This window comes from Polypterus senegalus, chromosome 12 (genome assembly GCF_016835505.1).
Source record: "Polypterus senegalus isolate Bchr_013 chromosome 12, ASM1683550v1, whole genome shotgun sequence".
Taxonomy (NCBI): Eukaryota; Metazoa; Chordata; class Cladistia; order Polypteriformes; family Polypteridae; genus Polypterus; species Polypterus senegalus.
The window spans coordinates 107,686,113-107,810,218 of NC_053165.1; the positions used below are offsets into that span (position 1 = coordinate 107,686,113).

At 37.5% G+C, this 124,106-nt stretch overlaps 2 protein-coding genes across 4 annotated transcripts; one reads left to right on the top strand and one right to left on the bottom strand.

Annotated features, from left to right (window-relative positions):
* Window positions 1-14,182: 14,182 nt before the first annotated feature.
* On the bottom strand, window positions 14,183-92,180 carry ulk3 (unc-51 like kinase 3). 3 transcript variants are annotated; one of them, XM_039773187.1, is made up of 16 exons: window positions 92,098-92,180; window positions 89,301-89,441; window positions 85,564-85,684; window positions 85,122-85,217; window positions 83,426-83,569; window positions 81,055-81,137; window positions 78,583-78,738; window positions 71,630-71,735; window positions 64,018-64,058; window positions 57,671-57,773; window positions 54,880-54,944; window positions 41,413-41,491; window positions 37,355-37,395; window positions 27,784-27,831; window positions 27,394-27,457; window positions 14,183-15,413 (listed from the first exon to the last, which is right to left on the bottom strand). In XM_039773187.1, the coding sequence occupies exons 3-16, from the start codon at window positions 85,655-85,657 to the stop codon at window positions 15,397-15,399; spliced, it is 1,137 nt and encodes a 378-aa protein (XP_039629121.1). In that variant the 5' UTR covers window positions 85,658-85,684; window positions 89,301-89,441; window positions 92,098-92,180; the 3' UTR covers window positions 14,183-15,396. The 3 variants fall into 3 exon arrangements, with proteins under 3 accessions (XP_039629121.1, XP_039629119.1, XP_039629120.1); XM_039773185.1 differs by lacking the exon at window positions 92,098-92,180 and adding an exon at window positions 91,475-92,028; XM_039773186.1 differs by lacking the exons at window positions 78,583-78,738; window positions 92,098-92,180 and adding an exon at window positions 91,475-92,028.
* A 7,834-nt stretch (window positions 92,181-100,014) lies between these two features.
* Window positions 100,015-118,605, top strand: LOC120541493 (threonine--tRNA ligase 2, cytoplasmic-like). Its single transcript, XM_039773188.1, has 11 exons — window positions 100,015-100,444; window positions 101,534-101,632; window positions 102,155-102,321; window positions 107,846-108,008; window positions 108,186-108,323; window positions 109,400-109,477; window positions 110,124-110,224; window positions 111,012-111,116; window positions 113,380-113,452; window positions 114,678-114,792; window positions 118,376-118,605. Exons 1-11 carry the CDS (start codon window positions 100,070-100,072, stop codon window positions 118,522-118,524), a joined length of 1,563 nt encoding a protein of 520 aa, XP_039629122.1. The 5' UTR covers window positions 100,015-100,069; the 3' UTR covers window positions 118,525-118,605.
* The last annotated feature ends 5,501 nt before the right edge of the window (window positions 118,606-124,106 follow it).

Genomic DNA, 124,106 nt, shown 5'->3' on the forward strand with positions numbered 1-124,106 from the left:
AAGCAGACCGGGTGATGTTATTAATGTGAGATTTGAAAGACAGAGTACTGACTAGGATGACAGCCAGACTCTTAACATGAGGTGAAGGGGAAACAAAGGAGTTGGATGTGTTTATAGTTTTACAAAACATAAATGAGTTCTGCAAATTGGATCCAACTCCGTGAACATTGTGTGAGGTTTTGCTGAATGAGTGAATGATTCAGTGCAGTTTTGTTCTGAGAATCTGTTGTATCTCTGAGCTGGGGATCAAATGTCTTTTTTGTTCATTTTTGTTTCCTTTGTTTATATTAATATTGTTGATCATTTAGTTTCTCTGCATCTTCTTTTTATATTTTGTATGTTTTAAGAGGTGGGCGGCACGGTGGCGCTGCTGCCTCGCAGTTAGGAGATCCGGGTTCGGTTCCCGGGTCCTCCCTGCGTGGAGTTTGCATGTTCTCCCCGTGTCTGCGTGGGTTTCCTCCCACAGTCCAAAGACATGCAGGTTAGGTGCATTGGCGATGCTAAATTGGCCCTAGTGTGTGCTTGGTGTGTTTGTGTGTGTCCTGTGGTGGGTTGGCACCCTTCCCGGGATTGGTTCCTGCCTTGTGCCCTGTTTTGGCTGGGATTGGCTCCAGCAGACCCCCGTGACCTTGTAGTTAGGATATAGCGGGTTGGAAAATGGATGGATGGATGTTTTAAGAGGTGATGCCACCTAAACCACTGCCTTATTAAGCCAGAGACAAACTACAGTCCCTTGCAGCTCACTCTGGTTGCTCTTTCAGGGGAGCTGGCAAGTTTTGTATATATTGTTATTTTCCTAATTGTACTTTTTACCTCTGTGCTGTTTTTTTTTTTTTCTATGCTTTGCATTCATGTTTTGGGACACTGTTTGCCTTAGAGTGCCATTATAGACAACTCTTTTTGCCTTATGTGCTATTTAATAAGAGCTTTGACTATTACTGAGTATTTTTCTTGTTATTATTTATAAAGATTCTTTGTTGTCCTTTTATATGACTAGAAGGGGTATGATGCAAAGAATTATTATTATTATTATTTTATTATTATGGTTTCCCAAATCTAGTGGGCATTTTGAGCTATTTTGGGACTTATTGTGCTTCGTAACTCTCGAGTTCTTAAAAGAATCAGGATATATATATACCTCAATATGTGCATCTTGGAAACTGCAGGTCTGACATTGTGTTCAGCAATACAGGGATGCCGCAGGGGACTGTACTTTCTCTGGTCCTGTTCAATCTATATACATCAGACTTCCAATATGACTCGGAGTCCTGTCACGTGCAAAAGTTCTCTGATGACACTGCTATTGTGGGCTGCATCAGGAGTGGGCAGGAGGAAGAGTACAGAAAGTTATCAAAGACTTTGTTAAATGGTGCGACTCAAACCACTTACATCTTAACAGCAGCAAAACCAAGGAGCTGGTGGTGGATTTTAGGAGGCCTAGGCCCCTCATGGACCCTGTGATCATCAGAGGTGACTTTGTGCAGAGGGTGTAGACCTATAAATATCTGGGAGTGCAGCTGGATGACAAACTGGACTGGACTGCCAATACTGATGCTCTATGTAAGAAAGGTCAGAGCAGACTATACTTTCTGAGAAGGCTGGCATCCTTCAACATCTGCAGTAAGATGCTGCAGATGTTCTACCAGACGGTTTTGGCGAGTGCCCTCTTCTACGTGGTGGTGTGCTGGGGTGGCAGCATAAAGATGAAAGACGCCTCATGCCTGGACAAACTTGTTAAGAAGGCAGGCTCTATTGTAGGAGTAAAGTTGGACAGTTTAACATCTGTGGCAGAGCGACGGGCACTAAGCAAACTCCTGTCAATCATGGAGAATCAACTGCATCCACTGAACAGTGTCATCTCTAGGCAGAGGAGTAGCTTCAGTGACAGACTTTTGTCACTGTCCTGCTCCACTGACAGACTGAGGAGATCGTTCCTCCCCCACACTATGCGACTCTTCAATTCCACCCGGAGGAGTAAATGCTAACATTAATTTTATTTTAATTTTTTTCATTTTTATTACTGTTTAATTTAATATTATTTCTTTGTATCAGTATACTGCTGCTGGATTATGTGAAATTCCCCTTGGGATTAATAAAGTATCTATCTATCTATCTATCTATCTATCTATCTATCTATCTATCTATCTATCTATCTATCTATCTATAAGTGTGCATGCAATTCAAAAAACTGTAAAGTTACATGTGCTCTGAGTGTTATGCCCAACCATTAATTTTATAACCCTCTTGATCCAATTTGTGTGGCCTTAGGGTGTACGTTAAGCGATGTACACACAACAAAATGTGTGCACAGTCTAAGATATGAATAATAGGAGGAATAATTAGACATCCTTTATCATGAATGCTGGAGTAGAGGATTTGCAGATCATTTGGTGCTTTCATTTATGAAGAGTCCAATAGAAAGTGTGGCTACCTGCATGGGCGATGTCCTGGATGTATAACCCAGACCATAATAGTATATCTTTCAACATTCTTCATCCTGCAGAAGGTTACAAAATAGTTAATGCTAAGCCAAAAATGTCAACCAGAGGTACTAAGACCAAAGCAGAGCTTGGAAATTTTAACTGGAGTGGTAAATCGTAGTCTGGAGTCAATGGTTCAACTTTCCTTACTTCAGTTTATGTTAGACTTTCTTCTAATAACATTTTAACGCTTCATTTCAAGTCAGTTTCCTCCGCAGTACTGTATACCCTGTTATATCACAGGCTGGGCTGTTTTGGTTACTTCTGTGATCCACCATTGCTGAAGCTGGTGCCAGGTACAAGTGGATACAGCAGAGATTTGCTTGTTCTGTTTCTGAAAATGTCTACTTGAAAACACAAATTCATTAAAAAATGTAAATTCATATCCATTTGGCCAGTTTCATTAAGCACAAACTGTAAATAAGAAATAACAAGGTGATGACACATTTCATCAACCTAAATGAGCAAATAAGACGGGGCGCCTGGAGTGGGTCACCCTGGCTGGCCTGTCACTTCAGCTTGTGGTTTCCTTTACCTCCTAAAGCAAATGCAAAGAACAGCGAATCTGCATAAGCCGATGAGGGCTAATTGTTGCGCTTGGCCAGACAACTGCTCATTTACAATGGTGAGCGGCGATTTTCCCACAGCTTATTTGCTTCTCACAGTTATGTCGGATGACTGATCAGGATTGGTGTGTCCATCTTGACTATGAATTAATGTGTGTCTGTGTGGGTATATATACCATTAATCGGAAGTGGTTAGGCCTGCTGCTTCATAAATCCAGCATACTGGGGTCAAATTTAGTGGCCAGTCCTGACCTGTGTAGAACTTGTATGTTGTCCTAATGTTTCAGTGGGTTTTTCTACGATGTCCATATGACATGCACATTTGATTAATCGTAATTCTGAATTGGCTCTATGTGAGTAGAGGGCATTTGTGTGGCATTCCTTCCATGGCTGGTTTGTGCCTTCTGCTCAGTATTGCTGAGATTCTTGATGCCTGCCTACAGAGTAGTCAGTGGGTCAGCATATCTGTATATGGAGACACTGGTGAGGTGATATGCTTTTTCTCACTTACTCAGTTCTACCAGTGAATGGCATGTAGTGATGCCACCTCTGCAGGGTATCAAAATCTCAATCCAGAATCTAGCTCCTACTTGGTAGAATGATCTGCCCACCTCCATTCAAACTGCTGACTCCCTCAATGTTTTTAAAAATCCTACTGTTCTGTAAATATCTGTTAAATTTTTAAGGATTTTTTTTTCTATGGGTATCTGACATATTGTTAATTGGTCATTTTTTTTTGTTATTCTAGTTTTATATCTCGTCCTGCTAGACTTATCAAAACAGTTACTAGACGGATATTACTTGATTACATTGACCTTTTTTGTAAGTCGCTTTGGATAAAAGTGTCTGCTAAGCAAATAAATTTAAATGATAAGCTCTGGCCCACCCGTGCCCCTCACTTGCATTTAAATTGGTTTGTAAATGGCATGGCAGTGTATGATTGTTGTTCTTTAGTTAAATAAAATACAATTTATGGCTTAGCACCACACAACTTTGTGTCATCATCTGATACTTGGCTTGTATTTTATATTTACTGAACCCTCCAATGTGCCTTGGCCATCTTTCCCATTGTATCACCGTTTAAGAGGGGGTTTTCGGAGGAGCGATGCAAAGTAGCTGGTGTGTAGCGCAGGCAAAGTGGGTTTGGCAAGCAAAGCAAGCAGGCGGTAAGCCCCCTAGTAAAAAAAAAAAAAAAAAAAAAAAAGAAAAAATATTGTGAGCCCACTTGGTAAACCAAGGAGTCCCAAGTTTGTACCGCAGATATCGAGGAGGCCTGGAGGAGCGTTTGGCATTAAGCAATTACTGGGAGCTGTTCCACTGGATTTGTGACCCTTCCATCTAATGCAATATATTGGATGACATGCTTTGAGAAAGGACCTCTTCTTCAGGGCAGAGTACACAAATTTTAGACATTGAAAATTAAACAGACCAAAAATGTAAAAGACAATTCAAAACTCAGGTAACAAAGTAACAAAAAGGATTCAATTGCCTATTGCACAAACTCAGGTATTCATTACAATTGGTTGATGTTTCTACCAAGGTAATCACAGAGTGAAACTGTGTAAATAACAATGACAGAGTCGCCATAGATTCATTATAAAAACACACATTTAGAAAAAGCTATAAGGAAAGAACTTTAGGAAAGAACGTAAAGAAGAGACAGAAGGCAAAACTTACCTTACTCTTATTAAGCGAATACTGAAATAGTGTGACTGAAGGGATTTGAAACTAGCTAAAAAGAGAGAAACAGAAAAAAATATAAGCTGAATTAAGTGACTCTAAAAAGGGGCAGATGGTGTCAGATACGGAGCTACAGTAATAAAATTCTTTTTTTACTTCGCACGATCCCCACACAACATAGAGCCATTTACGATTGTCTGAACAGACAGTTTAATCAGCCGTAATGGGTCAATTCCCACTGCATTGCTCGATTTTATCAGTAACTTGGTAGCATTGTGAATGACAGGTCACATATTGGATGAACTGTAACAATTTGTGAAATTGACACATTTTATATTTTAAATGAAGATATTTGACTTCATTAGGTTTAAAAGAAAAAGAGCTGCTTCCATATTTTAAAGTGATATGGAAATGAAAATAGACATTTTTAGTCTTTACAATATTGTGCATAATTTTAAGAAAAGGAGCCCGCACTGAGGAGTTACTCCCAAGCCATTTTTTCACAAACACATTGGGTTTAAAGATAGCACAATTATGTGAGAAACTGGAACCTCTGACAACTATGTGTCCAGGTGGTCCAGTTCTCCCTTACAGTCAATATACATGCAGGTAAGATAGATTGGCTTTGTGTGAGTGTGTTCACCCTGTGATGGACTGGCAGTCTGACCAGGGATTGTTCCTGCCTTGCCCCCTATGCTTGCTGGGTCCAACTCCCCATCTGGATCAGCAGATTTGGATGATGAGTGGATGGATTACTGCCACAGAGTAAAGAAATATTCTTACAACATACAACACAGCACCACAATCAATATGTAGAACTAACTCACCTTAAAAATTTCTGTTTTCCTTAACTGAAAAATCTGAGAACACAACTGTCATTAACAGACAAACAGAACTCCTGTGGTCCATAAGTGAGGCCATTCCAATTCACTTCACAGATTCAGGTTATCACAAACCATTATGGTTACACATTTCAGACACGAGCAACTCTTTTGATTTTACTCACAAAACACAGAAGGAGGTGGTACACTAGGTATTAAAGTAAGGCCAGAGAAGCCAAGTCGAATATGTGTATACTAAGAAACACATTGCATTTATTTTTAGAGAATCTCAGAAAGCAGAGTCAAGAGAGAATTTACAAAGAGTAACAGTAAAGCACAAAGCTGCATGAAGTTGGGTGCACAAATATCGGCAGAATAAGTGCAAAGTGGTTTAAAAAATGAATGTGCTTAAGGCAGTTAAGAGTATTGTGTTTCAGCCCTGTAGGCTCAACTCCCCAGGCAAGCCAAAGTAAAGACCTCAAATTCCACTCATCACGGACTGCATGGTCTGCTGCTTTTCATTCAGTCTGCATCTGACATCTGAACTTCATCATTTGTTCAGTGGCATATTTTATTTGTTCATTCCCTTGAGTGAAGAATTGTAATTCAAAGTTCTGTGTGAAAAAAGGTAAGCCACATCAAATATTCCAAGTCTACTGTTTGACTTACCAATGAAGTTAAGAAGAAAAATTGAGTTACTAATACCGCTTAGTAGACTTGCAAATTAGTAAGCATGACAGATGAGTTTAACACCCATCAGTTTGTCTTCTGGGTATATTATATACAGGTATATATGTATTAAATACTAGGGGCTCTGCCCCCGGCTAGCTCTGCTTGCCAACCCCCGGGTGGGTGCTATGTGCCAGCCACTTCGTGTCTCTGCCGTTTGTGTGTGTGGATACCTTTACCAAACTACAAATATTTTAATTATTGCAGATACGCCTCTTCATTGGGAAGACACACTACTTTTCCCTGATGGCAACACGAATTAGACAATCTACAAGTCTCCGACTTAAAGTTTAAAGCCAAGCAATATCTACATACTGTACTTCTGTCATATCACCTATGTCCATATATGTGATCTCTTTTCGCTGTTCTGTTATTTCACTGAGTGGTGGCTCTGAGGCTAGGGATCTGCACTGGCAATCGAAAGGTTGCCGGTTCGAATCCTGTAAAGGCCAAGAGGGACTCTGCTCTGTTAGGCCTTTGAGCAAGGCCCCTAACCTGCTATTGCTCCGTCCTGGGTATGACCAGGCCCAGTTCTAGAGGTGAAGTCACCCCCTCACCCTATAATACCTTCACTCATTTTCTAAACCAGTGTATTTAATATTAAAAATGTTTGCAATTTCCTTAATGTCAAATAAAATTAAAGAAAATTTCTTTGTAGGTAGAAGAAAACTTAACTTACGCATTTAACGAATCGGCAACAAGTTTAATTAATTCATCAGTAAAATTCCGATTAACAATACAAAAACTTTTGATTGATGTGCTGTGTACTTGAGCTGCCACAATTCACATGTTGTGACTTGCTCGTTTTTCTGTGAAGCAAGTTACCGACATTTGATGGGAAAAGACGAGCCCCGCACCAAGCCTGCGTTTTCTTGAGTATGTTCGGCCGCCTTCGTCCATGTACCCTTTGCACGACCGGCAGAACCGGGCCTGGGGATGACGGTAATCCATCTCTGCATGTAGGACCTCCAACCTGCAGGGAAAAACTTGGGGGTTTGTGGTAAAATTGGCACTCCAACCACCATAAAAAACCTCACACTGGTTCCATTCCATCTGAACTAGTGTGGTGCTGAGGTGTCACCCATTGCATGGCTGCACTCGGATCCTAATCTGGATCCTGAGTTGGTTTGTCGTGTGGTGGGTGCGCCAATGCGCTGTATCAGTGCGTGCTCCTAACCTCCTCTTTCACTATCTCTAACCTGCTCTGAATGTGTATCACGGCAACGTTTTTGAACGTGTTTACGATGCTCTACCTTATCTTCTACTCTTTGTCTATTATTTCTGTCCCCGCTTGGAGCTGAGCGCACAGGAACTGTGTCTGACAATAGCATTCACACGAATGAGAAGTGAGTGTACCGTGGGCATGGTTGTAAATGTTTGAGAGGAGGGCGGGACTTGTCAAAATCTCTTGGCAAAAAGTCTCATCTTGTGGGACCTGAAATTATCTCAGGGAAAGTCTCATCCCAGGATTTCCTTTTATAATAGAGAGATGTGAAACAAATAGATATATTAAAGAAGAAAAAGAAAATATGTCTAAACTGTGAAGCAGCACAACGGGTTAGTATTGCTGCCTCATAAAATGAATCCAATATCTGGACTCTGCAGAGTTCTACCTGTCTGTGTGGGGTTTTCAGCAGCATCCATCTGCCCCCACAGATAAACTGGCCTCTTGTGTGGCTGAGTCTGTTTCCTGCCTTCCACCTGATGCTGCCAGGATATGCTCCAGTCACCTTGACCCTGAAGTGGACTAAGTGAGTTTGAGGACAATATGTGCTGCTCTAATCACTCATCCAAAGTACTTGCAGTGCCTAGAAAAAGTATTCACAACCCCGCAACCCCGGACACTTTCAAATTTTAATCGTAATATAACATTGAATCACAGAGGATTTCATGTGGATTTTTTGATACGGGTCAATATTGAAAGACTTTTTAATGTCAAAGTGAAAAAGTTTGGTTTCTTGGCCCGGGTGCAACACTGCACAGTTAAAGCCTGCCAATTGATTCAGAATGGCCAGATGACAACTGAAAAGAAACTTAATGGTTATGTTGAATTTCTTAGATTCCCAGAGTCAATGCACAGTTTATATGCAGAGTCTTACATTTTAGATTAGACAAGTAAAACATACAAACAGTTGTAAGTTATACTATTTATTTGTGCAGTCCTTGTCCGGGATTGGAATAGCTGGCACAATCACCTATTCTCTATGTTTGAACCCCTGGCTTCAATTCAAGCTTTGTGGCTTCCAGCAAAGACTTTTTAAGTTTTCCCAGTGTTTGTGTAGCTTAATCTTACAGGCGCCATCCATTTACCACCAACTCAAAAATGTTAATAAAAATACTAATAATAACAATAATGGACTCTGAAGAACTACTGACACTACATATAGACTTGGGGCTCATGAGGTAGATAAATACTGTATATGCAGATTCTAAACACAAAAGAAAACTAAAAATTTGAAAAAAAAACAGTAATCAAACAGAAAACATGCATTCATTAAGTGTCCGTCTGGCCTAATATGACTAATAATAATAATAATAATAATAAAAACACTTTATTTTCCAAGGCCAGTTACTCCGATGTAGTACTGCAGGACCTTGAGACCTGCATCACTGGCACGTGGCACAATGCAGTCATCAAGCAGTCATCAAGCCTACCAGTCTGTCACAGAGCACACATACACTCACGGTGGGCATGTTGGGAGCAGTTCCAGAGCATAAGTTGCAAGTCTTTTGGTTGGAGGAGAAAATCAGAGCATTTGTACAATACCTACACAAATACTGGGTGAATAGTATTTCACATTTGGCAGGCATCTTTATCCAAGTTGACCTACCAGGTCAGAATTGAACGTAATTGGTGGTATTTCTCAGACTATGAGAAATAAGCTTCTCTGGTCTGATGAAAACCAATATTGAACTGTTTGGCCTCAATTCTAAGTGCCATGCCTGGAGGAAACCAGAAAACACTCATCCCCTGTGCAATACCATTCTCATAACCAACGGTTAGACATGGAGGTGGCAGCATCATGTTGTGTGCTTCTTTTTCACTGGTAGGGACTGGGAGACAAGTTGGGGTTAAGGGAAAACTGAACAGAACAAAGTGCATAGATATCCTTATTGAAACGTTGCTCCAGAGAACTCTGGGCTAAAGGTTCTCTTTCGAACAGAAAACTGACCATGAGCACAAAGCAAAGACAACACAGGAGTGGCTTAGGGACAACTCTGGGGATACACTTGGGCTGTCCAAACTTTAACTTAATCTCTGGAAAGACCTGAAAAAAACTGTCCACTGATGCCCTCCATGCAACATGATAGAACACGAGGGGATCTGCATAGCAGAATGGGAGAAAATCCCCACATCCAGATGTGGGAAGCTTGTCACGTTATAACCAAGAACACTCCATGATGTCATTGCTGCCAAAGGTACTTCAACTTAGTGCTGAGTGAATGGTCTGAATACTCTATTAATGTGATATTTCATTTTTTTATTTTTAATAAATTAGCTTACATTTTAAAAATCCAGTTTTCACTTTGCAATTCTGGGGTATTGAGTGTTGTTAGATGTGGTAGAAAGATTAATTCAAATGACTTTAGCATAAGACTGGAACAAGACGAAATGTAAAAGTAGTGAAGGGGTCTGAATACTTTCTGAATCCACTTAACATACAGTATATATGTACATATATATATACACACACAGTACATATGTATAACATACAGTATATAAATTTATACATAATATACATATACTGTAAAGCAAGAGATTTGTAAATCGTTTTATATATTGTGTGAACTTTGTTATTGTTTTAAGACCATGCATTGTGTTTGTTACACTTTTTTTATATTTGCAATAACACAGCATTCTAGGCTCATAAATACAAGTGTACTTTATAACAATAAAATGAAAAATGAAGCAAATGAACACACGTATTTTATTTTGAAGATAGAGGATGCACAATTTAAATTTCCTGTCCATATTTTTAATTTAATAAACTTTTAAAAGAAAATCAAGAAGAAGCTTGCCTTGTACATGTATAAGCTGCAGACCCAACATCGTTTAAAAGTGAGTAATCGTCCAAAGTCAAGCTGCAGAATGCTGAAGGAGGATATGTGGTGGTCTTAAGATGAGTTTGTGGATATTCAGTTGAAGACCCCATAGCTGAGGAGGAATGGGGGTGGGGAAGAGGTTAGCATTTCTAAGGCAAGTCTTAGTTTTCATTGACGTGCGACTGTGAATCTGGGAGCCACGGGCCCACAGGACACAGAGTGGAGGCTTTGTATGTCTGCAGCACAATGTCCCTTTCATTGCTCTCAAATCTCCTTTCTGCTCTTCTTCTGGGGGGTGGGGTGGTGCAATAAGGGCCCCAGTGGTAGTGCTATGGGGGGTTAGGTGCCGCCCACAAGGATTAGACTCTACTAATCATCAAGCAGTTGGCGGCCACTCTCTATGCATATTGAGCTAATTAGCAACATCAACAGCTTCAGGAATTCCCATAGTTTTTTTTTTTTTTAAAAACTATTTTACAAGGAAGAAAAATTGTTGTTAATATAGGCCATACAGTGTTTCTAAATGAAAAGATTTGAAAATACTGTCGCAAAATTATTTTTATGCCAAACATAAAACAATTTAAGATATACTGTAGATTACCAGGCCACTTTATTAGATACACCTTGCTAGTACCAGGTTGGACCCCCTTTTGCCTTTAGAACTGCTGTAATCTGTCATGGCATAGATTCAACATGGTGCCTAGAAACATCCCTCAGGGATTTTGACCCATATTGATGTGATTGCATTATGCAGTTACTGCAGATTTGTCCACTGCATATCCACGTGAATCTCTTGTTTCACCACATCCCAATGGTGCTCTACTGCATTGAGATCTGGTGACAGCGGAGGGCATTTGAATACAGTAAACTATTTGTCATGCTCAAGAAACCAGTTTTAGATGATTTGAGCTTGATGACATTATCCTACTGGAAGTAGCCATTAGAAGATTGGGTACACTGTGGTCATAAAGGGATAGACATGGTCAGCAACAATCCTCAGAAATGCTGTGGCATTTACACAATGCTCAATTGGTACTAAGAGGTCCAAAGTGTGCCAAAAAAATAGCCCCCACAATTAAACCACCACCACAAGCCTGAACTGTTGATACAAGGTAGAATGGATCCACACTTTCATGTTGTTAATGGGAAATTCTGACCCTACCATCCAAATGTTGCAACAGAAATCAAGACTCTCTACACCAGGAAACATTTTTCCTATCTTCTATTGTCCAATTTTGGTGAGCCAATATGAATTGTAGCCTCCATTGCCTGTTCTTAGCGGACAGGAGTGGCACCTGGTGTGGTCTCCTGCTGCTGTAGCCCATCTGCTTCATGGTTTGACGCGTTGTGCATTCTGAGACGCTCTTCTGCATACCTTAGTTGTAGTTGTACTGCATGGTTGCTTGAGTTACTGTTGATTTTCTATTATCTCAGACCAGTCTGGTCATTCTCCTCTGAACTCTTGCATCAAGAATACTTTTGCCCAGAGAACTGCCACTAACTGGTATTTTCCCTTTTCTGGAATATTCTCTGTTAACCCTAGAGATGGTTGTGTGTGAAAATCCCTGTACATCAGTAGTTTCTGAAATACTCATCCCAGCCCGTCTGGCACCAACAACAATGCCACATTCAAAGAAACTTAAATCACCTTTCTTCTCCCTTCAGATGCTGTTTGATCTTCAGCAGTCTTGACACGGTCTAGATTGTAAAAGGACAAACACTTGTTATATTGAAAGTATTCTGTTTCTCAAATTGTCACATCATTTTGCTCCTCTTACCTTGATGAAGGTCATGGTGTCAACCTGTTGGGCTGGACACACCAGGAAACTCTATTTCCAGTAACTTTTTCCAGACACCCTTGAGGAATTCCTAGATGCTCTCAAGTCAGTAGGCATTTAATGCATAACCCCTCTACTATGTCTCAGGTCTGCCCCTGGATTCTTCTACCAGTTGGTTATGGTTTATATACTACCCAGGGGAGGTGTCCAGAGGACATCAAAACTATACATCTCAGTTAGATCCTCACAATTTGTTAAAGCAGCGTCTGTAATCAGAGGTCCTCACCCTGTTACAGAGAATGCACACCAAGGTACATTAACTTGTTCACTTGGAGCTGCCATTCAGCCATTACTTGAAGAGAATATGCCACAGTTTTTGGGGAGAAAACCATAACCTCAGATCTGGAAGTACTAATTCTCATCCAGGCTACATGACAACAGCTGTGTGCCCGCTTTCATTTGAGATCTAAAGGACATAATCATCTGCAAACAAGAGATATGAACCTTTGGCTCACAATATAGATACTATTAAGCTCTGGCTACACATTAACAAGTTGTCCATTAAATTTAGGAATAGGAGTCCAAAACTTACACTGAACAAATGTAACTAATTTCCAAGTATGCAAATAAAACTCTGATTCTGCAAATTAAGGAGCCAGAGGCATCAGCCCTGAAACCCCACGATCTTCAAAAAATGTTCTAATAGGATAGCATGGGGTATAGCATTAATGTGCAAAGTAGACTGGATTGAAACATTAACATGGGCTCCTCAAATATCCACTCAAGGACAAAGAGTTATCCACTGTTCCACAGCCAGTAGGGAATCCACATTGTACTTCCTGAATATTAGATTCAGCTATGGCTCTCATTCAAAGTATCTCAGCATTCCCAGAAAGGCTAAAGAGTAGGATCCCTTTATTATTGGAAGAATCTCTCTTGTGCCCTTTAGTGAAAATGGAGACCACCCCAGACTGCCATATTTGAGTCACTGTTCTCACTTTCCATGCAACAGTAATGAGGCATGTTAACCCCCGATACAGAGTGTTTTCAAACACAGAGATTGAGTCAATCTCAACTACTGCTACTGGCGCAACCATCAAATATCTCAAAGTTCTCCTTCCACCACATAACAATGTCCGCAGTTGAGCTCATTTTTTCACCACATTTGTTTGTAACTGAAAGAATGATATCCCACCTACATATACTGAGAAACTGAATGATTTGACAGGATGTGCAGCTCAGATTAGCTAGTATGATTTTTTTTGTGCAGCCCTACATTATTTCTCAAAACATTTTTAAGGATTATTAAGATTCATGGTCCAGCAAACACATACAGTACATTCATTTTACCTAGTTACATTTTCTAATACTGGATCACAGTGAGCAGCAGTTTACTCAGCAACAACAGGCAGAAGCCAGGCTTGGACTGGACACCTGTCCATTTGAGAGCAAATCGTCACTGACCAGACCCACTTAAGAGTCACTGCCAGTCAATAAATTGAAATGTTGGGCTGCAGAGGGCTTGTCAGTTATATCAGCATTTTTTACCATTTAACCTTGAAAATAATTTCTGTTATTGTTGATATACTGTGTAATGCAGGAACTGCAGAAAATGGCCAGATGTAAATCACGTACAGATGGACTGTAACCACCTTGACTGAAATATCCATCCATTTTCCAACTCACCTATCTAGTTCAGAGTTGTGGGGAAATGAATGTTTATCCTGGAAACATTCAGTGCAAGGTAGACACTTCTCTGGATGAAGTGCCAGATTATTGCAGGGCAAAAGACCAGAATTAACCTGACATGCACATAACTTTCAGTTTGGGAGAAAAACTGGACCACTCAGAGATAAAAACAATATGCACGGAATTAGAAAGAACATGCAAACCTCTAACACTGAGCTCCACAAGCAAAGGTTCAAATGACATCACCTTTATTTATTGTAAGGAAACCAAACAAGACACACTTCAATGTATTTTTCAGTTGTGCTGGTATGTACAGCGTATCCAGAACTAGAGTGCATTAACTATTATTATAATTATTAATTATATTTTTGGGTCTATGAGTTTTGAACACAGCAGTCAGACAGAACAAACATGGCAATATAAAGTATAAATAGTCTTCAGGTAACTAATGAACCTGCACTTGAAACCCTTTAACAAGAACCTTACTGACAAATAAATAAATTACTTTATCACAAAGAAAACAGCATCGAAAAATGTAAGGCATTTTTTTTCAAAAATTTTAATTTTTAAATCACACATTCTAACAATTGTAAAAAAAAAAACCCCAAAACACATTGATATAAATAAATAAATAAATAAAATGTGTCATCTTTCGAACCTTTGTGATTTTATCTTAAGAATGATTTTTATGGAAGCATGTTACCCTGAACAATTTATAGTTAAGGCTTAATAAAATTAAGTACTACTTGTTGCTCTCATTATTAAATAAAACTCCAGAATTATTTAAATGAATGATATAATCATAGATAAAAGATTAACAGGAAGCTAAAGCAACTTATAATTCTAAATAATTTATACCCACTGTTTGACTGAGCAGATCAAGTGGTTTGACATTACCTTAAATACAGTGATTTGGGCAGTAAACGTAATTTCAATGCTAACAATAAATGTTATAAATCCTTATTTTTTTAACCAACTACATCACTCTGAATGCATAAATTACAGAGTCCATAGCATCTGATTGGGCAAGAAAAAGGAAAAGCATTAGGTGTTCCATGAAAATGTGGTTAAAAATAATTTTAATTGAGGAGACAAAAATTGATTGCCTGTCAATGTTTTCACTAACCATCTTTGAATATAATATGTAATGAAGTAAAACAAAACCTCGTTTGCAAAAAAATGTTTAAAACTATGGAATTCTAATCAATATTTTTCATAAAACAACCAAAATCTACCCCTCCCCAACACCCCCAAAAATTTTACAGTAAAACATATTATATTCAAACTATTCAAAATGTTCATGGCATAACCTATACAATAAAAAGTATGGATTTAGAAATTACTACTAAATTACATACTTACTTGCTGATAAAACTGCACAAAATGAAGAGATTCAAACCATTACCAGGCTTTCTTGAGAGTTGTCCTATAAAGGGACTTGCCTTGGATTCAACAGTGTATGAAATACTGTAATGTCAACTAGAATGGCAAATGAATAAATAAATATATTGTGGATTTATAGGATTCAGCCATTTACTGTCAAAGACAGCCATTCTGGAGGAAGGTTGTGAATGAATCTTGCATTTTTCTCAGCTTCCTCTTCACTGGGTCACTGGACACAGCATGCTAAGAGAAAGAACACATGGTCTAAGATTTACAAATGGGTAACATTAAAAAACATTATGTACAGTATTGATTTATTATAACTTGGCAAAAAAGATGCAAAAATGTAGACCAAACTATAATGGAATAATTGAAAAATAGATCAAAGACTGCATAATCTGGCTTTAGACAACAGAGTTTCAAACTTGACTAAACTGGATCGGTAACTTTTTTTTTAATCACTTCTTTCATTAACTGCATAACTGTAGTATATATTTATGTAAGTAGATATACAGTAAAGCTTCATTATAGTTTTCTAAATAGTGTGGGGTTTTATGATTCACATGAATATCTTATTAACACAGTAGTTTGTAATTGCTTTGTAAGAATACTTCAGTAAGGCCCCATCTGGATGCTTTACTGATTATTTTTTTACACCGTGGGTTGTGATTTGTACCTTTTTTATATAACTGAAACATGAATAGCAAACCACAGCTCAGTGATCAGAGATGTTTCATCTGAATATCCATTCAATTTCTGAACAAGTAAAGGGTGGCAGGGAACAAGATCCTAACATAGGTGAACAGTAGTGGTCTCAAAGCAGAAATAGTCTTTAGAAAGAATAGCAGATTTCTGCTATATAATTTAAAATTAGCTATTTATTATCTATGTATTCACATTTTGTAAACTGAAATAGACCAGCATAGAACAGGGCAGCACTGCAACACACTACTGCCTTTCTACAAAGAGATTGGAGGTTCAAGTCTTGGGTGCTCTTTACATGGAGTCTGCATGTTCTCTTCATGTCTGCTTGAGTTTCTTCTCACGTTTCTAAGGAATACTGAGTTGCTGTGAACTGGCATTGCCAAACTGGCCCCTGGTTTATGTATGACTTTTCCTGTGATAGGCTGGCACCCTGTTCAGGGATTGTTTCTGCCTTGAACCTGATGGCTTCAGCGCCTTTGAGGCCTTTCTCTGGATACATGGGTTTGAAAATGGATGAATGGATGAATCTTAGAACATATAAATAAACTGCATAAAATGTTTATTGAAAATACACATATATAATAAGCTGTACATAAAACTATTGTAATGTAAAATAATACATTTTAATAAGATTGTGATATAATTGAGTGTTTATATTTTCAAGACAAACTGCTACATTTAAATAAATACAAGTAATTTAAATAAATACATGTAAACAACTGTAATCAAATTAGAGCAAAGCTACTTTCAGAAATATTGCATATGCATTAAAATGCATTATACTGATGCATCACTGTTTAAGCAATTGTTTAATCATCTTAAGCAAAAAAGCCGATCTGACCACTTAAACACTATGCATTTGCATCCTTGCCTACCTCTATACCGATATTGGTATAGAGGCAGGCAAAGAAAATGCGATCAGTAAAACAGAACTGTATGGGAAGATATATGAAACATAAGGCATGTTTGCCAAGTAAATGTTTAACTGTCACTAGATGGCTGATAAACAATTGTTGAGTTGTGCTTTCTCATTACTAGGCACATAGTCCTACATAAATGTATTCAATGTACCTTTAGCAGTGATTTAATAAAGAAACTAAAACAGTGCAATGGCTAGGTGATTACAACTGAAGCTTCAAAGCCTCAGAGTCCTAGGCTAAAATCCCAGCTCAAACACCACGTGCACAGTTTATACACTGTTTCCATGACTGTATGGTTTCATTGCACATCCAATACTAGTAAGACTGACTAGCTGGCAACTCTGAATTGTCCGGGCTTGAGTAATTATGGGTGAATGAGTGTAACTTGTGATGGACCAGCTTCAAACAAATGCACCATAACAGACCAAGCAAATTCAGAAAATGAATTAATATATCTGTATCAATATATATGAACTTTACTTTTAAACATTTTAGAATACCATAACCTTTAGTTGTCCATCTCCCCATTTTAGGTTTTAATCAATTTATTGAGATAACCAGCTGGCAGGTGTTTTTCACTGTACTGTTATTTAAAACATGTATAAGTTGTACATGTGCAGTATTGAATTTAGCCTTGGCTCGTCTATATTGTCTACCTTTACATTGAATGGTTTTAAATCAACACGAAGATTGGAGAATAAGAAATTTGCACACTGAACGAAGAGTCCAAGGCCCATAGCTCTGGTACTAGGTATATGAAAAGAAATCAACAAATTGGAAAAATCACAATATATAAAAATAACTAATACATTTGCAAGCAACAAATACACTTGACAGGCAAAGGAAGCAACAGCAGTTGATAATAAAAAAAAAGTTAAAGCTGATAAAATAAACTCAAACAATGCTTTACTAAAATCAACATCCTTTACAGTACAAGACTACAAGTATCCCAATCTACTGTACATAGAAGACTGCAAGATGTTAGCCTCTTACCTACTCCAAAAAGTTGAAAGTTGTGGGATGAGTGCTGTGTAATTCTTGTGCTGAGTGATGGTGGCAGGGAGTAGTGGAGTAGTGATGAAAATAGCTGCCTAAATGGTCTGTGCAGTGTGGAGACCGTCCCGGACACAGACAGGTGGACACGTTGACATCACCCAACACAAGTTTATTATACATATTTACAAGAATAAAGTGCGCCTCAAAACCCCCAAAGTCCTGGCCACAACACAAATGCCTTCACTTCTCTTCAGGCTGCCTCCTCCCAGACCTTGTCTTCCTCACTCCCGACTCCAGCCCTCAAATGGAGGGAGACGGCCCCTTTTATAAGCACCCGGATGTGCTCCAGGTGTGCTCCGGCAATCCCCCACCGACACGCCCCAGTGTGGTGGAAGTGCCGGCTGTATCCCCGGAAGCGTATCCGGGTGTTCCTGCACGTCTTCCCCCCAGCACTTCCAGGTGTGGTGGAAGTGCTGAGGTCCAGAGCTCCCAAGGCATCGGGGAGCCCCCTGGTGGTGACCACGGGCCCCTACAGGGTCGAGCTTCAAAGCTCTGTACCCGTGTTCCCCATAGCACCATAGCAACCAGGGTGGTCGTCCTCAGTGGTCCGAGGTGGGCGTATGCCCTCTTTCGGTCCTCCATGGCATCCCGGCCGGGTCGCCCCTCCCAGCCATCTGCCACAGCAGTTATTGATAATGCTATCATTTTCTTTTTCATTCCTGGTTTTGGCTGAAAACTTTTCAAAAAGAATTTTAAACACAACATTTGCATTTGCCTATTTCTGCTTCCTTTTCTTGCATTCATGAGTAGTGATGTGTCCCTACCTCTGCTTGTACGCATCATACTTTCACCAGTTTACTTTTCTTTTCAAGTTAGTGTATTGAAAGGCTTCCGAGCAACGATTATTTATAGCTTGTGTGACAGGGGGCGCTATCGCTCCCTTGAACCCTCCGATCAAACGTCAGACACTAAGTAAAAGTCCAATAGTTGACTTTATTATTACACAACAGTGCACAAAGCACCCTCCTCTCCACAATACTAATATAAATAATAAACAATAACCAGAATAATTACTCCATCACTCCCAGACACGTTGCCACCCTTCCACCCAGCTCAGCTCGCCGTCTGGGAGTTTTCCCAGTCCTTTTATAGTCCCTGACCCGGAAGTGTTTCCAATCCCCAGTACATGTGACCTCCGATCACTTTCGGGTCAGATAAAAAGGTCTTCTTCTTCACCCCGGAAGCACGTCATTCTTCTCGTCCATGTGACTCGGATGTACAGTACTTCCGGGGTGTAAGGCAAATAATTGCTGTTCCTCCCTGCAGTGTCTCCTAGCAGCCCCCATGGTATCCAGCAGGAATAAAGACTCCAATGTCCATGATGCCCTGCTGGCATTCGGGACACTTCCATGCTGCAGGGAGGGCTCCACCTGGCGGCGTGGGGGTATTTGTCACACTTGCAGCTTGTATAATGAACAGGAAGACACTTCACATAGGGAGCTACACTGTTTTACTTGAGATACTCAAGCATTCATGGCTGCTGAACCAGTCATAAAAAAAACAAGTAGTCACTTCTCACCCCTGATTCTTCCTGCACTTTGTCTTCCTCAATTAGGAAACATTACAAATATGAGTAAGGAAGAGTAGTAGCAACAAGTATCAGAACAATAACTAACAGAACTTAAAATGGCTATAATGCTTAAATGACATGTTATGCCATATTCCACAGTAACTTTTAGTTAGCAACTGATAATATAGTGGAGGATGAACATGCCTCCAGTTCCGAGTAATTCACTTGCTCTCCCAATGATTTTAGATTTCCTTGAGTTAGGGGTGGGGATCGATCTGTTCTTAACATAATTCTTTTTTTTTGTAAAAACTTGACTGCTATGTATGGATTGTAATAAAATTAATAAAAAAAAGAAAAAAAAAAAAGATTTTCTTGAGTTAAAATGTGTTTTGTAATATTTAAACACCAGTAACGGCACACTGCATGTTACACTTGACATAAGCATTCACAGTTTTCATCCTCTTTCACTGTACATTTAGCATTTATTTGCTCACAGGTTGATGTTCTTGCTGCTTCCTGAGCAGCCCTTCTTTTCTCCACCCCAGCGGTTCACTTCTTCTCTTCTTTCATTGGCATCTTTTCACATTAAAACTTATTAAGTCAGTGTTTGTGTTGCAATTACTTAGTATGTTTTCTTTAACTTTTCACTTAAGCTGGCACCTAAGTCTTCAATCTGCCTCAAGAATGATTTAAGATATGAAGAGGTAGGGGAAGTGACGATGAATATTGTAGGGATGAGAATGATGCACGTATGCATGCACCACATGGCCGCCCTACTGGCCCCTGCCGAGAGTTGATTCTACAATAAAATAAAATAAAAATAAAAAGAGGAATAACCTTGGAGGTCAATCATTACCCCTAAAAGCGGAGAGTAGATGTCACGTTGTATATGTGTACCAAATTTCAGGTCAATAGGTCAAAAGGTTTGCGAACTACAGGTGATTTAAAATCCTAGACAGATAAACGAACAGCCACGGTAGCGTATTATATACAAAGATATGCATTAATATTTGTAAGCTTGTATGAAGAAGAATTGTGGATTATGGAGTGAGTGGATGTGGTTTGGAAAGTGCAAGGCCCTGATCAGCTGCCTGCTTCAACCCCATCTCCTTTAAGATGGTTCTATGTGCATCCAGTTAAGAAGTTTTATTCTATTTTAGTCTCGTTCACTGCAATACTTGTGATCCTGGGAAGATTAAATATACTAAATATCATTATTCTGAAAAGTTAAAGCATGTCCGCTCAGAGAAAATTACAAATAAAAAGGCAATATTTGCAACCTTTGCATTTTTTCATCTGTTCAGCTCAAATCCAGATTCCATGAGTATCTACCAAAAAAGGTAATTGTAACACTGCTGTCTCAATACTTATGGAAAGTTTTGTAAATAATGAGTTAGTATGACAAATACTGTAGTTTATTTTTGAGACAATTTTTTGGCATAAAATACTTGTAAGGTTAAATTCAAGAACGAAAATCACTTAGTTATAACGGTAAAAGTACAAATATTTATGTTCATTATGTCAGACACTTGATCTGTAAGTAACCTAAAATAGTGTATAAGGTTTTGAGCTATGCTTCAGATTTGTATGGAAGCAGATCAGAGCCTGAATTTCCACTGCAAAGTCAGGTGGAGCAAGATTACACACAAAAAGCAGACCAGGCCGAGCTGAGCTGACAGCTAATTGTTTGCCCATGGCTACAGACACCCATACATTCACATACCCACATTTGGTCATACTGGGCCAATTAAGAGTAAGCAATCAGCCTGACAGAATGTCTTTAGGCAGCAGGAGGAAACAGAATTTAGCCAGGAATGAGATCTAAACTTATTGAAAACAACACCTGTCACAACACGAGGCAGTGCCTAAGCACTGTGAAGAGGCAAAAGACATTTTGCAAATGTCTGTTATATAACAACGCAATGCAAGACCCATTCAACATAAAATGAGTCCTTTCAAATGTACAAGCCACTTAATTATGGGAGTAAATTGTAAAGAAGAAATCATTTCATCACCAAGTGTAATGACGGTCAGGCAACAAAATCTACCGAACTACTTGCAAGTACACCTTGTCCTATTCAGGGGCTTGGGAGGCTACAGAATATTCTGGATGCATTAAACACAATTCTTGAAATGCAGATGGAGCAATTATATATAACTGAGCACATGTACATAACCAGACAAGCAAGAATGACTTTGACTAAATCAGAGTGACCAATTAACATGACAGCATATTCTTAGAATGAAGGACATAAACAGAATGCTCAGAGAGAAAAAACATACATAGCCATGCTGAGAACGCATAAACTATTTGTAGACATTGACCAGTCCTAAATAAAGGCAACACAATGTAATAAAAAAAAACATCAAATGCTTCTAGTCATGGCACGCAGAACTCAGTATTATACTATTACACTACATGCAATTGTTCTCAATGGGCAAACAGCTTCCTCTATCTAGACCTTCATGTAAATTAGTTTGGTACAGAAGGAATAATATCCAAATTCTCATACTTTCATGAAAAAAATAATATTTGAAAGACTAATTAACTTGCTACATGTGACTTTATAACTATTATGCATTTCTGGTATGACATCTAATTAGAATAGGCAGTTTTGGTACACTAGCCATCTATATAATGTTATATCTTTTCTTTGATACAAAAGTCAGTTAGAACCAAGCTAAAAATATTTCCATACTGATTTGTTTATATTGAATACTAAATGGCATCAAATGACTTCTAAAAACATGCTGGAGTTATAAGCTAATCTTAATTTATAGCATATTGCACAATGAACACCATCCCACTTAATGCAGTCAGTCATATAGCAAGTCCTGTAGAGTATCTCAGTTACGGGTGAATTAGATCTAAAGTGTGGAGAACCACTGATTTAGAAATGTTCACATGCAGGATAGGACTGCACATTTATAGTATATAGTCTACTACTCTATAGGTTATCATTTCTTATCAAGAACAGGCCAACATTCAAGAATAACAAAAAATATAACACATAAAAAAACAAGTTAAAATATTTTTTACTTGCAGCATTAGTTTCAGTATATTCTCAATCTAAACTTTTATTCAAAGATGAAATGGAAAAAAAGTTTACTCTGAACTATCTACAGCATACTAAACTGATTCCAGCTGCTGGTTCCAAACACTGTGCTCCACCAAAGAATGCAATTTCCTTTACAGACATAACAGACTGCATGAAATGTCAAAGCAAATTAATCAATTTACCAAAAATAATGTACATATTCTTCAAAAAGAACAAAAATCACATTAATGGGTGTTCTTTACTGACTATTTAATTTGCCTGGTTTATAATGCAGCTTCTCAGATGAATGTTATCATAAAATACTTTGGCAGGCAGCATGGTGCAGCAGTGAAGGCAATGGAATTTAACACCAAAAGGTTGTCATGTGTGTGACCAGACATTAGTCACATACCCCACCAACTGTAAAAAATGTAAAAATAGAATTGCATCTTATGCTGATGTTGTAATTAACCTTGTAATGGTGGTGCTGGAAAGTCTTGTGATATTTTCCAAATTTACTGAAGAGTGCAAAGCGAGGAGGCAGTTGAGAAATGCTAAATTCAAAGGTAGCTGTTATTTTTGCAGCATTCAGAAGATGTGCAGTTGTCTGGAGATTAAAATATATAAACCCTGATATACATAAATCACACAAATATTCACACAGCTAGTTGGTGTTAGATGAAGACTTTGATGCAACACTTCTTATCACTGAATTCACCCAACCATGCCAAGTCCAATGCAGTGTTCAGGGACTGTCAGGCAAAAGATAGGAAAGACCAATACTCTCACTCAAATCACATCAAGTTCAGATGCACTAATTAACTTATTGTAGGCTTCTACTGTATGTAATGAGAAAAATCCTTTGGGCACAGAGGCAATGAGCCTCTGAATCTGTACTTGTGAGATGTTATGCCATCTCAGCCGAAGGGCAGGACTAAGCTGCTACCCACTGGCGGCAGCAGCAGAGGATCACATTTTTAAATGTTGTAATCCAAGGCATCCCAAAAGAATTAATGTTGCAATATACTTTACTCAGAAAGTTCAGTTTTAGACCATTTCAAAGGGAAAGTATTTAAGAAGATATTGGAACTTTAGTATATATGAGATGAATGTTAGGGGTAATGTCTTAAAAATAACATGCTTTATGTAGTCAAATACTTTTTACAGTAATCTGTAACCTAATGTAACTCTTATTTTATTGAAGTAAAAACACCTGCATTACTTATAATAAAAAACAGGTTTGTGTTATTGCATTACTATGGAAAAAAACAAATCACTGTGCAGAAGTATTGCCTTTTTTCCATAAAAACAATGCTTGCTGTTGTCGGATCAATATTGTGCATGTGTGCGTACCAGCCACTTGGTGACAGCCGAGGAGGAAAGTAAAGCTTATTGTTCAATCAGCTGAAAAGAACTGAACAAAAGTTGCAAGTATAGATTTAACCATGCATATGTGCTAATTGAGGGTGACAGGGAGCCAGAGATTATTACAGCCCCATTGGGTATAAGTTAAGAAGCAAACCTGCTGGACAATATGCTGGTCCTTTACAGGGATCAATCACACAGCCAAGCATAAAAAAGTGTGCAACTAGTAATGACAATTATAAATAAACAGTCAGCTTAGTTTATAATCCAGCTATCTGCTATAGATGTTTTAAAACAATGTGATAAGGTTGGGCAGCAGCCAGTGTTCATACCACAAATCTTCAGGGGCTCGCGTTGGGGATGGAAATAGGGAATGGATGTTATTTACTTCACATGATGGACTAAACATATTTATAAAACCACATGAAAACTATCAAATATGGCTGCTTCTGGTCAATTTCCTGAAGGTTCATATATGAGCTTATGATTTAATAGCAAATGCTGGCAAGTGAAATTTTCATTTTCTCATACACAAGAAGAAAAGGTAACACAAAAGTAATGCAATGTTTATAACACATTACATTTTATAATAAAAAAAACTGTATAACATATTTGTTTTTTTTTTTTTTAAGAAATGAGTGATATAACGTTTTACTTATTACTGTTAAAAGTAACATTTCCCAGCAATGTTTAAGATCTGCTCAGAAAGGGAAGAGAGAGAGAAGAGAATCCTGAAAAAATAAACTTCAGTCACAACTGAACATTTTTATTATTTAAAAGCTATTTAGAAAAGAAATTAAGAGTAAATGTGTTCTTGTGTAAAAAATCTGACACAGATAATAGGCAACCTTGTCTAGTTCCAACCATCTAACCATTAGCAAACCTGCTCAATTTAATTCAGGGTTGCACAAGGCCAGAGTATATTCTGGCAGTAGTGGGTACAAGTCCGAAACATGCCCTTAATGGTGCAAGTCCATTGCTGGCTGTTGTAATTATGAATCCGCAGAATAAACACAGGAAGGAAAAACCATAAATCTAATTCAGAGTCTTGTAATAAAATGTGCATTAAAGGTTTGCAACAAATAAATCAAATGCTGACAAATAAAATGTTTACTTTTGACAGCTCAAGAAAGACAATGCATTCAATGATATACATATAGTAAACTTTAAATTCCAGCCATATATTTATTATTTAATCTACTTTATATAACTATAATATTCTCCAAATGCTGAGATACAGTGGCTAATAAAAGTAACAAAGGAGCTTTGCTAACACTTTTAGATTAGGTATTGCAAACATGCATCTATTACTAATTCACTATTATGTAACAATACAGTAGCAAAGGCTTCTTTTTGTATTATTAACACTTGTAAAGCATGAATTGTTTATTCGTGTCTGCCATATGGCCTACTAAAATAATTTCACTTAAAAAAAGGTAGCTTAACAAAGACAAATTTCTCTTGAAACTGCATAATTGAATATAAGACCTGTAAATCCTTCATATTCACAATAATGTTTACTTAGCATGTCAATATGCCACACTGCACAATAGTGAATGACCACTTTACAGATGCTTTGTTAAGTCTTAGTAAGACTGAAAGAAACTTTTGTTAAGGTCTTGCTACACAACTGTACATGAGTGATAGAATCATTTTTGCTGTACCTAAAGTGATACCATAACGTTTTCATCTATATTTTTCAATCTGTAGCAGAGATTCGTTTCATACAAATGCAGCACAGATGTGCATGGGCAATCAAACCAAGCTAATGTTGCATGCAATTCAAATTACAAGGAAGAATGGGAAGAATTTTCTAATCTACTGTACTTTTCTAGTTTAGTCTTACGGGTAGCCAGTGTCCAGCCTGGCAGCACTTGGTTCTGGGTCCAATTCTACCCTAGACAGGATGCTAGTTCATTACAGGGCACAAATGTACATACACCTACACCTCACTCATTCTTAGCCAATTTAGATTTACCAATTAACCTGGCATCCACATTGTTGGTATAAAGGGAGAAGAAAACATGCAAAACAAGTGGAATGGCAAAATCTACCACTGAAATACAAAATAAAAAAGACATAATTGACTTATAATTACTGTAGTAAATCAAACAATTTACATACTCATTACATTTTTGCTTACAATTACATAGATAATTTGTCAAGGATCAAAAATTTCATTTAATACAAAATTACTTATTCAGATCTATGGATTTCAACTATAGCAAATTCACAAAATAAACACCTTACATATAAATAGGGCAATAAATATAAATAGGCACCTTAAATATAAATAGTTCTCAGGCAATTAATGAATCCTATGTTTGGTGTTTAGTAAAATCATGCAGGGAAACAATGAAATGTAATAATTGCCTGTTTTATGATGTAGGGAGGGTTTGATGGTACTGAGACTTTTTACCATAAACAGTTTTTTTTAGATATAGTCAGTAATTAAGATTAAGATTATTTTTGAAATGTACTTATCTGAGAAGTACTATGTTGAAAAGATCTATGAACGCAAACTTTCCTTTTGGACAGAAGCAGCTTAAAATAAGAGAAGTTTGTACACTTGATAGGCTTTTACCTACAGTTTCTCTTTTTTAATGGGTTCTTAAGATACACACTAGGAATATACTTTTCTTAAATCAAAACTACTTCTATAAAATCAATCATTTGCATGTTAATGACAATTAGTTTGTCTACAAGACAAACTAATATAAACACAAGTGAACACTGGGACTCATTTTTGTGCTCCAAAGAAAACTCAATACAATTTTTTAAAACAATTATTTTATTTTGAAATAACAAAAACAAATGACACCCTGTCCAGGTGTTATTCCTGCCTTGTTACTGGGTTAGGCTCCAGCTGCTCAATTGGGGTGCACTGGGTAAGGAGGATGGATGGATAAATAATAATCTTTAATATAAATCTTTTTGTTCGGCAGCAGTACAGTGATAATTGTAAGTTACAAAACAAAGTTTAATGGGATTAGGATTGCTCTAACATCAACTTCAACTGTTTTTGTATGTTTTATACCTAACTATCCAGTAAGAATAACAATAACATTACAGCAAGTGCCAAAGTAAGACGTTCAAAAAGACTCCCTGAAATCCTCAGCATGAAAAAATGTATTAAAATGAAGATATGACTTCTGAAAACAAATGGGGGAAACATGTTGAAGATGGAGCAAACGTAAGTGGTGTGCTCATCTTTTCACCTTTAATTATTAAACACACCAAACAAATGTAAAACAAATATACGGTATATGACACATATATTCAAGTTGTAGGTTTCCATTATTAAGAACTTATTGACCATAAATGATTTAAAACTACTGTAATAGTCTAATAGAAATACAAACATCTACATTTAGCCCAGATGCATTTTTACTTTGGCTTTGATTTATTATTGTATTTCAAAAGATCTATACTCAGAAAAGCATTTTTAGACTTCCAACAACTGCAGGATTGTAAAGCAAATTATACAGTATATGTATGGTTCTGGAGCATGACTATTACAAAGAACTTTTTGTTTTTTTTTTTTTTTATAAAAACACAGATGAATTGTTTCAGGCTTATCTGAAAACGTGTGGTTAAGATGCTGGGAAAATTTGTTAGACAATACTCACAACTCTTAACAGACTCAGACAGAGGATCTCTGTCCATTGAAGCTTCAGCCTGTGTTTCCCTCATCTATGAAACAAAAAGAAACATACGGCCCATTACCACTGAATACTGAATGTGCAGCTCTTCTGGACATTACATTACTGTTACATTCAGCAAAGTGAATAATACAAACTGATACAACTTATGTATACTTTTTAAAAACACCAAATATATTTTTGTTCCCTGTTAAACTAAACTGTAATAAAGAATATTTTACTAATCTTCATCTAAGATACAGAAAAACAAATTTAAAATGATTGAGAAAGGCATTAAAAAAAAATCAGAGCTACTCCAAATCTCTTACATTGTGTATTCTGAGCACTCACAATATACCAAAGACAGTAAATACGCACCTTCAGCTGTTCTTTCAGATACTCAGCTCTGGCCATCAAGCATTTAATCTGAATAAATTTAAGAAAATAAAAATGACCACCCACATCTTGGTAATGAAAAACTCCACATGTTGAAGTTATATAAAAGAGTTATCCTTTTTCTGAACTAAACGTTTCCAGTACAGGGTAATGTGAAACTTCAGCTTATCCACTCTTCTACTGGCAGAAGAAAGTAACTAACCCTTTGAGGGTGTGCAGCCCACCAAAAGGTACAGATATACACAAACTCAGACCAGATCATTTTAAAATGTTACCTTTTACTGAAGGAAATATAAGTGCATAAAGAGAACTACAAAATGCAAATGTCAATTTTAAATTCAGTGTCAAAAAATGAAAACATTAAAAAAAGTACTGCATAAATACTATTTTATAATACACTCAAACATATGTACAGTATGAAATCTCATCTCTCTCTGCTGACCTGCCTATCCTAAAATTCCAGATCCACTGCCATTCAAAAGAGTGGGTAGAGTTTATAGTTAGTAGCATCACAGAATGCACTAATAGAAAATATGCCATGGATAGGTCAATAGATGACAGGTGCTTTGGGCCTCTACAGTTATAATTTACAAAACAGAAAGTATACTGCAGGTGTCATGAGAAGGTCAAGAATTTTAAAACATGCAGTATTTGCTTGTAAGGCTGACATAATGTGATGACTGTACTGTGCATAGAAATTATACAGCTGGTCTGTGGGTTCAGTGTGGCTTATAAAAGCAAGTATGATAAATATGTAAATGGCGCTTGGGCCATACTATGCACTGTTTATAGCTGTCCTTGGAAAATTAAATAGTAAAGATCGGGGTGGTGGCTGTGGCAAGGTCTACATAAGTAAAAGGCTTTCAAAAAAACCCCAAAAAATTTGAGAAATAAAACACTTACAAAGTTCTCATAAAACTTTCTATAAAATAAAACTTGATTGTCATCTCTGATAGTGAGCTGGAAAAACTGGGGAATGAGCAGTTGGCTACAGCAAGAAACCAAACTGAGGCACAAGCCCAACACAAGGCACACTCATGTTCACTCATATGGGGTAAATTTAAATTCTCTATTTAAAGAAAACTTCATTTGACTGGAATGTGGGGGAAAAACTGGAATACTCTGTACAAAACAAAATACTCAGAGAGAATGTGTTCTCATCACTAGCAGTGCTTCAATGCAGAGTGTTTAACCACAGCAAGTCTGACCACTGAACTGTTGTGCTGCCCACAAGCATATAAAATTAATTTCACTTCTTTAACCTGTTGCAAAAAAACATCTCTCTGCTCTGATATCTTGCTATCTTTGCTCCAGAACAACTGAACATCTGTCATGAAAAATAATTAGACAGAAAAAATGCTACCAGGTAAATTGTTAATAAAATAATATGTATATCATATCACGATATACAGTGCCTATAAAAAGTTCTAACTTCCTTGGAAATTATTTACATTTTATTATTATGTACTGTATATACTATTGAATCACAATAGATTTAAGTTGTCATTTTTGGCACTGATCAACAGAAAATAAGTCTTTAATGTCAAAGCGAAAACAGATCTCACAAAGTGGTACAGATTAATTAAAATTGTAAAACAGAAAATAACTTAATCACATAAGTGCAGTATTCATCATTCAAGTCGGTATTTAGTAGATGAATTTTTGACAGCCTTATGTATGTGTGCAAAGGTCTCTAACAGTTTTACACCTTTGGACACTACTTTTTTCCCTATTCGTCTTTGCAAAAATAGAGAAAGTAAGTCAAGAGCTCCAAAAAATATATATGAAAGAATTATAAATATAAAAGAATTGAGATTTGTACTCTGACCCAGCAACTCCAGGATTTTAATAATGTTGTTTTTAAGCCATTCCTGCATAGCTTTGGATTTTTGCTTGGGGTTGTTGTCCTGTTAATGTCAAAGAAACAGACCACCCTGGCCGACTAGTAAAAGCTCAGCCTAAGAACTTAATTGGGCCAGAAATGGATTGGAGAGAATCCAGTGCAAAAATATCAAGACGGACTTGTGAAAGTGTGGCTTTTAGCTTGTAAAATTTGAAAATTGGATAATAAACTGAACAGAAAGATAAAAATCAGTTTAAACCATATTTCCTATTAAGATCTGCTTAAAGACATGAACTTTTGAATAAAAGAGTGTTTCCAATTTTTCTGTCATGAAATAATGTATTTTTTGTCAAATTCTACTTAAAGATCCGAACCTCTTGCCTAAGCAGATTTTCAGTCTTTTTTGTTAAAATTTGCTCTAAAATTAGAACTTTTAATTACTCATGAAATAACAGATAATTAAATCCAAATGATTCTTTTTATGACAATATTAAGTGTGAAGGTTATAATGCATGTAAACAGAAGTAAATATTACTTATGCAAAGAAATGTGCATTTTAATTATGTATTATGGGTTGCTAGACATGAAACAAATTGTTCACTTTCAAAAAATTAGCACGCCGTTGTAGAAGAGAACATCCATGGTGGGACAGAAGTAGGGGTTGCTGTACATTGTTGGCCAAGACACTCCAACACAATCCTAACGAGGTTTCAAAGACAATCAGATAACCTTGAAGACAAAGAGGAAGGTCTATCTGTGTCATCATTGTTGGCTTGTTATAAAAATAGCATTTTTACTATTACTTTAATCTTTGGATTTTATTTTTGCACTTTAATAAATGAGCTAAACTCTTTTAATATAACATTGGTCAAGATTCTTAAAATGTTCTGGTCTCAGAAGTTCAGGTGAAGGGAGTATGTGAACTAAATGGTTTCAGTGAAGGGTTAAGAATGTTAAAAACAGGTCTGTGAAACAGTGGCCTTTTAAAGTCTTAACACCAGGTGCTAGGACCATACATCTTGGAACTGCAGGTGAACCTTAAAAGGTCACAATTGTCTTTGTACCTCTCACTGCTTAACCTGAGAAAGAGAGACAGATAACCAGGTTATCCCTCTTGTTCTGGGTGTAGATACTGGAAAACAAATCTTCTTCCAATTTATAGGTTTCTTCCAGACAGCATCAGATTGTCTGCCAGAATTTCTCTGTTTTGTTGTATTAATTTTACTCTCTCTTGTCACAAGCCCTCCTCCAGGGCCTTCTGTACAGAGGCATCCAAACAACATGATGGTGCTACCACCACGCTTCATAGCTTTGGTTTTAATAATTTGCAATGTTCAAACATGTTGCTTAGTTAGTTGGTCAGAAAGCTTAGTTTTGATCTAATCTTGCATTAAAACTTCTTCCAGATGACTTTCCTTCTAGAAAATTCTACTATAAAGTTATAAATGGTGAAGCACCTAGGCAACTGTTGTTGTCTGCACAACCTCTCCAATCTTACTGACTGTAACTTGTCACTCCTTCAGTGTTCTCATAGGTTTCTTGGTGGCTTCCCTCAGTAGTATTCTTCTTGTACAATCACTCAGTATGTGGAAGGCTTGTTCTAGGCAGATTTACAGTTGTGACCACTCTTTCCTTTTTTTAACGATTGACTTAATTGGATTTCAAGTATTATTCGTTGACTTCATACTCTAATTTGTTCTTTTAATTCATCTTTCCATGGAGTTGCTTGGAGTGTTCTTTTGTTTTCATTGTGTAGGTTAAGCCACAATACTGACTAACCACAAATAACCACGAATTGGACCTTCTAGATCAGACTTTGCACATTGGAATAAATTTCCCTTGTTCTAGTGCAGGGGTAGACAATGTAGGTCCTAGAGAGCTGCAGTGGATGCAGGGTTTCATTCCAACCCAATTGGTTAATTAGAAACTAATCCTTGCCAATCTCAGACCTTATTTAATTTTATGGCTTGTTAGTCTGCAATGTAAGGTTCTTTTATTATAGATTTATTTCCTTTCCAAGGATATCATTCAAATGATTTGAAGCCTAAAACTGATCATTTTTAGTCTGACACATTTTTCTATTAAGTATTTAATTAAATCAAACAGTGCATGATGAACACACATAGATGTAAATGGAAACAAGCGAGATGGAGAACTACTTTTTCATTTACATCTAATTGCTGAAAAGGAGCCATTAAAACAGTGAATGCAGCGGTTTAAGATTTAAATAAGCCATTAAAGGTGGGGAACCTTAACAAGCGAGACCACTAAAACGAAGCATCAAAATGTAACTTAAGCAATAAGTGATTCATCAGCAATAATTGACTTCCAATTAAGTGCATAGTGTATTTCCCCAGCATCACAGTGTCAGTTATGTACATTCAGTTTTAATAGAGTTTTGTAACTTTTCTTTTTTGTTATAATTAATCTACTATACATTACTATGGCCGATTAACATATGCATGTGGTGTTGGAATTGTCACAAAAATTGAAAATTTTAGGAGTTTCAAGTATTGCTTCAATTTACAGAGTAGGAAGAACACTGAATGATATAAAGTGTGATGCCGACAAAACTGAAAAATGTGTCGAAAATGGAAACCACTGATTGTAATGTTATTCTGTATTAATATTAATGTTCTCCTGTATTATAATTTTCTTTTTGAATTCTGTTTTCATGTTTTCTTAAAATATTGTGACATGTAGGCAACATGCGATGTACTGTGCAGAAGCATCCATCCATCCATTATCCAACCCGCTATATCCTAACTACAGGGTCACGGGGTCTGCTGAAGCCAATCCCAGCCAACACAGGGCGCAAGGCAGGAAACAAACCCCGGGCAGGGCGCAAGCCCACTGCAGGGCACACACACAGAAAGGGCAAAATGAATGCTGTAAGTGATTGTACTGGGTGAACGGCTTCTGTTCTGTAAGGGGCAGACATGCCTCGTAGGAGAAGAGTGACTGGAAAAGTTAGGAGAAAAAGGAAGATGCAGCAGAAGGAAGTTTTGAGTAGGAAGTCAAGGGACAATAAGCCGGAGTGTTTGCGATATAGAGACAAAAAGAATGTAAGTGGCAGGAGATAAACTGAGTGGTAGGGAAAGCTTTCTTTTATTGTTTTGGAGGTGTGCTCCGTAACCCAGATAACGGCATATAAGACAGGGTAGCGCTTGTTACGGGACAAAGATTCCAAGTAAAATGTAGAAAACTCCAGTACCTCTGAGTTGCATTTGCTTATTATGCAGGTCGTTAAAATTATTTTAAAATTCATTGATTTCGTTAAAACTGTATTATATTGTGTTATTATAGTTTTGTTTTGTAAGTAAATACAACTATTCACTAATCTACTGTATATCATTTCTAAAGTAGCTGTTGTTATCCATCTTTTCTCTTATCCGTCATGGTCTCAGTCACAACCCCTGATGAATAATTGAAGTTTTACTATATAATCAACTGAAACCACAGGTAGGTGACCTCCACTGAACTCATTCTGTGACTTCACAAAAAATCCAACTGGCAACACCACTGATGATTTAGCTTTGTCACATAAAAGGGGGTGACAAAGGGCAGCCCTGGCGGAGTCCAACTCTCACTGGAAACGGGCTCGACTTACTGCCGGCAATGCGGACCAAGCTCTGACACCGGTTGTACAGAGACCGAACAGCTCTTATCAGGGGGTCCGGTACCCCAAACTCCCGGAGCACCCCCCACAGGATTCCCCGAGGGACACGGTCGAATGCCTTTTCCAAGTCCACAAAACACATGTAGACCGGTCGAGCAAACTCCCATGCACCCTCCAGGACTCTGCTAAGGGTGAAGAGCTGGTCCACTGTTCCGCGACCAGGACGAAAACCACACTGCTTCTCCTGAATCTGAGGTTCGACTATCCGACGGACCCTCCTCTCCAGAACCCCCGAATAGACTTTTCCAGGGAGGCTGAGGAGTGTGATCCCTCTATAGTTGGAACACACCCTCCGGTCCCCCTTTTTAAGATCGACAGGCGGATCGGTGCGGCATCCGCAGTGATGCGGGCTCTGCATCGGTCTGTCGTGGTGAAAAAGGAGCTGAGCCGTAAGGCAAAACTCTCAATTTACCAGTCGATCTACGCTCCTACCCTCACCTATGGTCATGAGCTATGGGTAGTGACCGAAAGAACGAGATCGCGAATACAAGCGGCTGAAATGAATTTCCTCTGCAGGGTGTCTGGGCTTTCCCTTAAAGATAGGGTGAGAAGCTCAGTCATCCGGGAGGGGCTCAGAGTAGAGCCGCTGCTCCTCCGCGAGAGAGGAGTCAGATGAGGTGGCTCGGGCATCTGATCAGGATGCCTCCTGGACGCCTCCCTGGTGAGGTGTTCCGGACACGTCCAACCGGGAGGAGGCCCCGGGGAAGACCCAGGACACGCTGGAGGGACTATGTCTCCCAGCTGGCCTGGGAACGCCTTGGGATTCTCCCAGAAGAGCTGGAAGAAGTGGCCGGGGAGAGGGAAGTCTGGGCCTCTCTGCTTAAGCTGCTGCCCCCGCGACCCGACCTCGGATAAGCGGAAGAGGGTGGATGGATGGATGGACATAAAAGGGGGGTGCAATTCATTTTTTTGTGTTTTATAATTTGTAATTTACTTAGACCACACCACTTGCAAAGATCTATTTTCACCTTGACTTTAAAGAGCCTTTTTTTCTTGGTCAGTGTCAAAAAAGCAAAACAATGTCGCATAAGAATTTTCTTCTTCTTTTGGCTGTTCCCATTAGGGGTTGCCACAGCGGATCATCTTGTTCCATATCTTTCTGTGCTCTGCATCTTGTTCTGTTACACCCATCACCTGCATGTCCTCTCTCACCACATCCATAAACCTTCGCTTAGGTCTTCCTCTTTTCCTCTTCCCTGGCAGCTCTATCCTTAGCATCCTTCTCCCAATATACCCAGAATCTCTCCTCTGCACATGTCCAAACCAACGCAATCTCGCCTCTCTGACTTTGTCTCCCAACCGTCCAACTTGAGCTGACCCTCTAATGTCCTCATTTCTAATCCATCCACCCTTGTCATACCCAGTGCAAATCTTAGCATCTTTAACTCTGCTACCTACAGCTCTGTCTCCTGATTTCTGGTCAGTGCCACTGTCTCCAACCCATATAACATAGCTGGTCTCACTACCATCCATTAGACCTTCCCTTTCATTCTTGCTGATAACTGTCTGTCAGAAATTACTCCAGACACTCTTCTCCACCCATTCCACCCTGCCTGCACTCTCTTTTTCACCTCCCTTCCGCAAGCCCCATTACTCTGAACTGTTGATCCCAAGTATTTAAACTCATCCACCTTCGCCAACTCTACTCCCTGCATCCTCACCATTCCACTGACCTCCCTCTCATTTACACACATGTATTCTGCCTTATTCCTACTGACCTTCATTTCTCTCCTCTCTAGAGCATATCTCCACATCTCCAGGGTCTCCTCAACCTGCTCCCTATTATCACTACAGATGACAGATCACAATGTCATCAGCAAACATCATAGTCCACGGGGACTCCTGTTTAATCTCGTCTGTCAACTTGTCCATCACCATTGCAAATAAGAAAAAGCTCAGAGCTGATCCCTGATGTAATCCCACATCCAAGTTGAATGCATCCATCGCTCCTACCGCAGACATCACAACTGTCCTACTTTCCTCGTACATATCCTATACAACTCTGCCACTCCCGACTTCTTCATATAATACCACAGCTCCTCTCAAGGCACCCTGTCATATGCTTTCATCAGGTCCACAAAGATGCAATGCAACTCCTTCTGGCCTTCTCTAAACTTCTCCATCAACATCCTCAGAGCAAACATTGCATCTGTGGTGCCCTTTCTTGGCATGAAACCATACTGCTGCTCACTAATTACCACCTTACTTCTTAACCTAGCTTCCACTACCCTTTCCCATAACTTCATGCCGTGGCTCATCAATTTTATTACCCTGTAGTTACTGCAGTCCTGCACATCCCCCTTATTCTTAAATATCGGCACCAGTACACTTCTTCTCCAGTTTCATAACAATTACTCTGCCTGATAATCTTTTCACCTCCAAAACACTCTTGGCATACTGTTCCTTCAGAATAACTCCTACCATCCACATCATGATAGAACAATTTGAATCCACTTCCAATACACCTGACCTTACTCTCCTTTCATTTAGTCTCTTGCACACACAATATATCAACCTTCCTTCTCTTCATCATATCTGCTAACTCTCCCCCCTTACCAGTCACACTGCCAGCATTCAAAGTTCCTACCCTCAGTTCCACTCTCTTTACTTTCCTCCTCTCCTCCTGCCTCTGGACATGTCTCCCCCTCTTCTTCTCCTTCTTCTTTTTCGGCCAACAGTAGCCCAATTTCCGCCAGCACCCTCTTGGCTAACAGTACTGGTGGCGGTTGTTGTTAACCCGGGGCTTGACCGATTCGGTATGGAACTTTGTATTGTTGTCCGCATATTGATTTGGCAAAATTTTACACCGGATGCCCTTCCTGACGTAACCCTCCCCATTTATACAGGCTTGGGACCGGCACAAAGAAACACACTGGTTTGTGCATCCCCTGTGGTTGGGTTTCAATGTTCCATATGAATGAAATGTGAAAACTTCCAAAGAGTTGAATATTTTTATATGTACTGTATATTTATTCTATTTTACGCCAAACAATTCTTAATTAGAAGCCAATTATTTTAGTCTACTGAACATGACATTTATTTAGATACATCTCCCCTCGGACCTTTATCTTGCTTTGTGAGAAGTTCCATCCTGTGCTGTGATGGTGAAGCAGGAGCTAAGTTCACAGATGATGATATTTATTTACCAGACAGGCTATACCTTCATCCTTATCTGTGGTTACAAATTCTGAGTAGTAGCAGTAACAGTAGTAGTAGAAGTAGTGTTACATTTACAGAGTACAGAGAAATTTAATTTGTATGTTCAACCAACATGTAACATGTCACTATCCTATGCACTAGATAAAAAAGAATGTATTAAAACTTCAATTTTATAGAAATTATGAATCAGCTTACCTGATATACGGCAAATGTACTCCTTATTTCTCTTTCCACTGCCTAAAATGTTCTACAAAAAAACCTGAGAAAAATTCTTTCATAGTAATAGCAGGAGTAGTAGCTGAAATAATTAAATCTCAAGTATAAGATGGCCAAAATGAAGTTCCTTTGCAGGGTTTTTGGGCTTGCTCTCTGTGATAGGATGAGGAGCTCAGCAATGCAAGAAAGCTATTGCTTCTTTGGATATATATAAAAAAAAAATTAAGTTCTGCTATTATTCAGGGAAGAAAAACAGAAATTTCAATGTAAGGTCGTTATACTCACTAATCATGGTGCCACAGAATAGAGACATGTAATCTGTTGATTAGCACATACAAGTTATAATTTCACTGTACTCTGTATATGTGACAATAATGACCTTATAAACTTTACACTATTGGTGTGATGAAACAATTAGTGTGATGCAAAAAGAAGATTGAAAATGATGATGATGAAGTATCTCATATTCAATAACAAAATACATTTTGCATATATTTATATCTTATGAATTATTTTGTATTTTTTTCTAAATTTGTAAGTTATTTCCTGAATAATTATATTTAGCATCAGACAACTAATTTCCATTTTAAACAATCTTCTAAAAATCAACTAATCTTTCCTTTTTTGACAAATTTTATTTAAGGCATAATACTTACTTCACCATGAAGCAGTTCTCGTCGTCTTCCTACTGGTTCCGCTGCAATAATAATAATAAAAAAAATAATAAAAAAAGCAGATAAAGTAAAAGGACAACAACATCAAGCTGTTACATTGGTTTATAAAGCAATGTTTTAATTAGCAACCAGAAACCTTTTTTTTTTTTTTTTAAGTAAAGTGGGGAAAATAGAACTTTTACCTCCATACTAAGACAATGGATTTTGGCTATGCTGGAGTTTGAGAGTAAAATTGCTGTAAAATAGTGTACCAAGAGTAATTTGGCCATTTTTAATTTATTTTACAAAAATGTAGCAGAAAATAATTATATGTTTTATAACAGTGAGACTTCAATCTTATAACATTCACAGTCAAAAAGGGTATATGTATGAATGGTGTCTTCACCCAATGTTTATGTGAAAATTTCCCAACAGGTATGTTGTTAGATTAATTGCTGGAGACTCTAAATTTGACCATTTTAGTTAAGTATAGAGGTGTGTGTGTGCACATGTCATTAAACAGAAATGTTATCAAACTAATTTATGTAGCATCATATGTATAATTTAACCTGAATTCTAAGTAACTTTTTAGTTGAATCACAATGTGTAATTAAAATTGTCAATGATGTCATATACATTTTAACATTCCAGTTTTCATGGTGTTATGTTTAGGCCAGGACTCCTTTGCTTACTTATGTCTGTTTTTTTTGTCTTTTTCATTCATATTTTTAGTTTGAATTACTTAATCTCGAGTTGATATATTTAATATTTACAGTATATTTTTTGTTATGTTTAACAATATGTATGTACTGTTTCTTTGAATATATATATATATATATATATATATATATATATATATATATATATATATACAGTGGTGTGAAAAACTATTTGCCCCCTTCCTGATTTCTTATTCTTTTGCATGTTTGTCACACAAAATGTTTCTGATCATCAAACACATTTAACCATTAGTCAAATATAACACAAGTAAACACAAAATGCAGTTTTTAATGATGTTTTTATTATTTAGGGAGAAAAAATCCAAACCTACATGGCCCTGTGTGAAAAAGTAATTGCCCCCTTGTTCAAAAATCACCTAACTGTAGTGTATCCGATCTGAGTTCAATTTCCGTAGCCACCCCCAGGCCTGATTACTGCCACACCTGTTTCAATCAAGAAATCACCTAAATAGGAGCTGCCTGACACAGAGAAGTAGACCAAAAGCACCTCAGAAGCTAGACATCATGCCAAGATCCAAAGAAATTCAGGAACAAATGAGAACAGAAGTAATTGAGATCTATCAGTCTGGTAAAGGTTATAAAGCCATTTCTAAAGCTTTGGGACTCCAGCGAACCACAGTGACAGCCATTATCCACAAATGGCAAAAACATGGAACAGTGGTGAACCTTCCCAGGAGTGGCCGGCCGACCAAAATTACCCCAAGAGCGCAGAGACGACTCATCCGAGAGGTCACAAAAGACCCCAGGACAACGTCTAAAGAACTGCAGGCCTCACTTGCCTCAATTAAGGTCAGTGTTCATGACTCCACCATAAGAAAGAGACTGGGCAAAACGGCCTGCATGGCAGATTTCTAAGACGCAAACCACTGTTAAGCAAAAGAACATTAGGGCTCGTCTCAATTTTGCTAAGAAACATCTCAATGATTGCCAAGACTTTTGGGAAAATACCTTGTGGACTGATGAGACAAAAGTTGAACTTTTGGAAGGCAAATGTCCCGTTACATCTGGCGAAAAGGAACACAGCATTTCAGAAAAGAACATCATACCAACAGTAAAATATGGTGGTGGTAGTGTGATGGTCTGGGGTTGTTTTGCTGCTTCAGGACCTGGAAGGCTTGCTGTGATAGATGGAACCATGAATTCTACTGTCTACCAAAAATCCTGAAGGAGAATGTCCGCCATCTGTTCGTCAACTCAAGCTGAAGCGATCTTGGGTGCTGCAACAGGACAATGACCCAAAACACACCAGCAAATCCACCTCTGAATGGCTGAAGAAAAACAAAATGAAGACTTTGGAGTGGCCTAGTCAAAGTCCTGACCTGAATCCAATTGAGATGCTATGGCATGACCTTAAAAAGGCGCTTCATGCTAGAAAACCCTCAAATAAAGCTGAATTACAACAATTCTGCAAAGATGAGTGGGCCAAAATTCCTCCAGAGCTGTAAAAGACTCATTGCAAGTTATCGCAAACGCTTGATTGCAGTTATTGCTGCTAAGGGTGGCCCAACCAGTTATTAGGTTCAGGGGCAATTACTTTTTCACACTGGGCCATGTAGGTTTGGATTTTTTCTCCCTAAATAATAAAACCATCATTTAAAACTGCATTTTGTGTTTACTTGTGTTATATTTGACTAATGGTTAAATGTGTTTGATGATCAGAAACATTTTGTGTGACAAACATGCAAAAGAATAAGAAATCAGGAAGGGGCAAATAGTTTTTCACACCACTGTATATATATATATATATATATATATATATATATATATATATATATATATATATATATATATATATATATATATATAGTGGAACCTCGGTTTACGAGTAACTTGGTTTACGAGTGTTTTGCAAGACAAGCTAAATTTTTTAATAAATTTTGACTTGATAAACGAGCGATGTCTTGCAATACGAATAGTATGGATACACTTTGTCTGCTGAGCGTCATGTGATCGCAACTGAGCTGATGGTTTTCTCTCTCTCTCAATCGTCTCCTATTCTCTGTCTGAGTCTGCGTGCCTCACTCATATAATCAACATCCGTACGAGCGTATACTGTTTACTACAGCATTGTGACTGTGTGTGCGCGTGCACGCACGTGGGTACTGTGATGTGCGAGTCCCCGTCTTGCACCTCAAAACACGAAGCTGAGTCTCAGTACTTTAACAACACCAGCTTTATTCAGCTTGAAACAGCAACAGCATGGTTATTTATTGTAGCGGGATCTTTATAATGTTCCTTGTATCACCCATCGACGGCAGACACTTATAGCATGTCCGTGATCTTTTTGGATACGCTTATACGGTGAACTGCTACAGCGCTGGGAGACTGCGATTGCTTTGGGACATTCTTCGTGTGTCGTCCCATTGGGTGGAATCCCACAAGAGTTTAGAAACTCACTCACACCAGCCATGATTCTTTTTAAAGGTAAAGTGCAGGTTCATTTGTTTCATGTATTTTTACTTTATATTTTATATTAATCATTTTTATATGAATAATTTTGGGTTGTGGAACGAATCATCTGAGTTTCTATGATTTCTTATGGGGAAATTCACTTTGATATACGAGTGCTTTGGACTGCGAGCACGTTTCCGGAACGAATTATGCTCGCAAACCGAGGTTCCACTGTATATATATATATTACTTGTGTGTTGTGGGTGGCTCCTCAAAAGACAAGGACACATGTCCATCACAATTGAGTAACTGCTCCCAGCCCTATAAATGTTCATGGGATATGCAGTCCTGCACCATTCATGTGAACGTGCTTTCCAGGGGAGTTTTGTTAGCCATAACGTTTCATTATTTTGTGCCGGTTACTTGGATCTTTTTGCTTCTGTTTTCTGGGTTACTCCTCTGGATTACAAATGGGAATTTATCTACTGTGGATTATCTTTTTGGCAAATGCCTTTTGCCTCCTATTTTAATAATTATTTTGTTATTTTTGCAATTTCTGTTAATAAACCCTTTAGAAAGATTCTGATGGGACTTGTCTCTGTTAAAAATAGGGTTTCACAGTACTCATTTTTTGAGGCATATTTCTAGGTACAGTAGTTGAGATTGCCTTTTGCATTTTTCACTTTAAAAGCCTGTTCTCCATTTTGAGGCCTAAATTGGTCTTAAACCTCCATTTTTTTGGGTCAGGCTTGACTTGGGTGAGATGTGTTCTGTGAGCTCTTTGGAGGGCTCACCCCTTTGCTATTTTGTGAAGCCAAATTCATAACACATATGACTTATCAAACCATGTCTTAAAATGGAAGGCTGATACTGCAAATTTGTTGTGCATATTAATGTTGTAAATGTGTAATTTTAAAAACTGTAGCTCACCAGCCAACATAAGTAAGAGTTCCCCTAAACTTTGCTGGTAAAGATCAAGGGTATCATGGCCATCATCACCCTCTTCTTCCTGTAGAAACATAAATATTTATTTTGACTACTGTAACATGTAGAATCATTACTAAACATTAACTGCAAATGATCCCACAAATACAAACCCCTATGTTTATCAGAATTGTGACTCTCGCATACAAATCCTTGATATTATGGTATATTTTACTGCGGTGGGCTGGCGCCCTGCTCAGGGTTTGTTTCTTGCTTTGCGCCCTGTGTTGGCTGGGATTGGCTCCAGCAGACCCCCGTGACCCTGTAGTTAGGATATAGCAGGCTGGATAATGGATGGATGGATATGGTATATTTTATGTTAACTGCTGCATTACAGCTCCAGGGGTCAGGGGTGAGGTCCTAGCCTAGTAGTTAGCATGTCTTCATGGGAGATATGTAGATCAGGCTAACTGGCAACTTTACACTGGTTCAGTATCAATAAGTAATTAAGGGTGTGCCTATAAGTGTACCCTGTGATGGACTTATGCTATATACTGGGTTCCTTCACCTACGCTAACATGTAGTGGAATAATCAGGTTCAGAAAATGATTAAATGAGGTGTACATTTAGTGTGTTTGTGTGTACCCATTATAATGCAAAGGATGCAATTTATTATCAATTACATATGAGGTAAGAAAAATAAGGAAACACAAAGTAAGTAGAGGCAAAACAAAAACCCTACTCAAAAGAATTCTTCATCTAAATCCACCTTTTCATGTAGGTCTTGAACCCCTAACTGGTGGCGAGACTCCCTCAGTTTCATCCTTTTACACAGCACAAAGAACTCCCTTTCTCACCTTCTAACTTTCTCTCTATCTACCAACTCAGTGCAAAATCACATGAGCTCTCTTCCCAAATCTGGATTCTGTGTGTGCTTTGCTATAAGGTGGCTTTAAAATCCTCTATGAGTAAGAATAACCCTCTCTTTACTTCAGGAACAACACACTAGAATATCCTCTATTGCTCCCCAGTGTCTAACCATCCATTAACTCTTACGATAGTCCTTAAAGAGCCAAGTATCCATAGCACCTCTCTTTTGGGGTGGAGATTCATGCACCATCAACCTTCCCACACTCCATGCCTTTTAATATATATAAGGACTTTCTTTTACTGTACCTAAAATGCCAAGATCTCACTTTTTTCTCTCTCCCTTGTTAATAAACTGGAAGAAAATTCTTCAGACCAAGAGAATAATATACACTCAGGTGGTTGTGAAATACACTGAAGCAAAAAACATGCACATTTGTGGAGTTTTCAATCTGCAGTTATATACATCTTTGGATAACAGTTGCTTCTGTTATGTTTAGCTTCCCACCTATGGTTATTAGTTATAGCAAAATACCAGCAATGAAAAGAAAAGGAAACATTTTGAAAATAACGTAACATGATTGTCAATGTAATTGTTTTGTCACTGTTGTGAGTGATGAGTGTTGTTGTCATATATATATATATATTGTAACAGAATAAGATGCTTCTCACACCCTTGTACCCTCAGACTATACGTCAGACACCAGGTAAAAGTCCAAAGATGATATTTATTATAATAATAAGTGCACAAAGCACGCCTCCTCTCCACAATTCACAATAACAATAAACCACAATAATAAACAATCCTCCACTCCCAGACGCTTAGCCACCCTGCCTCCCAACTCAGCTCAGAATATTCCCTGTAACAGTCCACAAGTCCTTATTCCTTCCGTCAGGGTAAATAATGTTTTTCTCACCCCGAAGCCCGCGTTTCCTATGACGAACTTCCGGGTCATAGGGCATGAAGAACTCTTCGTCCTCCCTGCAGAAGCACCTTGTCATCTCTATTAGAATGCCCGTTGAAAAGAAACCAGAGGCGGCGTCTTCAGCACCGCATCGCTCCGAGAGACAGCACTTTTCAGCTGCTCTGGTACAATCAGTGCTTCCAAACACCCGCTACTAATTTGAAAATAATGGGAGACTCCTGACCAAATCGCCGTAGGAATTCATCCACCCTCCTTAAAGGCGCCGCCGCTGCTCCCAGATCCCCAGTGATCTTCTTTATTGTCTCCACCACCTGTAAAATTTGTGCGGGGCTGAAGCAACTTTTCCAGCTCGTGCACGCCCAAAAGTTACTTAATTCACCCGGAGGCATGCTCGAGCCAACATGATTGTACATTCCCGTATGTAATTGTTTTGTCACTGTTGTGAGTGATGAGTGTTGTTGTGTCATATATATATATATATATATAATTGTAACAGAATAAGATGCTTCTCACACCCTTGTACCCTCATATATATATATATATATAATAATAAGTGCACAAAGCACGCTACAATATATATAATAAACAATCCTCCACTCCCAGACGCAGCCACCCTGCCTCCCAACTCAGCTCCTCGTCTGGAAGCTATATATATCCACATCCTTATATACATATGTTTTCTCACCCGAAGCCCGTCGCTCTTCCTATATATAGGGCATAAGAACTATATATCCAGCAGGGCGGTGCATACATATATACACAAGGAGGGCTCCACATACATATATACATATATATATATATATATATATATACATATATATACACACAAATACACACACATATAAACATATATATACATATACATACATATCTACATATATACACACACAGCTATTTCAGATCAGTGCAATACGCTGCTTGTTAAAACGGATAACTCCGCTCTTACGTGCAAGTCTGCGTGGATATTATGAACTATCGTATTTGTTCAAGTTCTATTTAAATTTTAAATAGAAGGAATTTTTATTTAGTCGACAGAAATATCTTTGGTAGGAATGGTAAAAACAGACAGGAATATTATTCCTGAATAAATCAACTCAAACCTTAAACAACTTATAATATTTTGCTCTCCATAAAAATATATCCTGTCTAAATTATACAAGTTAGAAATAAAGTAAACATTAAAAGAACAAACATTCAAATTTCTTTACTCTTATGTAATTTTATATAAAAATAAACTTAGATTTTAAATATCCCAAAAGATTTTGCTCTCCATAAAAATATATCCTGTCAAAATTATACAAATTCAAATATGAACATGCTGCATAACAAAACCTGGAAATATAAATAAAATGTGTTCCTTTCAGCAATAACAAATCAAATCATTCAGTTGTCTTTGCTCATATGTCATTTTAGAGCTGGACGCCTGGCATCTTTTTGGCAACAATTCGTTTATGTTTGGTGTGAGGTTCTGTGTTGTGGAGATTCTCAGGATGGATTGCAGGTGCTCATCAGTGAGGCGACTCCTGTGTGCTGTTTTGTTAGTCTTTATCACTGAGAAGAGCTTCTCACACAGATATGTGCTACCAAACATGCACAAGGTTCGAGCCGCATGTAGACGGACTTTTTGTTCTTCAAAGTCACCAAAGCGCCGTGCAAACTCAGTGCGCTCAGTTTATCAGCAAAGTGCGTATTTGGGAACACCGTAGTGACGACTTGGTTTAACATTACTTGGCAACAGGGAAAGTGGGGCAAGGTGCACTGGTGCATTTGTGTCTCCCATAAAAGCAGCTTCACTTGAAATCACTTTGTGATTGTGCACGGTAAAACCGTCCGCTGAAGTGTCAGATTCTTATTTAATTCTTCTGCTTTCTGTATCTTCTGCATTGCATTCAGGTTACCCTGATGTTTTGTCTCATAGTGCCGTCTTAGATTAAATTCTGTAATTACAGCCACATTAGCTCCACAAATGAGACACATGGGTTCAGTAAACATATACTCAGCCTCCCATCGGTTTTTAAAGGCTCTATTTTCAGAATCAACTTTTCTCTCAGCATCGTGTGAGCTAGCTTCGCAATAACTTGCAGCATCATAAGCTAGACTTGATTAACGGTAAGTGTTAGGCAAGGCAGCTGAAGCGCTGCATTATGGGATCTGTAGTTTATTGTGTTACCAGCGCTTCATATACCTGGGCCATTAATAACAATAATACAGTATATAAAATGATCTGGGGCGGATATAATTACGCCGGGCGGATGTGGCCCGTGGCCCTTGAGTTTGACAAATATGGACTAAATAGAACTTGAAAAGATATATTTTTCAAATGTGATCGCGCAATTCAGATAGAGTTGACGCGCACTACAGCCTGCATCCTCCCTCGCTCTTACTTTTTACCGTTCATCTAATGAATACACTGAGTATGGCTTTACCAAAACAATCATTGATGGCGAATAAAGTATCCATTATTCGAGTATGTAGATCGGGATATATATATACATATATATATACCCGTATCGCAGCGGAGAAGTAGTGTGTTAAAAAGCTAGAAAAGAAAAGGGAACATTTTAAAAATAACGTAACATGACTGTCAATATACAGTATTTGTTTTGTGAGTGTTACTGAGTGTTGCTGTCATCAAGGATTTGATTATCATTATTTCTTTCAATCAGGTTCGTATTTGTAGGATGTGTTGTGTTCAAGTTACATTCCGTGTTTGTCAATCGTTGTAAAGATGACAGGTTTCATTCATCGATTCGTTTCTTACTGCATCAATAAACAGCTCGTCTTCTTCTTTATCTGAGACCTGACACACTGCATGCAGGGTTTTTTTACACTGTCTTCCTTTAGCGGGACATTGACTTTTTCCACGTGTGCTTTGTTTCCGCAGTAGCTGGATTTATGAATATGCTTATCAGACGCTTCATATTTTTGCTGCCTTTTCAATTGTGTAATTGGTTTTGTTCAGCTCTTTGGAACTGTTGCTTTTATCTGTGCACTGCGTCAGTTCACGTGAGCCTCGGTGTACATGCATCGAAGGTTCCCAGCTGTGCTGGTGCCATCTCGTGCTATGTCCATGGCTGTATTTAATGTTACCTTAGTCCTGGCACTTAAAACTTTCTCTCGCAGTTTCGCTGAGTTTGTGTCAAACACCACCCTGACCATCTCATCTTCCTCTCCATAAGCACAGTCCTTCACCCGTGAATATTTAGTGGGAGTTTGCTATTGGATTGCCGCTGACGGACGGCCTTATATGGGCAGGCACTAAATTACAAACGCCAGCGCAGCCTGTCTATGAACTTAATTTAAAGTGTAGGTTTACATCGTGCTTTGTTTCAGTAGCAGAACTCATGAATATGGTTGTATATGTCACTTTCGCCGCTTCTTATTGTTTCGCTGCCTTCTCAATTATATAATGCATGTTTTCTTCAGCGCTTTTTGGAGGTCTTCCTGGTTTTCTATGTACTGCGTGATTACGTGGGAGGCGTGATGATGTCACACGAAACTCCGCCCCCACGGCGTTCAAGCTCATCTCCATTACAGTAAATGGAGAAAAACAGCTTCCAGTTATGACCATTACGCGTAGAATTTCGATATAAAACCTGCCCAACTTTTGTAAGGAAGCTGTAAGGAATGAACCTGCCAAATTTCAGCCTTCCACCCACACGGGAAGTTGGAGAATTAGTGATGAGTCAGTGAGTGAGTGAGTGAGTGAGTGAGTGAGGGCTTTGCCTTTTATTAGTATAGATATCTTAAAAGTGTGGGAATAGAATTCTCTGTGCAAAAAAAAAGTCTGGAAAATACAGAAGTAGTAAATAATATGGGTTTATAAGCCATTTTAAACAAAACACTATTGGGCTGTTAATTACAAATTTGCACTGATATACGTGAATGAGCAAAGCACATTACTGTCTTAAAATAGTTAACATTTGAATTTTTTTGTCCTGTGCCAGAGACAAGTTATCGTGGACCCCTCAGAAAGAAAGACATGTCTGGCAGGCAGACCAAATAGTTTAATGGACATCTGATCAATAGGTTTTAGAGTAATGGCAGTAGGCCAAACATTTTTTCCCAGCTGACAATTGGTAGTTGAGATGTCTAGTCCCAAAACAGACACTATCCTGCTACATGAGAAAAATCAAGACAGCATAACTCTTTAAAGATTACATTGAGTTTAGGCATTAAGGGCTGCTTGAAGGAATTATAGCATTGGAGCCCTGGCAGGCAAGGATGGATCACTGATTGTAGAGGTTGGCCTGGAAGTGAGCACGTAATGAGGTTTTCTTAGTGCAGTATGGTCATTTGCAACAAAGACTTAAGCCAATGTCACATTATCAAGTCATACAGTACAAAACTGTGCCAAGTTAATCTACAGATATAAATCAATGTATGTGTATGTATATATGTATGCATGTATGTATTTATTTTCCAGCTTCACTTCCAAATGGCTGGAGCAATTTTCATGAAACTTGGTATACATGTTTCACATTGGTCAAATAAAAAATACTGTAGGGTGAAATCAACCCTAACCCACCCCCTTCTGGGTAGGGTGGGGGGTGATCTTGCAGTCTTGTATGCATGTTATCATCCAGCTGACACTTGGAATGACCACCAGAGGGCAAACTGGAGGTGACTGCCAGCATTCTTTATGTTTGTGCACCACCGCGCCCCTGTTGCTTTTGAAATTAAATAGAGTTTGCCAGTTCCAAGTGTCAACTGGATGATAACACACATACAAGACCGCAGGACAAGCACATTAGTGAGTCTTTATTGTTTGGTAATTTATTTTTAAAGTTGTGTGTTTTTTTTAATTATATTTTTCTCAAACAATTAAAAAAAAAAAAACACTTTATTTTCCTCCCGGGCAACACTGGGTATTTCAGCTAGTAAAACTAAAACAAATGCACAAATAAACAAAGAAAGGAACAATTAACACTTCAGTCATTTACTCTATTTCTCGTGGGAGTAACTAAGCAAATGCACATTGTTTATGTATAACATAATGCAATTACTTGTAATATACTAGTAATGCTAAATGTATCATTCTTATTCGTAAATTTTTCAGGAACCTGGCTGCTAGCCTGACCCTGTTCCCTGGTGGTTACTTTTGCTTGTGGAAATGCGGAAAAGAATTCAGATGTGTCTTTAAATTCAACAATCAAACTCTTAAGTCGATGTCATATTATGCGAATTATAGTTGTTGGGAATGTCAGACTTAACAGACTTTTGCTAATCTCATTGCCGGACCATATCAGTTTACAAGATTGAAAAAGAAAAAGATAAAAAAAAATACCACGCTGGGCATGTCAAATTTATCAACTGCTTCCAGCACAGTTGTGCTCTCTCTCCTTTTTGAGACAGTCAATAACGTATTCTGACAGAGCTGTTGCTGTACAAAGAGTTAATAGGTACAATGAGTTTATTTGCAGTCTGTGCCCTTTATTCCTGTTCTGTTATGGTATTTAAAACACAAGGCACCAGACAGATGTGCTTCTCTTCTGTTTGTGAGGTCCAAAACACTTGCATTGTTTATTCCTCATCGGTTGCTCCCTCTTTACTTTTGGGAGCCTCTTGAACCCGACACCTTCGATAGTCATGACCAGGATGAGTGTGGCAGATGAAGACAAAACACAAAAAAGCAAGGGAATGGTAAAAAGTGCAAGTGCTTCTATTATTAAAAATCCACAAAACAACTGTCCCAAAGTGCAGTGCTCAAAACTGTCAATAAATAAATAATCCATAAAAAATGTTCACGTGTAAGTTAAAATGACCAAATAAATAGAAAAAACAAGGTTAAAACAACACTGTGCAGGAAACTAATTTAAAATCTGCAAGCCCTGGTGCTTTCCATTAAAACTAATGCCTCTCTGGCTTATCCTATTTGGACCTCACAGCCTAGAGAGTCGTCGACAGCAAGTGCAGACTCTCATCTAATCTGGCCCGTGCCAACAACCTCCCTAAACCCCCCAGCCAATCCCAAGGCGTCAATAGGCAACCACCGAGCCCTGCACTGCCCGAACTGCTGGCAATCCAGGCTCCATGTAGCACAGACACTCTGTATTCCCACCGAATCGTCTCAAAGGCTCCTCCCAGCGAGAGTACCACCAGAGCAGAATGGTCGCTTCTGCTCCCAAACACGCTCAACAGGAGCAACCCACAGCCCCCTTCATGATCAATGGCCACATGCTCCTCTTAGGGCTTCACTCCCGTCCACCTGTTTCCATTCTGTTCAGCAGCTTGTTTCCTCTCCCTTTCTCCTGCATGCTTCTCCCGTCCTTTATCTTCCGCTCTAACTCTGTTTCTTTCTTAACATGCGCTCCTCTTTTATTTGCTGGGGAGCTGTTGCTAGTGCTATTACCTGATTGCTACCCTGGGCTGATAATAAGTCAATCAGACTGCCCACACGTGCCAACAAGGCAACACATGGACAGCCGACTGCCTCGCACCAACCCAGAGATGGGGGGTCTTCATGGCAGACTGCTCGCACCTGCCCCCACTTCCCAGCATGAACTCCTTCATTATTAATTTATTAAAATGGGCAGTTTTTCTGAGCTGCGTACCTGCTATACCACACTATGCTTTGCTTATCTGTTATGATGTATGTCTTATCTTTATCTGGTATGTGCAGCGGTACATGAAGGGGAAGTTATTTGTACAATATACTGTACTTAGTGTTTCATTTTTAATTATATAAGTGGTTCATACACCATACCATGCATGATTACTCCTGACCTCTCCTAAAATCATAAATGAGGAGGCTCTCTCATTAAGTTCCCTGGTAGCCACAGGGATAGTGCCCACATTCACTCAAATCTGTAGAAAATGCATTTTTTGTCCAGTCACTCATTCACCTATTTGATCTTTAACAGGCAAAAAGGTCATGATTTCATAATCAGAGAAAAAGGTTTGATTATTTAAGGTACACTGTATATGTCAGAACACACTAAAATGTAGGCCTAGCAGATAATACTGGTGGTCTTTTGGAAGTGTAAAATATATGTGAGGTTCAAGTAATAGCATGTTGTGATCTAAAAAGGTTGTGTACCAAAGTGTTGCTGTTTCAGAAATTACCTATAGCTATCCCACATTTGACTGGCTATTATACTCTTTTCTACTTCAAGATCATTAAAATTTGCTTCTAAAGAAGTTACATCACAAACTATAAAACAACTCTGAGTGGTTGTTTTGTTGTCCAATGTTAGTTTTACTTCACTTCACCTACAACAATCAATTGGGCAGGGACTTCTCTTGTCTCATATAAATCCAATTTGCAGATTTAGACAAGATTGGAAGAAAATAGTATGATCCTACCAACACCATGCCATCATTATACAGTATCATGACCCTTTAACCTGAATGACCAAATAAAAGCAGACTACTCGGACAGTCTACCAAGTGGCTAAATTAAACCTGAGAATATTGTTACAATTAAACTTTAAGTAGTAGTGTACATAATTGGCTGTAGGCCTATCTGAGTATTCCGGCATTTGTCTGCAAAATAGGGAGGAAATAGGAAAGTCATAATTCCAGAAAGCCTCCTTAGAATTCAGTAAAGTATCTAAAAACAGGATTCTGCAGCAACAGAGCAAACATTTTTTTGTGGTCTGACAAAAATAAAATGAACATTTCTGGCCTAAGTGTAAAGAGTTTTGTTTGGCACAAACCCAGCATGGCCATTCCAGAAATGCAAAGAAGTCCTCAAGGAAGTCTGAAGCATGGCATTAGTTTAAAAGCTTTCAGCATAAAAACAACAATACAATAGATACAAAAAACAAATCACCTAGCATGACAGAGGCCCATCCACAGGCAGCACAATCTGAAAGCTATTCAAAGAAAACAAGAACTGCCTGAAAAGTTCAGTAAGGAAGAACGGTAAAATGTCACCTTGTCTAGATATGTACAGATGGAAAAGATGTCCTATACAGCAAAACTACCAGTGGTAAACACTGGCAATTTTGCTGCATAAAGAAATAATTACTTGAATATCCTGCCAACAACAATACTAGTATTTGTCCAATTATGTTTTTCACAAATTAAAACATTTCCCCCCTTACATGTGTGAAGCCTGATACACTATATTGCCAAAAGTATTGGGACACCTGCCTTTACAGACATATGAACTTTAATGAAATCCCATTCTTAATACATAGTCTTTAATATGGAGTTGGCCCACCCTTTGTAGCTGTAACAGCTTCAATTCTTCTGGGAAGGCTTTCCACAAAGTTTAGTTGCGTGTTTATGGGAATTTTTGACAATTCTTCCAGGAGAGCATTTGTGAGGTCAGGCACTGATGTTGGACGAGAAGGCCTGGCTCGCAGTCTCCGCTCTAATTCATCCTAAAGGTGTTCTATTGGGTTGAGGTCAGGGCTCTGTGCAAGCCAGTCAAGTTTCTCCACACCAAACTTGCTCATCCATTTCTTTACAGACCTTGCTTTGTGCACTGGTGTGCAATCATGTTGGAACAGGAAGGGGCCATCCCCAAACTGTTTTCCCACAAAGTTGGGAGCATGAAATTGTCCAAAATGGTTCTGTATGAAGCATTAAGAGTTCCATTCACTGGAACTAAGAGGCTAAGCCCAACCCCTGAAACACAACCTCACACCATAATCCCCCCTTCACTAAACTGTACTCTTGGCACAACACAGTCAGGCAAGTACCGTTCTCCTGGCGACTGCCAAACCCAGACTCATCCATTGGAATGACAGACAGAGAAATGTGATTTGTCATTCCAGAGGACATGTCTCCACTGCTCTAGAGTCGAGTGGTGGTGTGCTTTACACCACTGTATCCGATGCTTTGCATTGCACTTGGTGATGTAAGGCTTGGATTCAGCTGCTTGGCCATGGAAACCCATTCCATGAAACTCTTTACGCACTGTTCTTGATCTTTTGGAGGTCTGTAGCTATTGACTCTGCAGAAAGTTGGTGACTTCTGCACAGTGTGTGCTTCAGCATTCTCTGTCCCCGCTCTGTGATTTACCGTGCCCTACCACTTCATGGCTAAACTGCTGTTGTTCCCAGTTGCTTCCACTTTGTTATAATACCACTAACAGCTGACAGTTGAATATTTAATAGCGAGGAAATATCACAAATGGACTTATTGCACAGGTGGCATCCCATCACGGTACCACACTTGAATGTACTGAGCTCCTGAGAGCAACCAATTCTTTCATAAATGTTTGTAGAAGCAGTCTGCATACCTAGATGCTTGATTTTATAGTCCTGTGGCCATGGAAGTGATTGGAACACCTGAATTCAATGATTTGGAGGGGTGTCTCAATACTTTTGGTAATACAGTGTATATTCAGCACACACAGAAAGCAGAAACAACAAGAATTCATAAAGCAAAATATGAAAAAGTTTAAGGGGTGTCAAATTTCTGTAAGAACAAAAACCTTGGCCTGATAGAAAAAAAAAAAACTACAGAAAAAAACTAATACTACAAGTTTAAAATAAAATAAAACAAAAGTAAATAGGATAGAGCCTATTTCTGTACTGTATTATAGTGTTTCTAATACTTTGCATCCTCTGGGCTTGTTTCACATCTGAATGTTATGGAAAGGCTTCTATAAAACAACATGACATACCATCTCAAACCCAATTCAGGTGCACAAGGGAATCTGAGCTTATGCTGGCAGCATAATGGACAAAGCTGAAATCAACCCTGGGCAGTCCAGGAGTCCATCCACAATGGTGCTCCGCCCTTTTTTCCTTGTTGATTATTGTGGTGTCAAAAACGTTGCACTGACACAAATATAAACTAATGGCAAAAGCTTAACTGAAAAGCCCAAGAGATTTTACCTTTCTTCAACTGAATTTTCATTTTTGTTTTGTCTGTACAATTGCGTCATAAAAAGTAACTAATATCAATTAATATTTCACTCTTTAGTTTTATGTTCATTTTTAATGGCATTATGCTAAAACTGAAAATTCTGTCAACTCTTATTATTAAAGTATTAAAGGAAAGAATTAATCAACATAGCTTGTGAAAAATAAGAGTACAAAGTTACTTGTCACACAAAACCTATTAACTATATAATTCATTTCTGTTTACGTACGCTCACAGAGCCCTGCCCACCAACTCTAAGACCATGGGATATGCACGACAGAGCCCCACCCGCCAACTCTAACCCTCCTACTGCGTCATGGGATACGCACGACAGAGCCCTGTCTGCCAGCTCTAATCCTCCTTCCGCGTCCACCCTCGCTTTCGAGGCATGCGTACTTGCCTGCTCATGTGCCCGCACGCAACACCTCGCCAAACACAGCCTCCATTGCTTTCATCTCTGCTACAGTCCATATAAACCTCTGAGCCACGCTGACTTTTCATTGTTCTTTTCGATTCTGGCTGTCTATATATATAATTCACTAAGTCGCCCGACCATGGGATACGCACGACACAGCCACGCCCGCCAATATCTCACAGAGCCCCGCCCGCCAACTCTAAGACCATAGGATACACACGACAGAGCCCCACCCACCAACTGTAACCCTCTTCCCGCGTCATGGGATACGCACGACAGAGCCCTGCCCACCAACTCTAATCCTCCTTCCGTGTCCACCCTTGTTCTCGAGGCATGCGTACTGCCTGCTCATGTGCCTGCACACCTTAATAGTCTTACCCCCACTGGCATGCCTCTGCATAAACTCAAAATTAAAATTGGTTCAGTCGTCATGCTTCTCAGAAACTTCCTGCCAGCAAGAGGTCTCTGTAATGGCACTAGACTTTCTGATACCAGCATTCACTGCAATGTACTGGACTGTAAAACTATTGCGGCTGCTACCTCACAAACTGTCCTTATTCCCCGGATTTCAATGACCCCATCAGATGCAAATTTGCCTTTTACTTTTACACGCAGACAATTTCCTGTTAGATTGGCCTTTGCAATGACAATTAATAAGGCACAGGGCCAAACTTTCAAAAAGATATGCCTGTATCTGCCAAAACCAGTTTTCAGTCACGCACAATTGTATGTTGCTCTCTCCAGTCGTATCCTCAAACCCACCCCATTTGGACAACTGTGTCTTTCGGGAAGTCTTCACCCATCAATGAATAATTATGCGGCATATGCTACACCGCGGGTGGGCTAGTTCTATTTATTCTGATACCTACGTAAAAGATTCTTGGGTTGAAGCATTCTAAATTGTATTCTGATTTGTGCAAGCATGTGAGGCAATTAAGATCATCTAAACTTAACCTTCTAACTAACTATTCAAGCACTGTAATGTTCTGCCCCCCGCCCCCCAGTGACTGATCCTTTAGTTTTGTAGTCCTGAAACCAGTTCTCGATTTGTCTTTTTTAAATGCCAAATGCTTGCTCAGAAAACCAAACCTTCTCTACGGCTGTCTAAAAACAACAATTTTGTTATGAATTTGCACTTATTTCTCTCTCTCTGCCGTGACCTTATCTGATGCACAATTCTCTTAATTAACTGTTATTCTGTATGTAAAATAAATTATTTCTCTTTCAATGTAACCCGAGTTAGTGTACTTTATTGTGTTTCTTAAGAAAGGTGGTAAATGCAAAACATGTGGATTAGTTGAGTTTGATCTATATACGCTTGTACTGTATATTTTTCTGGTACTAGAACAAGTACTGATATATACCAGGTAAAATAATTTTGATCTCTTTACTGAAATGTGTTTCAGCAATAAAATAGTCAATTAAACTGACTCATAGAATTACCTTGGCTACTGCTGCTGATGCTAATTCCAGACCTGCAATTAATCGTGGGCTTCCTCTGGACATTTCTAGAAATAAAAATACAATCAGAATAAACAAAGTTAAACTACTTAAATGCCTTTATTACACTGAGATCATTTCATTTTAGTTCAAGAACATTTTTAAAAAAATGTTTAAAACGCTGTTTTTGATTTTGATGAAACCTGGCATATCAATTAGAACTACCTTCCATAGCTCAAATATATTTTTTGTATATTTAAGAGAAAAATTCCCCTTGAAATATTGGATTTACGTTTGTGTGTCCTCAGAAAGCAGGGCAGCTAACCTTCCATACACACATGTAACCATTCTGCCATCAGTCACTGACACCTGTCACTTAAAGAAAGAAAACTTAAGCAACTTGTATGAAAATGCAGTTTGATTGTAAAATACTGAGACAATTGATTCAGTAACTCTGCAAAAATATCACAACAATAGCACACTTGACAGCTCGATGCATTTTTACTTTCGGGCAAATTTCAGAGTTCTTGTCCTTCCAAGTTAAATGTGGAGTTACAGTTTCAAGGTGATGGAAAAATAAGAAATGTCAAGCATTCAAAAACATTACAGACCTACAACAAAAACAGGCAAAACATCACAAGGAAAAAAAAGAAAATTTAGATCTAATTCAATGTATTCTTACTAAGCACAGTGTGCTACGCAATATTTCTAAATATAGTGTGGGTTTGAAAGAAATGCAACAAAAGCAAAAACATAATGTTGAAACACAAAGGGAGAAATATCATGTGATAGACATTTATATAAGCTTAGGAAGTAGAGAGCTGTATGTTGAATTTGCTGTGCCACTGATGCAACAGAAGATTTTCCCTTGGTTTAAATAAAATAACAGGTTTGCCTGTCTTCTCCAAACTAAAAATTATGCTTTTCAAATTTGTTTGGTTATACAGGAAACTTCCCTAATTCAAAGCTTGAAAGTGAAAACACATTTCTTAATTCATTTTACAAAAACATATTTAGAAAAAATTTAGAAACAAATGTAATGATCTCTGCTATTTATGATTTTAAATATTATAAGACAGGAAGATTTTAGATTGGGTATAAACACATACGTCTCAAAATGCATTATGAAAGCAGAAGAATATTTCAAAATATCAAAATGGTGAATTGTAGCTTTTCTGAAACAGTAAGAACTTTAGTAAGGCATTTTGTTAATACAATGCAAAATAGATAAAAATGTCCATTATTGCCAGTTTTAAAACACCCTTCTGCAACAGCCAGCTACCACAAATTGTTAGTTTCCAATACAATGAGAGGAAGAAGAAAAAATTGAAATGATAGTGTGATTTGTCAGTAAAGAAACAAGATAAAAGAAAATATGGCTTTCATTCAACTATACAAACACTGAAATTAAAAAAAAAACAGTGAAAAGTGCTGTTTTGTGAAAGGTTCCACCTTTAAAAATGAAGCAAAAAACAACTGACAGTATTGCAGTATAAAAGAAAGAGCTCTGCGAGTAGACAAGAGGAAGAATTCCTGATTACAAGTACTTTGGTTAAAGTGTAGTGCCAATCAAACTAGGCAATTATGGTTAGTTTTATCTACAACTAAAATGCCAATAAAACATATACCTTGGTTTTCCACTTGCTTTTATCTGGTTGGGTTATACAAGATCTTCTCTAGCTCTGACAGTTGGGTTACTTATGCATCTGTTCTGAAATTGAGCTGTTAGGTCAGGGACTAAAACTTAGCTAGTCAAAGGGCAAGAGTCATGCCAGATGCTAATGGTGAACAATATTAAAATTAGAGTAAAATATTCATAGACACATATTTGATGTCATAATAAATTCAGTAAAATTCAAGTACCTAGAGTCATAAAAGAGATAGTTCTCAGGTGCTGCAGAGCCATCATCATCTTTCATTTGATGACACATGAATGTATCAGTTAGTGGTCATTTCCTTATATGACCCAGCATCAGCAGGTTAAAACAGCAGATGGCTACTGGATCAAATAAGACTGGAAAGCGATTATATTTTGTTTGGAGCCAAAAGACTTTGGGATGGATTACTAAAAAGCAATATCAAGGGCAGTTCTTCTACACTGTAATATTATCAGATTTGCATTTCAAGTCAATAGTCAGTACAATTAATGTGATGATCTTGTTTGAATTTAACAAGACATAGAGGTCTATGCCAAGTATATGTGGTTAGTTACTGTTGGGACAGGCACTCTAAGTGACCCTGTACAGGATAAGCAGCTTCAGAAAATGTATACATAGATGTATATATAGTTTACATGTATATTTTAGCATTCAAAATTTTCAGGAACACACATGGTAAGCTTAGAATGTCTTTTATGCTCTATCTTTTATTACAGAAAGTCAGATATTAGACTTAAAAACAGGACAAGGAGACAGAGTTAAATCATAGTGACCATGAGATACTTGCACTGCCACAACTGCACAACAGTTTACAGGTTATCTATGCAGTCTACCATGTACTATATCCTGTGGTGATGCCCTCAATAAACAGCTATGTAGTACATTACTGAGCTATCACTTCGCCAGCAACTTACAGAGGTAACACTATACATAAGGAAGTTTCCACAGAGTCAATGAGATAAAATGTACTTCAACTGGAAGAATTAATTCTTAAGTACAAAGATTTGGACAAGTCACTTCCCTGATTTAAATCCAAATATCATGCACACTGAACTAAAGAGACCCTTTTTTGTGAAGAGATTGGTGTTACTTTATTCACCCTAATATGAAAAACAGTAAAAATTGTAAAGGCTCACCTTTTAAAAGGTCACGCGTAGTTTTTGCTTGGGCAAAGCTTATCTTGTTATTTGATGCAACCAATGCTTTCAAGTCCTCTGCGCGAGAGATGTACTGTTTTACCTTTAAAGAAAGAAAATGAATCATGTGTATATTATTCTATATCTTACTAATGGGATTCCTTTTACAGAATCATTTACAAATAGTAAGAAAAACATTTATACACATACATTGTGGCAGACAACTGGGCACCTTGCCCCACCAGGACATCTGGAGAAGGGAAGGACCGGGAGAGGGCTAACATCTTCCACGAGGCACAAGAGGGCAACCCCCCCCCCTGGATTACATCTGGGACACGGATTGGGAGCTTGGAAGCTCAACCCTGTTGGGGTCCGTGGCCACCACCAGGGGTCGCCTGGATGATCCTGGAGCCCTGGATGGCAGCACTTCTACCACACCAGGAAGTGCTGCCAGAAGAGGAACCAAAGGCACCTGGAGTGCTTCCGGGTGCCCATGCAGCACTTCCCCACACCAGGAAGTGCTGCAGGATGTTCAACGAGGCACACCAGGAGCACATTCGGGTGCAACATAAAAGGGGCCGCCTCACTCCATTCAGTGAGCCAGAGTCTGGTGGAAGAGAACGGTGCTTGTGTTTGGACATTGTGTGTCGCAGTGTCTGTCTATAGCCGGACTGGTCTTCTACAACAGACAAACACACACACTACTGGTCAAAGATTTAGAACACCCATCTTTTCCCCACACTGTTTGTACTGAAATTTAAGCAGTTCAAGTCCTGTGAATAAAAGCAAGTTGTTAATTTCTAGAGGTTAAAAAAAGTTTAGGTTACCATAAACTGAAAATATGTTTTTCAGAGTTCTATAATATTTTTTTTTCAGGAAACAAGTAAAGGATTAACAGCTTTTCTGTAGAAATGAAATTTAATTAAGCTTTGAAAGTTGATGCAAACAGTTTCTTTACGTGTCCTAAGATTTGTTGATTACTTACATAACCTCTGTCTGCATAAAAACATTTGTTGCTACATCCTCAGAAGCATTATTTGGACAATACTGCACTGTATATTTCTATCATAATGGCAAGAAAAAGGCAAATAATAAAAGAAGACAGACAATTATAATCCTTGAAGGTCTTTCCTTTATAGAAATTATAAAGAAACTCACAAGTCTCAGTGAGTACAGTTTCCCATACCATCAAAAGAAACCTACAAACTGGAGGAAACTCTAACAGGGACAGATCTGGCAGACCCAAAGCCACAACAGAATCAGAAGACATGTTTCTGAGAGTCAACAGCTTGCATGATGGTTTAATAATGACAACTGACAACAAAAAACATAAATCCAGTGATAAGGGCACAGTTTATTCATGTTATACATAAGAGATTGAAAGATTACGAGAACCTGTTAAAATATTTGACATTTATTGAAGTACTAGCAAAATACCCGCGCTTCGCAGCAGCGAAGTACTGCATAAAAATTTTTATTAAGAAGAAAATTAAACCTTTTTAAACTGAGGGAAAATATGCCAATAATTATTTGTTAAGGATCTCTTTGTATACCATGTTGTCAGTTCGGCCCTCCGGTTGTAACATGACCAATTTGTGCGCGGAGCTTACTCTTGAGCATGTAACTTACAGTTGGCCATGTGAACAGTAATCTTGTTTAAAATCTCACAGCTTGGATTGCTGCTGTCATAATCGTTTTGAGTTTCATGGTTTGTTTCAATTACGACAGTATTTGCAGGACTTGTGTTGAAGAGACATTAGGCATCTGTCAAGCGTTGTAAGCACACAACCGGTTTCATCGATAAAATCGCATCCAGCTTTTGAGAGTTTAAACATTCATAAACATCAAAGTGTCCACTACTGAAATTGTCACCTGTCAATCTAAGATGTCTAAGAGGCATTGGCGGTTTCGAAAGGTGTAAAATATTTGGCCATTTCGGTACACTTGAAAGCGACAACCGAACAATTCAGCGGCAGCCATCAACTAGAACCATAGGTGAAGAGCTTAAGCATTTCACTCTTTCTAGTGCTCCTGTGTAGTATAATTATCTCCTGTACCGTCATCAGTCCACACCTTGAACCTGTCCCAGTCATTCAATACATAAGACAGAATGTTCCTCCGGATATCAAGAGTGAGCCTGATATGGCCGTGCAATATGTAACAAAGAGAATGGAAAAGGTAGGTGCCATCTCCGGGCATGGAAACCACTCGGTAAGTGACAGTTCTTTGATCGATAGTGATCATCTCGATAGACATTGTAATGGGGGTTGGAATGATAAAGGAAATGGGTACCTGAGCAATGTAAAGTAAGTCTAAAATACCTACACAATAACTATAATTGTAATAAATAAACAATAAAACAGCGGAGAAGCCGTGGATTAAACAAAAAGGCTGTAGTTATTAGTAGGGAGACGTGAATCCCGTGGCGAAGCAAGGAAGGGAATGTAGAGACCGGAGCGACGGACAGCCTTATATAGGCAGGCAGCCAACAACGTGGGAGGCGTTGAGATGGGGGACCCAACGCCACCTCACACGGTGACCGAGGTGCAGGCTATGGACATATATATGTACGTAAGTAGGATTCAGTTAGCGTTGGGAACCCGTGTACCAAATTTCTTGAAGATGGGCCCATAAGTAACAAAGACTGTTGAAAAGTTCAATATGGCGGCCGACAGTGGCATCATACCACCGAAACAAGTACGTAAATTGGTTTCATTTAGTTCAGGGAAGCAGCCTACCAAATTTCGAGAAGATGGGGCCATAAATTAGAAAGTTCAACATGGCGGAGGTTGTTGACCGTTATGACCATTACGCATAGAATTTCGAAATGAAACCTGCTTAACTTATGTAAGTAAGCTGTAAGGAATGAGCCAGCCAAATTTCAGCCTTCTACCTACACGGGAAGTTGGAGAATTAGTGATGTTGGAAAGTTCAACATGGCGGCTGACAGTTGCGTCATACCACTGAAATAAGTACTGTACATACATTGGTTTCGGTTAGCTCAGGGAAGCCGCCTACCAAATTTCGTGAAGATGGGGCCGTAAATAAGAAAGTTCAACATGGCGGACGTTGTTGACCGTTATGACTGTTACGCGTAGAATTTCGAAATTAAACCTGCTTAACTGTTGTAAGTAAGCTGTAAGGAATGAGCCTGCCAAATTTCAGCCTTCTACCTACACGGGAAGTTGGAGAATTAGTGACGATGGAAAGTTCAATATGGCAGCCGACAGTGGTGTTATACCAACGAAATAAGAACGGATATCGGTTTCCGTTAAAAGTTCAATATGGTGGCCGACAGTGGCATCATACCACCGAAATAAGTATAAAATTTCAGCCTTCTACCTACACGGGAAGTTGGAGAATTAGTGACGTTGGAAAGTTCAATATGGCGGCTGACAGTGGCGTCATACCACCAAAATAAGTATGTACATTGGTTTCGGTTAGCGCAAGGAAGCCGCCTACCAAATTTTGTGAAGATGGGGCCATGAATAAGAAAGTTCAATATGGTGGACGTTGTTGACTGTTATGACCGTTACGCATAGAATTTTGAAATGAAACCTGCTTAACTTTTGTAAGTAAGCTGTAAGGAATGGGCCTGCCAAATTTCAGCCTTCTACCTACACGGGAAGTTGGAGAGTTAGTGACGTTTGGAAAATTGAATATGGCGGCCAACAGTGGCGTCATACCACCGAAATAAGTACGTACATCGGTTTTGGTTAGCGCAGGGAAGCCACCTACCAAATTTTGTGAAGATGGGGTCAGCCTTCTACCTACACAGGAAGTTTGAAAATTGGTGACGTTGGAAAGTTCAATATGGCGGCCGACAGTGGCATCATACCATCAAAATAAGTAAGTACATTGGTTTCGGTTAGCGCAGGGAAGCCGCCTACCAAATTTCGTGAAGATGGGACCATAAATAAGAAAGTTCAACATGGCGGACGTTGTTGACCGTTATCGACCGTTGTGACCGTTACGTGTAGAATTTCGAAATAAAACCTGCTTAACTTTTGTAAGTAAGCTGTAAGGAATAAGCCTGCCAAATTTCAGCCTTCTACCTACATGGGAAGTTGGAGGATTAGTGATGAGTGAGTGAGTAAGTGAGTGAGTGAGTGAGTCAGTCAGTCAGTCAGTGAGGGCTTTGCCTTTTATTATTATAGCTGTATAGCACTTTATATCTAGCTTTATATTTAAGGATCACAAAAATATGCAGTATCAAATGTTAAATTTCACAAAAGAGCAATCAACTTTATTTCCTAGGTCTTTAAATTCATAGTTTGCATATTCTCCCAGATATTATGTCGATTTCCTCTGGTGTTTCAGTTTTGATCGCAATTGAATGCAGATTAAACCTACTCTATTCCTGTATGAGTGAGCCCTCCACTCAATTCAGGGTTGAACCAAATCTTACTGAAATAGGTGTCTACTTCAAACAGCTCTATGCAATTTAAATGGGTCCAGAAAATGTGTGACAAAAACAACACTAAATAATAATGTTAATAAGTCAAGCACATATATTTAGTTGATTTATGGGCTGGAGTATTGTCCAAGGATTGTTCCTGCATTGTATCTAATGCTTGCTAGGGTAGGTTCCAGCTTCCCCAACATCCTGCTCATGATTTGCAGGTTAAGAAAATGGAAGGATGGATGGATCAATAAATGTAACCTGGCTGTTTAACACAATCACTTCAATGTTGAATTTTACTTAAAATACAATATACTAACAACCCAATTATGCTTCACTCACTCAGAATATGGAACCAATGTAGGAAGCATTTTAAGATAGAGAATTCTTTATCGGTGGCACCTCTGCAAGAGAACCACTTTTTTCAACCCTCGCAAACATGTGTAGTTTTAAATGCCTGGAAGACATTTAGGACTAAATCACTTAGAGGTCTGTACATAGACAATGTCTTTGCATCCTACAAACAATTACATTCTAAATGTAACTTTCTAGCAACACATTTCTTTCACTACCTTTAAATTAGAAACTTTGTTAAATAGAACCTGTCCAATTTTCCTCACCTTCCACCTCCCTCTATGCTGGAAAAAATATTGCTCAGTTTCAAGGACTCAGACAGCATTTCTGCAATATATAAAACCATTTTACAGTCCCTCCCTATCAAAGATCCAAGAGGACAGTGGGAAAAGGATCTCTCAGTAAACATCTCAGAAAAAGAGTGGAAGGTAGCAATGCCGAGAATTCACTCGAGCTCCACATGTACAAAGCATACAATTATTCAACTTAAAATTATATATCTGGCACATCTGTTTCATTTAAAATTGTCCAAAATGTTTCCAGGGCAAGATCCAACCTGCGAACGCTGCAATCAAGTTCCAGCCTCACTGGGTCACATGTTTTGAGCCTGTACCAAATTAATATCATTCTGGACCAAAATTTTTAAATGCCTTTCAGACAGCCTTGGTGTCGCAATCCCTCTTAACCCATTAACAGCTGTGTTCGGTGTACTCCCAGAGGGGCTTAAAGTGGAGAAGGACAAACAAACTGTGATTGTCTTTGCTACACTATTGGCATGCAGACTTATTCTCCTAAACTGAAAGAATCCTAACTCTCCTCTTTAAAGTCAATGGGTAACTGATGTTATATATTATTTGAAATTGGAAAAAATCAAATTCTCACAGAAATTTTTCAAAACCTGGCAGGATCTAATCAATAACATTTCAGAATAAGCTTTTAAAGCACAGGGGAAGCAGATTCTCTCCCCATTTCTTTTTCTTCTCCATTTATCTTTATTCACTTATTCATTCATCTATTTACTTATTCTTACTAGCTTTAAGTTTTATTCTGCTGCCCATGCTCTCTTTCTCAGGGGTGGGGGTTGATTTGTTTTCAATCCTATTTTTGTAAAATTAATCTATTTGTATGGAATGTTGTGTGATTTCAATAAAATTATTTAAAAAAAATACATTTTCAAGGTTTTAAAAATACATATTTTGGAGAATGTTTTTTTATACTGGCTAAATGTAGTAATATGAAGTGGTACATTTACCAAAAACGAATGAATGAAAGATTAATTTCCTCATTTACAATGAAAGCAAAAGGTTCAGAATAAAGTTGCCATGTTCTAACAACTATTTGAATGCTTCTTGACATTTTGATATTATTTGCTTTCGTATTCTTCCTGTGGGGAAAGATGTCTTATTATAAAGGCTTTAAATAATAAACTTAACGGAATTCTACAGTAAATCACAAAAAACTGTTTCAAATAAGTTTCCATGTTTAGTTTCGCAACACTGAGATGTAGCCTAAATTGGTTATAAGTAATAATAAGTAAAGGATTTTCTCAGGTCCTGCATTTTAAAAGCAATGAAAATGCAGTTATACTAACCTTTTTCCTGATAGCTTCTTTACGCTGGGCATCAGTTTCATCTAGAGAAGAATAATATTGGAAACATATTATAAATATATAAATTACCAAAAACCCAAGGAACTGTTCCTTTTTTCCTTCTAACCCAATACATTTCAGACAAAAATAAATTTCTGTGACATGAAACCTAAAGAGGGCCTAAGGGCTCATTTATACTTCACGCGACGCATGCTGCAGCGGACGCTCCTGCTACGCAAGCGTTGAAGTGTTTATACTTGCGCGCGTACTTTACGTAAATCTGGAGGAGTCCACCAGGTGGCAGTGTGAGATATTATCACGGTGAGGACATGTTTGGCTTCTCTGTGTTGTGAATTGCCTAAATCGCCTATTAAATTCCGATAACACCTTACCGCAATATCTGTGAAAAGGATGTTTATTGATTAAATCCATCAATCCAGGGATGTGTCCATTCCAACAAGCATTGGGCACGACTGAGAAACAATCCCTGGACGAGGTCTCCGCTCATCGCAAGGTGAATACAAGCACACATACACTAGCGTCATTTTAGCGGCACCAAATCCCCAAATCTGCTTATCTTTGGAAGGAAACCGGAGCACAGTGTGGAATACAAGCAGGAAATACCAGCAACGTAACTCCCTGCAAGACAGCAGTGCTACTGCTCCACCGTGTCACCCCATGTGTGTAATTATTAACAGTATTCATTATTTAAACGAAATTATATGTAAAATGTAACATACAAACTTTAATGCATTTCATCATGAAAGTGATATCAAGTATGAATCTAAAGATTCTAAATGTGCAGAGAGTTGGAATATCAGACATTTAATGTGTTCTGTGTGGTGATCTTTTGCTGCTTGCCGCAGCTGTCAGGTCCAAGAAGCTCGTAGCGATTAAAAACTGGGATGACGTTTACGACCGTCTGCTTTAATGATAAAGTAAACTACGAGGTTAAAGTGGACAATTCGAGATTAAAGCCGAAATTTCCACTTTAAATCACAAAATACACGTTTTCACCGTGTCCTTTATTTTTTTCTCAGTGGTTCAAATATAACGCTATACATTGTGTTGCTGTTGTTAAGTTGCAAAAATAAAAAAATTTAAAAAGACGACACAAAAGATGGTATGTGAGACTTTTAAAATGTATCGTGTCATTACGATCGGGAATATGCGACGCTTGAATATAAAAGCACCACGAATGCATCTGTATGTCGGCATTTTGCTTCAACACTTTGAACCATTCATCAAACAGCAAAGCGCGCATCCATCCATCGAAGGATCTCCATAGAGGCTTGCTGTCACATGTAGATAGTAAACAGAGACTCTGGCGTCACGTTCCGACTTTTAGCACACTCGCCCCGACTTTTGCTGGTACTGCAACTCGCGCACGCGTCGCGTTAATTTCTGAGGACCTGCTCAGAGGACGCGTGAAATGAACGCTGGGAACGCGTGGCAGCCATGATGCGGACGCGTACGCGTTCTGAGCGTGAAGTATAAATGAGCCCTTAGATGACTCTGCAATCATGGGGTGTAAAGGTGGTGAGTAGAAGGAGGAATACATAAGTCCAGTGAATAACTTTGTTGACAAGTGCTTATCAAACCATCTGTAGCTCCACATTAGCAAAATAATATCAAAACTGTTCTTATTCCGGTCTACATTCAAGATGTAAAGGTTCAAGCGACTAAGCTATGTATAGTATGTATGTATGTGGTACAGCACCTTGACAAAAATCTGTACTGGGTTATAAACGGCTAGATTTATCTCCATTCCCCAAGGCAGCTCAGGTCCTTTGGTATAGGAAGAACATTTTGGAATATTTTATATTTTGTCCTGTGCACTGGTGTTTCCACATGTCTCCGTCTATCCAAAGGAAGTACATGTAAAGTTAAATGTAAATTCTGAATTGACCAAGTATAAGCAAGTATGGGTGTGTGTGATAGTGGGTTGTGGGATGTTAAGGCACCCCATCCAGAATTTATTTATTCCTTACATCTTTCGCACACTGACTCCCCATGATTTAAAAACTGGATATGATGGTTATAGGTTGAATGAACAGGTGGATTATACAACAGTTTTAAATGATATGGTACCAATAATGCAGTAAGGAAGGAAGAAAACCAGGTAGAATAACTACCAGACTTTTTAAACAGTATACTGAAAACGATGTTGGAAAATAACCAAAATACATTAACATGTACCATACTATGAGTTCAGATAACCGCAAAGAACTAGGCTGTACAAATCCATGAGATTATAATGAAATAAACAAAAAAAGAGGATAATCTACTAATTTCTATGAAATTGGTTTTAGCATGGTTTTAAATAGTCCAACTTGGCTACACTGAAAACTCTAACACTATTTGTATCTAATAAAGTAGAGAAAGAAGTCATGTGTATTGTACAAACCATATTACACAAAGATATACTGTACAGTACATGCAAACCTTCACAACCTGAAAGAACCAATTTCAAATCTTGTATGGGACAGATGCCATCTTCTTCTTCTTTCGGCTGCTCCCGTTAGGGGTTGCCACAGAGGACCATCTTCTTCCATACCTTTCTGCATCTTGTTCTGTTACACCCATCACCTGCATGTCCTCTCTCACCACATCCATAAACCGTCGCTTAGGCCTTTCTCTTTTCCTCTTCCCTGGCAGCTCTATCCTTAGCATCCTTCTCCCAATATAACCAGCATCTCTCCTCTGCACATGTCCAAACCAACACAATCTCGCCTCTCTGACTTTGTTTCCCAACCGTCCAACTTGAGCTGACCCTCTAATGTACTTATTTCTAATCCTATCCATCCTCATCACAACCAGTGCAAATCTTAGCATCTTTACCTTTGCTATCTCCAGCTCTGTCTCCTCCTTTCTGGTCAGTGCCACCGTCTCCAACCCATATAACATAGCTGGTCTCACTACCGTCCTGTAGACCTTCCCTTACACTCTTGTTGATACCCGTCTGTCACAAATCACTCCTGACACTCTTCTCCACCCATTCCACCTTGCCTGCACTCTCTTTTTTACACCTCTCTTCCACAATCCCCATTACTCTGAACTGTTGATCCCAAGTATTTAAACTCATCCACCTTCGCCAACTCTACTCTCTGCATCCTCACCATTCCACTGAACTCCCTCTCATTTACACACATGTATTCTGTCTTGTTCCTACTGACCTTCATTCTTCTCCTCTCTAGAGCATATCTCCACCTCTCCAGGGTCTCCTCAACCTGCTCCCTACTATCACTACAGATCACAATGTCATCAGCAAACATCATAGTCCATGGGGACTCCATTAATCCTACCGCAGACCTCACCACTGTCACACTTCCCTCGTACATATCCTGTACAACTCTTACGTACTTCTCTGCCACTCCCGACTTCCTCATACAATACCACAGCTCCTCTCAAGGCACCCTGTCATATGCGTTCTCCAGGTCCACAAAGACACAATGCAGCTCCTTCTGGCCTTCTCTAAACTTCTCCATCAACATCCTCAGAGCAAACATTGCATCTGTGGTGCTCTTTCTTGGCATGAAGCCATACTGCTGCTCACTAATCATCACCTCACTTCTTAACCTAGCTTCCACTACTCTTTCCCATAACTTCATGCTGTGGCTCACCAATTTTATTATTATTACAGTGGAACCTCAATAATTCGGTTTAATGACCGGCGCCAGTCATCCGGATAATCAAAAATCACGGATAATTGAAAATAATTCTAAAAATTCGCAAATGCTAGAATAGGTGCTGTACAATGTAATTCTTACCTTTCTTGTGATGTTTATGAAGTTTTCTTCAAAAAAATAAGACAGGAGACGCTGCTTTGTGTTCTAGCAGCGCTTCAATTATATTGACGTGTGGAGTTTGCTAAGTGTTAGGATGTCACTAAAATTTGAATCTGCTTCCTGCTCAAGAAAGTCTAGCAATGTTTTGGCACAATTTAGCACTTTTGCAAGCGAAACTTTCTTTTCTGAAGGTTCGTCTTCAACCGCGTCATTGTCACTTTCTTCTGGCAATTCTGCACTTGACTTCGCTTCCACAGCAATGGCGTCATTGTGTTTCACTTGATATGCAGGCTGATCATTATCAGAGAGTAGCCATTCTTCGATGTTTTCTTTGTCAACGTCTTCAAATCCATTACATTTTGAATTTCCTCCAAAAGAGATGCCGCTGTTATTTCTTGGCTTTCACTGTCATTGACGTTTTCAACACTATCCATCACATCAGGGAACAATTTTTCGCCATGACTTTCGATAGGTTAAGTTCGGCATGTCATCCCAACTCTCTGAACATGAGAAAATTGCGTCCTTAATTGTCCATTTCTTGTAAAACTCAAGGAGATCTCCATCTTCTTCCAAGACTGAATGGAGTAAAGATTTCCTGTAACAACGCTTGAATGCTTCTAAGATGCCCTGGTCCATAGGTTGCTTAAGCAACGTCATGTTTGGAGGAAGATATGCGACGAAAATCTGGTCATCGCTTGTTTTCAGGACATTTTCGCTAGGGAAGGTGCGTTGTCCAAAAGTAACACAGCTCTTTATGGCAAATTTTTGGAGCATAAATGGCCTCGAACAGAAAACCAATCTTTAAAAATCTCTCTGTTCATCCATGCTTTTGGTCTGATTGTAGTAAAGGACAGGAAAATTGCGCATTTGTGTTCCCTGAAATGATCGTGGATTCTTAGACTTTCCAATGCATACGAGTTTCAATTTGTGCGAACCACTTGCATTAGCGCATGATAGCACTGTTATTCGTTCCTTACTGGACTTCTGACCTGGAGCAGACTTTTCTTTTTTTGATACCAGTATTTTTGACAGCAAAGTCTTCCATTACAAACCAGTCTCGTCAGCATTATAAAGATGATCAGGTGAAAGATCATGAGCCTCGACAAGTCATTTAAATTCTGTTACGTAGAGAGCTGCAGTGTCAGAATCACTGCTTAGTTTCTCACCTTGTCTGTCTAATTCCATGGTGAGATTTAAAACATTGCAGCCATCCTTGAGACGCAGCAAATGGTTCTGGAATCTTCATCTCACAGTGAAACCATTTCACTTTTTACAGCAGCAATGGCCCGGATACAGGACATTCCTCTGCACGTTTTTGCTTGAACCATTCGAACACAGCGTTATCCAGATCGTCAAATTTTGAACCCTTTGTTGTCTTGCACGCACTCGTCCCGTTAAATGTATCGGATGAAGTTACGAACTTGTAGAGTTCATCTTTCTTCCGAACAATATTACGCACTGTTTGATTTCCAATGTTAAATTCCGATGAAAGCTTAGCAATTGATTCCCCCTTTTCGGCACACGTTCAACAATTTTCAGTTTCGTAGCAACTGACAAAAAAACTCTTTTTCTTTTCACTCCCGCACTGGACCCCGACATTTCAGTACAAACTTACGCGAAGCCGCTTTCTAACCTCGAGGTGCGGATGCCAACTGAATGAACTCTGAACAAGGCGTCACCTACGCGGATGGTACGACCCATACACAATCTTTTCCAAGAAAAGCGTTGAAGCAGAAGACAAATGTCAAAACTTACAGACGACTAGCAGTTGTCGGAATTTGGAAAAAGGGGAGGGAGAGTGTTTGGAACGAGTCCTCTGCATCGGATTAAGTCTAATGGTTTTTCACAGCAGGGGATCGCCTGGCTGGTGCACAAATGCTATACTTTCAATCCTTTTAGAATAATTCTCAGAAACCCATCGACAAAGAAAACTTAAGCTGTGACACACGAAGTGTACATTCCTGAAGTTGGAATTCTTGGCAGCGAAATCTTGGTGGTTTTTTTTTTTAGGCGATCCAGGATAATCGAATGCACGGTTAATTGAAGACTGGATAATCGAGGTTCCACTGTATTATTTTACATTTCCATCTTTATCCTTGATCACCCTAACCTGCTGCACCTCTTTCCCAGCTCGGTCCCTCAGTCCAGCCAATTGGTACAGGTCCTTTTCTCCCTCCTTAGTGTCCAACCTCTCATACAACTCATCATACGCCTTTATGGGACAGATGACATCTAGTGGATGTTATGTAATACTTTATCAACCAAAATAAGTATGGTGGTTTTCCACTTTAGTGAGAATTCATCCAAATTCTGCTGACTAGAAGGGACAGCTACTCTTCCTTTATGCTCTATTTCTAGTAATTACAACAAGGCAGTTTGAGAGCAGATCTTTGCAGTAGACTGTTGTCTTGGATCAAGTGTTTATTAACTTGTTTACAATGTCACTAATGCATTTATCTTCATTCAGTTGACAAGTTTCTCACCAGAACATTTAGCTGTCATGTAAACAGCTCTAGCTGACAAAAAACATCTCTTTATATTTGGTGGTATATTTGTAGAACCTGCCATGCAATCCTTATAAGCCTCTGTAGCAGCTGATGAGAAATTTCACTTATGTATGGCACTCACTCTTTCTAAGTAAAGAAAGAAACCAAAAAAAACAAAATAACTTTAAATTAAAGACGGAATGAGTGACTAATTATAAAACTGAATGGAATGAAGTCACAATAGTTCCCATTACTGAATGTGATAATTGCATTATTTCACTAACCTGTAACTGAACAAGTTGAATACAATTCTTTTCTCTATGTTGTTAAAAGTCTCTCAAACACTTATCCTGACAATTAATTCTTGAATTCATTAAACTCAAATCCAGTTATTTCAGCACCTAGTTTCACTTACTTTGTTGTGTGATCCAACAAAGTACAGTTGCTTTTGTAATAACAACTTTGAAAAGTAAATATTTAGCACCACTGTATATAATTTTACAACTTCCATTTTCAATTTCTTTCTAGTATTTAAAAAAATCTACCCCTAAATAATCTAAGAAAGCATTAGCAAGAAGCAGTAAAATTCAGCCTCAATAAAAAAAAAACATTCATTATCTATCTGCGCAAAGCATGATCAGACTTAACACAAAGTAGTATATCTAAAATGTACCTGGTTCCAGACCCTAATTGTGAGAGATGTCACCAGGAACCTGATTCACAAGTTTTGGGAATGTCCAATTTTCAAATGTTAAATGAAAACATTTTTTCTTATTAATTAGACAATCTTGGATTCACAAGTATCCTTAACCTTTTGATAGTATTGATTGGATTAATACCCAATGAAATATCAATATTTAATGAACTGTCATTTGTGATACTTTCTGCTACACTGACGGCACATCAATTTATCTTTATTTTTTATACAAACAATTCTAACCCATTCATCATAACAGAAGTAGAAAACAAATTAAACTAAAATAAAGAAAAAATGTGATTAATATTAAGAGGAAAAGTGCAAACATTCTTTAGGAGATGACTTGCACTTATGAATGCTGTCCTCAATTACTTAAACATACTGAACCTCTACTAACCTTTTCAGATGCTTAAAATTCTTTTGAGTGATTACTTCATACTAAATCTTCATTCTGTATTCTTTAGATGGATAAGGGAAGAATCTGATCATATCTGAATTCGATGTGGCAGTGAGTGTCTGCATGACATGCGACATGTCAAAAGTAATTCAGTCTTTAAAATCAATATAAAACACTATATTAATCAGCTTCAGTGAATGATAAAGCAAACAAACAGCATTGTCTCCAAGTGAATATATAATCTTACAATGAACAGCAGGGACAAAGTGTTCCAGTGACTGACAGTACAATGAAAGAGCTGCTGCATAGTCCCCAGACTGATCTTTACTAACAGCTTCCACAACCAGCATAGTCTGTAAGAAAAAGAGAAATGAAAATTGCAAAAACCTTTTGAAAATATATGTATATAAACTAAAAATCCTAATAAATTGTTAAAAGGGAAATAAGTAAGATAAGCATTTTTGTTACTCAGCTCAATGCAATCTTGTGAGACTCATATCTAAGCCGCTCAAGTCCCCTTAGCTATTGTACTATAATGTACATGCAGACTTCTGCTTCACAGTTACACAGTCTGGGTTTGAAGTCAGTCTGTGTGGGGTTGACACATCCTTCACCTCCCTGTATGTCGATTTCTCTGGGGACTTTGGTATTCCTCCCTCATTCCAAAGATGTGCATGTTGGGTCAATTAGTGACTCTAAACTGGACCTATCTGAATGTAAGTCAGTGTGAGCATAAGCATACCCTGTAATGGATTGGCATCCAAGGGATGGGTCTTACTTTGTGCCCTATGTTGCTGGGTAAAAACTTAATGCACAAGATAATAGTGATCCTATAAACCTATAAACAGCACTAGTGGGTTAGAAAATCAATGGATAGAAAAAAAGATTAACCTATTTTTCCAAGACAGAAGCAAAATCAAAAACACTTCAATCCAGTGCTGGTGGATTTGCATTTCAAATACCTGACTTAAATCCAGTTATCAATGATAACTAATTGCCAATGAAGTTAGTATAACAAAAAGGATCTTGAAGCAGCATGTGTCACTGACAAGCATTAAAAGAACTGCAATGGCAAGAGGTGAGCTACAAAGGTATATATATCAATGTAAACTTAAAAGAGAGATGTGAATAGTGACTAGTAAAGGTCAGACTGAGCAAGGACATATCAAGAGGAAGGCATGAGGGAGATCACTATAAATTAACATACATTTCTACTGTATTAAATCCCATTCTCCAAGTCATGAGCTTGAGGGCCACTTTTGGAAAATAATAGTGGGCCAAGGCAGGCATGCCCAGATGCTAATCGTAACTGTTTTATAACAGCAGTAAACAAATTTTCCTTCTTTGTCTACTTTATTTTCCCCATCAACTTCTCATTTTTAGTATTTTTTGAGAAAAAGAAACAGACAGACAATGGGCAGATATTATGGCCCTAAACATAATGAATGTCTAACTTATTAGTGGGTTGGCTGACATCGCTAATGGCAGGCTTGTGAGAGCTCAGTGTAAGGTGCTTGCACTGGCTGAGATCCTCCTTTGTGAGGCAATTTCTATGCTACTTTTTAAATTAGATTCATTATTAAAAATTTCATCTCACAGGTGTAGGTAGAAGTAAACGTAATCAGAATGTAAGTGGCAAATTTTTTGCAGTGTATTGCTGTACAGACTGCATCTAACTTGGCCTTGATTATGTTGCTGTTCCGTAACTCAACCATCTCCAGCTAAAACAATGTCTCATGGTTACAGTTTTGGTTTTAGCAGGTTATGTACCAGGACAGCGACAATGAAAAGGTTTGGGAAAAATAAAGAGCATTTCACTCAGTATTCTAAAGTGATCAAACAGTGTCTTAAAGTTCTTGATGAGACTAATATGTAGTGCTACCATAATATAAGGTGCCACCTCATTAACAGCATTAATAAACAGCATTCTCCCCTTTTGGTCAGTCAGAAATCTAATATTTTATATGAAAAATATATAGGCATTCTGAAAACATACCACCCAAATATAAAAAATGCGAATCAACATTACAACAAGTAAACTTTCTGGACACAACATCAAATAATGGCCCAGCACTCCCCCAAACAAATAAACTGAACTCAAATTATATATTTTAAAGACACAGAGACACAGGTACTGCTCTGCAAAAAAACACTCTATCCAAACACACATTTTGGGGTTTGATAAAATCACAAATAATTGGATTTCATAAAATCTAAACAGAGAGACATGACTTTGAGAAGGCCACAAAAATTGTATTCAAGGTACAATGTACATTCAGGCACACATTTCTTTTCTATGACATGTAATAAGATAGTCATAGAACAAAAACAGTGAGACAACAAGCATGTAAAACCACCCATAATCTCCTACTCCAAATTGAACATAACAGCAAACTGTAGGGTGACAGAAAATGTCACCAATGCACCAAAAAGCATAAATATATCCACATATTACAAGATTATCTCAACCTATAAAAGAAAGAAAAACTTGAAAGGCTACATAGCTAGAAGTAAACTGTCCCCACTAAACACAACTGAAAGACAGAGAAAGAGGCATTACCAGAAAAAAAAAATACTCTTAAGAAAAGAAGAACAGAGGTGACATACAAAATTATACAAACATTAACTGAAAACACAAAAAAAATGTACATATGCAATGCACTACAAAAAAAACCTAGCATATAATTTACTACAGTGGTGTGAAAAACTATTTGCCCCCTTCCTGATTTCTTATTCTTTTGCATGTTTGTCACACAAAATGTTTCTGATCATCAAACACATTTAACCATTAGTCAAATATAACACAAGTAAACACAAAATGCAGTTTTTAAATGATGGTTTTTATTATTTAGGGAGAAAAAAAAATCCAAACCTACATGGCCCAGTGTGAAAAAGTAATTGCCCCCTGAACCTAATAACTGGTTGGGCCACCCTTAGCAGCAATAACTGCAATCAAGCGTTTGCGATAACTTGCAATGAGTCTTTTACAGCGCTCTGGAGGAATTTTGGCCCACTCATCTTTGCAGAATTGTTGTAATTCAGCTTTATTTGAGGGTTTTCTAGCATGAAGCGCCTTTTTAAGGTCATGCCATAGCATCTCAATTGGATTCAGGTCAGGACTTTGACTAGGCCACTCCAAAGTCTTCATTTTGTTTTTCTTCAGCCATTCAGAGGTGGATTTGCTGGTGTGTTTTGGGTCATTGTCCTGTTACAGCACCCAAGATCGCTTCAGCTTGAGTTGACGAACAGATGGCCGGACATTCTCCTTCAGGATTTTTTGGTAGACAGTAGAATTCATGGTTCCATCTATCACAGCAAGCCTTCCAGGTCCTGAAGCAGCAAAACAACCCCAGACCATCACACTACCACCACCATATTTTACTGTTGGTATGATGTTCTTTTTCTGAAATGCTGTGTTCCTTTTACGCCAGATGTAACGGACATTTGCCTTCCAAAAAGTTCAACTTTTGTCTCATCAGTCCACAAGGTATTTTCCCAAAAGTCTTGGCAATCATTGAGATATTTCTTAGCAAAATTGAGACGAGCCCTAATGTTCTTTTTGCTTAACAGTGGTTTGCGTCTTAGAAATCTGCCATGCAGGCCGTTTTTGCCCAGTCTCTTTCTTATGGTGGAGTCATGAACACTGACCTTAATTGAGGCAAGTGAGGCCTGCAGTTCTTTAGACGTTGTCCTGGGGTCTTTTGTGACCTCTCGGATGAGTCGTCTCTGCGCTCTTGGGGTAATTTTGGTCGGCCGGCCACTCCTGGGAAGGTTCACCACTGTTCCATGTTTTTGCCATTTGTGGATAATGGCTGTCACTGTGGTTCGCTGGAGTCCCAAAGCTTTAGAAATGGCTTTATAACCTTTACCAGACTGATAGATCTCAATTACTTCTGTTCTCATTTGTTCCTGAATTTCTTTGGATCTTGGCATGATGTCTAGCTTCTGAGGTGCTTTTGGTCTACTTCTCTGTGTCAGGCAGCTCCTATTTAGGTGATTTCTTGATTGAAACAGGTGTGGCAGTAATCAGGCCTGGGGGTGGCTACGGAAATTGAACTCAGATCGGATACACTACAGTTAGGTGATTTTTGAACAAGGGGGCAATTACTTTTTCACACAGGGCCATGTAGGTTTGGATTTTTTTTTCTCCCTAAATAATAAAAAACATCATTAAAAACTGCATTTTGTGTTTACTTGTGTTATATTTGACTAATGGTTAAATGTGTTTGATGATCAGAAACATTTTGTGTGACAAACATGCAAAAGAATAAGAAATCAGGAAGGGGGCAAATAGTTTTTCACACCACTGTATATAGCTGAGAAACAGGAAACAAAATTAGTATTAGGCTTGCACATAACATATATAACATCCGGAAAACAAAAACACTGAAACATACTTAGTAGCACACTTTATAATGTGCAGCCTGGACTCACTATATATTTCAGTCATGGAAACAAATCAAAACTGATTGAAAGGAGAAATAATAGATAATTTAAGTAAATGGTTCTAAAAACGAAAAAATGTTCTACAACAGACTAAATTAAAAATGCTACGGGAACCCCAGTGTGCAGCAGTGTGTGGCCAGTGAATTGTTCCCATACTAGTGTTTAAACTACATTAGCCAGTCTGTTATCTACAAATATGAATACATTCTAAAACCTTCATCTCAAAAAAACAAGCATCACTCACTGTATGCAGATATGTGATGCTTTTTAAAGCAACCTTTTTTTGGCCCTGCTCTTTTATTTTAAGAAGCAAAATTGTTTAAGTTGGGTAAATATTTGCCATTTGCTCTGGATTATTTTTGTTGCTGTCTCTAAGGATAACACTCTGATTAATATTTCAATAATTTAATGTGGCACAATTTCACAAATGCTTGTAAGAACATTTATTTACCGTAGATACTCGCCTATTAGTCAACCTCGCAGATAAGTCGAGTGTATTGGTTAAGCCGAAAATTATGAAATTTGTTATGACCCGCGTATAAGTCGAGGGTAAAGCTTGACAGCCTATTAAATTCTTTGAATTTCATAATTATACCCAATGTACCTGGGCCCAGACTTTCAACATTTTAATCTTTGAAGAATTTTAGTAAGCCAAAATTAAAACTCCAAAAACATTTTTATTCATTTACTTACAGTTAAGAATATTTCAATTAAATTCATATTCAAATCCCTCGCATATAATAAAGTGGCCCTAAGTGTCTTCTTCAAATCCTTCAAAGTCTGACTCTTGTTGGGATCAGAGCTTAAAATAGCAGCCTGACATTCCAGTTATACTGAATGTGGGTGGAGTTGTCGGGGTTTTGGGGGGTGGAGTTTTGGAATTGAGTGTTTGTTGATGGCGTGGTGGGGCTCTTGTGTTTTTGGTCTCTGTTAAGCTAAAACAGGCACCTTAAAAAGAAGGAGATAATAAAGTCAACCATTGAGCAGTCAAGCCTTGTGTGTCACTCCCTGCTGTAAATTAGGAGAAGGGAACTCAGGGACTGGGTTTTACCCCAGAGCACGTTGCTCAGGCCCTGGAGCTTCACACCACTGGACACGAAGAAGGAGAAGCTACCCTGCGTCACCCCGACCACGGTCCGGAGACAGGCAGGAAATGTAACACTGGGGGCTCATCCGGGATTATTCTTGCCAGCACTAGTGAGTGACACGAAGCTTGTAAAACTGAAAGAAAATTCGTGCATTCTCTCGGTGGAGTGTGTAACTAGGAAACTGTGAATGGCGACAAAACTAGGGGTAGACGCTGACCTGGAAGCAGAGTTTTCGAAAGTCACCGCAATTAGTACCAACCCCTTTAGGACATCGACCATGCAAGAGGAAACTATGTCCCACCGTTTTCCACTAGTAAACTGGGAGAAAAGTGTCGAGGATGGGATTGTCGGACGTGAACATGAGCGCCATTGTAACCCTTTCGTACAGACGGCATGGACCGAACTCCGAGAACATGCGAACTCGGTCGCTATAAAGCCTGAACTGTTTTGTGAAGAGTATTACTCGCCGATTCGACCACACACCTCCGGTACCAATCCGTTTATTTCGTATGTAACAAACGAAGATACTTATGACAGCGGGATCGAGACCCATTCATTGATATTGTGCTTTAAAATCCGGTGCACCTTATGGTCCGAAATACAGTACTGTATGTTTCTGGTTACCGCCATCTACTGGCAGTGAATGATATGTTTGTTATCCAAAACCTGCAAAAGCTAATGCTCAAATTCAAGTGCGGTATTTCACAGTTTAAAGAATTATTTAATAAAATTAGTGTTGCCCCGTGGATAAGTCGACTTTGTGTTTTTGAATGAATTTTAAGGCATACATTTTTCGACTTATACATGAGTATCTACGGTAATTGTAATGGAGAAAGCATAAGACTGGAGATTGAGAAGCTAGTTTCTAGTACTACTAGTAATTTTTACTCCTTTTGTATGAATTTTGGGTAAATTTAACCCAAAAAAAAGAATTTTATAACTATCCCTTAAATACAATTATGAATAGTTTGAGAAAATTTCCATCTGAAGTGATGAAAAGCGCATAGTCAATATAATGAATACATTTTTTTATTTTTTTACTTTTCATTATCTGCGGTGGACTGGTGCCCTGCCTGGGATTTGTTTCCTGCCTTGCGCCCTGTGTTGACTGGGATTGGCTCCAGCAGACCCCCATCACCCTGTGTTAGGATATAGCAGGTTGGATAATGACTGACTGACTAACATTTCATTATTTAAAAAAATTGTCCCTAATTACTTCAGTAAAGGAACCAAATTAAGTTTTGAATTCAAGAATATTTCAAATGTTACCTTTGTCTCAGAGGTTTAAGAGAACATTAAAATTGTTCAGCTCAAATCCTATTTTAAAAATAAACATTTTGTTGTATTTTCATGAGAGTAACATAGCCTTAACCTGTATTGGAAAGGGCAGCTAATATTATTGAAAAATAGTAAATGCTATAATCATTACATTTTTGTTAACAATATATGGAAAGGTTGAATAAATACACACTAAAACATATGCAAAAAAACAAAATCTTTATCTTAATGGCCACATACTGTTCTCTCTAATTTGGAAGATTTATGAATGCTGAAAATTACACTTATTATTTTATAATCTGAATTTTTACTGCATACATGTTGCTTAAGCTGCATATGAGTCGTTAGGTGAATTTTTTACTTTCTTTTTAAGACAGTGGAAACTCACAGCTTTTCCAAGACTTTCAGCAGAAGGCATATGTTCAAGGTCAACGAAGTTGTGAAGGAAAAACTCTGAAAATGATATGCGGACATCTGGATCTCTTTCTAGAAGCCTTAATAAAAGATCCCGGCAGTCTCTAGAAACCAAAATGCCTGGGGGAATCTTAAAGACAATAATATTGCAACAACAAATAAAAAACAGTGATGAAAAATCAACACAAGTTATTAAGTATATGTTGATGCAGCAGCCAGCAGTAAATACTGAATGCCTATGAAAAATAATTTAAGTAAAAACCATATATATGTAAAATAAATGCTCCAGCATCAAAGATAGTGTATATGCCCTATCAGTTTGTATACACCAAGAAATTTTAGTCATTGATACTAACGAAGACATCATTAAATTCATTTTAAAATATACCCAAGGCATTACTAATGTTTCTAATGGATATCATGCTTGAAATGACTGATTTTTAATTATTCACATATGACTGTAAAGTCCTATTTCTAGTAGCCATTCCTTCAGTGTCCTAAACTCCCTTAGGTTATCCTTAATTAATCATGCATAAATGCTAATTGGTTATTAGAAAAATTTTGTAACTACATTAGCACCCCTGAAACCTGTTATTCTGTTCACTTGGGTGGCAAGGTACTGGTATTCCTAAAATTCAGTTTTGGATTCAATAATGGGCAAAAAAAAAACAAAAAACAAAAACAGCTCTTCCAAGAAACTAGGAAAGAAAAGGAAGAGGAAAGCCAAAATGCACAACTACACAAGAGGACAAAAACATCAGTCTGTAGTATGAGAAACAAACACTACATAGGTCATCAGATCATCCTTAAATACACTCCAAATACCTGTGTCATCTGCAACAAAGAAACGATGATTCCAAGATTCTGACCATAATACGCATTTCCAGTCATATTCCACCCAAATGCTTTTTCTCTGAAACTCTGTCAATAAGGCCAGCATCTCAAAATCATCTTTTCTTGTCATTATTATCCAATAATGGATTCAATGAGGTTATCAGAAATAAACTTGAAGCATTAGGATTAAAAGTTAAGATGGAAGTAAAAACTTAGAGGTAACTGTTGACTGTAACCTGAATTTTAAATCGCATATTCATCAGACCACTAGGACAGCATTTTTTCACTTAAGAAACATAGGAAAAGTTAGACCTCTTATATCATTGAAAGATGCTGAGAAATTAATTCACGCTTTTGTTTTCATTCGACCGAGTGTCTCCTTAGAATTCCAAAAGCAAAACTTAAAAGAAGTGGTGAGGCGGCCTTCTGCTGTTATGCATCTAAAATCTGGAATAGCCTGCCAATAGGAATTCACCAGGCTAATACAGTAGAGCACTTTAAAACACTGCTGAAAACACATTACTTTAACATGGCCTTCTCATAACTTCACCTTAATTTAATCCTGATACTCTGTATGTTCAATTCATTATAATAACTATTCATGGTGACTCTGAAATCTGTACTGACCCCTACTCTCTCTTCTGTTTCTTTTTCTGGTTTCTACCTACTCAAAGCATCATGATGCTCCAACATTGATGGACTAAAAACCAGAAGTCTACATGACCATCATCACCAAGTCCTTCCGTGAGAACCTGAAATACAAAGAGGACTGTTTCATTTATGTTAGGTAGAATGCCCAGAGGGGACTGGGCAGTCTTATGGTCTGGAATCCCTGCAGATTTTATTTTTTTCTTCAGCCATCTGGAGTTTTTTTTTTTTCTGTCCTCCCTGGCCATCAGACCTTACTCTTATTCTATGATAATTAATGTTGACTTATTTTATTGTCTTACTGTGTTTTTTATTTTTCTATTCTTTATTATGTAAAGCACTTTGAGCTACATTTTTGGTATGAAAATGTGCTATATAAATAAATGTTGTTGATGTTGTTGTTGTATTATAAGAAGTAAATGCCATTAGAAACATTTGCAATGTCTTGGCCACATTTTAAACTCATTTTAAAAACATTATGCTAAAAAAGGGTATCACTTTCTATCAGAAACATGAACATGTCTGGGTGTGTCCATACTTTTGACTAGTAATATATATATTAAAAATATAAGGGCAGCTAATAAAAACAACATGCAAATCTTTACCTTCACTACTGACTCAATATTTGCAATAATAAGGGAAGAAAGTTTCACATGTATTATGTAAGACAAATATATAAATCCTTGCAACAATAATAAAATGTCCCTAAGAACAATAAGATTAGGTTGGATAAACTTTATTAATCTCATTAGGGAATTCAACTGTTAAAATACTTAATAGATCTTTTTAAAAAGCAAAAAAGTTAATTTTGAATGAATAGGTCATAACAGATGGCCATAAAATTGCCATGACAAGTAGTAGTATACTGTACTACTTGAGGCATTCTAGCCCCCTTGACATTAAACAAGTTAAGAGCAACCATTATAACAAAGACCATAATAGAATCTAAATAGTTTGCAGGTACCTCAATTGGCCTGTTGCTGCGAATCTTCTCCTCTATCTCAGCATAGGATCGGGAAGCAAAAGGAGGATGACCAAATAATGCTTCTATTAAAGGTGAAATATAAATATAAATGTTTTAGTAAAACAGTTATATTTTAATACAATTCTGACACAAAAAAAATTAAATAAAAAAATGTACAAGTAAAAATAATTTGTGGAAGACTTTCTCATGTACTTTTAAAATAGTTCTTCTAAATATCTAGAAATTAATAATTCTTAAGATTATTATACAAAGTAATATTTTAGTAGTTATACAGTACTACTAAATAAAATAAACATTCCTCACAAATGTAATCATGTTTTCTTAAGTCAATATGGCTAATCAAATGGTAAATCGCCATCAAAACAGATTCCATAACTTTTTAAACATTAGTGAATACTTCTCAGAACTTCACCATTAACCTTCATCCAAAAATCAATGTTTCTGTTTTTCTGCCTTTTATAATAAACTACTTTGAGACCAACAAGTGAGGGAAACTGTATGAAACCACAAGTTTTGTGTTTGAAGAGAAATCAGTAAGCAAAATAAGGCAAATAAAATATTAGAAGGTTGACTAGGAAAGTGACAGACTATATTCATTTAGCCAGGTCAAACTATACATTTCCAATAACTGAGGGTTTCTATATATTACTATTTGATGACTATGTACTACAGGTTTCCTATGTAATATCTCTCTATTATAAAAAAAAAAATCTTTGGGAGGGAGACAAGACGTGATCTTCTCAGGAGACAATTTGGTCTGCAAGAAGTCCTGCGAGAGACACTTTAACTTGCTCCTAGCTCTTAAAACAATGAAAAGTGACATGCAAAACATGACCGCTTCTCCTTGTGTGTGTTCAGCCACCCTAACCCCCCTTCACAACGCGAGCGGCAGAGACACGAAGTGGCAAAAGTACAGCTGCTGTACAGGCTTTTAAATGATTGGGCAATGAGAGAAGCAGAGCAGGCAGCAACAGTAGCAGAAAGACAGCAGATGATCCGATGGCATCTCCTTAGCATGCATTCAGCTGCCAATTTCCCCCCTTGATAACGCAAGCAGCATTATACGTCCTGTGAGAAAGAGATTTAACCATGCCCGGGGCTGGAAATAAAGGGCAAGTATTGTTTTTACAATGTCATGCGAGACAAGGCAGTGAGACATCATTTGAAACAAGTCTGCGGAAATTTAACCTAGCAGTTGTTGGATTGCTTTTGGCAGACACCCTAATGTGCTGCCAGCTCATAGAACAACAACAAGCAAAACACGCAGCTCTCCAGCAGCAGAATGACACCAGATGATCTGACAGCATCTCTTGAGCGTGCGTCCAGCCCCAAAGTATATATTTAATTGTTAATCTCAACTTATACAGTGCTGTTATTTATTCACTGGGGTCAGTCAATGGAAGTCTTGTCTCCCCTCCACTCCTATTTGAGGTTTTAATGGACAAGATATCTTGAAATAACTGAACATTGGTGTGTATTAATTCTGGAGAGCTGTTTGCATGTGTTGTTGTACTGTTGGCCTCTTTAGACTAGGAATTCACACATACACTGGATAACCATACAACTTAGCGTGATGCTATCAAGATGAAAGGACTTTCATCAGAAATAAATAGATAGAACCATCATTTGTTTGGTCTTGGTGACGTTAAGGAGTGTGATGGTGAAAAAGCGAGATAGACAGTGCTTTCCAATAACAGTAGTATTGACATTGTACGGTAACAGAGTGAGGATAACCATTTCTTGTTCCAAGTTCACATTTGTGGTTTTGATGGCCTAACAAAGGTAAAGTGAAGTAATCACAGTCATTATCCTGTTACAGAACTGTGTTCTTTTTTATATAAATTTTAATAAACCTATTTCTGGGCTGAACATAAGTCACTGTATGTCATATAATATTACAAATATATTCCAGCTCAAATGTCAAAACAGTATCAGTGTCAGCATCCAAGAATATATTTCCACATAACTGTTAGGTTGTGACAGAAGGGATAAGATTTCTAGACCAGTGCTGAAATGAAGTTTCTGAGCTGGGATGATGTACTCATTCTCCATAATACACTGATGAACTCAACAATAAAGGAGGACCACAGAGTATAACAGGTGATCATATGGATCAAGAGGAGAGAGCTGGGGCAATTTAAGCATGCCTGGTGTACCAGACATGGCTCAATGAAAGATGATCATTGCTGTCCTCTGCATGCCAGAAATTCACCGATTAGAAGCTAAAAACATGTGATGAACATGCCTATAGATGCAACAAGCAGATAAGGAATGAAGAGTGAAATGCTAAGCCTTACAGAAAAAAATGTCTAAGTCTTTTCAGCACACGTACTTCTGTTCACTTACTTACCATAAAGAATAACACCAACGGACCAGAGGTCAGCACGAGCATCATACTGCCGATTACAGACCATTTCAGGTGCCATGTAAAGTGGAGAACCACGGAGTACATGTCTCTCATCCCAAGGAGACATATACTGTGCAAAGCCAAAATCTGAAAAGAATTTAAAAATGATAATCATTGAGATTCAGTTACTAACACTGAGCCAAAGTCAAAATAGCTGATCTATTAGCCAGTGATCCCCTAGGATGTTGAGAGATATTTCACATTATCTACAGCTCCAAGAACCTTAAAATGTATAAAACATCCTGGTGCAAAAAATGATTGGTGAACTGGTTCTAAAGATATTCATGGACAAGGCCCCAAACTGAACAAGGCGATCCATGCAACAACATTTTAAAGTTGTAGTGTCTGATGATTAAATCAGAGACTCGTCCCAGACATAAATCAGTACCTGTTCATAGATGCTTGAAACACATAAATATACAAGTCAGTGAAAGGAAAATCTTACAAGTTCAAAATGAACATCTCACTAAGCAATCAAAACAGCTTTCTTTCATGGAAAACGTTTGCAAAGAAATCAGCCCATCTTTGATTAACATCTCTGGTTATAAGATGAAAATGAGAAGTCAAGCTGAACAATGGTGGCTAGCAAAACAACTCAACCACTCAAATAAGCATACTTCTAGAATGTCGTCCAGTAGGGCTTTCTGCATCTTTGTCAATTATGTTCTATCAGCTGAGAAGTCATTGTGTGCCACTGAAAGCTTAGCAAGTTGTGACAATGCCATTTTAATTACACAATGCTGACATCTGCAGGAGTGTTTCCGGTATACATCATCCGATACCGTATTTAGTAATATACTGCAATCTCCAAGAGAAATCAAGCAAGAATTTCATTAAACTATGAACACATCACAAAAAAATTACACTTGAACAAATTATAAAGTCCATAGATTCACAATTGTACAATTACAGTCTTAAAAATAAAGGTGCCAATCGAAAACAAAAATGGTTATTCAGGACGTTGCCACAGTGGAATTATTTTTAGTTCCTCAGAGAACCAACCATATGAAGGTTCTAGAAAAAAAAACTGTATTTATTTAGGTCCATTATATATTTCATATATAACCATGAAAAGATGATAACAAATTTGTTAAATACCTATAGGTTTATTATTTTAAGAGCACCCTTGCTGCATACAATAACACATCCCAAGTTTGGGTTTTCTTGATCTGTCAGTATCCCACCAGGTAGTCTACTACTTATTAAAGATTTTTGTTTTGTCTGCATATTACAAACCTTTTCAAAGCCAGATTTTACATGTAAAGAACCAGTCACAAAATTAAGTGGTTCTCTGTCAAGCTATAGTTCTATAAAGAACCACAGAAAACAGTAAAGAAACATTTTGGAGCCACTGTTCCGAGTACAGGCTCAGTATATTTTATGTCTTGAAAACTGGGACTGACAATAAAAACAAAATATAGTAAGTACAATACAGCTTTCATGTACTGTATTAGCATAGCTCTTATGAGGAAAGGGCTGTCTACCAGGATGTTAAAACAAATTCTGGTGAAACTACACACACATTTCTGTCACCACCGCATTTGTGACATTTTGCTTCTGAATAAATAAAGCGTAATTTAATTTAAAATGCACATTTTATCAGGGGCAGTAAAGTAAAAAAAAAAAAAAAAATCAGTACCTGCTAATTTAAGCATACCACCACTTAGTAAGATGTTCTGAGGTTTAAGATCGAGATGAGAAATGTTTCTTTCATGAAGAAATTTCAAGGCACTGGCTAGACAATAAAATAAAAAATAAAGACAGATCAACTGCTTGAGATTTCATATTTGGTTGATAAAAAATAATAAAGGAAATGTATTAGAGGAATTAATGTACATCTAACATTCTCACTTACTGAAAATGTCTTCATTTAGTATTTTATCAACAGATAAAATATTCATTCTAATTTAAAATAAATAAATAATTTACATTATTACTTATGATTTAAAGTATATTAAGCTTCCAAGATAATGTTCAATGAAACAATGTAAAACTGGATTGTCTTTGAAATATACTGTAAATTTGTCATGTCACTATCCTGATGATCTCTTTAACACAGTGTCATGGAAGTATTTACTTACCAAGCTGTTGCAGAAAACGACGCGCAACGTGTTCAGGCAGAAGGCGCCTACTGTGGATAAAGCGAGAGAGATCCCCTCCAGAGCAAAACTCCATTATGAGGTAGATGTTTTCACTATCCCACTGTAGATGGAAAACTATAAAGAGTTAACCTTGAAACAGAACACAATTTTTCAAAGACTTCAAGAAAGACAGTTTATATTTTCTTCTTAAAGTCAGTAGTAGGGTGTCGTAATGTGTTAGCCACTATGAATGCAATGAGAAGTCACGCAAAATGACCCCTTTTATTGGCTAACTTGAACACATTACAATATGTAGGCTTTCAAGGCAGCTCAGGACCCTTAAGCTTGTATATTGTAATCTGTTCAGTTAGCCAATAAAAGGTGTAATTTTGCTTGATTTCTCCTTGCTTCTTAAAGTCAAAAATGTATACATCTGGTATTTATTTATGTTATATACCATAGGAATAAGAAGAAAGGCAAATAAAACCAAAAACTACCTCAGACGCTAGCCAAAATTCCTTTACATGCTACTCATTTACAAGACAAGGAATATCATCTACAGTGGCATAAGGATAACCTTTTAGATACATATCCTAAAAATAGACATGAAACAACTATTGTCAAGGACAAAAAACACTAAGAAAATGGGATAAAAAAAGACACTTAAAATCCAATAACAAACTATGGAAATTAAGTAGGTAAAATGCATTTACTGTATTGTTCTTAAAAAAAAAAGAGAAAAGTAATTCCTTTTGTAACAGTAAGAACTACATTAGGTAAAACTTATGTTAACAGTAAGTTAGAGTATACTGTATTGTAAGCTTTGATCATGACTAATAATGTTTGAAATTTTAAAATCATTTTAAATAATACCTTTTATATAGACAGTGGCAAAGAGGTTAGCTGTTGTGCTTCACAGGTTAAGAAGACACAAATCCAGGTTTTCTCCCATATCCCGAAAGAAGTGTATACTAGACTAAATGGTAATTATGAATTGGTCTTGTTTGAATGTGGTTGTAATCCTATAGGCCCTCTGATGGACTGGTGTCCTGCCAAGGGCTTATCAATCAATCAATCAATCAACATTTATTTATATAGCACATTTTCATGCAAAAAAATGTAGCTCAAAGTGCTTTACAAAATGAATAGAAAAATAGAAGACACAATAAAAAATAAACATAAGTCAACATTAATTAACATAGAATAAGTAAGGTCCAATGGCCAGGGTGGACAGAAAAAACAAACAAAAAAAACTCCAAATGCTGGAGAAAAAAAATAAAATCTGTAGGGGTTCCAGACCAAGAGACCGCCCAGCCCCCTCTGGGCAATCTATCTAACATAAATCAAACAGTCCTCTTTGTATTTAGGGTTTTCATGGAAGGACCTTATTATTCCTGTTCTTCACTAGATGCTGCCAGTATAGGCTCTGGCAAGCGCAACCCTGTACTGGTTTAAGTATTTAAGAATGTTGCTTTTCACATATAAATCTTAAAACTCTTGAAGGCTAATAATAGAAAAATAAAAAATGTACTGCTTAATAATACTGATTAACAGCCCATAGGTTAGCAAACTTATATGAAGAAAATTAATTTTCTGCTTATGTGACGTTGGCAATGATAGCTCAGAAACTAATAAAGCTATCTTTTCTACTTGTCTCAGAAAGACTGTGACCAATGCCAGAAAAACTTTATGCAACACAGACATGTAACAAAATTGCTGAAATTACATGAACATTAATTAAGGGAATTGTTATAAACAGAACAATTCAATATTAATTCAATTTATTTAACAAGTCTAGATGAGCTAAAGAGCCTAATATGAAATAAGAAAAGATTCCCTTCTCGTATTTATTAATATTATTGCATCTTATTTTATGAAAATCTCATGAATTTGTTTTGATGTCAATTAAAAACATGGACCAAAAATACTCCAATAACAGCTGGTACCAGTCTAACATGATCTAGAAAAAAGTTAACAAGGGTTCAAGAGAATGCAAAATCAACAATATTTCTGTAAGATGAGCACTATCCTAAGGAATTTATGAACTGTTTAAAAGTTCCAAGATTGTTGCAAGGAACCCTTAAATTAATAATTGACACACTAAAAAAAATGTAATCTAAAATTATATTTTAATGGCATAAGATTCATAATTAAATTAATTTCCCAAAAAACTGTTACTAAAATCAATTTAAGAATGATGTCAGAACACACAGAGCATGGGTTGCACACCAGCAGACCAGTCAAAGTGCTCATGCTGACCCCTGCTGACAGCACCTACAATGGTGCTGTCAGAACAGGACCTTGGCACAATGGAAGAAAGTGACCTGGTCTGATGAATCATGTTTCCTTTTAGACCATGTGGATGGCCAGGTGCATGTGCCTTGTTCAACCAGGGAAGAGATAAAAGCATGATGCAAAATAGGAAGATAACAAGCCAGCGGAAGCAGTGTGACGCTTTGGGGAATATTCTTTTGGAAAACCCTAGAGGAATATTAAATACTGCCACCCAGATTACATCTCATTCTCTCATGTGTTGGTGCCCCCTGCCCCTTGTTGTTGCTGGGCATCTAGTCTATACACATAGGGAGTGATACACCCTAATGGCACTTGCAGGATTTCTACTTCTAGCATGGCTCTCAATCTGTCTCGGAGGTCTCTTGTAAGATTTGCCCTTACCCGGTATCTTAACAGAATTGTGATAACGTGTGTTTATTGGAGCACAGAGCAAGGAATACAAAGAAGTACTGCAGGATTTTACTTCTATTGCGGTCCATGCCTGTATATGTTCTTCTATTTGTGTCCAGGTTCTTATCGTCTGTATGTTTGCTGCCCAGGTAATAAAACTGGAAGTTAGGTAGAGCCATGCCGCCTTCTGCCTTTTGTCTTTGTAGTGTCGCTCTTTTGATGCGTGGATGTTTTGAATTCCAAATAAATGAGGTTATTGTTGAATCTAATTGCCTAAAGAATGATTTATTAATGTATATTGAGATGTTTTGAAATAAAAAAAGGAGCTTAGGAAGAATATTCATCTTAACAGTGTTAATTCTTCCAGCTAGTGTGAGATGAAGGGTTGACCATCTATGTAAGTCTTGTTTAATTTTTTCCATGTAGACGGCGAAATTTTGCTGATATAGAGCTTTATGCTTACTTGTGATGTTTACCCCTAGGTATTTAAACTGTTCTGCAATGATAAAAGGTAGGGTATCTAATCTAATATTATATGCTTGAGAATTCACTGGAAAGAGTACACTTTTATTCAGATTAATTCTGAGACCAGAGATCTTTTGAAATTCTGTGAGTGCTGCTAAGACTGCAGGCACAGAATTTTCTGGGTCCGAAATATACAGTACCATATCATCTGCATATAATGAGATTTTCTGTTCCAGTCCTTCTCTGCTAATCTCCTTTATCTGATCAGTATTTCGACAATGTATTGTCAGTGGTTCAATGGCAATCGCAAACAGCAGCGGTGACAAGGGGCATCCTTGTCTAGTGCCACGTTCTAGTTTAAAGTAGTCTGAGCAAATGTTGTTGATGCAAACTGAAGCTTCTGGGATAGTATACAGTAATTTAATCCATGCACAAATGTTCGAGCCAAACCCAAACTTCTCCAATGTAGTAAAAACCTTAACAGAATTCTTGTTTCTGGCAACCCCTTGTTAACCAAACATGCCATCATGTGCATTAATAACGGACTCTATGAATTGCACAGCCATTCTCTGAAAATGCACCGTTACCTGAAAGTCCTTTAGCTGGACAATATGTGGGTGCTTCACTGTTTTGAGAATTTCTATCTCAGTCAGCAGATTTTCCGTGGATGCTTTATTGAGGCTTTTCTTACTAACCACTTTCACTGCAACCACTTCTCGGTTGTCATTCTGCAAAAAAAAAAAAAAAAATGGCTTAGTTAAAATAACAATAACATACAAAGTAGTTATTACTTAACATTTAATTTATTTCAATAAGACATACAACAGAGGTGTAATATATCCATGTAATAACCACTTGGAATATCATAATTATTGTCTTCAAGAATATATTTCATTTTCTAAGTACAGTATCAGGAATGAAAAAAGATAACGGAGTCTAGAAATCTAGACAATAAATCATGAGTTTGTTCAAATATTGGCAGTGTTAAACATATGTACAGATGCCCAACAGTTGCTCAATTTAAATGTGATTAAAACCTTCCCAATACTTCTACAAATGTATCTGCAAGACAGAGTTGGTTCTAATGAGCTAATCCAAAAATATTGTAACAATACATCAAGTATTAATAGAGGCACCCACTATAACAAGCAATATTAAAAAAAATACATAAATAAACATATGTGATTGCTTCAAATTTGTGAAAATAAATATACATTATGAATACTTTTTTTATAAGCTGGTATAAATATTCAGAACAAATTAACAAATCCTTCATTAAAATGACTGTTCAATTTGACTAAAAACAGGCCATGTATAAAAAAAATATATAAAGCGCTACATTAAATGGGGGCATTGCTTTATGCAAATTCCAAGATTACAGTCTTACTGGGTTGTCCTTTAAAATTATGAAGGGAAAGTAATTACCTGATTGTTGCCCATAGAAAGGGATTATTGCTTAGTATCTTCACTATATGCCTTACACCCTGTGCTCCAGCACTTACTAATTATTTCCAATTAGCCAACGACTTTTTGGTGCAACATTCATTTCAAACATTAGGCCAGTTTTGGAAACACTTTAAATTGAAGGCACTACTGTCAATTGTTCTCATGCCCAATAATAATTCATTTCAGCCATTCTTAACTTATGGCAGCAACTTAGTATTCAGACTGTTACATACTTGTATATTAACAGACTTGGCATCCTTTGAACAATTACATCTCAAGCATAAACATCCACAAGCACACAATTTTTATTATATGCAAGTTAAAAAGTTTGGATGAAACATTACAATAGTGTTGATGAAAACACAGGCAACATTTCCAGGCGTAGGTGATTTAAGACAACGTTGGTAGTACAGCCTTATTTAATATACATATAGGTAACAGAACCTTTTAATTATAATCTCACAAAATAACTTGAAATCAGCCATCAGCATGATACACAATTCATCAATATAAGCAAAGCATGATGTAATTTAGTTAAAAAAAATGTACATTGACAACGATTTCACCAGAAGTATATCTGGAAAAAGACTTTAACTGCAAACAATGCTATCACGCACCTGTCTTGCTAGGTCATATTTTTGTGCATGTCCTCCATTCAAATCTAACAGGACCCATTTTACTCAGTTTTTAGAAGCCATGAGGAGTTGGAGCCTCACATCAGCATCAAGTATAAGGCAAGCGTGGATGGGGAAGGAAGCCTATTATAACCCACATGCATAAACACAGTCATTAAATGAGTTACAATTAAACTAACCTGCATATATTTCAGATGTGAAACAACAGTATCAGAAGAAAAGCCAAGTAGACACAGGCAGAATCATAAACTCCACACATCCATTATTGAAAAGAGTCTCCAAAAATTGAGGCAGCAACACTAACCAGTAGCAAACAGCCAGCCACCTGGAAGCCCATTATTAGAAATGACGTCTTTCAATATTGTTAGTGAAACAAATGCTGCAAAGACTGCTATTTAGAAAATGCACTATCTCCATCCAAGCCTATACACATTTGTTAAAATATATGAAATAAATACAATATTAGATAAATATTATGAACATTTTAATAACATGAAACACTTCTTCCAAGTTAATCATACAGTGAATGTATCTGTTGCTCGCACTTTCTTTGACAAGTAGCTGTACAAACGCTGCTACACATTATGATCATGAGAAAGTGAATAAAGGAGTGGGCTGTGGAAACCTGACACGACCACCGTCTACGCCGTGCCCAAGAAAAAGAGTAAGTATCGCCTCACCTTTCTGTAGGCTTTGTAAACAATGGCATAGGTGCCACTGCCCAGCCTTTCAGTCAGAATAAATTCGGCCAGCTTCGGGGGTGCAAACCCAGCGGCCATCCCTCAAAAAAACAGATGGACTTCTCAGTGATCAAAACTGCCCACTGATGCACTCAATAAAAAAAAGAACATGAGCGCCATCATGAAGTGCCATGAAGACTTCAGAAGTAGGCGCACTTCTATGCACATAATGTTATTAAACCCAAAAGCGCTTCCTTGCTGTGACGTTAAGGACGCATTACTTCCTTGTTGACTATTTAAAGACACAAGAAGCAATTGCTGTGCACAGTAGCATTGCTTGCTTCTCCAGTGCTTGTGTAAAAAAAAAAAACACTTCCGTTTTGGAGCGCAAGTCTGTTTGCTCGAGAAGGGTCCAATTGCAGCCTGCAATACCAATGACACTGGTCAGGTAATCCTCACAACGTCAGTCATAAAACTCCCTTTGAGTCAGATAAAGGTCCAACAACCCTAATTTAACCATACTGTAACGGGGCTCTAATGTTAACCATAGTCTAGGATAGTCTAGGATGTTACGAGACTGACGTTGAGGGCGTTTCGTGATGTTGGGGAATTACATGACTGACCTCATAGGTACTCCCGTCTGCAATTACACTCTGTAGGCTTGCTTGCGTGTTCTCATATAAGACAGTGCAGGTTTTCTTCTGTATGGAACGCCGTTAGGGTCAAACACGTTATTCATGTCAATTGGGGTGTCAACAACACCGTCGCTCCGCCCCATTAGACAAATGCCTGCCATGATGTTATTGCTTCTGTTACATGTAGCAGCTCAGATTTACGTCCCTGAAGGAAATATAGATAATCAGCCTGAAATGCAAATGGTGCACATTTTACTGTACTATTACTCATGAATGTTAGTTTTAAAATTATGTGGGAAATCAATTATTATTATTATTATTTTGATACAGCTCAAAAATGGTTAGAGACTTGGATGTTATAGTATATGTGCTCTATATTTAAACTACTTTGAGCTTCTTGTAAACTGATACTATCTCAAGTCTAAAATATTTATCATTTTTTTTATAACTGCTGATGTGAGCAAGTCTTTTAAATCAGCATTCCAGAAGCATTTCTCTGCCAATCAAATAAAATGATGTGTCTAACTTTCTTCTGTAGCTTCACTTCTTCATCACTTACATAATGCATCCCATCCCAGACTGAGATATACGTCTTAGACACTTGGGGCCAGGTCTGGAACTTAGGGTGAGTGTGGCGATACTTTAAATCCACATCTTCACAGAAAAGTCTTTACATTTTATGTAGTCAGAGTATGAGTATTTTCTGAAGTGGATGGTAAAGTGAAGTGACTGCTGCAAATGATAAAGCATAATAGCATAATATTGAACATTTATGTGGGACTTTTGAGACATATAATCAATACAGACTACACCATCAATAATGTAAAAAATCTTCATGTGATCTTGTTGGCACTGGTTTGGACCTTTAATTTCTTTGGTATTGAGGAATCACATAAGTTGTCTAGACTCCGGATCATAGTAATGTATCCAAATTTTATCCCCACTTATGAAACACTTCTTTAATTTCTCCCAGTCCAAATTAATTAGCTTGATATTCACCTTAAAACATTGAATGTGATGATGTCTGATTTAGGATGTTAACATTATGGGCACCATTCATGCTTAGCCCTTAAAAATGTTTCAGTGTTTGTGAAGAATGATTTAAACTGACCCATAACTAATCACTATAGTGCATGCTATCTCATACATTGTCACTTTTCAATTCTCCATTATGGATCATTCCACAGTGGCAACATTTTTTATCATTAATGTCAAACCCCAGCTAGATCTTGGGTCAACTTCAACAGATGTCCTGCAATGATGGAGTTCCATAGTGCATCTTTTGACAATGGCATATGAAGTGGACTGATCCTGATCCACATTGGCTATCCTAAATCTCCAAAGGCATATAGTTGTTTGGCATTAGAAATTCAATGATAGCACAATACTTGATTTTGTGGTTGTGCAATTCATGTTGACTTGGTTCTAAGACATTAGGTGCCTTGGATGGTATGAAAATAAAGCTTGTTATTTTAGGTAATCCAAGGATTACAACCACCTCAGCAAAGAATGCTTGTTATTACTCAAGGATCAACATCTGTCCATTGATATTTAATCCTACTTTCTACAATATGGGCTCATGAGAGCTGGAATCTAAACATGGACAAACACATGTGGAAGAAAAGATAGACTTAGAGGTCACACAGTCATATAGGATACATTTTTTGATATGCTTTCCATATTAAAATATAGCATTTATCTTAGAAGTATTAAAGGGTTAATAAATGTCAGTCATATCAGGAAAAAGGAAAAAGGTCAAATGAGCAGCAAAGACAAGAATGTACTAGGAGTAGATGGGTGCTGATCATCAGATGTCCTGTAAACAGTAAAACTGGACAGTTGTCACATACACAGAGATTTCAAGAGTAATATCTAATCTAAGAGATATTGAAGAACAAGGATATAATAGAGAAAGAATTTTATATACGCTTGTTGTGCTCTATGTTAAACACCTCACGTCTTTTAATCAGTCAGAGTATGAAATGTATGCATTGATTGACACTGTTTGTAAATTCAATAGTTACAAAAATGAACCTCTATCTTTTGTTTCTGTGCCCATTCTCATAATATGGCAACAGACTGCTGTAAGTGATTCTCCTCCTCAGCATTTAAGTGTAATAAATGGTGCAGATGGATAGCATTTCTCCTTCCTGATTACTCACTCAAAACTTTTATCAGATTTGTCCTGTTAGAAGGTAAGTTTCTTTCTTTAATTAAGATGTCAATTTCTATCATAAACACAAAATGCAGGATCATTCCAAGGACACTAATACATTTAACCTATTCAAACCTGTTAAAAATAGACACATTTACAGCAACTAATTGACTCAGCTCAATCAATGGCACACTAAAATGATCACACAATTCCATATATTCACACTGGGCCTACTATGAGAAGCCAGTCAGCTCAGCCCCATAGTGGACACTAGTCCAATCCACAGTTTACTAACAAATGCCACCTATGAGGAGTCTTGTGGTCAAGTTCATGTGTATTGTCATGTGTACAATTTTTTATGGCAGGATACTGAAATTAAACAAGTATTGTTTCTATAGTTTAATGTATTACAAAGCAAACCTACAGTAATCTTAATGTTTTCAAGAAATAAATCAATATTTATTTTAAAAGCTTAAAAATATTATTGAAGTCCATTAAGTTCAGATTCCATTAGCAAGGTAATGGGACAGGTTTTATGGGTTTACAGTAATGTATACTGTATAAAAATAATTTATTATATGTTTACCAGAAGCACTTATACCAATTGTTACTTGTAATTTAAAAAAATCAAACTTTTACCAACAGCATAATGGCTGACTGACTAACAGTAGCTTCAAATCACGCACCATTTATTTAAAATTTTAAGTAATTATAACCATGAACCAATAAGTGAAACTAAAGAATAGAATAATAGATAGATAAAGGTATGGGCATGTTTTACAGGACTAATAAAAATCAATACAGTATGCTATTTCAATGTTTGACATGATATATCATCGATATACTGAGGATTTTTTTATTTTAAGATTATTCAAATATGTAACAATTTAGGAGTTTTTATTAAAAAATGAACTGTTTCTAAAATTCCTTGCATAATACACTGAAGCCTTTCTTCACTCTTCTAAGAATGGAACAAGACTATAATGTTAGCATGGTTTGCAGTATTTTTGTTGCAAAATGCTTTGTTCATATTTAAGCTGTTTGGGTTCATTTTGGTTTTTACAGTGTTACAGGGAAGAAAGTGCTTTGAAAGAAACATGCAGTTTGCAAGCATATGAAAGTAAAGTACTTCTAAACACTGCAGATTAGGAATGCCACCTTTATATTCAACAATTGTGTATGTTTGAATACGTAATATGGATTAAATATAGTTTTATAGGATGATTATTGTTATGTGTACAGAGTATTGTAAAATGCCCTGAGTTACAATGCAAAAAAGCAAATTAAATCATGTAAAAACAAATCAGAAAACACAAAAACAAATCGAATACACAAAAGCAAATCAGAAAATGCAACAAGAAATCGAATAATGCCTAAACAAATGAATATGCAAAAACAAATGAGAAAACACAAAAATAAATTGGAAACACAAAAAGAAATCAAAAACCGCAAAAACAAATTTAATATACAAAAACAAATTGATGGCGCAAATGCAAATCAGAAAACACATAAACAAACTGAATACTGTAGGGGGAGAACAGCCATCCCAGCCAGGGAGGAGGGTCCGTGTACTTTTTGGTATTTGAAATTTCATTTTAGAAGCAAAAACGAAAAAAACAAAATGAAAGGAATTTTCAGATTTTGATTTTTGATTAAAGAATAAAATGAGGGAAAATAAGGTATTTTTTAATTCTGTGGTAACAAATATCAGTCATAAATTTAAAATTACACATACTTTTCTGGATTTATTTGTGATTCAAATAATGAAAGTGTAATAGCTCAAAAACAACAAAACAGACGCATTTTCGTTGTCTGAAACCGGAGGCATTTCTTCTTCTGTGCGATTTTTGACGAGACGTGCGAACAAGCCTCCTCACAACACATCAATTGACGGCCTTGAAGTTACACTGCATGGCATCAGCAGAGGATGGACCATTACGTTGTTTTTCGGAACAGTAAAAGAGTGTCACTCCGGGACGAAGACATGACTGCAGAAAAACTGAGTCGCATCTTTCCGGTAAAAAAATGCAAGCTTTGCAAACTTTGCTTCATTGACATTGCAGTTCTTTTATTAACGTTATTGTTGTTACTTACTATGAAACAGCTAACATTTGGTGATTTCATATACTAACAACTAAGTCTGGCAATTTTTAGAGTGCTAACATTTTGAATGGCTGCTCATTGACAAATGTAACACATGTTAAGAAAACTTTCTGTAAATCACGTTGCTTTCCTATCGTGTTACACTTGTGCGCATTGTTAATACTCGAAACGTTTAGCGATAGCACTATAAAAATGGCCAGACTTAGTGTTAGTTAATAAAATCACCAAATGTTAGCTGTTTCACAGTAAATAACAACAATAACGTTCATAAAGAACTGCTACATCAATTAAGCAAAGTTTGCAAAGCTTGCATTTTTATACCGGAAAGATGCGACTCAGTTTTTCTGCAGTCATGTCCTCGTCCCAGAGTGTCACTCTTTTACTGTTCCGAAAAACAACGCGATGGTCCATCCTCTGCTGATGCCATACAGTGTAACTTCAAGGCCGTTGGTCGATGTGTTGTGAGGAGGCTTGTTCGCACGTCTCGTCAAAAATCGCACAGAAGAAGAAATGCCTCCGGTTTCTCGACAACGAAAATGCGTCTGTGTTGTTGTTTTTGAGCTATTACACTTTCATTATTTGAATCACAAATAAATCCAGAAAAGTATGTGTAATTTTAAATTTATGACTGATATTTGTTACCACAGAATTAAAAAATACCTTATTTTCCCTCATTTTATTCTTTAATCAAAAATCAAAATCTGAAAATTACTTTTATTTTCGTTTTTGTTTCTAAAATGAAATTTCAAATACCAAAAAGTACACGGACCTTTCTCGTTCTCGTTTATTGCGTTTTTCTTTTCTGATGTGCGAAAGAACAAAAGGAAAAAAGTAATTGTTTTGCATTTTTTATTTTTCCCTTTTAAGTTGAAAATCAAATAAGTGTCTCCTTTTCTTTTTTAAATATTTTCTGAAATGAAATTTCAAATACCAAAAAGTACACGGACCATTTTGCATGACATCATTTATTTTTGCTCATTGCACTTCGATTTGATTTGCTCCTGGATTTTCTGATTTGCATTTGTATTCAATTTGTTTTTGTGTTTTCTGATTTGCATTTGTATTCAATTTGTTTTTGTGTTTTCTGATTTGTTTTTGTGTTTTCTGATTTGTTTTTGTGTTTTCTGATTTGTGTTTGTATTTCCAATTTGTTTTTGTGTTTTCTGATTTGCTTTTGCATTATTTAACTTGTTTTTAGACATTGCACTTCAGGGCCACAGCACAAATTATTGAAAAAAACCTCATCAACATAAAGCCAAGTTACACTAAAGCAAAGATTAGAGTAAAACTATGCCTATCAAATCTCTATAATGGTAAAGAGACACTTCCAGAAAATGAATGTGCCTAGAGACAACAATTACTGGATTGTTATTTAAGGTGTAGCTTTAACAAGACTCAGTTTTCCTTGCTAAATGCTCAGTTACTTCACTAATTATTTCAGTTCCAGCAATGGCCTTTTGGTCTAAAGGGTTCCTGTTGTAGACTTCCTTCCATATGTCTCAACCACTGCCTCCTTTTAGATTACTTAACATGAGCCCATTAATACCAATTTGTTCTTTTTTAATTAATGATATATCATAGATGCATATTTTATTATACCTACTTAACTTTTATCGACATTTATCTAAATCCATATTTATTTTTCTAGTATCAAAATGCAGTTTAAGTTAATTTGTTTTGGTTTCAATAGATGTCTTTTTCATATTTTCGATTCTTGTTTTCTTTTTTTCACATCTTCGCGCCCCCCTTTTTGTTACTTTGCGCCCCCTCGGGGGCCTGCCCCACAGTTTGAGAACCACTGCATTAGTCTGTAATACTTTCTATATGTATAGTCTAGATGCCCTGGAATGACAAGAGACAGGGGGTACCAACACATGAGAGAATGAGATGGGGTCTGAGAGGTAGTATTTAATGGTTCCTTAGGATGCTAAAAAAGAGGTGATGTAAAAGTTGCCAGGAACATCTTATCTTCTGTTAATGGAGAAGATAAAAACAGAAATGACTAGCAAATGTCCACAAGGCTTCATGGCCACCAGGAAGCAGCAATAGACTTTTCCTTTAAATATAGGCACCAAAGTACCTAATGTGGGAAGAGATCTGGGTGTTCAGTGGCTAATGAGGGCTCTGGGATAACACTAGAGAGCATACTGTATTCATTTCACTGCAGTCAACATACAAGTAACCCTGACAGTTAAAGTGCTTCTGTGCTTTGTCAGAAATTGATCCCATCTTGGTTTTTAAAGCTGCCCTATAGCAATGATACATTTAAGTCAGAAGTCAGAGATTTGAGGCAAAAGCTCAACTGCCCAGAGTCAAGAAAGAAAGAGGTGAACGAGGTGAGAAGGGGACTGGTTTAGCACACTAGTAAGTGTTTTGAAATTAAGACCACTTTGCTCAAGGTAAATGTAACTGTGGAGCACTTGAATTTGACAACCACTCTGGCACTCACCTCTTATCATAATACTGTGTATCTCTATTATATTTTATGAAAGGCATTTCTAGTGAAAAATATTATGACTCCACTTCAACAGTGTTGGATTTACATTTCAAAGTCCCAGATTTTTGCCTTGATGGCTGTCAGCTTGCAGACCACGTGACTCACACATTGGGACCACCAGTGGTCCATGGACCACACTTTGAGAATACAGACTTTAGTGTGCTTGAGAGGTGGACAAATAGGTGAAACATCCCCGTTAGTGGAATGAGACACACATTTGATATAGTTTATTCCAGGATAGCAAAATAAATATGATTCTTTCCTGATCTCCCTTTTGCCTACCCATTCTTATATATCTGTCAACAAAAACTTCTTGTTCCATACTTTTATGGCTCCCGTGTGTTACGGTAGGCATGGTCTGGCACAATCTTGTTTTACACTCAGAATCTGTGTTTAATTCATATATTTGCAACCTGGCATTTAAATATTTGTAATACAGTTACCTTAAATCCAGTTCTGGGTTGTGGTAGATGGATATCATTAGGTATGTATTTGCAACAATGTAAAGAATACAAGAAAAAAGATTAATAGGTCTGTTAAATTCAGATGTGGACACGTACCTTAAATAAAGAGCAGATCAATATTTAGCATTTCTTCTTCTTGGAGCTAGCATTCTGAGTTTGAATCCCGTATCTAGTCATTGTCAGACCGGCATGTGCACGTTCTCCCTTTGGCTATAGGAGCTTTCCTTCCACATTCCTACACATGTGAGTGTTATATTTCTGATTACAAATTAGTGTAAGTGAACTCTCTGTTAAACTCATGTCTTATCTAGTGCTGGTTCTTACCATGTGCCCTTTACTGACAAGATAGGCTCCTGTCACGCCTTTGACTTCTCTGAATGACACGCTTTACATAAGGAGCAGCATCTCATTCTGATAACTGTAGAAGACGTTTAAGTTCTCAATACAGGTCAGGGAATTATGATTTATATCAATAAAAACTGGGTAGAATCTAATATACATTTAGAAACTGTGTGGGATAAAACGAAGGCAAGGAAAAAATTCCGAAGAAATCAACAGATATGTAAAAGAAGCTAATGTTGCGGTGAAAAAAAGTAAGACTCATTCTCTCCTATCCAGTAGATGGCAGTAATTCCCATATAATTGCCAACAAGATCCAAAGTGGAATATCCAGCTCCGATCAGTTGGCTCCGTTCTGCAGTCTGTGGGTGTTACGTGCCTGACGTCATAGTGATACACTCTATGGTGGAGGTCTGCACCTCGACCGTATTTTTTCTTTTTTCACTCCGGCCGACAAGAGGGGATTTAAAAATGGCGGATTCCATTGCAGCACGTTTAGCGTTGCAGGAGGAGCAGATACACCTTCTGACCCAGGAGATTGGGTGGCTTCAAGCAGCCTCTGAAGAGGCAGCAGAGTTTTTCCGGGCATGCATTAGTAAGCCTGAGCTGGACACCCTCAGGAATGAGAACGAAAAATTGCGTTACAGAATCGTGCACTTGAAACGGAGCCTGCGAGCCGAGTTGGACCGAAGCAACGCTGTGACTGTCACAGCGTGCAGCGACACCCATGACAGTAGTCAGCAAGAACATGGATCCGGCGACGGAGCAAAACCCCAGGTAACCGCAGCCCACCAACTTCGCACATGGCGGATGAGATTTTTTTTTTTTTGGCCTGCCCATTGTACACACCCATTTGTGCGTTTTACCAAAGGCTGCACCATAACGGGTCATAAGATTTTTTGCACAGTATACTTTAATAAAATTTCACAAAAATCGAGCAACTGAAGCCGTTATTTACACCGGGGGCGCGGATTACTTTGCGTAAATAATAATCATTTTAAGTCCCAGCCAATAACAATAGGTTACGTATAAAAACGATATAGCACTCGCTTATTGTCAATACTTTCCGAGGTTGATTGTCTTCCACGGGATTAAATTCATTTTTGTGCAGTATTAGTGCAAAATCCTCGTTTGCAAGTGCCCATGCTCAATCTGGCCTGATTTTAGAGACCCTTTAAGTGTTACGTGATCTTTGCGGCAGAAGCAGTTAAACCCTACTTCAATTCCTGGTTGAGATGCCTTTGCATGATTGATGTCTGCTTTTCACTTTTCAATGAGAGAAAAAGCATTCGGTTTGAGGACTTGTGTTATCATTTTAGTGGTGGAACAATTCGGAAGCAATCAAAAGCCTTTGTGCTCTATGGTCCTAACAGTAGATGGATGGATATATATATCTATATATTAATCTACTTTAAGTCTGAATTTGCCTTCGGTATCTGAAGACCCACAATTTTGAAACCAAATGCTGGAATTCGCCACAGTTGGCATAATGACAGAATGATTAGTACACCAGCCACCCAGCTCCAGAGTATTGGGAGAAAATCATCGCATCACAAACATTATCCATGCCTTTACAAATTTCATACCAAATGGCAAATAACAGAGACATTTGCATTGCATGGTGCACTGGAAACTTTTACCATTTAGATCTACATTGATCTCTTGGATGTCAGTCCTTCTTAGATGAGTTAGCTTCTAGTAAAACTGTCTGAAAAACCTTCAACCACACTATAGAACAAAATACTCATTGTAACACTACTTTCTGTTAGGGAATCTCCAATTAATTCAGATTACTTTGATGTTTTGGTGGTTGATTCGAATTTAAAAAAAAAAATCAAACTCTCATGTTTGTGTGCATATTTTTAGGAACAGGAACTGTTTTTCTTTCATGACCTAAGTCCTGGAAGCTGTTTCTTCCTTCCCAAAGGAGCCTTCATATATAATACATTAGTGGAATTTATAAAGGTAAGATTTTGACAGCTTTGATTTAATTTTTTAATTAAGATATAATTCTTGTATGTTTTTGTGTCAGCATGACCGATTTCATAATTGTTGCAGGTTTTTAAGTAAGCTTCTTTTCTCATTTATTTGAATTATTTTGTATTTTTGACATTTTGAGTAACTTGTTGGGAGCATATCCTAATGATGCCCTGTCCCATTGTCACTTTGCTTATGATGTGAATGGTGAAAGGTGCAAGGAAAGCAAACAAGAGCTTCATGTAACATTAGGTTAAAATTTCTTAGTACCTTTTTTTTTTTTTTTTAAGTATGTATTCTGTTATGGATGCATCCTAACCTTGAACACATAACTGTGGTGGCTTTAGATTTTATGAATTCTTATCCCCTATTGTATTGTTGCTAGATCTTTTGCATTTTAATTATTGAGAGCAATAGCTAGATAGATAATTTATTAATCCCAAGGGGAAATTCACATATAGCAAATTGGTGGAATTCCTTTTAAATGAATTATGTATATATGTGCAACAGGAGGAGCACATGAAGAGTGACTTTCAAGAGGTTATTACTCCAAACATCTACAACAACAAGTTATGGGAAGCGTCTGGTCATAGACAGCATTACAGTGGCCAAATGTTCACATTTGAGGTGGAAAAAGAAATCTTTGCTCTTAAACCCATGAACTGCCCAGGACATTGGTAAGCAAAGATATCTTAAACTGCAAAAATAATAACTTTCTTACAAATTTCGGCTGTTTGTCAATGTGGGCTTATGTATTTATACTGTATGTTAGTGTTAAAGGATATTTGGTTAAAGCAAATAAGATTTGCAGACTTTGTTGAGTCTCAATCCTCCTATTATACTACTCGCCATATCCTTAAAATACTGTATTGTAGAACATCTATGAGGGGGTGGATGACCAGTTGGCCTAGGTTACTAGAACTATTACTTTTGTCTGGTAAAATTTCCAGTAGGTTCCCAAGAGGTTTATTTTATACAGGAATGCTGCTTACTGGGTTTTTGCTTTCTACTTGACTATTGTCAACCAGCCTTATTGCAGTTATAATATAAATCAAATTGTATTGTCATGATTTGCTTATGTCCATCAAATTGAAATTGTTGTGTTTTTACTATATGTTCAGCTTAATTTGAATATTCATGTATGTGGCAATGGATGCATGGTTTGATTATTTTTAGCATTGTATTTCTGTTGTTGTGGACTCGCACCACAAAGCATTTCAGTTCACAGATTTACACTTGGTGGTCAGTTGTGATTTTGCAATATCTGTCTCCTTGCACCTACTGCACAGACTGATTCTCAATACTACACGCAGACTGCTTCCAGGTGATGTCAACAGAACTCCGTCTCTCTCAGCCCCTGCCTTTACAAATGTAATGCTTTGGATTCACACCATGAAGCATCTTGGTTCATAGATTTGCAATGTGCTGAAATGCCAGTGGTTAGCTTGAAAGCAAGCTTCTTACATTGGTGATGTTAGCTTAACTCTGTCTCATTCTCTCTGTTTTTCTCTCTCTCAGCTCCCACCTTTTCTGTGTAGCACTACCACTATAGCATTATAACCGGGAACTTGGGCAAGAACTGTGAGCATGTACTCATTAAAAAGTGCACAAATACATGTGCCATACTCCCTCATTTTATTTCTCTGCTAGACATTTTGGCTGCTAGAACTGCATCTCTGTAGGGTATTGATTGATGTTTACAGATATAAAATATTTATTCAAGTATAAGTAGATATAGTATTAAGATATTATGATATAAGTGTTATAATAATATTGTATATTAAGATATAAGTATATAGATATAAGGGTGGCGCAGTGGTAGCGCTGCTACCTTGCAGTTAGGAGACCCAGGTTCACTTCCCAGGTCCTCCCTGCATGGAGTTTGCATGTTCTCCCCGTGTCTGCGTGGTTTTCCTCTGGGTGCTCCGGTTTCCTCCCACAGTCCAAAGACATGTAGGTTAGGTGCATTGGCGATCCTAAATTGTCCCTAGTGTGTGGGTGTGTGTGTGTGTGTGCGTGCCCTGTGGTGGGCTGGCACCCTCCCCGGGGTTTGTTTCCTGCCTTGCGCCATGTGTTGGCTGGGTTTGGCTCCAGCAGACCCCCTGTGACCCTGTAGTTAGGATATAGTGGGTTGGATAATGGATGGATGGATATATAGATATAAGATTATTAAGATATAAGTATTGAACTTAAAAATAATAAATGGACTTATTTGTTTTGATTTCTTTGTGGGGATTACTTGAGTTGTTACCAATATCTGGTGAAAACTTCATGTCAGCAGCCTCATTACTGAGAAAAACATTGATGCGTTCAATACTTATTTTGTATAAAATCATTCCCATCCTTACTGAAATCATTTTTTAATAACAGTAGGCAACCACATAGCATGATGCTGCCACCACCATGGCTGACTGTACACACTGTACTCATTGTTTAGCTTTGAGTCAAGCATATCTTTTAAAGTTAAGTCCATCAGACCATAAGATATTTTTCTAATTTTTTGGGGAGATGTTTGCATCATCTTGTACATTTTTTTTATAGATTTAAAACAGATGCTATTTTCAGTAACAAGTACATCTGACACCATTTTCCAGAGCTGTGAACCATATACTATACAATTTTAATATACAGTGAGTGGCCAGTTAATACTAGAAACTGCTGCAGCTCTTCTTAAGGTTGAGATTTCCCTCTTGATATCCTTCCTAATTAGCTGTACTACTTGATTTGTAATCCATTTTGGAGGGATGTTTTGACCATTGATCTACCCTAGTGGTGCTGCATTTCCTCCACATCTGTTAGTTGTGTCAATTTTCTATGTTTTGCATATTTTCCAGGTATAGTGAGTTCATCCACAAAGCCTTAGCCAACCTTTTTCTTTTTCTCATTCTGCTGTTGTACGACAGACACAAGACAACAGCCTGAATCTCTTGTCTGTTTGCGCAATCCAAAATCCCTTACTTCATTCCTTAAGTCCACAATGGTTGTCATCTCTGACACAAACAGTGGCACACTTCTATGATTTAAGACCAAATTAAACATATTTGATTTTGCCATGGCTCTTTGCTGTGCATGTCACACAAGCAGTAATGGGAACACATTCTGAAATAATCCACAATTGTTTACAAAGGCAACAACCTAGTACATACCATCAATAAACACCAGTGACCTACTTCCATTGGCAGTCACAAATGTCCATGCCAAAACACTGCCTCCGCCATGTTTCACAGATGATGTGATATACTAGAGATCATGAGCCGTTCCTTCTCTTCTCCATACTCTTTATGCATCATTCTGGTACATATTGATCTTAATTTCATTTATCCGAAGAAAACTTCCAAAATTGGACTTTTTCCCAGAGAATATAAAAAAAAAAAAAAATCTAATTTGTTCTTCCTATCCTTGAGGATTACGAATGGTTTGCACCTTTTGGTAAACCCTCTGTATTTACTTCTGTGAAGTCTTCTCTGGGTGGCACGGTGGCTCAGTGGGTAGTGCTTATGCCTCGCAGTTAGGAGACCTGGGTTTGCCTACCGGTCCTCCCTGCGTGGCGTTTGCATGTTCTCCCCATGTCTGCGTGGGTTTCCTCCCACAGTCCATAGACATGCAGGTTAGGTGCATTGGCAATCTTAAATTGTCTTAAATTGTGTGCTTGGTGTGTGTGTGCACCCTGCCTGGGGTTTGTTTCCTGCCTTGCGCCCTGTGTTGGCTGGGATTGGCTCCAGCAGACCCCCCGTGACCCTGTAGTTAGAATATAGTGGGTTGGATAATAGATGGATGAAAGTCTCCTCTTGATTGTAGTCTTTGATAATGATAGGACTTCCTCCCAGAGAGTGGTGTTGGTTTGGCTAAATATTGTGAATTGTTTTTTTCTTTGCCAAGGAAAGAACTCTGCAATCATCCAACATAATTGTCTTCAATGGTTCTCAAGGCCTTCTGGTGTTGCTAAGCTCACCAGTGCATTCCTTCTCTTTAAGAATGTACCAGATGGTTGATTTTGACTATTCCTCATATTGAATGTTCACAGTGACAAATTCCACACGTGGAATCAACTCCAGGGTCCTCATGTATAAACGGTGCAAAGGCACAGAAATGTTGCGTAAGAACTTTTCCACGTTCAAATCGCGATGTATAAAACCTACACTTGGCGTAAAGCCATGCAGTTTTCCACGGTACCTCATGCCTTGTCGTACGCAAGTTCTCCTCTCGGTTTTGCAGACTGGCGGCACCCAGCGTCAAAGCAATGCTACTGTTCCTATGTGGTTACACCTTATTTTCCTAACGTGGCTTTATAAATACACTGAAACTAACCGCATATTGTTTATTAGTGTAATGCATCTGATTGTAATTAACTTGTAACAATATAATGGTCCAGGGAATAGCCATAGTATTCGAAATACCATAACTGCTTTAGCGTTGTTACTCTCGCTGCACCTTCTTCTTCTTTCAGCTGCTCCCGTTAGGAGTTGCCACAGCGGATCATCTTTTTCCATATTACTCTCACTGCACCACTCGGAGTATTTATATCACTGTATCTGAGTGTGAATCACAGCAGCAGCTGATCGGAAAGAGAATTATCGGTATACAGCTTCAAGCACACGCTACCTCAGCCATGGCAAAACGTTTCAAAGCCTTTCCTGTACGGACCTCGCTGTTCAGAAACAGTTTCATCCCAAGAACTTTAAACGCACTTAATTGCTCCTTGTAGAACTGTTTGTACTTATAAGTACAATCACCCCACTGTAAACTTGCACCACAGTTATAATATTGCACAACCTGCGCCACTTTATAAAATGCGTATTTACATATGATGACGATATCATTTTTAAGATGAAATGCAGCAAAATATGTTTCTTATATTATACAGATAAAACTTTAACTTAATTTAAATAATCTATATTCTTCACTGGGACTGGCATGAAGGATAGAATAATTAAACATGTACTACGAAGATATTTCAATGTTCCTGAAACCTTTTGAAGAATCGGCGCTCTAAGCATACAGATGGCTTAACGTCTATTACAGAGCTGATTTTGTGGCGATCAGTTATTTGGAGAAAGAAAAGCAACGACTGCAGGGGCGGCTACGCCAATATATATTGAATAAAAAACAGAAAGAGAAATAAGCTTTCATATGACACTCAGACAGTGGGCTACAACTCGCCTTTTCACGCGACTTTGATATGTGACTTCTTTTTTATTTCCGGCACTGTGCACTTTGTGAACGTGAGCTTTCGAGTTTCTCCAACACGCTATGTCACTCGATCAACTTCCTTTTGTTGATTATACCAAGGTTTCATTAAACAAATAGTACGTTTTTCCTTTGCCTCCACTTGGCATTCGTTGAAATTCTTATATTTTCCCCTGTGCTTTTCCCATTGTCTTTTCACAGAAGGCTGAGCTTAAGGGCGATTTATATTCATTTGCATATTCAAAGAGGCGTAATTCTGGGAGGAGTTGGGGCGTTACATAAAGCGCGTGCACAAGTGTTACTTTTCACGCTGACCGGGATTTATGTAGCGGAAGAACGTGGAAGTTGGAGTATGCACAGATTTCTGCATCTGGAATTTTCTTTTTTTTTTTTGGAAGTTTTATTAATTTTATTCCAATCCATACAAATCAATCAATTTTTTTACAAAAAGAAAAACTGAGTTAAGGACAAATCGATCCCCACCCCTGAACATCTGGATTTTTCTGCGTGTAAGCACATTTCGGCTTTTGCGCTTATGCCATGTTATAGTGTGAATTCTATGCACGGCGTTATACATGAGGCCCCAGATCTTTTACCTGTTTAATAGTTTAATGAAATAATGGTGGACCTGCTCACACTTGGCTGTGGAACAGCTTTTCTGTCAATTGTCCAGATACATTTGAGCCCCTGAAAATAGGGCAACCATGTATAAAAGTGGTTGTCATTCCTAAATGGCTCGTATGATATTTATGTTAAACCCTTCGAATTAATGCTGAAAGCCTACATTTATTTCACGTAGTTATTTCTTCATTTCAAATCCATTTTGCTGGCATTTAGAGCCATCCATCCATCCATTATCGAACCCGCAATATCCTAACTACAGGATTATGAAAATTGTGTTTCTGTTCAAATACTTATGGACCTAACTGTATTTTTCTTAAAATATTAAATGTATTATTAATTGCACACATTTTTCAGAAATCTTATTCTCCCCATCCCCTCTTCCTCCCATAGTCTGATGTTCAGCCATCGACCAAGATCTTGGAGAGAGCTACCTTTACGCTTTGCAGACTTTGGTGTATTACATAGGAATGAAGTTTCTGGAGACTTGACTGGATTGGAAAGAGTTCGTAGATTCCAACAGGATGATGCACATATCTTTTGCTCAGTAGAACAGGTATAATGTTGGTGTCGTGGAACCATATTTAAATCTTTACAGATACAAAAATAATTTGCTATTAAGTAATTTGTTGGAAATCCTAAATATTTTATCTAAATCATTTTACTATGGATGTGGTTTGATGGCTTATTTGTTTAATTTGTTGATCTTGACTCTCAAGACATTTATTTCCAGATCACACAGGAAATAAACAGCTGCCTGGAGTTCCTGCACACTGTCTATTCCATTTTTGGATTTTCTTTCCAACTCTGTCTTTCAACTCGCCCGGAAAAGTTTCTTGGTGATATTGAGACCTGGAATTTTGCTGAGAAGGTAGTTTTTTTAATTTTATTCAGAAATTCACGAATATTCACTAAAATAGCATTTTACTTTAAATATTAAACACTTATTTGGTTAGCAACAAAGCTTGTATTTTAAAACAAAGCTTTTTAAGTTAGAATTAAGAGTTTTAAATTAATTAGATGGGTAAGTGCAAGAACTTTATTTCTTACAACTACACATTTACTTCATTTAAAAAAAAAAAAATCTATTTTATGTGATAAAGGTTTGCATTTTTCAGACCCACATGAAATTTATTACATTCCATATCAATACATTTGGGCTTTTTCTCTAAGTTAGAAAGCAGGTCTTGTGCCTTTTTTCACACTATTGATTGTTGGCTGATTTTTTTTTTTTATATATAAGTATTTTTCTGTTAACTAATAAATAATACTTCTCATTAATGGAATGCTCACCTTAAAGCTTTAGAGGTCTAAAAGAGGGGTCTAAGACATTTTGTAAGTACAGCTCATGGCTGGAAAGATGATCGATACTATCAGACATTATACCTCCCTCATTTTCTACTTGAATACTGGAGAAGGTTTAAAAGCCTAGGCAGTCAGCTGTGCTGTGGAGCTCATATGAATGGCATAATAGTGACCGAAGTGCTGAAATAAGCTGTTTCTGACATAGATACTAAATATGCATCCAAAAGCAAAACAAAAATTACATTGTGGTAAATTTGTCTAATTTTTATGTCAATCAGAACAAACATTTTTATTTAAACTGTACTCTGTTATTCTTAATAGACTTTAAATTTATCAGAAAAGCATGTTTTTAAATTAAAGACTATTAACTGTTGTAATTAGTGCAACTAATTTGCATGCAGATTATAATTTTTGTATTTTTATACCAATTGTACTATTTCTGATGGTTTGTGGTGGTTAATTTTGTTAGATTTTTTTTCATACATTACTAGTTTTTGTTTACTATACTTTCTATATACTTCTACGCTTATTTATAAATAACATAAGTGTTTCCTTTTTATCAGGCATTGAAAACCTGCATATTTTACTTTGTGAAGTGCAGAAGTTTTCATATTTTTTTTAACCTTTTTTTTTCTCTCAAAGCAATTGGAAGCAAGCCTAAATGAATTTGGAAAACCATGGAAGACAAGTCCTGGTGATGGAACATTCTATGGGCCTAAGGTGACGTTAGAAAAGTAGGGTAAATGTTGCATTTGTTTTAAAAATAAATAAAACACCATGACCCTGTGTTAGGATATAGCGGGTTGGCTAATGACTGACTGACTTAATGGGTTCACTTACATTACTTCAGGGTGGTATTAACATGGAGTCACTGTTTTTTTTTCCCCCTCCATTTTAGAGGTTTTATAGATTTAAGGTAAGTGTAATGTTAATCATTAAATTCAGATAATTTACAACAACAACAACATTTATTTATATAGCACATTTTCATACAAACAGTAGCTCAAAGTGCTTTACATATTAAAGAATAGAAAAATGAAAGACACAATTATAAAACAAAATTTATTCTGTTTTTGTTGATTGGTTAAAAAGTGTATTCCTAGAACAAGCAAAATGTAAATGTGTTTGATCTGTCAGAATGTCAACAATATTTGCTTTTCTTCCTACATTTCAATATTAATATGCCAAATACTTTAGTGAAATTTAGTTTGCCTTTTATTAATAGCTCTTTTAAAATCTAAATAGTTTTTCGTTATTCATTCGTTATTTCATTCAGATATTTCTCTATAATGTTGAAAGTAGTTTAATTTTCAGTTTTTTTGTTTTTTTTTTAACTTTTGAGTGAGACATTTTGTTCCATTTAAAGATTGATATAAAGGTGCAAGATGCAAATGGGAAGTACCATCAATGTGCTACTATTCAACTGGACTTCCAGCTGCCTCTTCAATTCAATCTGACTTATGTCGGGTGAGTAATTTTGGATTGTCATTTTCCATATCAAATATCATTCTAAACTTTATATAAAATTGCACAATTGTAATCTTTGCAATGGTTTCCTTATTATTAATCTGCCACAGGGTAAATAAGGTAAATGAATTAATACAGACTGGTGGATTGCTTCAAGCATGATGTATGAACAATAAACTAGAAGATGATAAATTATTGTTAAACTTATGTTTTGTTTTGGCTTTTAAGGGAGGATTACAGAAAATTGACTAGATTTCGGGTGGCACGGTGGTTCAGTGGGTAGCGCTGCTGCCTCGCAGTTAGGACACTCAGGTTCGCTTTCTGGGTCCTCTCTGCGTGGAGTTTGCATGTTCTCCCCATGTCTGCGTGGGTTTCCTCTGGGTACTCTGGTTTCCTCCCACAGTCCAAAGACATGCAGGAAAGGTGCATTGGCGATTCTAAATTGTCCCTAGTGTGTGTTTGGTGTGAGGGTTTGTGTGTGTGCACGGCCTGCGGTGGTCTGGTGCCCTGCCCGGGGTTTGTTTCCTGCCTTGTGCCCTGTGTTGGCTGGGATTGGCACCAGCAGACACCCCGTGATCCTGTAGTTATGATATAGTGGGTTGGATGATGGATGACTAGATTTCTAAATTGTGTAAAGTACATTGAAACTAGTTATCTTGCAGTTGGCCTGATATCAGATCTTTGCACCAGAAACGGATGATGTCAGAGTTTAACTTTCAAATACCCTGTTTCTTTTTTCCATCCCTATATATCTGGAGTCAGAACTTTTTATTTGCCTTTCTTGTAGGAAGGATGGCAATGATACTGCCAGGCCTGTAATTATTCATAGAGCAATCCTGGGCTCTATTGAAAGGATGATTGCCGTTCTCAAAGAGAATTATGGAGGAAAATGGTAAATTCTGATTTCACAAAGTTTATGGCATGAATACACTGTACAGTGGGTTTAAGATTTTGATGTTTGTGGTAATTAATTTCACACATTACTTCTGTACTGAAGAGCTAGCTAGTCCTTCGCCTTATATGTGTGAGTGCAGATTGTTTTAATAATTAAGCACAAATTCATCCAAAGAATACAGTCATGTAAAAAAATAAGTACAATGCACAAAATGTTTTTTCTTTAATGTGTGTGGAAATATCAAGATTTCATCTTCACTTAAACAGCACCTGCGGATAAAGGTGGTGTAAATGTGGCATGATGTTTTATTTTGTTATCCATTGTATAATTTAAATAAATATAATGTTGGTTTTCATATGTGGAAAAAGTAAGTATGCCTCTGTGTTTATCACTACCTCAAATGCTTAAAATTAGAATCAGGTGTACCAGATCAGGTGCAAATAATGAGAACATCATTATAAAGAACCTTGGAAGAAACAGTCTTATTAAAATCTCTGATGTTTACTTTGGTTTGCTCTTTGTGGTTGAAGTGTGTATCATCACCATGCCTTCACTAAAAAAGCTCCTCTGAGGCTTTCAGAAAGAAGGTTATAGATGCATATGAGTCAGAGAAGGGATTTAAAAAGATCTGCAAATAGTTGGAAATCAACTATTCCACTGCCCGGAAGATTTCCTATCATCTACACGTGGAGAAGATTTCAAACAGCAAACTTGTCCAAGCCAAGACACCGCAGTAAGTTCAGCTTGAGAGCAGAACTCAAGAAGTTGAAAGAAGTCTGTAAAAACACCGTAATTTCATCTAGGGTCCTATAGGTAGTTCTTGACGCTGTTGATGCCAAAGTACATGAGTCTCTAATTACAAAAGGGCTGTAAAAATTGGGTCTACATGGGAGTTGTGCCGGGAGGAAACCATTGCTATCCACAAAGAACATCATTCACAAATTTTAGTGTACCCTGAAAACTTAGGCAAAAGCCAGTACATCTGTAACAGTGTGTTCTGGACAGATGAGACCGATCGAGTTATTTCTCTGCAGTACTACAAGATATGTTTGGTGGAAATCAAAGACAGCATTTGATCAGAAGACCACGATACCAGCTGTAAATCATGGTGTTGGAAATATTGTGCTCTGCGCCTCTAATGCTGCATTAGGGCCAAGGCAGCTGACTTTCTGGGAATCCACTAGGAATTCTTCATTGTACTAGAGGGCATTTGAGGATAATGTGAGAACATCCTATAAGAAGATTGAAGCTCAGCTGAAAGTGGACCTTGCAAAATGGCAATGACCCTAAACGTGCTAATATATCCACGAAAAAATGGCTGAAAAGAAAGAAATGGAGGGTTCTGTAATGTCAAAGTCCTGAATCTGAATCCAATCCAGATGCAGGGGGTGGTTTGGAGTGCGGGGTGGGTTTAGTTGGGTATTTGAAAAATGGGTTGTGTACCCAAGACAAGACATTGCTCAAACATCGGACAGATGAGAGAAGTCTTTATGGAGGAGTGGGGAAAAAACTTTCTCCCAGCTGATGTCAGAGACTGCTAGACAGTTACAGGAAATGCCTACTTGAGATTATTTCTTCCAAAGTGGGCAGACAATACCAGCTTGCTGGAGCCATGGGTGCATTTTTTCCACAAACAGGAAAGGCATAACTTTTTTTTTTCTTGTTGAATAAATTATTGGAAATTAAAATTTATTTTTCCCCAGTTATATCACCTTTATCTAAAGGCACTATTTTTAAATGAAGATCAAATCTTGCTATTTCCACATATGTTTAAAAAAATAAATAATAATCATAGGACATATTCCCTTTATTACATTTTAACCCCCCACTTGTGATAGATAAATTACATAGCATGTAACTTGAAAAGCTACAGGAGGCCACTAATCTTAATTTATCATAACTTCATAAATGATTTACTCTCAAAGGGAAATTTTCTTAACAATTCTGCTTACTTGTAGTATTCTAAATATGAGTTTAATTGCACATGCATTTTTCCTTTTAGTAATTATTTCATATGTTGAGCAAATATATAACATTGTGACAGTGGAAAGTGAATCATGGTATAACTACTTTTTTCAAATATTCATTTAATAAGTCATTATGAGGAATATTAATAGAGTATATAATTTTCTTTATGGTGAGCTGGTCTATATTTCGTATTACTCAAGATGCTTTCGAAGCTGAATTTTAAAATTTATTAACCTCGTATATTAATTGGAGTCTGCACCTAATAATTAAGGTGTCCAATTTTTTTTTTTAGGCCATTGTGGCTGTCACCGCAGCAAGTAATGATAGTTCCAGAATGTGCTACTTGCAAGGACTACGCTTGGCAGGTATATATCATACTTTTTATCCGTTCTGTTCAAAACTTCATTTTGCAAAACTGAGCACCATTTTAAAATGTATTCCTTTTGTGGTTACACTTTTCAAAAACTTTAGTTATTAAGTTAACAGACAGTAACAGATCATTAGTTTTATATTTAGACAGTCATAAATGTCATTGATTGATCATTAATGTATTGGTAACACTTTATAATAACTAAGTCATTAAAATATTATATAATGCTACTTTACATCTTTACAAGTCATTTATTAATTAGTTTTAGATATTTTTGGAATACATAATCTAATGTTGCAACTATTAATCCATTGCAAAGATTTGATAATGGGGTGGGAAAAATAAAGTATTACTTATTTTGCAATTTCAGTTTATGAAAAGTATAGGCAAGTAATGCATACAAGGGTACAATAGATGACCTCTTTTGTATTGTAAAAATATGACAGAATTAGGAGAAATCTGATTAAGAATTGCTTGGCTATGCACAAGTAGACATGTGAGAGAGTAAATACTGTAGATCACACAATACAGATCAGCACAGCTGGTCTGTACTATCCAGATATATACAATGCTATTTGAGCATTCTTACAAATCCATGACTTTCAGCACTCTTTGCCCACTTTTGAAAAGTTTTCACTTGCCTCTCAACTTTTCATTTATTTCCTATCACCCTTTCCTCTGACACTTGGATTACACTTCACAACAGCAGATGTAATGGATTTGCACTGAGTTTCTGCTTTACACCAAGCATGAATTTCAAGTTCTTAGACTCAGGAAGCAGTTAAGTTATCTTGCAAAATACTGTAATGCTTTTCTGCATTGTCTAGATAGATAGATAGATACTTTATTAATTAATAGCGAAGTCTTGGTCAGATTAATGAAGAAGGACTCAAATGTGAAAAAGGTAGTCAAAATATCCTAAAATGCAGACACTGCTGCTACTTAAATTCATTGGATTGAGCTATGCTTCAGTGCAAAGAAAATGCTAAGATCTAATGTTCTTAGTAGTGATACCTTAATGTCTGTTTACATAGTTATCATGTATCATGTATAACACTGCAGTTTCCCACAGTATATATTTGCATGTTTTCATACCAAAAAACACCAAATGCTTATTAGTCTGCAGACATGCATCGCCATACTGTTTTTACTTTTTGTAGTCTTCCCGGATTAAATAATTTTGCAACGCATTGTAAGGTAAAATTTTCTGTCTTTTACAGGTTTGCCAGAAATTTGCAGAAGCTGGTTTTATGGTGGATGTAGACTTGGATAAAAATAAAGAGCCAAATGAAAAAATTACAAATGCACAGCTTGCTCAATACAACTTTATAATGGGTAAGGAAAAGAATAGATGCATGTAAATTTGCAATAAATGAGCATTAGATGAGCAGTTAATAAACGTTATTTAGTTGATGATGCCTTGTGTATTTGTGATCTATACTAATAAAAGGCAAAGCCCTCACTCACTCACTCACTCACTCACTCACTCACTCACTCATCACTAATTCTCCAACTTCCCGTGTGGGTGGAAGGCTGAAATTTGGCAGGTTCATTCCTTACAGCTTCCTTACAAAAGTTGGGCAGGTTTTATATCGAAATTCTACGCGTAATGGTCATAACTGGAAGCAGTTTTTCTCCATTTACTGTAATGGAGATGAGCTTCAACGCCGTGGGGGCGGAGTTTCGTGTGACATCATCACGCCTCCCACGTAATCACGCAGTACATAGAAAACCAGGAAGACCTCAAAAAAGCGCTCAAGAAAACATGCATTATATAATTGAGAAGGCAGCGAAACAATAAGAAGCGAGTTCTGCTACTTCGGAAACAAAGCACGATGTAAACCTACACTTTAAATTAAGTTCATAGACAGGCTGCCGCTGGCGTTTGTAATTTAGTGCCTGCCCATATAAGGCCATCCGTCAGCGGCAATCCAATAGCAAACTGCCACGGGTAAAGGACTGTGCTTATGGAGAGGAAGATGAGATGGTCAGGGTGGTGTTTGACACAAACTCAGCGAAACTACCAGAGAAAGTTTTAAGTGCCAGGACTAAGGTAACATTAAATAAAGCTATGGACATAGCACGAGATGGCACCAGCACAGCTGGGAACCTTCGATGCAAGTACACCGAGTGGCTCACGTGAACTGATGCAGTGCACAGATAAAAGCAACAGTTCCAAAGAGCTGAACAAAACCGAATTACACAATTGAAAAGGCAGCAAAAATATGAAGCGCCTGATAAGCATATTCATAAATGCAGCTACTGTGGAAACAAAGCACACGGTGGAAAAAGTGAATGTCCCGCTAAAGGAAGACAGCGTAAAAAAAAAACCTGTGCATGCAGTTTGTCACATCACAGATAAAAAGGAAGACGAGCTGTTTATTGATGCAGTAAGGAACTAATCGATGAATGAAACCTCTTATCTTTACAACGATTGACAAACACGGAATGTAACTTGAACACATCGCATAAATACGAGCCTGATTGAAAGAAATAATGATAATCAAATCCTTGATGACAGCAACATTCAATAACACTCACAAAACAATTACTGTATATTGACAATCATGTTACGTTATTTTTAAAATGTTCCCTTTTCTTTTTCATAACTTCTACTTCTCCACTGCGATACACGGGTATATATATAAATGTATATCTATAGCCCGATCTACAATACATACTTTAGAATAGACAAGCGGTGGCGCAATTGTAGAGTCTTCGCCTTTACTGCCGACATTCGAGGTTCGATTCCCGAGAGGGGATGTACTGACTATGTAGCGCTACCGATTCATTTTACCTTCCCATCTCCTTGGTTTGGGACGTATGAAAAATATTAGGTTAACGCAGAATCATGTTACGTTATTTTTAAAATTTTCCCTTTCTTAGCACAAGCACAGTTGAGAAGCTTCGATGCATGTACTCCATAACGCGTTAAAAAATAACGCATTTAATCACACTTTCAATTCCAAGCAAACGGGAACTTTTGTCAATGCATGATTTCCTGGTACATCCATTACACTGATGCACACATCACAGCTACAAAAATGTTAGAGTCGGAATAAAGCGCGTTCCTACGACTGATCATTTCGACTACCCGAGCGAAGCCTTGATAAAAGCATGGTTTTGTGCACACTGAAAAGCAAGCAAAATTAGATGCATTACAGAAAGCGGACTTTGTGGCTCTTACTGGGGATCATTGGACTTCCGTGACCGTTAGTAATTCTAAATACATCTAATTACAAAATGTTCAATGATCACACTGTTTTAGCCTAATGTACAAAATAATTTTGGCTAATGTTACTCAGAGTTTAAAGAGTAAGCTGGTCAAATTACCTTTTATGTTTCTGACTTATTTTTTTAAGAAGAAAAACTGCACTTTATGGTGAAATTTTGGTTATTATTATTTAAAGACAATACTATTCTGAAAATGTACTTAAAGTACTTAAACTACCACTTTATTTTTAAGTCTGCCCAATTTTAACCAGGGATGATATTTTTGTTTCTGTTTTGAATTCAAATGCAGTTTAAAAGCTTTTTTCAGAAATTAAAACAGCTTCAGTTTACAATATTCATGTCCATGTCTATTATTTGATTCTGTCGCCCACTAAAACCGTTTTAAATTAAAAAAAAAAAACATTTGCGATTTGGGGCAAATTTACGTGCGATTACATACGATTAATCAAGATTAATTCTTACACAGCCTCTAATTAATTGGATTAATTTTTTAATCGAGTCCCACCTAATATATATATGTAGATATATATATGTAGATTTGTATATATATGTGTATATACAGTATATATGTAGATATGTATATGTTGTATATACAGTATGTATATATGTGTGTGTGTATATATACAGTATATGTATATATATATATATATATATATATATATATATATATATATATATATATATATATATATATATATATATATATATATATATATATATATATATATGCCAGCAACACTCATGACAATTACAAAACAATTACATTGTCAATCATGTTACGTTATTATTAAAATGTTTCCTTTTCTTTTTACTTCTCCGCTGCCAATCGCAGCTATTTTGAGATATATATATATATATATATATATATATATAAATATAGATATGACAACAACACTCATATCAATGACAAAACAATTACATTAACAATCATCTTACGTTATTTTTAAAATGTTTGCTTTTCTTTTTCATAACTTCTTTAACACACTACTTCTCCGCTGCGAAGCGCGGGTATTCTGCTAGTTTATATTAAAGTTCAGATTCTGTGTCCTTTCTTCATGGCACTGTATGCTTTGCTGTAGACCCCAACCCCTGGATTGTTTATCATGTATCATTACTTCATGGCCCTCTAAGTTTTACATGGCAGTCCCCTAAGTAATCCCACTCTGAAAGAATTTCTGTTTTGAATCAGCACATATCCGCGAATAACACATTTTTACACGCAAATCCAAGTAAAATTTTATTAAAGAGAACCCTGGTGTGAAATTTTTCTCTCCTGGCATCATGTTGGGGCTCAGATTTTTAGATTTTGGAAAATTTTGGAATTTCAGATTAAGGGCTACTTTGACCTGTATTATAATAAGATCCTAGCTTGCAATTAGTTTTTTTTTCTCCGATATTTACCTTTATTGCTGTAAAGCATTTCAATAAAATGTAAATTTAAATAAACAAGACTGACTATAATGGTGTTTTTTTTTTTTGAATGGAACATGCTTAACAAAACTAAGGTAATATATAATATACAGGATGTTTTTAAATAATACAAAAATATGGCAAAATGTATTACATATTTACTGTATATATCAGTTTCTATACTGACCTAGCAGAACAACAGTAAATGTACAACAAACATACGTTTTCGATCCTTGCACTATCCTCATATTTGTTTCCATTCTGATCTTCACAGTGGTGGGAGAGAAAGAGAAAGCAGCTGAAAGTGTTACTGTCAGAACAAGAGAAAACAAGTTCCATGGAGAGATGACTGTACATCAGGCTATTAACAAGCTACAAAAACTGAAGACGTCTCGCTCCTCGGAAACAGAGAGAGAATTTTAAGGCATTTGGTTTGCAATTGTAGTGCATAGTACTGAATATTAAGTTATTTACTGTGAACCCAATAAAAATGTGCAAAAGATAGGTGCCAGGAATTTTAAAATGTGTTTATTCCAGTATGAGCAAGTGTGGATGTGTGTGTGTCACCTGTAAAGAAATATTGTCCAGTTAATTGACATTTCCTGCCTTGTGGCCAGTGTTGTAGAAAAGGCTTCACCTCCTTCAAACCCTGAGCTGGATAACACCTATGAATATAAATGGTTGGATGGATGAATTAATTAATTGGTCATTCAAGGCTGCTGAGAACTGGTATTTCTGTTCATGGTCTGTTCCTTTCATACTGTTATGTATTCACTTAATAGATGTAATGAGGAAGAGCTCTCTTACCTTAATGGTTGCAGCAGGTCTCTTTTGTCTAATAGTGAATTGAGGTTTTGTGCTGCTAATACTCGCCTTAGGCTTTGTGGCCATATTTGGACTAGTTCAGCATTTGACTACAAGCAGAATCTAAAGGAAATGAAATTAGGGTGACAGCAAACCATGTAAATTAAAAATTGCCCAGTTATAAACTGCTTTATGTACTGAACTATTGTGTATAAACTCTTGCTTTGTTTCACTGACCGTAGCTTATAGCTGGTGCTTCCGTATGCACAAAACAATCCATGTTTCTTCTTGTACTGTCTTGTTTCTTGTGTGACCTGTTGAAAGTTGAATCCTCAGCTTTCCCCACAGCACTGGAGAGTAACAGGAACAGATTTTGGACCACATTCTTCTTGAGGTTTGAGACCTCCATAGGCATGCCCAGGGAACAAATAATGTAATACAATTAATTACAAAATAATAAAAGAAATTGCAAAAACATTGTAAACGTCATAATTCCATGATATTCTAATTTAAAGAAAAAAATACAGTGCCAAGTGCAAAAATAACCAACACCTCTTCAAGCAAGGACATCAGAAATATGAGGATCCCTTAAAAGAACAACAATGCATATCCCTTGGTCTCAAACCTGTGCTGGTTAGAGGTGGCACTTTCCTGCCAAAATAACCCCAGTGAAAAGTATTACCCATTTTTTTTTTTTTTTATTGCTAGAGTTTCGCCAGGTACATTCTCAGACATCTTGGATGAACTAATGATCTGTCTGGCCCTACCCTGCTTACAAGCTTTCAACCCTGGGTGCATGCCTTCCATGTCTCTAATAGGTGAAAAATAAACGAACATGGGTACATGGGGATCAGTAATTTAATATATGGATTCAGATATTTTCCATCCCTCTCCTCAAAAGTGAAGCTTTGTTACATTGCAGATTAATTCCTCTGTTTTTGCTACTACATCAACCTTTACACAGACACCTGACTTCCCAACTATGACTCCCTTTACCTTTTTGATGCTTTTTTTGATTGTAAGCCAGGTTAATGAGCCACTTATAGTATGTTTTTTTATATTTATAAAAATAATGAAAATGCACTTTTTAAATACATATTGTGGGGAGGGGGATATGTATATAATCATGAGGCCTATTAGCTATGGCTTTTGTACTTTAAAGCATAAGGTTCTATGCAGTTGATGCATACTGTAATTTAAAAGTCTTGAAAGGATTATCCATAATATGGTTATGGTGAGGCTTTACACAGATTATAAAGCACAGAGACATTGAAACTCAATAATAAAGCAGCTGTCATGGTTTGTTCTCATCCATTTTTATAGTTCTGTCCTCTGTTCAGCATTTGCCCATCTCCCTACCACTGCCCATGCCTCCCACATGAACCTTTGCTCTAGCCACATTTCCTGCTTACCATTGTCTAGCAACAATTTGACTGCTAACTGATACATGTTTTGAGTTTAGTTACTCTTTTTTTTATTTAAGTAAGTGGTATTTACCAAGAAGCGCTTTGTTTACAGTTAACTAATATTTTTGACTTCCTACCCACACTATTGACTGTTGATTTTTATCTTCTGTTTTTTGTGGTAGTGATTGATTGGGACTTTTTGTTTTTTTTTTTTCCAAAATGATTCATTTTTCTGCCATTGGCAGTCAGTCTTGCTCTGGTGAATCCTCTGTTGTACAAAGCAGTTAATAGCACTCACCACTCCTTCTTGGTACAGGTTCTCCATGACCACTGGCACTTAATGGGTTAGCAATAGCAAAGACATGAGCAGTCTAAACAGCCAGCCTGTTAACAGAAGTGTGATTTGATGAGACAGTAACACACTAGACACTTATTTTGTAGTTGCATTTTACCTGGTGGTATAGATAAATGGAGACAACCTGCAACGCATTGCCATCAAAATGTGTCTTATTTTCATCAGTTGCTAACTAAAAGGAGTCGTGGATGGAGGTTATAAACTGTGGAATGTAGATCAGAGTTCTGGACATCTTTAGACACATTATGTACTTGTATACAACTTTAAGCTGTGTTGAAAAAATTATAAAAGTGAGAAAAATTGTTTCCTCAAATACCACATCAGAAGTTAAGCCATGAACTGCTTTTAACCACACATTTACAAATCTTATAGAACCGTGCTTCTGAGGTTCAGTCCTGGGAGACCACAGTGGCTGCAGGATTTTTTTTCCATTCAGTTTCACAATCGTTGAGTCATTCTGCCTCCAGCTGATCTCGCTATCAGAAGTGTCCGATTTACATTTATTTGAAATTTAGAAACATTTGTATTTTCCCCATCCCTTTAAATAGTTAACTTGCTTTTGTTGTTTTCCCAATAAATTACCTTTTTGCTGAGGACTCTGCTCCCTTAATTGTATTGTAATATAATGACCATTTAACAAGACACTGGAGAAAATCTCGCTGAATGCTGGAATGCTGCAGTTGCTAACACAATCATTAGTATATAACAGCTTAAATAACCAAAACACCTTAAAAAAGTTGAATAAAATGATGATGCTGATGTAATATCTTTAGATCCAAGATAAAAAAACTAAAATCCATCCATCCTTTCAACCTGTTTATTCAGGGTAGGGTCACAGGACAGCTGGAGTCTATCCCAGCAATCACCAGGCACAAAGCAGGAACAACACCTGGGCAGGGTGCCAGTCCATCACAAGGAAAACAAACATACGTCAGGTCGATGAAGCGATGCCAGTTCAGCTAAGTTGTGTGTCTTTGGATTGTAGGTGGAAACCAGAGAACCCAGAGGAAACCTGAATGAACACAGTGAGAACATGGAAACTCCATGCAGGAAGCGCTGGGGGCACAAACTCTAGTCTCCTTTTTGAGAGGCAGTAACACTACCAATGTGCAACCATGCTGCACTAAAATATGCAAATGTTTGCTAAATACCAATTCAAATTTACCAAACACAGTTTTGTAATTTTTTTTTGTTTTGTCATTAAAAAATGCAAACTGGGAAACAATGGCTTGCTTAATTAACAAAGGAGATCAGTTAATAACAGTATTGGTAGGAGCAAAAACCTGCAGCCACTGGTGGGGAGGGAAGGAGGGGGTTACCAGGACTGAGCTTGAGAAGCATACAGTGCCATTTTCTAAGCCTGCTTAATCCTAAGCAGGTTTGCAAGGGGTTGGACTCTATCCCAGCAAGCATAGCGCACAAGGCAGGAGCAAACCCCTGGACTTGGTGCTAGTCTGTCACAGGGGATCACACACACACTCACACACTCTAGGACTAATTTAACACTGCCAGTCCACCTAACCTGCATGTTTTTGGACTGTGGGAGGAAACTTGAGCACCTGGTGGAAACCCATGTGAATACAGGGAGAACATGCAAACACCTACCCACGGAGGACATGGGACATGAACCCTTTTCTTCTTACTGCGAGGCGGCAGAACTACCACTGTGCCACCAATTGATAACCATTGTTATGGAATACAATGCAATTAAAGTGTTGTTTCTATGGAAAACGTCATGTTTACCCATTCACTTTCACTTTTCTACTTCTTCACTTTGCTGCAAAGATACAAAATGATCAAACATGGTACTGGTAAATCTGAATCATAACCTTGGCACTGTCTATATGGAGTTTTCACATTATCTGCAGGTCTGCATTAGTTTTTCTTCAGGTTCTTTGCTTGTCTTCCCACATCCTACTAGCAAATGTGTTAGGGTTTTTGACAACACTCATTTAGCGTCTAATTAAAGAGTGTGTTCTACAATGGACTGCTCCATGGTCCAGTAATAGTTACTGCCGTTTACCCAATTCTGCCAAAATAAGCTCCGTCTACAGTGACCCTGAAGTGAACTGAGAAGAGTTTGACAATGCATGCATGAACTGATGGATAAAACACGCTGATGCATCATACAACAGAGGTAAGAAAATAAAACTATTTTATATTAAACCATTCGCAGAATACACAATCATGATTCACTTGAGCTGTAACCTAGAATATCTTTAAAAAGTACACAGCAGTGTTTTTAGTAATAATTATTTTTCACTTTTCAATTTGCTTATCCATCTAAGTGCCTTGAAGTGAGAATATATTTAAGCAGGATTCAACCTGAATTGATTTGATAAGAGCTGGAAGAGTAAAAGGGCTCGTTTATACTCTGTTGAACATGTACGCGCAAACATCATGGCTGCCACGCGTTCCCAGCATTAATTTGACGCGTCCTCTGAGCAGGTCCTCAGAAATTAACGCAATGTGTGCGTGAGTTACAGTACCAGCAAAAACCCAGGGGGCACAGTGTGATAAAAGTTGGAATGTGACCTCAGAGTCTCTGTTTACTATCTACATGTGACAGAAAGCCTCTATGCGGATCCTACAGGATTGATGTGCATGCTTCGATGTTTGATGAATGGTTCGATGTGGTGAAGCAAAATTCTGACATACAGTTGCATTCGTGGTGCTTTTATATGCAAGTGTTGCATAGTCCCGATCGTAATGACACAATACATTTTAAAAGTCTCACATACCATCTTTTGTGCCGTCTTTTTTTTTGCAACTTCACAACAGCAACTTAATGTACAGCGCTGTATTTCAGCCACAGAGAAAACAAATTAAGGACATTGTGAAAATGTGTATTTTGTGATTAAAGTGGAAATTTAGGTTTTAATCTCGAAATGTCCACTTAACCTTATAGTTTACTTTATCATTAAAGCAGACCGTCGTAAACGTCATCCCAGTTTTTATTCGCTACAAGCTTCTTGGACTTCCTCCTGACCTGACAGTAGCAGCAAACAGCAATAGATCATCACACAGAACACATTAAATGTATGATATTCCAACTCTACAAATTTAGAATCTTTAGATTTATACTTGATATCACTTTTATGACGAAATGCTTTAAAGTATGTATGTTACATTTTACAGATAAAACGTTAATTCATTTAAATAATGAATACTGTTAATGATTACACAAATGGGGTGATACGGTGGTGATGCAGTAGCACTGCTGTCTTGCAGGGAGTGACGTTGCTGGTATTCCCTGCTTGGAGTTTACATGTTTTCCTGCTGGGTTTCCACACTGTGCTCCGGTTTCCTTCCAAAGATATGCAGATTTGGTGCCGCTAAAATGATGCTAATGTATGTGTGTGCTTGTATTCACCTTGCGATGAGCTGAGGCCCAGTCCAGGATTGTTTCTGACTCGTGCCCAATGCCTGCTGGAATGGAC

Coding starts and splice junctions, on each gene's coding strand:
- ulk3 (XM_039773185.1), bottom strand. CDS start 91,573: ATGGCCGCTGGGTTTGCACCCCCGAAGCTGGCCGAATTTATTCTGACT. Junction 85,218..85,563: donor TCGTTTTCTGCAACAGCTTG/GTAAGTAAATAC, acceptor TTTATTGTCTAG/CCAGTGCCTTGAAATTTCTT. Junction 37,396..41,412: donor ACTCTTACTTATGTTGGCTG/GTGAGCTACAGT, acceptor TTATTATTGCAG/CGGAACCAGTAGGAAGACGA.
- LOC120541493 (XM_039773188.1), top strand. CDS start 100,070: ATGGTGGAGGTCTGCACCTCGACCGTATTTTTTCTTTTTTCACTCCGG. Junction 108,009..108,185: donor TCTTTTGCTCAGTAGAACAG/GTATAATGTTGG, acceptor ATTTATTTCCAG/ATCACACAGGAAATAAACAG. Junction 111,117..113,379: donor GAGAATTATGGAGGAAAATG/GTAAATTCTGAT, acceptor TTTTTTTTTTAG/GCCATTGTGGCTGTCACCGC.